This window comes from Tachyglossus aculeatus, chromosome 14 (assembly GCF_015852505.1).
Source record: "Tachyglossus aculeatus isolate mTacAcu1 chromosome 14, mTacAcu1.pri, whole genome shotgun sequence".
Classification (NCBI taxonomy): domain Eukaryota; kingdom Metazoa; phylum Chordata; class Mammalia; order Monotremata; family Tachyglossidae; genus Tachyglossus; species Tachyglossus aculeatus.
The window spans coordinates 54,469,275-54,613,453 of NC_052079.1; the positions used below are offsets into that span (position 1 = coordinate 54,469,275).

The 144,179-nt window shown below is 47.6% G+C and overlaps 3 protein-coding genes across 5 annotated transcripts; 1 reads left to right on the forward strand and 2 right to left on the reverse strand.

The window, feature by feature from the left end:
• Window positions 1-17,231: 17,231 nt before the first annotated feature.
• On the reverse strand, window positions 17,232-44,163 carry PANX2 (pannexin 2). The gene is made up of 3 exons (XM_038756576.1): window positions 43,938-44,163; window positions 21,951-23,405; window positions 17,232-17,628 (listed from the first exon to the last, which is right to left on the reverse strand). Exons 1-3 carry the CDS (start codon window positions 44,161-44,163, stop codon window positions 17,249-17,251), a joined length of 2,061 nt encoding a protein of 686 aa, XP_038612504.1. The 3' UTR covers window positions 17,232-17,248.
• Window positions 44,164-53,213: 9,050 nt separating this feature from the next.
• Window positions 53,214-112,926, reverse strand: MOV10L1 (Mov10 like RISC complex RNA helicase 1). The gene is made up of 27 exons (XM_038756090.1): window positions 112,839-112,926; window positions 107,837-108,015; window positions 104,764-104,923; window positions 102,792-102,904; window positions 101,112-101,302; window positions 99,719-99,865; window positions 95,743-95,981; window positions 93,312-93,456; window positions 90,293-90,487; window positions 86,346-86,460; window positions 84,926-85,103; window positions 82,502-82,572; window positions 80,540-80,631; window positions 79,269-79,327; window positions 78,507-78,613; window positions 76,707-76,809; window positions 75,869-76,032; window positions 74,759-74,905; window positions 73,075-73,196; window positions 69,880-69,979; window positions 67,480-67,644; window positions 60,344-60,517; window positions 57,957-58,106; window positions 56,979-57,086; window positions 55,958-56,095; window positions 54,750-54,841; window positions 53,214-53,453 (listed from the first exon to the last, which is right to left on the reverse strand). The coding sequence occupies exons 1-27, from the start codon at window positions 112,924-112,926 to the stop codon at window positions 53,447-53,449; spliced, it is 3,549 nt and encodes a 1,182-aa protein (XP_038612018.1). The 3' UTR covers window positions 53,214-53,446.
• Window positions 112,927-124,009: 11,083 nt separating this feature from the next.
• On the forward strand, window positions 124,010-143,153 carry MLC1 (modulator of VRAC current 1). Of its 3 annotated transcripts, none has more exons than XM_038756500.1 (13): window positions 124,016-124,158; window positions 124,513-124,613; window positions 124,730-124,927; window positions 128,171-128,260; window positions 131,380-131,433; window positions 131,519-131,620; window positions 133,029-133,130; window positions 134,746-134,817; window positions 135,493-135,609; window positions 139,725-139,781; window positions 140,471-140,593; window positions 142,079-142,246; window positions 142,605-143,153. In XM_038756500.1, the coding sequence occupies exons 3-13, from the start codon at window positions 124,748-124,750 to the stop codon at window positions 142,677-142,679; spliced, it is 1,140 nt and encodes a 379-aa protein (XP_038612428.1). In that variant the 5' UTR covers window positions 124,016-124,158; window positions 124,513-124,613; window positions 124,730-124,747; the 3' UTR covers window positions 142,680-143,153. The 3 variants fall into 3 exon arrangements, with proteins under 3 accessions (XP_038612429.1, XP_038612428.1, XP_038612427.1); XM_038756499.1 differs by having other exon boundaries at window positions 124,017-124,158; window positions 124,513-124,567; XM_038756501.1 differs by lacking the exon at window positions 124,513-124,613 and having other exon boundaries at window positions 124,010-124,158.
• Window positions 143,154-144,179: the final 1,026 nt, after the last annotated feature.

The window sequence follows — 144,179 nt, forward strand, 5'->3', positions numbered from 1 at the left end:
GATCAGTGCTTGGCACATAGTAAGCGCTTAGTAAATGCCATCATCATTATTATTATTATTATTATTCTCTGTGCCTCAGTTCCCTCATCTGTAAAACGGGGATGAAGACTGTGAGCCCCCCGTGGGGCAACCTGATCACCTTGTAACCTCCCCAGCGCTTAGATCAGTGCTTGGCACATAGTAAGCGCTTAATAAATGCCATCATTATTATTATTATTATTCTCTGGGCCTCAGTTCCCTCATCTATAAAACAGGGATAAAGAGTGTGAGCCCCCCGTGGGGCAACCTGATCACCTTGTAACCTCCCCAGCGCTTAGATCAGTGCTTGGCACATGGTAAGCACTTAATAAATGCCATCATTCTTCTTCTTCTTCTTCTCTGGGCCTCAGTTCCCTCATCTGTAAAACGGGGATGAAGACTGTGAGCCCCCGTGGGGCAACCTGATCACCTTGTAACCTCCCCAGCGCCTAGATCAGTGCTTGGCACATAGTAAGCGCTTAATAAATGCCATCCTTACTATTATTATTATTCTCTGGGCCTCAGGTCCCTCATCTGTAAAACGGGGATGAAGACTGTGAGCCCCCAGGGGGGCAACCTGATCACCTTGTAACCTCCCCAGCGCTTAGGTCAGTGCTTGGCACATAGAAAGCCCTTAATAAATGCCATTATTATTATTATTCTCTGGGCCTCAGTTCCCTCATCTGTAAAACGGGGATGAAGACTGTGAGCCCCCCGGGGGGCAACCTGATCACCTTGTAACCTCCCCAGCGCTTAGATCAGTGCTTGGCACATAGTAAGCGCTTAATAAATGCCATCATCATTATTATTATTATTCCCTGGGCTTCAGTTCCCTCATCTGTAAAACGGGGGTGAAGACTGTGAGCCCCCCGCGGGGCAACCTGATCACCTTGTAACCTCCCCAGCGCTTAGAACAGTGCTTGGCACATAGTAAGCGCTCAATAAATGCCATCATTACTATTATTATTATTCTCTGGGCCTCAGGTCCCTCATCTGTAAAACGGGGATGAAGACTGTGAGCCCCCCGGGGGGCAACCTGATCACCTTGTAACCTCCCCAGCGCTTAGAACAGTGCTTGGCACATAGTAAGCGCTGACTAAACGCCATCACTCTTGTTAGGCCCCGAGTGTGGCCAAGCAAGGCCGGCCCCGGGGGCTGCCGGGAGTCCGGAAGCAGCAGGGCCGGGGCCCACCGCCCGGGAGACAAACGTGGCACTCCCTCCTGGACGCCACACCGGCCTGCAATCAATCAGTCAATCAATCAATCAATCGTATTTATTGAGCGCTTACTGTGTGCAGAGCACTGTGCTAAGCGCTTGGGAAGTCCAAGTTGGCAACATGTAGAGACAGTCCCTACCCAAGAGTGGGTCAGTGCCCCCCAGGACCAGAGGGTCTCCCACCTTCTCCCCCCCCAACATCCCCCGGATGGGGCATCCGGCGTCCCTGCCCTGGGGGAGCCCCCCTGGGCCAGCCGGGTACCTGTGCCGGTGGTGGTGCCGGTGGCGGTGACGGCGGTGGCGGCCCCTGAGCCGGACAACAGGCCGGATTAGTCAGCCAGGACCGGCCGGGCCGGGCAGGGCAGGGGGGCGGGGGGGCTGGCGGCCGCGCGGCACGCTGGGACTTGTAGTCCTCGCCGCGCGCCGCCTCCCGGGAGGCAGCGGGGCAGGGGAGGCGGGGAGGACTACAGTTCCCAGGGGGCCGCGCGGCGCCCGCGGACTACAACTCCCAGGGGGGCGGAGCCGCGCGGACTACAATTCCCAGGGGGCCGCGCGCCGCCGGCTCGGCCGTGTCGGGGAGGTTGGGCCTGACGGGAGCGGGGACGGGACGGAGGGAGGTGGCAGGGTCGGGCAGCCTCATTCATTCATTCATTCATTCATTCACTCACTCACTCACTCACTCACTCGTTCATTCATTCATTCACTCACTCACTCATTCGTTCATTCACTCACTCGTTCATTCACTCACTCATTCGTTCATTCATTCACTCACTTGTTCACTCACTCGTTCATTCACTCACTCACTCGTTCACTCACTCGTTCATTCACTCATTCACTCGTTCACTCACTCGTTCACTCACTCGTTCACTCACTCACTCGTTCATTCATTCACTCACTCGTTCACTCGTTCATTCATTCACTCTCGTTCACTCACTCGTTCATTCACTCACTCACTCGTTCATTCACTCACTCACTCCTTCACTCGTTCATTCATTCACTCTCTCGTTCACTCACTCGTCCATTCATTCACTCTCTCGTTCACTCACTCGTCCATTCATTCACTCACTCGTTCATTCACTCACTCACTCGTCCATTCATTCACTCTCTCGTTCACTCACTCGTCCATTCATTCACTCACTCGTTCACTCACTCACTCGTTCATTCATTCACTGTCTCGTTCACTCACTCGTCCATTCATTCACTCACTAGTTCATTCACTCATTCACTCGTTCATGCACTCACTTGTTCACTCACTCGTTCATTCATTCACTCACTCACTCGTTCACACACTCGTTCATTCACTCACTCACTCATTCACTCACTCGTTCACTCACTCGTTCATTCATTCACTCACTCACACCTTCACTCACTTATTCATTCACTCACTCGTTCACACGTTCACTCACTCCATTCATTCATTCATTCAATTGTACTTATTGAGCGCTTACTGCGTGTTAAGCGCTTGGGAAGTCCAAGTTGGCAACATCTAGAGATGGTCCCTACCCAACAGCGGGCTCACAGTCTAGAAGGGGGAGACAGACAATGAAACAGAGCACATTAACAAAATAAAATCAATAGAATAGTAAATAGGTACAAGTAAAATAGAGTAATAAATCTGTACAAACATATATACAGGTGCTGTGGGGAGGGGAAGGAGGTAATGGGGGGACAGGGAGGGGGAGAGGAAGGAGGGGACTCAGTGTGGGAAGGCCTCTTGGAGGAGGTGAGCTCTCAGTAGGGCTTTGAAGGGAGGAAGAGAGCGAGCTTGGCGGATGTGTGGAGGGAGAACTCATTCATTCACTCACTTGGTAATAATAATAATGATGGCATTTGTTAAGCGCTTATTATGTGCCAAGCACTGTTTGGCAAGGTCATCAGGACCTTGTCAAGCATACGAGGTCCACTGTTTTAAGCAGTGGGGAGGATACAAGGGGATCAGGTTGTCCCACGGGGGGCTCACAGTCTCTGTCCCCATTTTACAGATGAGGGAACTGAGGCCCAGAGAAGTGAAGGGACTTACCCAAAGTCACACAGCTGACAAGTGGCAGAGCCGAGAATTGAACCCATGACCTCTGACTCCAAAGCCCAGGCTCTTCCCATTGAGCTATGCTGCTTCTCATTCATTCACTGACTCATTCATTCATTCACTCATTCACTGACTCATTCATTCATTCACTCACTCACTGATTCATTCATTCATTCACCTCCTCCAGGCGGCCTTCCCAGACTGAGCCCCCTATTTCTCTCCTCCTCCCCCCCGCCCTACCTACTCCCCCCCACAGCACTTGTATATATATATTTGTACAGATTTATTACTTTATTTTACTTGTACATATTTACTATTTTATTTATTTTGTTAATGATGTGCATTATTAACACATCACGGGCGACGGGATCGGGCCTTTTTCCCTTTGCCCCTGTGTGCCTCAGTGGGCCTTTTCACACCCAGTTTGTGCCCAAGGCAGAGCCCTACCCTATACCAAGTTCATTCATTCATTCAGTAGTATTTATTGAGCGCTTACTGTGTGCAGAGCACTGTACTAAGCCCCTGGGAAGTACAATTCAGCTACACAATAGAGACAATACCTGCCCACAACAGGCTCACAGTCTGGATGGGGGGGAGACAGACATCAGAACAAGTAAACAGACATCTGTAGCATCATTATAAATAAAAGGAATTATAGATGTACACACATTATTAATAAAAATAAATCAAATTATAACTATAAATATGTACATATATACACCAAGTGCCGTGGGGCGGGGAGGCGGGTAGACCAAAGGGAGCGAGTCAGGGCAATTCGTTCATTCATTCATTCATTCATTCAATCGCATTTATTGAGCGCTTACTCTGTGCAGAGCACTGTACTAAGCGCTTGGGAGAGTACAATGCAGCAATTATTGGGCTCTAAACCCGACTCCGCCACATGTCTGCTGGGTGGCCTTGGGCAAGTCACTTCACTTCTCTGTGCCTCAGTTACCTCATCTGTAAAATGGGGATTGAGACTTTGAGCCCCACATGGGGCAACCTGATTACCCAGAACAGTGCTTGGCACATAGTAAGTGCTTAACAAATATCTTAATTATTTAGCGCTTAGAATATAATATAATAATGGCATGTATTAAGCGCTTACGATGTGCAAAGCACGGTTCTAAGCAGTATTCAGTGCTTAGAACAGTGCTTGGCACACAGGAAGCGCTTAACAAATACCATCATTATTATTCTCATCGTTATTTTTATTATTAGATCTCCGAGGCTGGTGACTTCTTGATGGTGGAATTTCCTTGAGTCTACTAATTCCACTGTATTTTCCCAAGCCTTTAGTTTAATGTTCTGACCAATCAATCGGTCAGTCAGAAGTAATTATTGAGCTTTTACTCTGAATACACAGTAGGCGCTCAGTAGATATTATTGACTGAATGAGTGGTGAATATCGACAATCATCACCGCCCTTGGAGGGAGCGATTAAAAGAGGGAGGCCCCAAGCCGTAGGAGGCTTCCCCTGAGCAGCAGGAAGAACTCGGAATTCCGGAATTCCAAATGATTCTGGCACTTACTGTATATCAGGCACTGTACTAAGCGCTGGGGGAGATATGAGATCATCGGGTCCCACGCGGGGCTCACAGTCTAAGTAGGTAGGAGGAAAGGTATGGAATCCCCCTTTTGCAGGTGAGGGAACTGAAGCAACAGAGAAGTTCAGTGACTTGTCCAAGGTCACCCAGCAGAACGGGTTTAGAACTCAGGTCCTTTGACTCTCAGGCCTGTGGTCTTCCCATTTGGCTATGCTGCTTCCCAGCATTGGGAGGACCCCCCCCACCCAGCCCTTTCTCTTCTTGAGGTCATCAGGGTCAGCCCCCTGCCTCTGGGCGGACGAGGGACCAACCCCCCTTGGATAAATGGGACCCACCCTCCCTTTATTCATTCATTCATTCATTCATTCAATCGTATTTATTTATTTATTTTTTATAGCATTTATTAAGCGCTTACTATGTGCAAAGCACTGTTCTAAGCGCTGGGGAGGTTACAAGGTGATCAGGTTGTCCCACGGGGGGCTCACAGTCTTAATCCCCATTTTACAGATGAGGTAACTGAGGCACAGAGAAGTGAAGTGACTTGCCCAAAGTCACACAGCTGACAATTGGCAGAGCTGGAATTTGAACCCATGACCTGTGACTCCAAAGCCTGCGCTCTCTCCACTGAGCCACGCTGCTTCTCAAGCACTCAATAAAAGCACTCTTTTATTGAGCGCTTACTGTGTGCAGAGCACTGGACTAAGCGCTTGGGAAGTACAAGTTGGCAACACATAGAGACGGTCCCTAGGCAACAGCGGGCTCCCAGTCTAGAAGGGGGAGACAGACAACAAAACAAAACATATTATTAACAAAATAAAATAAATAGAATAAATATGTACAAGTAAAATGAATAGAGTAATAAATACATACAGACATACAGGTGCTGTGGGGAGAGGAAGGAGGTAAGGCAGGGGGGATGGGGAGGGGGAGGAGGGAGATAAGAAGGTGTCGACTATTATTTATTAATAATAATAATGATGGCATTTATTAAGCACTTACTATGTGCCAAGCACTGTTCTAAGCGCTGGGGATGTTACAAGGTGATCAGGTTGTCCCACGTGGGGCTCACAGTCTCAATCCCCATTTTACAGATGAGGTAACTGAGGCCCGGAGAAGTGAAGTGACTTGCCCAAAGTCACCCAGCTGACAATTGGCAGAGCCGGGGTGGTAGGGACCGTCTCTATATGTTGCCAACTTGTACTTCCCAAGCGCTTAGTACAGTGCTCTGCACACAGTAAGCGCTCAATAAATACGATTGATGATGATGATGACCTCTGACTCCAAAGCCCGGGCTCTTCTCCACTGAGCCACGCCGCTTCTCTGCTTATTCTCTGCTCTTCTCTGCTCTCTTCTCTGCAGCCATGCTGCTTATTGAGCGCTTACTGTGTGCAGAGCACTGTACTAAGCACTTGGGAAGTCCAAGTTGGATCCGCCTGTCTGCCTCTCATCCCGGATGTCTGTCCCAGGGGATGAGGCCGTTTATTGATTCCGGTCCTCGCGTGGGCCGGCAAACTGGACTGTCCGGTTTCTCGACAGCTCCAGGCAATGCCACCCACTTACCCCCACTGCCCCTTCCTCCCCAAGCAAATCCTTTGGGCAAATTCCCTAAAAAGAAATCCTTGGTGCATCCCAAGCTGGTCTGCTTGGTCAGGTGGGGTTTGGGTCCTTCGTTAATATGTTTTGTTTTGTTCTCTGTCTTCCCCCTTCTAGAATGTGAGCCCACCATAATAATAATAATGCCACCCGCTTGGCTAATCCCCCTCTTGTCTGCTGGGTGACCGTGGACAAGTCACTTCACTTCTTGGTGCCTCGGTTCCCCCGTCTGGAAAATGAGGATCGAGGCTGTGAGCCCCACGTGGGACAGGGACTGTGTCCACCCCGATTTGTAGGTATCCACCCCAGCGCTCAGAACAGTGCCTGGCACCTAATATGTGCTTTTAGACTGTGAGCCCACTGTTGGGTGTCTCTATATGTTGCCAATTTGTACTTCCCAAGCGCTTAGTGCAGTGCTCTGCACACAGTAAGCGCTCAATAAATACGATTGATGATGATATGCTTAACAAAAACCATCGTCGTCATTATTACTATTATTATTATTATTCTGGGTGCGTCTTTTCTGGCTAAATCTCCCAGGGAGACCATCTCCGAGCAACTGGAAGCCGATCCCAGTCAGAGCCAGTGGCCGATCACATTGCGGGTTGTGTCCCCCTTCATTCTATTTTTATATATATTTATATATTTGAGAAGCAGCGTGGCTCAGTGTAAAGAGCCTGGGCTTTGGAGTCAGAGGTCATGGGTTCAAATCCCGACTCTGCCAATTGTCAGCTGTGTGACTTTGGGCAAGTCACTTAACTTCTCTGGGCCTCAGTTCCCTCATCTGTAAAATGGGGATTAAGACTGTGAGCCCCCTGTGGGACAACCTGATCACCTTGTAACCTCCCCAGCGCTTAGAACAGTGCTTTGCACATAGTAAGAGCTTAATAAATGCCATCATTATTATTATTATTATTATTATTATTATTATATGTCTCTTCAAGGCCCTACTGAGAGCTCACCTCCTCCAGGAAGCCTTCCCAGACTGAGCCCCCTCCTTCCTCTCCCCCTCCCGACCTCCTTCCCCTCCCCACAGCACCTGTATATATGTTTGTATGGATTTATTACTCTATTTTATTTGTACATATTTATTCTATTTATTTTATTTTGTTAATATGTTTTGTTTTGTTCTCTGTCTCCCCCTTCTAGAATGTGAGCCCACCATAATAATAATAATACAGTATAACAGAGTTGGAAGTCACATTCCCCGCCCTCGACAACCTGCTTCACCATTTGCTGTGGGACCTCTTCTAGACTGTGAGCCCACTGTTGGGCAGGGACCGTCTCTATATGTTGCCAACTTGGACTTCCCAAGCACTTAGTACAGTGCTCTGCCCACAGTGAGCGCTCAATAAATACGATTGAATGAATGAATGAATGAATTATTGAGAAGCAGGGTGGCTTAGTGGAAAGATCCCGGGCTTAGGAGTCAGAGGTCGTGGGTTCTGAACCTGGCTCTGCCACTTGTCAGCTGCGTGACTTTGGTCAAGTCACTTAACTTCTCTGTGCCTCAGTTACCTCATCTGTAAAATGAGAATTAAGACTGTGAGCCCCCCCAGGACAACCTGATAACCATGTATCTCCCCCAGCACTTAGAACAGTGCTTGCCACATAGTAAGTGCTTAACAAATACTACCATTATTATTATTATTAACAGGCAGGCTGACAGTCAAGGCAGAAAAGACGGCAGCTCCTCATCATCAATGGTATTTATTATTATTAATAATAATAATAATAATGACATTTATTAAGTGCTTACTATGTGCAAAGCACTGTTCTAAGCACTGGGGAGGTTACAAGGTGATGAAGTTGTCCCCCGGAGGGCTCACAGTCTTAGTCCCCGTTTTACAGATGAGGTAACTGAGGCCCAGAGAAGTTAAGTGACTTGCCCAAAGTCACACAGCTGACAATTGGCGGAGCCGGGGTTTGTGCTTACTGTGAGCAGAGCGCCGTACTAAGAGCTTGGGAGAGCAAAATATAAGAGTTGGTAGACACGATCCTTGTTCTTTGTGAACAGGGAATGTGTTCCACTGTTATATTGTACTCTCCCAAGTGCTCAGTACAGTGCTCTGCATCATCATCATCATCATCAATCGTATTTATTGAGCGCTTACTGTGTGCAGAGCACTGGACTAAGCGCTTGGGAAGTACAAGTCGGCAACACATAGAGACAGTCCCTACCCAACAGCGGGCTCACAGTCTAGAAGGGGGAGACAGAGAACAAAACCAAACATACTAACAAGATAAAATAAATAGAATAGATATGTACAAGTAAGATAAATAAATAGAGTAATAAATATGTACAAACATATATACATATATCATCATCATCATCATCAATCGTATTTATTGAGCGCTTACTGTGTGCAGAGCACTGGACTAAGCGCTTGGGAAGTACAAGTCGGCAACACATAGAGACAGTCCCTACCCAACAGCGGGCTCACAGTCTAGAAGGGGGAGACAGAGAACAAAACCAAACATACTAACAAAATAAAATAAATAGAATAGGTATGTACAAGTAAGATAAATAAATAAATAAATAGAGTAATAAATATGTACAAACAGTAGTAAGCACTCAATAAATATGACTAGCTGGCTGCCTGGCTGCCTGGCTGCCTGCAATGAGCTTTCATTCTAGATGGGGAGACAATAATAACAATAATGATGATGATGCTGGCATTTGTTAAGCGCTTACTATGTGCAAAGCACTGTTCTAAGCACTGGGGAGGATACAAGATGATCAGGTTGTCCCACGTGGGGCTCACAGTCTTAATCCCCATTTTCCAGATGAGGGAACTGAGGCCCAGGGAAGTTAAGTGAATTGCCCAAAGTCACACAGCTGACAATTGGTGGAGCCGGGATTTGAACCCACGACCTCTGACTCTCAAGCCCAGGCTCTTTCCACTGAGCCACGCTGCTTCTCCAGACAAGCTCAGCCCTGTCACGCCTCCAGGCAGCTACTGTAAATCAGGTGGATCCCTGATCCCATCAGGAAGCTCACAAGGGAATGTGACCTCAGGAAAAAGACCCCCCCCCCCCGCCCCCGTCTGTAAGGCCTCACTCAAAGACACGGGTCCCAGCCAATCCTTCTTCATTCCTTCATTCAATCGTATTTATTGAGCGTGTACTGTGTGCAGAGCACTGTGCTAAGCGCTTGGAAAGTACAGTTCGGCAACAATTAGAGACAATCCCTAGCCAGCAATGGGCTCACAGTCTAGAAGGGGGGAGACAGAAAACAAAACAAAACTAACAGACAGGCATCAATAGCATCAGTATAAAAAAATAGAATTATAGATTCTTATAAACTATCCCCCCAACCCCACAGCAAGTCAATCAATCAATCAATCGTATTTATTGAGCGCTTACTGTGTGCTCAATAAATACTGTACTAAGCACTTGGGAAGTACAAGTTGGCAACATATAGAGACGGTCCCTACCCAACAGTGGGCTCACAGTCTAGAAGGGGGAGATATGGACTTATGTCCATATCTGTCATTTATTTATTTGTATTGATTGTATTTGTCTCCCCTCCTCTAGACTATAAGCTCATTGTGGGCAGGGATTGTGTCTGTTTATTATTCTGTTGTACCCTCCCAAGAACTTAGTATAGTGCTCTGCACATGGTAAGTGCTCAATAAATGCCATTGAATGAAGGAATGAATGCATACAACCAAAGAACCCCAGGAGAGAATCAGAAATCCACCATCCTGAGGACTGAGGAATGGGGGATTGAGGGAAAATTGGGGCTTTCAGGGTCCAATGGTCCAGGAATTGTGACTGGGTTGTCCCCCCCTCCATTTCCTCTTCTCCCACTCCCTTCTGCGTCACCCTTCCTCTTGGATTTGAACCCCTTATTCACCCCTCCCTCCGACCCAAAGCACTTTTGTCCATATCCGTAATTGATTTATTTATATTAATGTCTCTCTCCCCATCTAGACTGTAAGCTCATTGTGGGCAGGAAACGTGCCTACCAACTCTGTTATATTCATTCATTCATTCAATCGTATTTATTGAGCGCTTACTGTGTGCAGAGCACTGGACTAAGCGCTTGGGAAGTACGAGTTGGCAACATCTAGAGACGGTCCCTACCCAACAGTGGGCTCGCAGTCTAGAAGCGGGAGACAGAGAACAAAACAAAACATATTAACAAAATAAAATAAATAGAATAAATATGTACAAATAAAATAGAGTAATAAATATGTACAAACATATATACATATATACAGGTGCTGTGGGGAGGGGAAGGAGGTAAGGCGGGGGGATGGAGAAGGAGAGGAGGGGGAGACAGTCATATAAGTAAATAAATTATGGACAGGAAATATTAATAATAATGATTTTTATTATCAAGTCAAGACCAGTGCTTTGCACATAGTAAGCGCTTAATAAATGCTAACATTATTATCACCCCTATCACATCAGGGCTAAGCAGATCCCTGTAATAACAACAAAAGCTTGACTTTATACGGCGCTTTGGTTTCCAGAGGGCTCTCTCATTTTCATCTCCACAACATCCCTGTGAGGTAAGGAGAGGCAGGTATTATATTATTGCTATATTACAGATGAGGAAACTGAGGCCCGGAGAGGTCCAGTGACTTGCCCACGGTCACACAGCAAGGCAGGGGCAGGATAAGACTTTAATCCGGCAACCCCGGCTTCCCGACTGATGTTCTTTTCGGGACAACCAGATCCCTCCCCAAGAAGGACAATCCATTTCATTTTTCATCAAAGTCTACAGCCCGACGAGACGGGAAATTCATAATCTTTCAGATACAAAAGAACGAAAATCAGTCTGTAAATTCCAAGCTTATTAAGGAGCAAAATGAGTAAAATTAGATATGAGCAGACTCTTCTCAGATAGTAAATAGCAAAACAAATATAAAAATAGACTGTAACCTCTTAGAGCAGAGGTCAAATAAGAAAATAAGAAGAACGGATTTGATAGTCTTTTAACAGATTCATCAAGAATAAGAAAATAGAGTATATAGGGTGGAATCACAAACCTCTGGTCTCTTGACTGGTATACAAGAAGCAGCGTGGCTCAGTGGAAAAGAGCCCGGGCTTTGGAGTCAGAGGTCATGGATTCAAATCCCGGCTCCGCCAATTGTCAGCTGTGTGACTTTGGGCAAGTCACTTCACTTTTCTGGGCCTCAGTTACCTCATCTGTAAAATGGGGATGAAGACTGTGAGCCCCCCGTGGGACAACCTGATCACCTTGTAACCTCCCCAGTGCTTAGAACAATGCTTTGCACATAGTAAGTGCTTAATAAATGCCATTATTATACAGAGAAGATTGATGTAGGCCTGTAGTATATTATTAACACAAGTAAACCCTATAACCATTTAATAATGATGGTATTTGTTAAGTGCTTACTATGTGCCAAGCACTGTTCTAAGCGCTGGGGTAGATACAAGGTAATCAGGTTGTCCCACGTGGAGCTCGCAGTCTTAATCACCATTTTACAGATGAGGGAACTGAGGCACAGAGAAGTGAAGTGACTTGCCCAAAGTCACATGGCTGAGAAGTGGAAGAGCCGGGATTAGAACCCACGACCTCTGACCCCCAAGCCCGGGCTCTTTCCATTAAGCCACGCTGCTTCTCTGAAAGGTACAGTCTCCGTCCTCTCTTACCAGTAGCCCCAATGTTGGACTTAATATTCAGATTAATTTTAAGCTCTTATTTATTCATAGAAGACTAGCTCCTAGCTGATAGATGCTTTTGAATTGTGCTCCATGCTTCGTCTTGCTCAGTGGAAAGAGCCCGGGCTTGGGAGTCAGAGGTCATGGGTTCTAATCCTGGCTCTGCCACATGTCTGCTGTGTGACCTTGGGCAAGTCACTTAACTTCTCTGAACCTCCGTTACCTCATCTGCAAAATGGGGATAAAGACTGTGAGCCCCATGTGGGACAACCTGATCACCTTGTATCCCCCCCCCCCAGTGCTTAGAACAGTGCTTCGCACATAGTTAAGTGCTTAACAAATGCTATTATCATTATTATTATTATTATTTGGGTCCAATCAATCAATCAACCAATCTTACTGAGAGCTTACTGTGTGCAGAGCACTAGAGTAACAGCTTGGAAGAGTACAGCATAACAGAGTTGGTAGCTGCGTTCCCTGCCCAAAATGAGCTTCCGTTCCGTTCAACCGAATTGTACTTTCCAATAATAATAATAACAATGATGGCATTTATTAAGCGCTTACTATGTGCCAAGCACTGTTCTAAGCGCTGGGAAGGTTACAAGGTGATCAGGTTGTCCCACGTGGTGGGGGGCTCACAGTCTTAATCCCTATTTTACAGATGAGGGAATTGAGGCCCAGAGAAGTTAAGTGACTCGCCCAAAGTCACCCAGCTGACAAAGACTCTATTTATTTATTTATTTTATTTATTTTATTTTACTTGTACACATCTCTTCTATTTATTTTTTTTTGTTAATGTGTTTGGTTTTGTTCTCTGTCTCCCCCTTCTAGACTGTGAGCCCACTTTTGGGTAGGGACCGTCTCTATATGTTGCCGATTTGTACTTCCCAAGCGCTTAGTACAGTACTCTGCACATGGTAAGCGCTCAATAAATACGATTGATTGACTGATTGACAATTGGCGGAGCTGGGATTTGAACCCATGGCCTCTGACTCCAAAGCCTGGGCTCTTTCCACTCTGCACACTGCAAGCGCTCAATAAATACCATTGAATGGATGAATGAATGAGTGAATGGAGCAGAACAAGGTCAACCCAGCCCAGGACTCAGTTTCCCCCATTGGCACCAGGATGCTTAGAGGAGTCATATGTTAAGTGGCCTCCTGGATTACCACCTTCCCACCCACTGTGGCCAGGGATGGAGCATCCAATCCTCCTAGTTCCCCTCTCCATCCCTGACGTTCCCTCCACGGGAACCCAGCACGGACCATCCCACACCCCCGACTCTCCCCTCTCCCACCCTGACTCTCCCAACACCCAACACCCTTGACTTCCCCCTCTCCATCCCTGACCGTCCCCCAGTGACCCGGCACGGACGGCTCACCTGTGGATCCATCCCAACCTTCCATCTGTACGGATCCCAGGATCCCACCTCCAGGTGGGGGGAGAATAAAATAATAATGATGGCATTTGTTAAGCGCTTACTATGTGCAAATCACTGTCCAAAGCGCTGAGGGACTACAAGGTGATCGGGCTGTCCCACGTGGGGCTCACAATCTTAATCCCCATTTTACAGATGAGGTGACAGGCTCGGAGAAGTTAAAAAGGTCACACGGCAGACAGGTGGCGGAGCCGGGATTCGAACCCATGACCTCCGACTCCCAAGCCCGGGCTCTTTCCACTGAGCTGAGAAGCGTCTCCTTGTGTGGGGTTTGAACCTGCGGCCTTCCGGCTCCAGTGGGGGCCCCTATATGCATATATGTTTGTACATATTTATTACTCTATTTTATTTGTACATATTTATTCTCTTTATTCTATTTTGTTAAGATGTTTTGTTTTGTTGTCTGTCTCCCCCTTCTAGACTGTGAGCCCGCTGTTGGGTACGGACCGTCTCTAGATGTTGCCAACTTGGACTTCCCAAGCGCTTAGTCCAGTGCTCTGCGCACAGTAAGCGCTCCATAAATACGATTGAATGAATGAATCAATCAATCAATCGTATTAATTGAATGAATGAATGGTGGGGTGGGATTTGGGGAGGCCTCTCCAGGCTGCAGAGCCGTGACCCGATCCATGTTGTACAGAGCCAACTGCGGGGCCCAGGAATTCCCCAGGGAGGGAATTTCAGTTGTGCTCCCGGGAGAGGATGCCTGCCCACAGGGAATCGCCCTGGCCCTCATAATGATCATCCTCATCATCATCAATCGTATTTATTGAGCGCTTACTGTGTGCAGAGCACTGTACTAAGCGCTTGGGAAGTACAAGTTGGCAACATATAGAGACAGTCCCTACCCAACAGTGGGCTCACAGTCTAAAAGTCAAAATGATGAACCACCCCCTCCTCATCCCCTTCCCCTCAGGGACCCCCCCCCCCACCCACCCCACCCCCAGTCCCCAAGCCGCCCCTGGGGACCTAGTGCGACGCTCACTGAGGCTCGGGCAGCGGCCGGGATAGTCAGAATAATATTTATTTTGATTCAGTGCTATTTTTCCTTAAATACTGCTATCATTTTAGCCGGGTCTGAGGTAATAGAAATCAGAGGGAGGGAAAGCTTTGATCTCACGCTTGTGCTGTATACGCAGGGGGCAAGTGAACAGACGGAGAAAGTCCCACACCCATACACATATACACGCACGCACCCCACACGTGTTTCACATACATACACACACGCACATTTCATAATTCCCAAAGGCAGCTGGGAAGACCCATCACTCGCCCTGCTCTCAACCAGGGCTGTTATTGCATGATTCTGTGTTTTGCATTCACCCCCTCACTCTGCCCTTTCACCCGGCTCCCGGTGCCAATGAAACTGAGACGCAGAGACAGAGAGACGGACGGACGGAGAGACGGGACCGAAGACGAAACGGGCTCTGGGAAAGAAGAAAGTGCATGGAAATCACCCGCTTGGAAGGGGGAAAGAGGTGTTGGTGGGGGGTTGGGGGGGCGGGAGGAGAGAGAGAATGAGAGAATGAAAAAGAGAGAATGAGAGAGAAAGAAAGACGGAGTGAGGAGCGAGAGAATGAGAGATGAAAGAGGGTGAATGAGAGAGGAAGAAAGAGCGAATGAGAGAAAGAATGAGAAAGAGAAAGAGAATGAGAAAGAGAATGGGAGAAAGAACAAGAGAAAGAATATATATTGAAGAATTAGAGAAAGAATGAGAGAGCAAATGGGAGGGAGAACAAGAGGGAAAGAGAATAAGAGTGAGAATGAGAGGGAAGAGAGAGAATGAGAGAAAGAGAGAGAATGAGAGAGAGAAAAGAGAAAGAATGAGAGTGTGAGGAAGAGAGAATGAGTGAAGAGAGAAAGAGAGAAAATGAGAGAAAGAGAGAGCAAATGAGAGAGCGGGAGAACGAGAGAGAAAGAGAATGAGAGAGAACAAGAGATGAGAGAGAGAAAAAGATAATGAGAAAGAGAATAAGAGAAAGAGAGAACAAGAGAAAGAATATATATTGAAGAAAGAGAGAGAACAAGAGAAGAGAGAAAGAGAGAGAATGAGAGAAAGAATGAGAGAGCAAATGGGAGGGAGAACAAGAGAGAAAGAGAATGAGAGTGAGGATGAGAGGGAAGAGAGAATGAGAGAAAGAGAGAATGAGAGAGGGAGAAGAGAGAATGAATGAGAGAGGAAGAAGGAGTCAGTGAGAGAGAGAGCTAGAAAGAGAAAGAGAATGAGAGAGGGAGAATGAGAAAGAGAATGAGAAAAGATAATGAGAAAGAGAATGAGAGAAAGAGAACAAGAGAAAGAATATATATTGAAGAATGAGAGAATGAGAGAAGAAAGAGAATGAGAAAGAATGAAAGAGCAAATGAGAGGGAGAACAGGAGAGAAAGAGAATGAGAGTGAGAATGAGAGGAAAGAGAGTGTATGAGAGAGAATGAGAGAGGGAGAAAAGAGAAAGAATGAGAGAGGAAGAGAGAAAATGAGAGAATGAGAGAAGAGAGAAAGAGGGAAAATGAGAGAAAGAAAGAGAGAGCAAATGAGAGAGCGGGAGAACAAGAGAGAAAGAGAATGAGAGAGAACAAGAGAAGAGAGAGAGAATGAAAGAACAAGAGAAAACAGAATGAGAGAATGAGAGAAGAGAAAGAGAACGAGAGAGAGTGAATGAGAGAGAAGGAGAGAAGGAGAAAGAGACTGAAAGAAAGAGAGAGAGGGGGTGGGGGTGGGCATAGACAAGGCCAAGCAGAGGCCTCCCCCTGGGCACCATGTTGCAGCTGGAGCCAGACTGAAGCCAGGACAGCCCCTTGGCCTGGGCCTCCCCCCCGGGCCTCTCCCCTGGGCCCGCTGGACACAGGGGCTGGATGAGGGCAGTGCAGAAACGCAGGCCCTGTCCCCCCCACAGCCCCGCTACACAAACAGTAACGATCCAGCCCTTCAGGGCCTGACAAAATAGATTAAAAAAATAAACTCTTCTTCTCGCCGGTGGCCGTCGCACCCTGAGTCTCAGCCAGGGCTGGGGGGAGAGGGCGGGGGACGGGGCAGGCCGTCTCCGGCCCTTTCCGATCTCCACGGCCGAAGGGGTCTCCGGCCTGCTCCTCCGACCCCTGACCCCCGACCCCGGTCCAACCGTGCCGGTTTGCATATAACGTTTTCCGAGGACGGAGGCGGCCGAGCTCCGGGTTCGGCCGGGGCCGTCTTATCGGTTGCGGGAGCGGACGGGGATGGGGGAGCGGGGTAAAGTGGGGGCGGGAAAGGCGGATTTAGAAGGGCCACGGTCCACCCCGGCCTGGTCTTCCGAGGGCGGCCACTGAGGATCGAAGCACCGCGCCGGCGGCCCGACGGACGGAGCGGGCCCGGGGACCTGCGCCCCGAACTGCAAGAAGTTTGTCTCCTGTTGAATGGGTGGGATATGGGGGCCACCCCGAAAATCCTCGACAATGAATTGGGGGCGTCAGCCGGCCCGGGGCTCAACGGCCTCGACGCCTTGATGACTCTTGGGGCCCCTTTGTAGGTTGGCGTGGGTGGGGTCAGAGAGGGGGCACGGGTCAGCGTGGGCGGGAGCGGGGCCGGGCCACGTGCCACTGGGCATGCAGCGGTGGTGGAAAGGACGACGCACGTGGACAGGGGCACCGATCGTCCCAGCTGGGCTCGCCCCGGCGCTTGGGCCGGTGGTCTTCGCTGATGGCGAGCGTGCGATCCGAGTCCGTAACTATTAACGATCATGATAATAATCGGAAGGAGGGTGTCGAGCGGGAGAGGTGCCGGGGCGGAGGAGGACTCACTAGAATTCCAGCGGGCTCACGACTGTCCGGGGCTCCTCGAAGGAGGCGAGGCGGAGCTGCTGGGCGCCTGGGAGGGACAGGACGTCGGCCGGGTCCGGGGACCCGCGGGAGGGATTCTCCCGGAGTCCGGCCCCGCCACCGCCGGGGCTCCCGCCGCCCTCCTCCTCTCCACCCCGGGCCTCGTACAGGGTGTTGATGTGCAGGAGAGCGTGCGTGGGGTTGCGGGTCAGCAGGGCGAGGGGCGAGGGCTTGCCCCGGCCTCCCGGCACGGTGGCGGAGGCCTGGCCCGGGTTGCGGGGGCCGAAGGGTCCGGCCGGAGAGGGGATGGTCCGGACGGGCTCGGCGGGATAGAGGATCTCCTTGTCCAACGCTGGGGCGTCTGGGGAGACAGACAAGATGGACAACACAAAAGGCGGTCGCGTCACCCGGCGTGGCCGGCCGGGACCATTTATTTTTACTGAGCGCTAACCCTGTGCAGAGTACTGTACTAAGCAATACAACAATAAACAGACTATTTATTTTATTTTGTTAGTATGTTTGGTTTTGTTCTCAGTCTTCCCCTTTTAGACTGTGAGCCCGCTGTTGGGTAGGGACTGTCTCTATATGTTGCCAACTTGTACTTCCCAAGCGCTTAGTACGGTGCTCTGCACATAGTAAGCGCTCAATAAATACGATTGATGATGATGATGATTGAGCGGTTACTGTGTGCAGAGCACTGTCCTAAGCGCTTGGGAGAGTACAATATAACAATAAACAGACACATTCCCTGCCCATAACCAGCTTAAAGATGTCCAGCCCCTTGAGGCTCCTGACATTCCTTAATTTTCGCGGTCAGTGCCCCCAGGGAAAATACGGATCAATCAATCATGTTCATTGAGCTGTTACTGTGTGCAGAGCACTGTCCTAAGCGCTTGGGAGAGTATAATATAACAATAAACAGACATTCCCTGTCCATAACCAGCTTATAGATGTCCAGCCCCTTAAAGTTCCTGACATTCCTTGATTTTCGCCATCAGTGCCCCCGGGGGAAAATATGGATCAATCAATCATGTTCATTGAGCAGTTACTGTGTGCAGAGCACTGTACTAAGCGCTTGGGAGAGTACAATATAACAATAAACAGACATTCCCTGCCCATAACCAGCTTATAGATGTCCAGCCCCTTAAAGTTCCTGACATTCCTTGATTTTCGCGGTCAGTGCCCCCGGGGGAAAATATGGATCAATCAATCATGTTCATTGAGCAGTTACTGTGTGCAGAGCACTGTACTAAGCGCTTGGGAGAGTACAATAGAACAATAAACAGACACATTCCCTGCCCATAACCAGCTTTTAGATGTCCAGCCCCTTGAGTCTCCTGACATTTCTTGATTTTCGTGGTCAGTGCCCCCGGGGAAAATACAGATCAATCAGTCATGTTCATTGAGCAGTTACTGTGTGCAGAGCACTGTGCTAAGCGCTTGGGAGAGTAGGGAAGCAGCGTGGTTTAGTGGAAAGACCAGGGACTTGGGAGTCAGAGGACGTTGGTTCCAATCCCAGCTCTGCCACTTGTCAGCTGTGCGACTTTGGGCAAGCTGCTTAGCTTCTCTTTGCCTCAGTTACCTCATCTGTAAAATGGGATTAAAACTGTGAGCCCCGTGTGGGACAACCTGAGCACCTCGTATCTACCGCAGTACTTAGAACAGTGCTTGGCACATAGTAAGCGCTTAACACTTACCATAATAATAATAATAATAATACAGTATAACAGAGTTGGAAGTCACATTCCTCCTGTTGGGTAGGGACTGTCTGTATATGTTGCCAACTTGTACTTCCCAAGCGCTTAGTATAGTGCTCTGCACACAGTAAGCGCTCAATAAATACGATTGATAATGATTCCCCGCCTTCAACAACCTGCTTCACCATCTGTCTGCTGTGGGACCTCTTCTAGACTGTGAGCCCACTGTCGGGTAGGGACCGTCTCTATCTGTTGCCAACTTGTACTTCCCAAGCGCTTAGTACAGTGCTCTGCACACAGTAAGCGCTCAGTAAATACGATTGAATGAATGAATGAATGAATGAATGGGCAAATCACTTCACTACTCTGGGCCTCACTTTCCTCATCTATAAAATGGGGATTAAGACTGTGAGCCCCATGTGGGACGGGGACTGTGTCCAACACGATTTACTTGTATTCCCAAGCGCTTAGTACAGTGCTCTGCACACAGTAAGTGCTCAATAAATATGATTGAATGAATGAATGAATGAATAGGCAAATCACTTCAGTACCCTGGGCCTCAGTTTCCTCATCTGTAAAATGGGGATTAAGACTGTGAGCCCCATGTGGGACGGGGACTGTGTCCAACACGATTTACTTGTATTCCCAAGTGCTTAGTACAGTGCTCTGCACACAGTAAGCGCTCAATAAATACGATTGAATGAATGAATGAATGAATGAATGTGGGACAGGGACTGTGTCCAACACGATTTACTTGTATTCCCAAGTGCTTAGTACAGTGCTCTGCACACAGTAAGCGCTCAATAAATACGATTGAATGAATGAATGAATCTATGTGGGACAGGGACTGTGTCCAACACGATTTACTTGTATTCCCAAGCGCTTAGTACAGTGCTCTGCACACAGTAAGGGCTCAATAAATATGGTTGAATGAATGAATTTCCCCTAGTGCTTAGTACCACGCCTGGCACGTATTAGGTGCTTAGCAAATACCACCGTTATTTTTACTACTGGGGACGGAGCACTCTGCTTAGGCGAATACAACAGAGAGAGTAGACACAATCCCCGCCCTTGAGGAGGCTACGGTCTACTGTGTGCCAAGCACTGTGCTGAGCACTTGAGCGGGGACAATAGTAGGCACGATCCCTACCCTCAAGGAGTTTACAGTCTAAACGGGGGGAGATGGACGGTGAAATAAATTACAGGGAGGCAGAGTAGTAAAGTCTGTAAGATATAGACTGGGAGCCCGTTGTTGGGTAGGGACCGTCTCTATATGTGGCCACCTTGTACTTCCCAAGCGCTTAGCACAGTGCTCTGCACACAGTAAGCGCTCAATAAATACGATTGAACGAATGTCACTTTCCGCGTACACGAGACGTATTTCCATCATATACGTGAAGTACTTTTGAAGTACATCGGGGCTGTAGGGATGGCGGTACTGTAAATTCTCACCTGCCTCCTCCTTTCTTTATTCCCCCTGGGCTGGCTCCCTCCCATTCATTCATTCATTCAATTCAATTGTATTTATTGAGCGCTTACTGTCACCATGACGCCCTCGATAATAGCAATGATGGAATTTGTTAAGCGCTTACTATGTGTCAAGAAGTGGCGTGGCTCAATGGAAAGAGCCCGGGCTTGGGAGTCAGAGGTCGCGGGTTTTAATCCTGGCTCAGCCACTTATCAGCTGTGTGACTCTGGATAAGTCACTTCTCTGTGCCTCAGTTACCCCATCTGTAAAATGGGGATTAAAACTGGGAGCCCCACGTGGGACAACCTGATCAACCTGTATCTCCCCCAGCGCTTAGAACAGTGCTCGGCACATAGTAAGGGCTTAAAAAATACCATTATTATTATTATTAGAGAAGCAGTGTGGCTCAGTGGAAAGAGCCCGGGCTTTGGAGTCAGAGGTGAGGGGTTCAAATGCCGGTTCCGCCGACTGTCAGCTGTGTGACTTTGGGCCAGTCACTTCACTTTTCTGGGCCTCAGTTACCTCATCTGGAAAATGGGGATGAAGACTGGGAGCCCCCCCGTGGGACAACCTGATCACCTTGTAACCTCCCCAGTGCTTAGAACAGTGCTTTGCACATAGTAAGTGCTTAATAAATGCCATTATTATTATTATTATTATTATTATTATTATTATTATTCCCTGTAACCTCCCCAGTGTTTAGAACAGTGCTTGGCACATAGTAAGCACTTAATAAATGCCATTATTGTTATTATTATTATTATTCCCTGTAACCTCCCCAGTGTTTAGAACAGTGCTTGGCACATAGTAAGCACTTAATAAATGCCATTATTATTATTATTATTGTTACTACAAGACAATCAGGTTGGACATGGTCTCCGGTCCCCATGGGGCTCCCAGTCTTCATCCCCATTTTACAGATGAGGTGACTGAAGTCCAGAGAAGTGAAGTGACTCGCCCAAAGTCACGCAGCAGGCAGGTGGCGGAGCCGCGATTAGAACCCCTCCCCCCTGCCTCACCTCCTTCCCCTCCCCACAGCACCTGTATATCTGTATATACGTTTGTACGGATTTATCACTCTATTTTATTTGTACATATTTATTCTATTTTATTTTGTTAATATGTTTTGTTTTGTCGCCCGCCTCCCCCTTCTAGACTGTGAGCCCGCCGTCGGGTAGGGACCGTCTCTAGGTGTTGCCAACTTGGACTTCCCAAGCGCTCCGCACACAGTGAGCGCTCAATAAATACGACTGAATGAACGGATGAATGAACCCCGGTCCTTCTGACTTCCAGGCTGAGGCCCTAACGACTAGGCCACGCTGCCGCTCCGGGCCCTCCCTCGGAGGCCGGGGACCGTGTCGACTCGCCCGAAACGTCGACTCGCTCAAAAACGAGTCGACGGCCCGTTCGACGGCTCCCCCCGCCTCCGGCGAGCCGAGCCCGGACCGGTGGTGGTCGCCCGGGGGTCCCGGGAGAGCGTTCCCGCCTCCGCGGCCCTCCCCGCCGGGCCCCGGGTACCTTTGGCGGGAGGCGGGGTGAGGGCGTCCGGGTCCAGGAACACGGCCTCCTGGCTCCTGGAGGCGGGCAGGCTGGCCGCCACGGGCGGGAGGTCCGGCTTGGGCTTGCGGCCGCTCAGGACGTACGGGTGGACGTCGAGGGAGAAGTGGCGGGCGTGCTTCTTCTCCCCGCCGCCCGGCTCGGCCTTGGCGGGGCCGGGCGGGGGCGGGGGCGGGGGCGGGGGCGGCCCCGGCCCGGCCTTGGCGGCCCCGTCGAGCAGCGGGGCGGCCAGCCCGTCGGCCGCCTTCCTGCGGGCGGGCTTGGGCTTCTCGGCCTTGTGGTTCTCCACCTTCATGATGGCCAGCTGCTCCTTGAAGGGCTGGGGCAGCGGGTTGCCCGTGGGGATCCACTTCATCTTCTTGCGGGGCCGCTTGACGACCGGCGGGTCGTGGGCGTCGGGCCCGTCGGCCGGGTCGGCGCTGGGGTCCAGGGTCTGCACGCCGGCGTCGCGCACGGCCGGGGTGGCGTCGTGGTTGGACTGGGCCAGGGCGGCCAGCAGCTGGCGGACCACGTGGTCGTACATCAGGTCGCTCTCGTTGGTGATGAAGTCCAGGCGGTTGAGGGACTTGATGTGGTCGCGGTTCTCGTTGCAGAACATGGCCAGGATGTTGATGTCGCAGAAGGGCGAGCGGGGCCACTGGCGCTTGGCCCGGATGCCCACCTTGTGCAGCTTGTCGAAGACGAAGTTGGACTTGCGGAAGATGAACAGGTGGACCAGGTTGGCCAGGATGACGAGGTTGACGCCGCACAGCAGGACGATGTCCACCCCGGCGATGATGCGCTGCAGCTGCACGGAGGGCAGCTTGCAGTTGACGCGGACGCTGAGCCGCGGGCCGCTGCTGCGGTCCGGGGGCTCCCCCAGGGCGCAGGTGAACTCGTTCTGCTTCTGCGTGGCGTAGTAGGTGCACAGGTAGCTGATGGGCACCACGCTCAGGAAGATGATCAGCAGGTGCCGGGCCAGGTACAGCTTGGCCAGGAAGTTGCTGCGCCCCCGCCGCTCCAGGTACTTCTCGAACAGGTTCTGCTCGGGGCTCTTCTCCCGCTCCGCGTTCTCGATGATCTCGCGCTTCTCCCGCTCCGTGATGCCCGGCCCCTTCGACTGGATCTGCTTCTCGATCTTGGGCGCCCGGCCCTCGGCCGCCCGGTGATAGCAGTTGTCGATCTCCTGCAGCAGGAAGTTCAGCTCGGACGTCAGGCGGGTGGAGGCCAGGAACTCCCAGCCCAGGGCCGGGACGTACATGATGCCGGCGAAGGCCAGCAGGGCGTAGGGCAGGAACTTGTGCTCGAACAGGGAGGGCCAGTGGCTGGCGTCCACGTCGGGCAGGGCGTCCCGCAGCTCCGTCCAGCAGTAGCCTCGGGCGTACAGGGCCTGGTCCCGGGTGAAGTTGTGCGGGGTGTAGCAGTAGATGGGTTCCTCTGCGGGACAGAGACGGAGGGCATCGCTGGGGGCGGGGAGCGGGGCGCCGGCGTGCCCTCCCCGGCGCTCGCTACGGAGCTCCGCGCACGGCAAGCACCCGACAATGGTCGTCGTGGCGGCATCCGTTAAGCGCTTACCGTGTGCCAAGCACCGTTCTAAGCGCTGGGGAGGACCCAAGGAGATCAGGTTGTCCCACCGCGGGGGCTCACAGTCTTCATCCCCATTTGACAGGTGAGGTCACTGAGACCCAGAGAAGTGACCAAAGTCACACCGCTGACAATTGGCGGAGCGGGGATTTGAACCCATGACCTCCGACTCCCAAGCCCGGGCTCTTTCCACCGAGCCACGCTGCTTCTCTACGACTGGCTCGGCCCAGTGGACGGAGCCCGGGCCCGGGAGTCCGAAGGATGTGGGTTCTAATCCCGGCTCGGCCACTTAATGATAATAATAATAATCATGATGGCGTTTGTTAAGCGCTTACTACGTGCCAAGCACTGTTCTCAGCGCTGGGGGGATACAAGGCAATCAGGTGGTCCCACGTGGGGCTCACAGTCTTCACCCCCATTTTACAGATGAGGGAACTGAGGCCCAGAGAAGTGAAGTGACTTGCCCAAAGTCACACAGCTGACAAGTGGCGGAGCCGGGATTTGAACCCACGACCTCTGACTCCAAAGCCCGGGCTCTTTCCACTGAGCCACGCCGTGTCTGCTTTGTGACCTCGGGCAAGTCGCTTCACTCCTCTGGGCCTCGGTGACCTCGTCCGGAAAATGGGGATCAAGACTGTGAGCCCCACGTGGGACGGGGACCTCGTCCAACCCGATTACCTTGTATCTACCCCAGCGCTTACTACGGTGCCTGGCACGTAGTAAGCACTTAACAAATACCACAATCATTATTATCATTCTTATTACTAATACTTCTGGACCGCAGCATGGGGAGTAGGTGACCCCGGGACCCTCCCCCTAATTGTCGGGGGCGAAACCGAGCCAACCGGCTCTGGGACGCGCCCCGAGTTTGACAGGTGCCCATCTCGGGGCCGCAGAGTCTCCGATTTTCCCTGATGGCATCCTGCCAGAGGGTGGAGGTGGGTGTTGGAAGAGAAGCCATCTAACTCAATTTTGATGCTGGGAGGCTCCGGGGTTCCCCGGGGTGAACGTGTGCCTCTGAACCTGCCATCTGGGGTCCCCGGCCAGGTCATCCCGGTCAGCCCCCTGCCTCCAGGCAGCGGAGTGACTCTCCCACCGGGGAAAGGGGGCCGGTCTATTCTTTCTTTAACGAGCTCCAGGGATGGAGACCCCCCCGACTCCGTCACCCCTTGGGTCACTTGTCCTGGTCAGGCAGAAAGTCCTTCCCCGTGTCCCGCCCCACTCCTTCCTCTCAGTTTCTATCCACTCTCCCAAATAAATAAATACGATTGATGAAGCCTCGGTGAGAGGCGGAGATCTCCGCCTGCAGCCTGAGTAGTAGAGGAAGGAGAAGCTAGAAAAGCAGGGAGAGAGGGCGGATCTTCGGTGGGTTGACAGTAAAAAAGGAGAAAAAGTCCTGGGTCTAACTCCCCCACTCCGGCTGACCCCCTTGAGACCCCAGAGATCAGTCAGAGGAAAGCCTTAAAGTGGGCCGAAGACCCCAACCTACTTCCCAGCTCTTTTCCCTCTTCCCTCTTTCCTCCTGGGGAAGCAGCGTGGCTCAGTGGAAAGAGCACGGGCTTTGGAGTCAGAGGTCATCGGTTCAAATCCCGGCTCCGCCACTTGTCAGCTGTGTGACTTTGGGCAAGTCACTTCACTTCTCTGGGCCTCCGTTCCCTCATCTGGAAAATGGGGATGAAGACTGTGAGCCCCTCGTGGGACAACCTGATCACCTTGTAAACTCCCCAGCGCTTAGAACAGTGCTTTGCACATAGTAAGCGCTTAATAAATGCCATCATCATTATTATTATTATGTACTCCCAAACCCCACCTCTCCCCAGAAGCCTTCCCAGATTAGCCCGGTCAGTTCCAGGTCCTTCAACCTCTCCAGTCCCTGCCTGGCGTGGAAAGTGGGGGGCAAACGTTCGTGGCGGTGGTGATTTCCACCTTCTCCCGCCTCGATTGTGTGTGTGAGTGTGTGTTTGTGTGCCTTTGTGCTCTGTCTTCCCATCACACTGTGTGTGCCCTTTCCTCTTCCCGTCGTCCACGTCGGACTGAGACCGCATCCAACCCGATTTGCTCGCCTCCACCCCAGCGCTTAGTACGGTGCCCGGCACACAGTAAACGCCAAACAAATACCACAGTTATTATTATTCTTCAAGGTCCCAGGGTCTGGGCAGGTGGAGCCCCAACTGTAAACTTTCCCCGCACAGAGCCCTGCCCGACGCTGCCGCTGCCGCCGCGGGGGGAAGGAAGGAGTGAAAATGGTGGATGGAAGCAGGGTCAGGAGGCCAACATGCACAGACATGCGGGCACACACACGAGACGCAGTGCGGCCGGATGGAGAGAACATGGACGTAGGAGGCAGATGACCTGGGTTCGAATCCTGGCTGTCACTTCACCTCCCCGGGCCTCAGTTCCCTCAACCGCCCAACGGGGATTCAGGACCTGTTCTCCCTTCGACTTAGATTGTGAACCTCACGTGGGACTTAATTACCTCCTTTTTCCCGCAGCACTTAGTACAGTGCTTGGCATATAGAGCTTAACGAATACCATTATTATTATCGTTATTACTGGGCACCACCCTACATGAACTCGAACATTTATACAGACAGGCAACCCCCTCCACCCCCGCCCAGAAACACGTATGCACAGTCACCCATGTATGTTCAAATACGCCCACATATCCAGTCAAGCTTCTCATGGCCCCCTTTGGCCACGGCTCCACCAGGGACAATGCTGGCCGAGGGGAAGGGGTGCGGTGAGGGGCAGGGTGGGGGGAACGGAGACCCTGGAGCCCGGCGAGGTACGTCAAACACACACGGTCAGCGCAGGACAACCACTCCCCGGAGCCGGGCCGGTCTCGGCCACAGGTTGTCCCCGGAGGGGACGGCAACCGGGATGGGTGGGAGACTCCTTGCAGGACGCAACACGACCGCAGATCCTCGAGGTAAAGCCGGCCCCGAGCCCCTCCCGCCCCCAATCCGGAGGACGAGAAAGGAGACAAAAGATCTCTGTCCACATCGGTGCCTTTATTCGGTGTCCGGTGGAGCCAGCTCAGGGCCAGGCCCTCTTCTCCCTGCGAGGAGGAAGCCCACAACGCCGCGTTACCTCCCGCTCGGCCCGGGCCGAGAACCGGCCGGCCGGGGCAGGACACCCCAAAGGGACGCCCACCCCCGCAACGAGACCGTAAGCTCCCCGGGGACGGCCGACGTGTCCCTTCTCCCTGCTACATTTCCCCCAACGCTTAGCACGACTCACGGCACCCGATGGGCGCTTGGTGTGGCCTACTGGAAAGGAGAAGCAGCGTGGCTCAGTTGAAAGAGCCCGGGCTTTGGCACCTGTATATATGTATATATGTTTGTACATATTTATTACTCTATTTATTTATTTATTTTACTTGTATATATCTATTCTATTTATTTTATTTTGTTAGTATGTTTGGTTTTGTTCTCTGTCTCCCCCTTTGAGACTGTGAGCCCACTGTTGGGTAGGGACTGTCTCTATATGTTGCCAACTTGGACTTCCCAAGCGCTTAGTACGGTGCTCTGCACACAGTAAGCGCTCAATAAATACGATTGATGTGATGATGTGATGGGTTCAAATCCCAGCTCTGTCAATTGTCAGCTGTTTGACTTTGGGCAAGTCACTTCATCTCTGGGCCTCAGTTACCTCATCAGTAAAACGGGGATTAAGACTGTGAGCCCCCCGTGGGACAACCTGATCACCTTGTAACCTCCCCAGCGCTTAGAACAGTGCTTTGCACATAGTAAGTGCTTAATAAATGCCATCATTATTATTATTATTATTACTGGAGACAGAACAGGCCCGGAAACCAGAGGACGTTGTTCGAATCCCGGCTCTGCCACGTGCCTGCTGTGTGACCCTGGGCAAGTCACTTTACTTCTCCAGGCCTCGGTTACCTCATCTGTAAATGAGGATTAAGACTGTGGGTCCCGTGTGGGACAGGGACTATGAATGACCTGATTACCTTGTATCTACCTTGTAAGCACTTTGTAAGCACTTAACAAATACCACAGTGGTTATTATAATTATTTGAGCTACTGCCCTGGGGCCGTGAGCTCGGACTCCAAAAAGGGACCGTCCCTGCTGGACCCCCAGGGTGGGATGGGGAAGGCCCCCCGACTTTCCCCGCTGCTCTGGCCTGCTTCTTGCTCGGAACCAACGCATCAGCCCCCAGGTTCTGGTCCAGAAATCCCGGCGACCCTTCCCCTCTCCCCACACTCTCCTTCAGGGAAAAAACCAAAAATCTACCTTTCTCGGGGCAGCCGTCCTCCACTTTGTCCACGTCACAGCCTGGGAATCCGTGGAGAAGCTGCCTTCTCCCCCGTCCCCGGGACGAAGGAGGGGGCTTTTTCAGATCCCGTTCCTCTTCCTCGTTGGTCCCCGGCTCGCCTGGGCCATAAAATTAAGCAAAATCCCTCATCGAGTCCGTCTGCCAGAGAACATTCCTCTCGCCCTCGGCTTCCCGGCCCAGACAAACTGTCGATTATCCGTGGCCAGAGGGGGCTTGAGATCGGGCGGATAAATGAATTCCTCGGATAATCCAGAGGCCTCCACTGAACCGGTGGCCTCAAACTCCTGTCACACGGCCTCGTTGACTGATTGGATTGACTGTCATCTGTAGGAAGTCTCATAGACTGGTTTGAGTTTCACACCTTCTCTACGGCCCATGCCCCGGTCTTCTTACCGGCCCCACTAACTCAATAAGTGTCTAACCGTCTTCGTATTATTGATCTATTTAATTGCTTTGGGGTTTTTGGTTTTCTTGGCATACGGATCTACCCTCCTACTCCTGTTCTTATCCTTCTCCCTCCCCCTTTAAATTATAAACTCTCTGTGGGCGGGGACCACGGCTTCCATTGCTACTGGAGTCATAGAGTTGTCCTTGGGTTCAAAGAAGACACTTCTGTTGTGTTGTCCCAAGTCCCCAGTTAAAGTGCTGGGAAGCACAGTAATAATAATAATAATGATAATAATAATAATAATAATAATAGCATTTATTAAGCGCTTACTGTGTGCAAAGCACTGTTCTAAGCGCTGGGGAGGATACAAGGTGATCAGGTTGTCCCACGTGGGGCTCACAGTCTTGGTCCCCATTTTCCAGATGAGGGAACTGAGGCCCAGAGAAGTGAAGTGACTTGCCCAAAGTCACACAGCTGACAATTGGCAGAGCTGGGATTTGAACCCATGACCTCTGACTCCAAAGCCCGTGCTCTTTTCCACCGAGCCAAGCTGCTTCTCTAGTTTGGTGCTCCGCGTGAAACAGGTGTCCGGTACAGTTTTCTGCACTCGGGTGCTTAGTACAGTGCCCTCCCCACAGCAGGCACTCAACAAATACTATTAATGATGATGAAGACTCAGAGCCCCTTACCTACTTTGCAGCATTATCGGCATCAATAGTACATACCGAGTGCAGAGCACTGTATTAAACACTTAAAATTTAATGAACCCAATCTCTGCCCTCAAGGACTTAAAGGTATAGCAGGGGAGAAGACAGACACTTAATGACAGAGAAGGGAACCACAGAATATATATAATAATAATGATTGCATTTATTAAGTGCTTACTATGTGCAAACCACGTATATGAGGTACAAAAGTAAGGGAGCTAAGCAGTGTGGCAATTTTGGTGGCACAGAAGGTGTGTTCAGTACAGTGCTCTACACCCTGTAGGTCCTCAACAAATGCTACTAATGATGATGATGATCTTTTTTATGGTATTTGTTAAGCACTTACTAGGTGCCAGGCATCGTACTAAGCCCTGCGGTGGACACGAGCAATTCAGGTTGGACTCAGTCCCCGTCCCACGGTCTTAGTCCCCGTTTTACAGATGAGGTGACCGAGGCACAGAGAAGTGAAGGGACTTGCTCAGGGTCACACAGCAGACAAATCACAGAGGAGGAATTAGAACCCAGATCCTTCTGATTCCCCAGCCCGGGCTCTAGCTGGCCCTGGATAATCGAGAGTTGGGTGAACCTGGGACGGCGCGCTGCTAGTCCTCCCCGCCCCCGTCCAGCCATCCATGTGTCTGTTTATGGTTATATTGGGCTCTCCCAATCAGTCAATCAATCAATCGTATTTATTGAGTGCTTACTGTGTGCAGAGCACTGTACTAAGCACTTGGGAAGTACAAGTTGGCAACATATAGAGACGGTCCCTACCCAACAGTGGGCTCACAGCCTAGAAGTGGGCTCACAGTGCTTAGTATAGTGCTCTGCACACAATCAGCGTTCAGTAAATACTACTGACCGACTGACTGACTTGTCCTGCGCAATCTCTGCCGAGAGACCCCGGGGAATCGGCCAGAGAAGGCAGTCCTCTCCGATTTCATTCCAGCCCTCACACTTCACTCCTCTAATGCCAATCTTCTCTCTGTCCCTCTAGCTCATCTGTCTCCCCTCCGACTCCTCGCCCACGTCCCGCCTCTGGCCTCCCTCCTCAAATTCGACAACTACTCTCCCATCCGTGCCTTTGAAGCCTCACTGAAGGCAATCTCCTCTAAGAAGCCTTCCCTGCCTAAGCCCTTCTTTCCTCTTCTCCTGCTCCCTCCTGCATCGCCCTGGCTTTCTTCCTTTATTCATTCCCCCCTCCCAGCCCCACAGCACTCATGTCTATATCTGTCATTTCTTTCTGTCTATTAACGTCTGCCTTCCCCTCTGGACTGTAAATAAGCTCACTGTGGGCAGAGAATGTGTCCGTTTATCACTGCGCTGTACTCTCTCAAGCGCTTAGCACAGTGCTCTGCACATAGTAAGCGCTGAATAAATCATCATCATCAATCGTATTTATTGAGTGCTTACTATGTGCAGAGCACTGTACTAAGCGCTACGACTGAATAGTGAATGAATGAATGGGCCTGACGTATTCGCGAAAAAACAAAGCCCGCGCAGGGCAAGGCCACTCACCAGGGTCCCCAGCCGGGGGTTCGGGCACTCCCTTCCTCTTGGCCCGACGCTGGACGCCGTCTTGGGAGCCCGCCTGAGGTCCAGCGGGTGTGGAGGTCAGGGAGAAAGAATCCGGCCACTCACAGGCTCCAAGTGCCCCCCTCTAACCCCTTCCCACCCCCCCCAGGAGTGATACAGCAGGGTGGGGTTGACAGTCTTCCCATGGTGTGAGGCCAGACAACCCACAGAAAAGAGCGCTGGCCCGCAAGGCAGAAGATCTGAGTTCTAGTCTCAGCTCTTCCTGATACTCTGAGGGACCTCCCTAAAGTCGGTGACCATCTCTGGACCTTGCCTCTCCCAACTGCAAAAAGGGTAGAATCATGGGGGGAGTCTGGAAGGTGTTTTGAGCTCCTGGGGGACCACGGTTACCTCTTTTTTATCCGTACAATAATGATGGCATTTATTAAGTGCTTACTATGTGCAAAGCACTGTTCTAAGCGAAGGGGAGGTTACAAGGTGATCAGCTTGTCCCATGGGGGGCTCACAGTCTTCATCCCCATTTTAGAGATGAGGGAACTGAGGCCCAGAGAAGTGAAGTGACTTGCCCCAAGTCACCCAGCTGACAATTGGCAGAGCCGGCATTTGAACCCATGACCTCTGACTCCAAAGCCCAGGCTCTTTCCACTGAGCCACGCTGTTCCTCGATAATAACAGCATGTATTAAATGCTTACTGTGTGCAAAGCACTGTTCTAAGCGCTGGGGAGGTTACAAGGTGATCAGGTTGTCCCACAGGGGGCTCACAGTCTTAAACCCCACTTTACAGATGAGGGAACTGAGGCACAGAGAAGTGAAGTGACTTGCCCCGAGTCACACAGCTGACAATTGGTGGAGCCGGGATATGAACCCATGAGCTCTGACTCCAAAGCCCGGGCTCTTTCCACTGAGCCACGCTGCTTCTCTAGCCGGAAGAGAAGAGGCCAATGATGCGGGCCAGGCCGGATTGCCTTGATTAAGTCGGATTGCCTTGATTAATGTAAACTCTCCACAGTTTATATCTCCCAACTGCCACATTACCCTTTCTGAACACCTAAGCACTTCCGAAGCAGCGTGCCCTTGTGAAAAGAGCACGGGCTTGACACTCCGGAGAGAGCCACCTCCGTGCCCCACCGGGGTTGCGGCCAATGGCAGATTCAGAGGGGACTAGGGCCAGGGCCGGGGCCAACCTCCGGGAAACCGCACGTTAGGGAATCCAGTCGTGGACAACCGAGAGCCAACTTCAGGGGTTTTAATCAATCAATCAATCAATCGTATTTATTGAGTGCTTACTGTGTGCAGAGCACTGGACTAAGCGCTTGGGAAGTCCAAGTTGGCAACATCTAGAGACAGTCCCTACCCAACAGTGGGCTCACAGTCTAAAAGGGGGAGACAGAGAATAAAACCAAACATACTAACAAAATAAAATAAATAGAATAGATATGTACAATTAAAATAAATAAATAGAGTAATAAATATGTACAAACATATATACATATATACAGGTGCTGTGGGGAAGGGAAGGAGGTAAGATGGGAGGGATGGAGAGGGGGACGAGGGGGAGAGGAAGGAAGGGGCTCAGTCTGGGAAGGCCTCCTGGAGGAGGTGAGCTCTCAGATGACCGCTTCTGCTTTGGTTCAGAGCCATTGCCAGATTGGGGACCAAACTCTGCCCATTGCTGGCCCCTGCCAGTGTGGGGGTGTGGGAAGCCTAAGAGAGGCCCCCGGCAATCCAGGCAGCATTTCATCATCATCATCATCAATTGTATTTATTGAGCGCTTACTATGTGCAGAGCACTGTACTAAGCGCTTGGGAAGTACAAATTGGCAACATATAGAGACAGTCCCTACCCAACGGTGGGCTCACAGTCTAAAAGGGGGAGACAGAGAACAAAACCAAACATACTAACAAAATAAAATAAATAGAATAGATATGTACAATTAAAATAAATGGAGTAATAAATATGTACAAACATCTATACATATATACAGGTGCTGTGGGGAAGGAAAGGAGGTAAGATGGGGGGATGGAGAGGGGGGCGAGGGGGAGAGGAAGGAAGGGGCTCAGTCTGGGAAGGCCTCCTGGAGGAGGTGAGCTCTCAGATGACCGCTTCTGCTTTGGTTCGGAGCCATTGCCAGATTGGGGACCAAACTCTGCCCACTGGGGGCCCCTGCCAGTGTGGGGGTGTGGGGAGCCTAAGAGACGCCCCCGGCAATCCAGGCAGCATTTAGCCCTCAGGGCTGGGGCTGGGTGGGATTGGGCTTGGGGACTGGGCGGGGGTGGGCTGGAGGCTGAGGCAGAGCTAAAACACAGACCTTCAGCATCCTCACAAGCTTTCAAGATGAAACTTCCCAGCGTGGGACTCCCTTCCCCGCAAATTCCCCAGGCCACAGCTCTCCTCGTCTTCGAAGTCCTCCTAAAAATCCCTCCTCCTCCTCCTCCAGGAAACCTTCCCCAATTAATATACAAAACACCAGCCTTAGAACTTAGCACTTATTTTATTCCCAAGTGCGTGTTTCACAGTTGCTCATTTGTTCATCCTGACACATCTGTCCTACTTATTAGACCTTTGTTCCTCCTCCTGCTTTTACTATTTGTAAACACTCTTTCTGACTGCTTCCTTTGATGTGGAGCAAACTTTCATCAAACCTTGATTTCCCTTTGGGATTGGAAACTCCTTGAGATCAGGGAAGCTGTAGCAACATTATACTCTCCCAAACAATTAGTACAGCGCTTAGCACTCAGTAGGCGCTCAATCTAATACCACTGATCGATCGATCGATTGATTGAAGTTCACCTTCTACCTGGAAGCCCCATCTCCTGTCTCTGTCTCCTTGCTCATTCCCTCCCCTGGACTAGAATCCCTCCCCTTTCAAATCCAACAGACCAGGCGTCTCCCCATCTCCAAATCCCATCTGAAGTCTCACCTCCTCCAGGAATCCTGCCTTGATTAATCATCATCATCATCATCAATCGTATTTATTGAGCGCTTACTGTGTGCAGAGCACTGTACTAAGCACTTGGGAAGTACAAATTGGCAACATCTAGAGACAGTCCCTACCCAACAGTGGGCTCACAGTCTAAAAGGGGGAGACAAAACCAAACATACTAACAAAATAAAATAAATAGAATAGATACGTACAAGTAAAGTAAATAAATGTAAATTAACGTAAACTCTCCACAGTTTATATCCCCCACCTGCCCCGTTACCCCTTCTGAACCACCTGAGCACTCATGAAGCAGCGTGCCCTTGTGAAAAGGGCCCGGGCTTGGGAGTCGGAAGATCTGGGTTCCAATCTTGGCTCCACCACTTACCTACCCTGTGACCTTGGGCAAATCACTTCACCTCTCTGGGCCTCAGTTCCCTCATCTGCAAAATGGGCATCCAATCCCTGTTTTCCCTCTTAGACTGTGAGCCCCATGTGGGACCTAATTATCTCGTATCTGCCCCAGCACTTAGTGCTACTACTACTAATAACAATAATTATTATTAATAATCAGAATAATTACAGATCCTTGTACCCCAACTCACACGCATAACCCCCTTTTTATTTATTTCTCTCCAAAATGTAATAATAATAATAATGATGGCATTTATTAAGCGCTTACTATGTGCAAAGCGCTGTTCTAAGCGCTGGGGAGGTTATAAGGTGATCAGGTTGTCCCACTGGGGGCTCACAGTCTTCATCCCCATTTTACAGATGAGGTAAAATGTATTTTAGTATGTGTCTCCCCAGCTAGGTAACAGACTCCTTAAGGGCAGGGAACCTGTCCCTGTGCTGGACAGTCCCGGGGGGCCACAGCCTCTCTCCCCACAGGGGAGCTCAACCCCCTTCCCCATATAATAATAATAATAATGGCATTTATTAAGCGCTTACTATGTGCAAAGCACTGTTCTAAGCGCTGGGGAGGTTACAAGGTGATCAGGTTGTCCCCGAGGGGGCTCACAGTCTTAATCCCCATTTTACAGATGAGGTAAAATGTATTTTAGTATGTGTCTCCCCAGATAGATAACAGACTACTTAAGGGCAGGGAAACTGTCCCTGTGCTGGACAGTCCCGGGGGGCCACAGCCCCTCTCCCCACAGGGGAGCTCAACCCCCTTCCCCATATAATAATAATAAGAATGGCATTTATTAAGCGCTTACTATGTGCAAAGCACTGTTCTAAGCGCTGGGGAGGTTACAAGGTGATCAGGTTGTCCCCGAGGGGGCTCACAGTCTTAATCCCCATTTTACAGATGAGGTAAAATGTATTTTAGTATGTGTCTCCCCAGCTAGATAACAGACTCCTTAAGGGCAGGGAAACTGTCCCTGTGCTGGACAGTCCCGGGGGGCCACAGTCCCTCTCCCCACAGGGGAGCTCAACCCCCTTCCCCATATAATAATAATAATAGTAATGACATTTATTAAGCACTTATTATGTGCAAAGCACTGTTCTAAGCACTGGGGAGGTTACAAGGTGATCAGGTTGTTCCCCAGGAGGCTCACAGTCTTAATCCCCATTTGACAGATGAGGGAACTGAGGCCAGGAGAAGTGAAGTGACTCGCCTAAAGCCACACAGCTGACAATTGGCAGAGCCGGGGTTCGAACCCATGACCTCTGACTCCAAAGCCCGGGCTCTTTCCACTGAGCCACGCTGCCATATCTACCCACTCAGGGCCTGGTGGATCAAACTTGTACTTCCCAAGCGCTTAGTCCAGTGCTCTGCACCCAGTAAGCGCTCAATAAATACGATTGATGATGATGATGATGATGATCAAAGTGAGATGGGAGCGATGCAGCAGCAGAACATTGGGGCTGCCAGCCAGGAGACACCCCCAACCCCACCAGAAAGTAGACGACCCCCGGTTCCGCCCCCTGCTTGGGGGCAACTGCCCTCTCTCCAGACCACCATACCTCGGCAACCGGGCCACTGCCCCCCACCCCAAAAGCAACCCCCTCCCCAATACGAACAGACAGCCCACACACCCGCAGGGCTGGATGGCCGACTGAGCGCTCAATTAATATGATCGATCGATCGATTGAAACCCAGACAAACGGTTGGACGGAGAGAGAATGAAAAACCGGAGAAGAGGAAACACTGGCCAACCCCCAGCAGATATAGCCCAGGTGGCCAAAAGCAAATCTAAGTGGCCATAGGCTCCCTAGGGGACCAGGCGGGCACGGCCCACAGATGGCAAGGCATTTAGTTGGCATCCGACAGCTCTTTGGCACCTGTGACGGGGGCCGAGCTTGAACTACTGTCCCCTGGATGGGCCGTGGCCCAGGGCAGCTGGATTCAGGGTTCCACGATGGGCCCCAGAGCTCTTTTTTTCTTTTTTTCAATGGTATTTGTTAAGCGCACTATGTGCCAGGCACTGAGCTAAGCGCTGGAGTGGATACAAATCACTGAGGTAACTGAGGCACAGAAAAGTAAAGTGATCTGTCCAAGTCCTTTTAGACTGTGAGCCCACTGTTGGGTAGGGACTATCTCTATATGTTGCCAACTTGTACTTTCCAAGCGCTTAGTACAGTGCTCTCTGCACACAGTAAGCGCTCAATAAATACAATTGATGATGATGATGATGATACAAGCAAATCGGGTTGGACACAGTCCCTGTCCCACGTGGGGCTCACAGTCTCAATCCCCAGCGTGGCTCAGTGGAAAGAGCCCGGGCTTTGGAGTCAGGGGTCGTGGGTTCAAATCCCGGCTCCGCCACTTGTCAGCTGTGTGACTTTGGGCACGTCGCTTCACTTCTCCAGGCCTCAGTGACCTCATCTGGAGGATGGGGATGAAGACTGTGAGCCCCACATGGGACAACCTGATCACCTTGTATCCCGCCCAGCGCTTAGAACAGTGCTTTGCATATAGTAAGCACTTAATAAATGCCATCATTATTATTATTATTACAGATGTGAGGCACAGAAAAGTAAAGTGATTTGTCCAAGGTCACCCGGCAGACAAATGTCCCCGAATCACCCAACCTCCATATTAGGGATCGTTAATAGGGCTTAGATTGCTGAAAACTTGTTTATGTAGATACAGCACTTAGAACAGTGCTTTCCACATAGTAAGCTCTTAACAAATACCATTATTATTATTATTATTAGACTACAGAAGGGGTCATGACCTAGTGTAAAGAGCATGGGGCTGGGAGTTAAGACACCTGGGTTCTGGTCCCTGCTCTGCAGCCTCAGGCAAGTCACAGTGATTTGGCTGGGAACCCTGCTTAGGAAAAGGACTGTGATCATTCATTCGTTCATTCATTCAATCATATATATGGAGCGCTTACTGTATGCAGAGCACTGTACTAAGCGCTTGGGAAGTCCAAGTTGGCAACATATAGAGACAGTCCCTACCCAACAGCGGGCTCACAGCCTAGAAGGGGGAGACAGACAACAAAACAAAACATGTGGACAGGTGTCATAAATAGAAATAAAGCTAGATGCACTTCATTAACAAAATAAATAGAATAGTAAATATGCACAAGTAAAACAAATAGTCAATGTGATCAGTTAGTCCTTGTTCCACACAGGGCTCAGAATCTGAAAGGGAAAGAGAATAAGGGGCTTAATTCCCATTGAACACATGAGGGAATTTTAGGTCCAGAGAAATTTAGTGCCTGGGATTTGGGCCTGGGTCTTGTGACTCTTATACTCATGTTCCTTTCACTAGGCCATGCCGGATTATTGTTTTTAATGGAATCACTGTCATCTGTGCCTTTTATATTATTTTTGTATTTTTATCATTTCATCTCTCCTTACATGTCTATCACAATCCACCCGATGCATATTCTTAAAATTGTGAACTCCTTGGGAGCCAGGGACCAGATCCAATTCTCATCCATGTACTCTTCCCCAGTGTTTATAACAATGATTGCCTGAGTTATCCTGCACCTACCAGGGTTTAGCATATAGCAAGTGCTTAGCAAATAAACAGCGTCACTGTTATGCATTTGCATGAGGGAAAGGTGTTTTGGAGAGAAAAAAATTTCAGTAGAAAATTTCGTTTTTGTCCTGAGCCTGAATAATAATAAAATAATAATAATAATAATAATAATAATAATAATAATAGCATTTGTTGAGTGCTTACTATGTGCAAGGCACTGTTCTAAGCACTGGGGGGAATATAAGGTGATCGGGCTGTCCCACGTAGGGCTCACAGTCTTAATCCCCATTTTACAGATGAGGTAACTGAGGCTCAGAGAAGTTAAGTGACTTGCCCAATGTCACACAGCAGACATGTGGCGGGGTCGGGATTCGAACCCATGACCTCTGACTCCAAAGCCTGTGCTCTTTCCACTAAGGACCTTTGGCACTCTTGCCTGGTAATAATGATGTTATTTGTTAATAATAATAATAATGGCATGTGCTAAGCGCTTACTATGTGTCAAGCACTGCTCAAAGCGCTGGGGTAGATACAAGGTAATCAGGTTGTCCCACGTGGGACTCACAGTCTTAATCCCCATTTTACAGATGAGGGACCTGAGGCACAGAGAAGTGAAGTGACAAGCCCAAGGTCACAACAGCAGACAAGTGGGGGAGCGGGGATTAGAACCCATGACCTCTGACTCCCAAGCACGGGCTCTTTCCACTAAGTCACACTGCTTCTCAGTTAAGTGTTTACTCTTTACACCAAGCACTGTACTAAACTCTGGGGTGGATAATAATGATAATAATTGAGGTATTTGTTAAGCCCTTACTATGTGCCAGGCACTGTTAATAATAATAATAATGATGGCATTTATTAAGTGCTTACTCTGTGCAAAGCACTGTTCTAAGCGCTGGAGAGGTTACAAGGTGATCAGGTTGTCCCACGGAGGGCTCACAGTCTTAATCCCTATTTTACAGATGAGATAACTGGGGCCCAGAGAAGTGAAGTGACTTGCCCTAAATCACACAGCTGAGAAGTGGCAGAGCCGGGATTTGAACCCATGACCTCTGACTCTCAAGCCCGGGCTCTTTCCACTGAGCCACGCTGCTTCTCTATTGTAAGCCCTGGAGTAGATACGAGGTCATCAGGTTGGACGCAGTCCTGGTCCCACGTGGGGATCACAAGCTTAACCCTCGTTTTATAGATGAGGTAACTGAGGCCCAGAGAAGTGAAGTGACTGGCCCAAGACCACACAGCAGACACGTGATAGAGCCGGGATTGGAAACCAGGTCCTCGGACTTCCCAGGTTTGCGCTCTTTCCACCAGACCATCTTGCCTCGTCGAGATACAAGAACATCAGGTTGGACACAGTTTCTGTTCCATATGGGGCTCGCAGTCTAAGTGAGACTTCCCTTAATAATAATAATGATGGCATTTATTAAGCGCTTACTATGTGCAAAGCACTGTTCTAAGCGCTGGCAAGGTTACAAGGTGATCAGGGTGTCCCACGGGGGGCTCACAGTCTTCATCCCCATTTTTCCAGATGAGGTAACTGAGGCCCAGAGAAGAGAAGTGACTTGCCCAAAGTCACACAGCTGACAAGTGGCGGAGCCGAGATTTGAACCCATGATCTCTGACTCCAAAGCCCGGGCTCTTTCCACTGAGCCACGCTGCTTCCTTAGTGAGACTTGTACTTCCCAAGCGCTTAGTCCAGTGCTCTGCACACAGTAAGCGCTCAATAAATATGATTGAATGAATGAATGAATGAACGAGAAGGAGAACAGGTATTTGAAGCCCCATTTTTCAGATGAGGAGACCGAGGTGCGGAGAAATGAAGCGGTTTACCCAGCCAGTAAGCAGAGGAGATGGAATTCGAACCCAGGTCCTCTGATTTCCAGGTCTGTGCTCTTTCCACTAGGCCACGCCGCCTGGTCTGAATTCAACCCGGCACCCTCCAGCCCTGCAGAGCGGACTTATCAATCAAGCAATCAATCAATCAATCGTATTTATTGAGCGCTTACTGTGTGCAGAGCTGTACTAAGCACTTGGGAAGTACAAGTTGGCAACATAAGTTGGCAACAAATGACTCCAAACTCTGCTTTCCCAGATCGTTCTCCTCTTTTGGCAGTATCGGAAAGAGGTCCTGGTTCCTGGGATCTCTGTCCAGGTGACGAGATGTTCTCTGTCTCCCCCTTTTAGACTGTGAGCCCACTGTTGGGTAGGGACTGTCTCTATATGTTGCCAACTTGGACTTCCCAAGCGCTTAGTACAGTGTTCTGCACACAGTAAGCGCTCAATAAATACGATTGATGATGATGATGATGATGATGATGAGGCTCCTGGGCCAGAAATCCGGGAGGACAGGGCAGTGAAATGATCGCCGTGGGCTGATTTCTCTAGGGTCCAAAGCCCCAGTCCACCCAGTCTCAGCTGTCCCCGGCTCCTAGAGATGCAGGTCAGACCCCTGAACCTTTCCCCACCCGGGGAAGTACTAGAATCAATCAATCAATCAATTGTATTTATTGAGCGCTTACTGTGTGCAGAGCACTATACTAAGCGCTTGGGAAGTCCAAGTTGGCAACATATAGAGACGGTCCCTACCCAACAGTGGGCTCACAGTCTAGAAGGTCCCAACTCAGCGACCTCTCCCCCTTCCCATCATTCAATCATATTTATTGAGCGCTTACTGTGTGCAGAGCACTGTACTAAGCGCTTGGGAAGTCCAAGTTGGCAACATATAGAGACGGTCCCTACCCAACAGTGGGCTCACAGTCTAGAAGGTCCCATCTCAGCGACCTCTCCCCCTTCCCATCATTCAATCATATTTATTGAGCGCTTACTGGGTGCAGAGCACTGTACTAAGTGCTTGGGAAGTGCAATTCGCATCGATCCTTTCCCAATACCAGAGAACTCTGCCAGCAGAGGATCTCGGAGCAGGCCAGGTATGGAATGAAACTGACATTTCCACAGTGCAGAACTCAGGAATGGGATCCAGGAATGGGATCTCCTGCCAAAAACCTCCCCGTTCCAAAGCTCCAAAGTACAATTTACATGAAAGCATCGTGGACTGGAGTCCCCAACCCCTTTGACTCCCTAGCTGCTGTAATAATAATAATAATAATGATGATAATGATGGCATTTATTAAGCGCTTACTATGTGCAAAGCACTGTTCTAAGCGCTGTACTGTACTCTCCCTAGGGCTTAGTACACTGCTCTGCACCCAGTAAGCGCTCAATAAATACAATTGATTGATTGATTTTGGTGCTTCGTATTTCCTCGTCTCTGTATTGGTTGTGTGTGTCTGGTCTCCCCTCACCTTGCTGCTCATCCTGCAAAGGCAGAGACCAGTTCTTATCCCTCTGGCCCCGCCAGGGAACCCTTGACAGCATGCGTGTATATGTGTGTTGTTGTTGTTTTTTTTTGTGTGTGTGTGTGTATGCTTACCCATCTGCATGTCCCTGCTTCCCTCCATCATGCCTCCCTCCAAAACACATTTTGTTTTGTTGTCTGTCTCCCCCTTCTATTCATGCATTCATTCATTCAATCGTATTTATTGAGCACTTACTCTGTGCAGAGCACTGGACTAAGCGCTTGGGAAGTCCAAGTTGGCAACAGATAGAGACGGTCCCTACCCAACAGTGGGCTCACAGTCTAGAAGAGGCCCCACAGCAGACATAAATGCCATCATTATTATTATTACAAGTTGGCAACATCTAGAGACGGTCCCTACCCAACAGGGGGCTCACAGTCTAGAAGGGGGAGACAGAAAACAACAAAAAAAAATTAACAAAATAAAAAACAAAATAAAATCAATAGAATAAATATGTATAAAATAAATAAATAGAGTAATAAATATGTACAAACATAAATACGTATATACAGGTGCTGCGGGGAGGGGAAGGAGGTAGACTGTGAGCCCGTTGTTGGGTAGGGACCGTCTCTATATGTTGCCGACTTGGACTTCCCAAGCGCTTAGTACAGTGCTCTGCACACAGTAAGCGCTCAATAAATACGATTGAATGCATGAATGAATGAATGCTGCCCAATCCCCAATCGATGTTTTTTTATTGAGCACTCACTGTATGCAGACCACTTACCGAGCATTGGCGAGAGGGCAATACAACAGATTTGGCATCCTCTCTCTGTCTCTACAACAGCACCCTGGAAGGTGGACGTATGTGTGTGTGTAAGTGTGTGTTTGTGTGCGTATTTGAGGTCAGACCCATCGGACTATCAGCCCTTTAGCAGCAGAGACTGTATTTTCTCCTCCCTCTGCATCCCTCCCCACGTAGTGCCCAAGCCTGGGTTCTCTCCATGGCAGGGACTCAGGGCAGACCAGGGATGAATATGCGCACTGGTAACGCTACTTGAACCAGTCAAAGCTCACACCATCTTTTTAGTCTGTAGGAACTTTTTTATCAACAGCATTTTTTGAGCAGGGGGCTGTGCTGGACGCCTGGGAACGTACGCGAGTAATGAAGATGTAGTTTCTACCCACAAGAAGTTCACAACCTCACCAAAATGAAGGCACAGGGCAAACATCTAAATTGGCAACATTAATAATAATAATAATGATGGCATTTGTTAAGCGCTTACTATGTGCGAAGCACTGTTCTAAGCACTGGGGAGGATACAAGGTGATCAGATTGTCCCATGTAGGGCTCACGGTCTTCATCCCCATTTTACAGATGAGGTAACTGAGGCCCAGAGAATAATAATGATGGCATTTGTTGAGGGTTTACTATGTGCAAAGCACTGTTCTAAGCACTGGGGAGGATACAAGGTGATCAGATTGTCCCACGTGGGGCTCACGGTCTTCATCCCCATTTTCCAGATGAGGTAACTGAGGCCCAGAGAAGTGAAGTGACTTGCCCAAAGTCACACAGCTGACAATTGGCGGAGTCGGGATTTGAACCCATGACCTCCGACTCCTAAGCTCAGGCTCTTTCCACTGAGCCATGCTGCTTCTCTAATAATAATAATGGCATTTTTTAAGCACTTACTATGTGCCGAGCACTGTTCTAAGCACTGGGGAGGATACAAGGTGATCAGATTGTCCCACGGGGGGCTCACAGTCTTCATCCCCATTTTACAGATGAGGTAACTGAGGCCCAGAGAAGTGAAGTGACTTGCCTAAAGTCACACAGCTGACAACTGGCAGAGTAGGAATTTGAACCCATGACCTCCGACTCCTAAGCCCGGGCTCTTTCCATTGAGCCACGCTGCTTCTCTAGAGACTTCTGCCTCTCTTAGCTTTTTGGGTTTTTTTTTTTTTTGGAATAAGGTGGTTTGGAGAAGTAGTTCATTCTAGTGCACATCCCGAGAAAGATATTGTCAGCACTTAACTCTCCATGCTAGTAGAAGGGGAGAGCGGAGCAGAAGACACAAAGCAACGGACAACAGCAAACGGGGAAGTTTGGTGGTGGGATTTGGACCCCAGGTGAGCAGGAGAGGGAGGTGGAAGTGAGGAACGTGCCAATGCAGAAGCGGGAAAAACTAAACACGGGTAATCAAGCGTGGATGAACTGTGGCCTAGGGCCTTTTCCAGGGAGAGTAGTCCTGGAAAACCCAGGAGCTTTTCAGGGAAGGTCAGCAGTGATTATCAAGTCCTCTGTTGGCAGCTCTCCTCAGGGTCCCTACCTTGGTTCAAACGGGGACGATTAACCCCCGGGATGGATGGGAGCTGGGAGTGAGGGGGTTGGGAGGCCCAGACTGGTGCTTAGTTCAGCGCTTGACAGAGCGCTCCGCACATGGTAAATACCCTGGATTGATTGACTGTCTGGTTTGCAGGCTCTAGTCTCTCCTGGTGTTTGACTCGTGCCCAGCAACAGTGCCATGGTGACGGCATGGGGCATGTCACTATCGTCCCCAGATTGCCCGGAAAGACTTCTGTTTGGCCTCCGGAGCTCTCTCTCTCCCTCTCTCTTGTGTGTCTCTGTTTTTTCCAGTCCCTCTGCCCCTCCCTGTCTGCTCTCTGCAGCTACTCAGACCCCCCCTGATTCTAGAGGCGCCTTCAGTCCAAGCCGGACAGCTCGGTGTCCTTTCTCATCACCTGCCTACCCGTGTCTATCTGGAGAGGGGGTCTTTCCCACCCCCTCACCTCCCATCTGGAGGGAGTCCCCCCCCCCCTGCATCTTACTCCCCCAAACTCCCAGGCCTGGGTGCAGACCCCCCAGGGTGGGGAACGCCCTCCCAACCTCTTCTTTCCCCCCATCATCTGTGCTTCCCAATTCCGGCAGGGTCTTTCCCTGCCTGGGGAGATAAGGATGGTGGTGGTGGTGGTGGTGGTGGTGGGGAAGATGTCCGGGCGGGTGGCGGGTCAAACCAGGGTGGGGAGGCGGAAGCGTCTCTAGGGGATAAATAACGGGAACCAAAATCAACCAGAGCCGGATGGAGAAGGGGATGAAGGGGGTGAGGAGGAGGAGGATGCCAGGGGCGAGGCCCCGTTGGAAGCGTCTCTAGGCGATAAATAAGGGGAACCAGAATCAACCAGAGCCGGATGGAGAAGGGGATGAGGGGGCTGAGGAGGCAGGGAAGGGTGATGGGGAGGAGGAGGAGGAGGAGGAGGAGGAGGATGCCGGGGGCGAGGCCCCGTCTCCCGGGCCTTACCGGCGAAGTTCTTGGTGAAGACGAGGGTGACGAGGAGGATGGGGACGAGCACGGTGCCGATGGTGACCACGCGGTCGAAGGGCAGCTCCAGTTTGAGTTGCAGCAGGAGGGCGGCCAGGGAGCCCGCCTTCTCGTCCTGCGGGCCCGGAAGGATCAGCTCCCGCAGCTTCTCGCCGGCCAGCAGCGCCGTGGCCATGTCTGCGGGGTGGTCCACCAGCTGCTGCATCGGCCGCCGGCGGCGGGGGTGGGGGGCTGAGGGCGAGGGGAAAAAAGGGGAAAAGGGGAAAAAAGGGGAGAGACCCCTCCCCCCGGACCCGGGACCCCCCCCAACCGCCGGCCGGGAGATGGACCAAGCCGGGACCGGGGGCAGGAGGGCCGGGAAGGGATGCACACGGGGGCGGGGGGGCGAGGAGGAGGAGGAGGACCAGGGAAGGCACAGAGCAGGGAGGAAGAGGAGGAGGAGGAGAGGAGGCACAGAGGGAGAGGGAGGAGGGGGAGGGGGAGGAGGAGGAGGAAGAGGAGGAAGAGGAGGAGGAGAGAAGGGGAGGAGGAGGAGGATGGGGAGGAGGGAGGGGGAGGAGGAGAGAAGACAGAGGGAGAGGGAGGAGGGGGAGGATGAGGAGGATGGGGAGGGGGAGGATGAAGAGGAGGAGGGGGAGGAGGGGGACGATGAAGAGGTGGAGGAGGAGGACGGGGGAGGGGGGAGGATGAAGAGGAGGAGGAGAAGGCAGAGAGGAAGGGGGAGGAGGGCGGGGAGGAGGAGGGGGAGGATGAAGAGGAGAAGGAGGAGGAGAGAAAGCGGAGGGAGGGGGAGGAGGAGGAGGAGGGTGGGGAGGGGAGGATGAAGAGGAAGAGGTGGAGGAGGAGGGGGAGGGGAGGAGGAAGAGGAAGAGGTGGAGGAGGAGGGGGTAGGGGGAGAGGGAGGAGGCTGCGGTTCGGCTGCAGGCAGCCCGGCAGCCCCCCGGTCCGCCCCCAGCCCCTCCCCCCAGCGCTTAGAACAGTACTTTGCACATGGTAAGAGCTTAACAAATACCATTATTATTATTATTATTATTATTATTATTGTTATTATTCCCCCAGCCCCCCCTCCCCGGGCCAGGGGGCGCCGGGGCTGAGGTCGGGGGGCGCCGTGGGCCCGGGCAGACCCCCGACCCCCGACCTCCAGGACTCTGCAAATCCCCGACGGAGGATGGGGATAACGGCCGGTCCTTCCATCCCCCCGCCCCCGGGGGGGGGGGGGGGGGGGAAGGGAGAAAGAGAGACACACACACACACACTCACACACTCACACACACACACACTCACCCCCCCCCCCCCCACCGCCCCCCTTCGTTGCGAGCAGGAGGGATGGACCAGGGAGAGATGGGGAGGGGAATAATAACAATAATGATGACGGTATTCGTTAAGCGCTTCCTACGTGCCAAGCACTGTTCCAAGCACTGGGGGTAGATCCAAGGTCATCAGGTACTTGGGTACTTCCCAAGCGCTTAGTCCAGTGCTCTGCACACAGTAAGCGCTCAATAAATGCGATTGAATGAATGAGTGAATGAGGTGGTCCCACGCGGGGCTCCCAGTCTCCCTCCCCATTTGACCGATGAGGTCACTGAGGCCCAGAGAAGTGAAGCGACTTGCCCAAAGTCACACAGCTGACAAGGGGCGGAGGCGGGATTAGAACCCACGACCTCTGGCTCCCAGGACCGGGCTCTTTCCACCGAGCCATGCGGCTTTTCTTGTTGATGTCTTTTAATGTTGATGACCGTCTCCCCCTCTGGACCCGTAAGTTCAATTCCTTCATTCACTCCGTCGTATTTATTGAGCGCTTACTGTGTGCAGAGCACTGGACTAAGCGCTTGGGAAGTCCAAGTTGGCAACATCTAGAGACGGTCCCTACCCAGCAGTGGGCTCACAGTCGAGAAATGATGTGCATCGAGCTATAATTCTATTTGTTCTGACGATTTTGACACCTGTCTACATGTTTTATTTTGTTGTCTGTCTCCCCTTTTAGACTGTGAGCCCGCTGTTGGGCAGGGACTGTCTCTATATGTTGCCGAATTGTACTTCCCAAGTGCTTAGTACAGTGCTCTGCACACAGTAAGTGCTCAATAAATACGATTGATGATGATGATGATATATGTTGCCAAATTGTGCTTTCCAAGTGCTTAGTACAGTGCTCTGCACACAGTAAGCGCTCAATAAATACGACTGAATGTTTTGTTTTGTTGTCTGCCTCCCCATTCTAGACTGTGAGCCCGCTGTTGGGTAGGGACCATCACTATAGCACCTGTATATATGTATATATGTTTGTACATATTTATTACTCTATTTTACTTGTACATATCTATTCTATTTATTTTATTTTGTTAGTATGTTTGGTTCCGTTCTCTGTCTCCCCCTTTTAGACTGTGAGCCCACTGTCGGGTAGGGACCGTCTCTATATGTTGCCAACTTGGACTTCCCAAGCGCTTAGTACAGTGCTCTGCACACAGTAAGTGCTCAATAAATACGATCGATGATGATGATGATATATGTTGCCAAATTGTGCTTTCCAAGTGCTTAGTACAGTGCTCTGCACACAGTAAGCGCTCAGTAAATACGACTGGATGTTTTGTTTTGTTGTCTGTCTCCCCCTTCTAGACTGTGAGCCCGCTGTTGGGTAGGGACCGTCACTATAGCACCTGTATATATGTTTCTACATATTTATTACTCTATTTATTTTACTTGTACATATCTATTCTATTTATTTTATTTTGTTAGTATGTTTGGTTCTGTTCTCTGTCTCCCCCTTTTAGCCTGTGAGCCCACTGTTGGGTAGGGACTGTCTCTATATGTTGCCAACTTGGACTTCCCAAGCGCTTAGTACAGTGCTCTGCACACAGTAAGTGCTCAATAAATACGATTGATGATGATATATGTTGCCAAATTGTACTTTCCAAGCGCTTAGTACAGTGCTCTGCACACAGTAAGCGCTCAGTAAATACGACTGGATGTTTTGTTTTGTTGTCTATCTCCCCCTTCTAGACTGTGAGCCCGTTTTTGGGTAGGGACCGTCTCTATATGTTGCCGACTTGGACTTCCCAAGCGCTTAGTACAGTGCACTGCACACAGTAAGCGCTCAATAAATACGATTGAATGAATGAATCCTCCATATCGTTATTTCTAGGGAAGAACTTTCTGCTCGTCTGGAGGATGAACACTGGAAAGGGTGATCAGGAAAAGGATGAGGAGTTCATTAGAGAAGCAGCCTGGCTCAGTGGAAAGAGCCCGGGCTTGGGAATCAGAGGTTGTGGGTTCTAATCCCGGCTCCTCCATTTATCAGCTGTGTGACTTTGGGCAAGTCACTTAACTTCTCTGTGCCTCGGTTATCTCACCTGGAAAATGGAGATTAAGATGGGGATTAAGACTGTGAGCCCCATGTGGGACAACCTGATTACCTTGTATCTCCCCCAGTGCTTAGAACAGTGCTTGGCACCTAGTAAGCGCTTAACAAATACCAAAATTATTAATTTTTATTATCTCTGGAGGTGAACACAGGAAAAGTAGGGAAGCAGCCTGGCTTAGTGGAAAAAGCCCGGGCTTGGGAATCAGAGGATGTGGGTTCTAGTCCCGGCTCTGCCGTTTATCAGCTGTGTAACTTTGGGCAAATCGCTAAACTTCTCCGTGCCTCAGTTACCTCCTCTGTAAAATGGGGATTAAAAGTGGGAGCCCCACGTGGGACAACCTGATTACCTTGTATCTCCCCCAGTGCTTAGAACAGTGCTTGGCACATAGTAAGCCCTTAACAAATACCAAAATTATTAATTATTATTATCTCGAGGTGAATAAAGGAAAAGTAGGGAAGCAGGCTGGCTTAGTGGAAAAACTCGGGTTTGGGAATCGGAAGATGTGGGTTCTAATCCCGGCTCCGCCACTTATCCGCTGTGTAACTTTGGGCAAGTTGCTTAACTTCTCCGTGCCTCAGTTACCTCCTCTGTAAAATGGGGATTAAAAGTGTGAGCCCCACGTGGGACAACCTGATTATCTCGTACTTCCCCCGGTGCATAGAACAGTGCTTGGCACATAGTAAGCGCTTAACAAATACCAATATTATTAATTATTATCTCTGCAGGTGAATAAAGGAAAAGTAGGGAAACAGCCTGGCTCAGTGGAAAGAACCCGGGCTTGGGAGTCGGAGGTCATGGGTTCTAATCCCAGCTCCGCCACTTATCAGCTGTGTGACTTTGGGCAAGTCCCTTAACTTCTCCATGCCTCAGTTACCTCCTCTGTAAAATGGGGATTAAAAGTGGGAGCCCCACGTGGGACAACCTGATTACCTTGTAGCTCCCCCGGCGCATAGAACAGTGCTTGGCACATAGTAAGCACTTACTGAATACCAAAATTATTATTCTTTTTATTCAAAGTAGACTCCATCTGTTTCGGCGGGGAGGAGCTGAGTGTTGATTTGGGTGGAGGCAGGGGCCTGGTCCAGATGACCCCCATTACAACCCAATAGATTGTAAACTTCTCAAGGGCAGGGATCATGTCTACCAACTCTATTATACTCATTCAATCGTATTTATTGAGCGCTTACTGTGTGCAGAGCACTGTACTAAGCGCTTGGGAAGTACAAGTTGGCAATATATAGAGACGGTCCTATTATAGTCTCCGAAGCACTTACTACAGAGAAGCCGCGTGGCTCAGTGGAAAGAGCGTGGACTTTGGAGTCAGAGGTCATGGGTTCAAATCCCAGCTCCGCCAATTGTCAGCTGTGTGACTTTGGGCAAGTCACTTCCCTTCTCTGGGCCTCAGTTACCTCCTCTGTAAAATGGGGATTAAGATTGTGAGCCCCATGTGGGACAACCTTGTATCTCCCCCAGTTCATAGAACAAGGCTTGGCACATAGAAAGCACTTAACAAATACCATTATTATTATTATTATTATGAGTGCTCTTGCACACAGTAAGTGCTCAATAAATATCACAGATGGACTGATTGATCAAAGACCTCTCCTGCTCAAGTTTCCTCTGCTCAGGGACTCCGATTCTGACCCCTCAGTCCCCTCAGGGGCCTCCTCACCTCATTTCTCTGCCAAGCTTTCAGGGGCGTGTGAGATCCAGGGGGATAGTTTAACCCGACTCCTTGGCGCTAAATAAAAATATAACCACCTGGCATGGGAGTGAGATCATCATCATCATCATCATCAATCGTATTTATTGAGCGCTTACTATGTGCAGAGCACTGTACTAAGCGCTTGGGAAGTACAAATTGGCAACATATAGAGACAGTCCCTACCCAACAGTGGGCTCACAGTCTAAAAAGGGGAGACAGAGAACAAAACCAAACATACTAACAAAAGGAAATAAATAGAATAGATATGTACAAGTAAAATAGAGTAATAAATATGTACAAACATATATATCATCATCATCAATCGTATTTATTGAGCGCTTACTATGTGCAGAGCACTGTACTAAGCGCTTGGGAAGTACAAATTGGCAACATATAGAGACAGTCCCTACCCAACATTGGGCTCACAGTCTAAAAGGGGGAGACAGAGAACAAAACCAAACATACTAACAAAATGAAATAAATAGAATAGATATGTACTAGTAAAATAGAGTAATAAATATGTACAAACACATATATCATCATCATCAATCGTATTTATTGAGCGCTTACTATGTGCAGAGCACTGTACTAAGCGCTTGGGAAGTCCAAATTGGCAACATATAGAGACAGTCCCTACCCAACAGCGGGCTCACAGTCTAAAAGGGGGAGACAGAGAACAAAACCAAACATACTAACAAAATAAAATAAATAGAATAGATATGTACAAATAAAATAAATAAATAAATAAATAAATAAATAAATAGAGTAATAAATACGTACAAACATATATACATATATACAGGTCAGTCAGTCAAACTTCCCCGCCAAATATCACCTCGTTACCAGCCAGCAGGGAAGGAAACCCGGGAAGCGGAGATCCAAAGTGATAATTAGACTGCGTGGCTCAGTGGAAAGAGCCCGGGCTTTGTAGTCAGAGGTCATGGGTTCGAATTCCGCCTCCGCCACCTGTGTGATCTTGGGCAAGTCACGTCATTTCTCTGAGCCTCAGTTCCCTCATCTGTCAAATCGGGATGAAGACTGGGAGCCCCACGTGGGACAACCTCATGACCTTGTATCCCCCCCAGCGCTTAGAACAGTGCTTTGCACATAGTAAGCACTTAACAAATGCCATTATTATTATTTTTATTATTATTAGACTGTTCGGTCTGACTCCCATCTGAGCCCCCTGCCCCCCAAATCTCACCCTCGCAACAGGCGCCTCAAATATCATGAGTGCGGGACACAGCCGGTGCGGGCCCGGAAGGGGCGTGGAATCCAAGGGGATTTTGGGAAGGGAGAGGGGACTGTAGTAACCTCTCCTTGTTTGGATGCCTACTCCCAAACTGCCCCTCAACCTTGCCCTGTTCTCTCCCCATTTCCCAACCTTTCTTTTTCTGGGAAATACAGGGAGGAGAAAGGCATGAATGAATTGCTGGAAAGAGTTTGCTCCTGGCCTGCCGTGTGATCCCAGGCAAGCGACTTACTCTCTCTGGGCTTCTGTTCCTCATCAGGAAAATGGGAATAATGATAATAATAACGTTGGGATGTGTTAAGCACTTACGTTCCAAGCCCTGTTCTAGACTGTGAGCCCACTGTTGGGTAGGGACTATCTCTATATGTTGCCAACTTGTACTTCCCAAGCACTTAGTACAGCGCTCTGCACACAGTAAGCGCTCAATAAATACGATTGATTGATTGATTGATTGATTGTTCTAAGCACTGGGGTAGATGCAAGGTAATCAGGTTGGCCCATGTGGGGCTCACAGTCAACATCATCATCATCAATCGTATTTATTGAGCGCTTACTATGTGCAGAGAACTGTACTAAGCGCTTGGGAAGTACAAATTGGCAACATATACAGTGCCTACCCAACAGTGGGCTCACAGTCTAAAAGGGGGAGACACAGAACAAAACCAAACATACTAACAAAATAAAATAAATAGGATAGATATGTACAAGTAAAATAAATAAATAAATATGCACACACATATATACATATATACAGGTGCTGTGGGGAAGGGAAGGAGGTAAGATGGGGGGGATGGAGAAGGGGACGAGGGGGAGGGGGAGTCTTTATCCCCAGTCTTTATCCCCATTTTATAGATGAGGTAACTGAGGCCCGGAGAGGTTAAGTGTTCTGCACATAGTAAGCGCTTAACAAATGCCATCATTATTATTATTAAGTGACTTGTCCAAGGTCATGAAGCTGACAGGCGGCGGGGTCGGGATTAGAACCCATGACTTCTGATTCCCAAGCCTGGGCTCTTTCCACTAAGCCATGCTGCTTCTAAGGAATAATAAGGTCTGCCTCTTCGTGCCTCATAGGGGTGTTGCGGGGACACAGTGAGATTGAGGGTGCGACATTGCCTCGGGAAAGGAAACCACGCTAGAGATTCGGGTGTGATTGCTACAGGAATAAATTTAACACCTGGTCCTCTTTCCTGCCCGGGCGTTGATGGCGGACGCATCTTCCCCTCTCCACCAGGAGCCTGGAATCCGCCTCCCTGGAGGAGGATGCCCTCCAGAGAAGAAGCTGTGCGCGCCTCTCCGCCGTGGTGGGCATCGATAATAATAATAATGGCATTTATTAAGCACTTACTATGTGCAAAGCACTGTTCTAAGTGCTGGGGAGGTTACAAGGTGATCAGGTTGTCAATCAATCAATCAATTGTATTTATTGAGCGCTTACTGTGTGCAGAGCACTGTACTAAGCACTTGGGAAGTACAAATTGGCAACACATAGAGACAGTCCCTACCCAACAGCAGGCTCACAGTCTAGAAGGGGGAGACAGAGAACAAAACCAAACATACTAACAAAATAAAATAAATCATCATCATCATCAATTGTATGTATTGAGCGCTTACTGTGTGCAGAGCACTGTACTAAGCACTTGGGAAGTACAAGTTGGCAACATATAGAGACAGTCCCTACCCAATAGTGGGCTCACAGTCTAAAAGGGGGAAACAGAGAACAAAACCAAACATACTAACAAAATAAAATAAATAGAATAGATATGTACAAGTAAAATAAATAAATAGAGTAATAAATATGTATAAACATATATACATATATTCAGGTGCTGTGGGGAAGGGAAGGAGGTAAGATGGGGGGGATGGAGAGGGGGACGAGGGGGAGAGGAAGGAAGGGGCTCAGTCTGGGAAGGCCTCCTGGAGGAGGTGAGCTCTCAGTAGGGCCTTGAAGGGGGGAAGAGAGCGAGCTTGGCGGATGGGCAGAGGGACTGGGGGCATTCCAGGCCCGGGGGAGGACGTGGGCCGGGGGTCGATGGCGGGACAGGCGAGAATGAGGCCTAACGCTGAGGAGATTAGCGGCGGAGGAGCGGAGTGAGCGGGCTGGGCTGGAGAAGGACAGAAGGGAGGGGAGGTAGGAGGGGGCGAAGGGATGGACAGCCTTCAAGCCCAGGGTGAGGAGTTTCTGCCTTATGTGCAGATTGATTGGTAGCCACTGGAGAGTTTTGAGGAGGGGAGTAACATGCCCAGAGCATTTCTGGACAAAGACAATCCGGGCAGATTGCAGAGAAGAGAAGGCAGAGAAGGCAGAGAAGGCAGAGAAGCCCATGGAACCCTAAACCCCAGAGATATCTTGTCCTCGGACCGGGCAGCGAAGAATCCGGTCAGTTCTTTTCCCCCAAGCCCCTCATCTCTCGCTGAGCGCTCGGGCTGATTTCTGACCACCGACCCTTATGCTTAGTGACTTGCTCCTCTTATTCTCTGGCGGCTCCCCGGCTCCCCAGGCTTGGTAGCCTTTCCTCAGTACAAGAGACCCCCCCAAACTCAGCAGGACCCGGGAGCCATCCCTGCTCTAGTCTAGCCGTGGGCATGGGCAGCTGCTGCTGGTTCATTCATTCATTCAATCGTATTTATTGAGCGCTTACTGTGTGCAGAGCACTGGACTAAGCGCTTGGGAAGCCCAAGTTGGCAACATAGAGAGACGGTCCCTACCCAAGAACCAGGTGCAGCTGGTTCTTGCCCGGGGGCCAGGACCCCAGTGTCTTCTCCGATCCTGAGGGTGGCAGAGGCGCGGGACGGGACGGCGAGGGGTTCTTGCTCCCAGGGGGGCAAGACGTCAAGTTCCTGGGACGTCAGGTCAGGGAGACGGACGATGCGTTTGTAAAAGGCCTGGCAAGACTGGGTGGGAAAAGATTTATTTTATCATCACAATGGAAGTTCCAACCAAGAACATTATGATAAAGACTTCGAAATTGGGGTGAGGCCCTTGATGGCCAAGCACGGCCTTGGGGTCACGGCAGCGGGGGCTGATGGTCCGGTGGGCAGCACCGGGTCGGAATCAAGGCTGCCGGTGCCGGTACCGGGCAAGACGGGTGCTCCGCCACCTTCCCGCCGAGGCCGGATCCGGGTCGGGCCGAGGGGCGGGCCGCCCTCATCGAAGACCCCCGCCATCCACTTAAGAGCTGCGGGGGAAGATGACAGAGCCGGGTCAGTGAGTGGTTGCCGGTTTTGGGGTTCTGTGGTTGGGCTTCGAGGGAGACCAGGTGCATTTCGGGCTGGAAAATCTAAGCTACAAGGTGGGATCAAGCCCAGGCCGTGAAGCTTTCAGGACACTTTCCTGCTCCCCCATTCCCCCCCTTCACTGTGGGGCAGGGAGAGGAGAGGCCACGGGACTCTATTTATTACTCTATTTATTTATTATTACTCTATTTATTTATTATTACTCTATTTTTATTTATTTATTTTACTTGTACATATCTATCCTATTTATTTTATTTTGTTGGTATGTTTGGTTTTGTTCTCTGTCTCCCCCTTTTAGACTGTGAGCCCACTGTTGGGTAGGGACTGTCTCTATGTGTTGCCAATTTGTACTTCCCAAGCGCTTAGTACAGTGCTCTGCACATAGTAAGCGCTCAATAAATACGATTGATGATGATGATGATGACCCCAACATTCGCCTCCAGGGTTCTTTTTTTATGGTATTTAAGCACTTACTATGGGCCAGGTACTAAGTGCCGGGGTGCACAGATAAAGCTTATTGGGTTGGACACAGTCCCTTGTCCCACGTGGGGCTCACAGTCTTAGCCCTCAATTTACAGATGAGGGAACTGAGGCACAGAGAAGTAAAACGGCTTGCCCTAGGTCACACAGTGGACGAATGGCGGGGCTAGGATTAGAACGCAGGTCCTTCCGCTCCCAGGCCTGTGGTCTAACCACTGGGCCATGCTGTTATTGTGGTTTTTGGAGCATGCTTGAAAGTCACCCTTTCCGGGCCCACCCTAGAGCTTCGAAACGGAAATTTCACTGCAAACCTCTGGAGGTTTGGTTACTACTTTCTCCCTAAACGCATACTCCGGTCCACCTCTTTGAAGAAGGCAGAGAGACACATACTGGGGAGCTCACAGCGGACGTTGTGGAAATAGGATTGTCTGGATTTGCAGTCTTTGCACAGTGGCTCTGGTGGCGTTAACCATTTCCCCCAGGGGAAAGGAGGAGGAAGCCACGCTTCTGACCTCTGACCAGTTTAGGGATTAGTAAGCGAGGGTGCTAGCCGTTTGAGATGCAGACCCTTTGAACCCGGGCTCGAGACCCTCTCAGCTCCAGTGGACGTCTGCTGCAGCTGGACGGTCAGGAGCGGGCCGTCTGAGAAGTAATCTTCTAGACTTGGGGTCCTGACTGGCAGACCGTCGTCCATCCGCCACCCCCCAGCTCCCCAAACCACCGGGCGCCGGACTCTCTGCGGAAGGAGAAACACTCACCCACACAGCGTCTGCAGCTCGGAAGGCAGATCGCAGCCCGTGTACACGCTGTGGGCCAGGCTGTACTCCAGCAGGGCACTGAAACAAGGGTCCTAGTTGGAAAAAACAGATTTATCCGTCATCCGAGCCCAGGCGTTTCGCAAGGGCGTTTGGAGAAGCGACTGTCCCCAGAAAGCTCAACTCGGGTGTGGGTGAGAGGGGCCGGCTGGTTTGCAGGTGTGCAGGTCAGTCAGGGCTGGGTACAGAGGGTGGACGGTTTCCTGATAAGCTGCCGTTTAATCAATCAACGTCTGATGTGACGACCTTGTATCTACCCCAGCACTTAATACACTGCCCGGCACATAGTAAGCGCTTAACAAACACTATAAAAAGAAACATACCACAGCCCTTGTGCGCTGATTCATTCATTCATTCATATTTATTGAGCGCTTACCGTGTGCAGAGCACTGGACTAAGCGCTTGGAAGATACAATTCAGCAATAAAGAGAGATGATCCCTGCCCACACCGGCCAACCGACGTGACGACCTTGTATCAATCAGTCAATCAATCAATCGTATTTATTGAGCGCTTACTGTGTGCAGAGCACTGGACTAAGTGCTTGGGAAGTACAAGTTCGCAACATATAGAGACAGTCCCTACCCAACAGTGGGCTCACAGTCTAGAAGGGGGAGACAGAGAACAAAACCAAACATACTAACAAAATAAAATAAATAGAATAGATAGGTACAAGCAAAATAAATAAATAGAGTAATAAATCTGTACAAACATATATACATATATACAGGTGCTATGGGGAAGGGAAGGAGGTAAGATGCGGGGGATGGAGAGGGGGACGAAGGGAAGAGGAAGGAAGGGGCTCCTTCTCCTGAAGTTTAACTTTGGGGGCTGACAGCGGTCAACTTCCCCCTCGCCCGTCCCGGAGCAGGTCAGGGCTACCTCAGCGGGGCCCGAGGTGTCCACCCCTGGCTTTTGGGGGGCCTTCCACTGGGCTGGGCTTTGAAGGACGTCCCCCACTGCTCCAGCTGCTCTGGGGGAAGGGTCTCTTAAATCGAAGGCCATAAGCAGCAGCAGCTGATCCCTGAACCCTAGGGCTATTTAGAAAATGCCAACTGTGTCCCTCACCGCGGACCAAAAAGCCACACAAGTGAATTGGGGGAGCCGGGACTCAATGAAAAGGACGCTCTGCTTGGGGAGGGGGGGAACTTACTTTGACGAGCACGTGAGGATTTCCCACCACAATCAGCAAGGCTTTGGAGCGGGTGAGCGCTACGTTAAATCGTTTGGAGTTGGACAAGAAACCCAAAAAGTACTTCTCGTCTTCAAATCTTTCTTCATTTGACCGAACCTGAAAGTACAGGCCCAAGTTCAACGGCGGCAACGAGAAACTGAGGGAGGGAGGGGTCGAGCCTAGAGCTCGGCTTTGGAAGGGTCTCTTTCTTGCAAATATTAATTGTAGTGTTCGCTGAGCACTTTCTACGTGAAGGGCACTTTATGAGGTGCCGGATTATGTAGAGTGTATGCAGATCGGACCCAGGCCCTGACAATAATAATAATAATAATGATGGCATTTATTAAGCGCTTACTATGTGCAAAGCACTGTTCTAAGTGCATAATAATAATAATAATGATGGCATTTATTAAGCACTTACTATGTGCAAAGCACTGTTCTAAGCACTGGGAAGGTTACAAGGTGATCAGGTTGTCCCACGGGGGGCTCACAGTCTTTATCCCCGTTTTACAGATGATATAATTGAGGCCCAGAGAAGTGAAGTGACTTGCCCAAAGTCACACAGCTGACAAGTGGCGGAGCCGTGATTTGAACCCATGACCTCTGACTCCAAAGCCCGGGCTCTTTCCATTGAGGCACGCTGCTTCTTGATGATGATGATGACCCGCTGCCAACTTGTACTTCCCAAGCGCTTAGTACAGTACTCGGCACACAGTAAGCGCTCAATAAATACGATTGAATGAATGAATGATGATGACGATTATGGTATTAAGTGCTTATTCTGTGTCAAGCACTCTTCTAGACTGTGAGCCCACTGTTGGGTAGGGACCGTCTCTATATGTTGCCAACTTGTACTTCCCAAGCGCTTAGTACAGTGCTCTGCACACAGTAAGCGCTCAATAAATACGATTGATTGATTGATTGATTGAACAGAGGGCCTGAAAGGTCTCGCTCTTTTCCAGGACGGCTGAGGCTCTCCCCGCTGAACGCAGGCACGTACCGTGGAGATGATGATCACCAAATACTCCTGCCCTTGAAACTCTTCCACTGACCCAACTTTTATATCCATCAGATCGACATTTCGTAGGAGGATTCTGATTTTCTCCACCTTAAAGCCAGGGAAGACAGGGAGACACAGAGAAAGGCTGAACCACGGTTAGAAGACGGAGAGGGAGCTGTGGACCTGGTGCGGTCCCTGAAATCAGAGGCTGGGCCACGGTCGACGCTGGCCAGGCCACCGGGGCTGTGTGGAAAGGGGAGGCCCGGCCTCCCTACGGACTAGACTGTAAGCTTTTAGTGGGCAGGGTACGTGTTTATTGTTATATCGTACTCTTCCAAGTGCTTAGTACAGTGCTGGGCACAGAGTAAGTCCTCAATAAATATGACTGGCAAGCCCTGCTCTCTTGCAGACCGGACCTGGAGCTGTGGCGGTCCCGAGGGCCCCGGCACCATCCCGCGGAAGGGACGCCCACCTCCCGAAAACAAGGGTTGAGGCCGGCTTGTTATTCGTGACTGGTCTACGTCAGAAGCGCTAGCAATCTCCTCCCGAGACACCTCTCTGGACACCCCCTCCCTGAAGAGTGGGTTTTGAGCCCAGCCTGGATGCCTTTCCGAGATGGTTTTCAGGAAGACGGGGAATTGGTGTCGGCTGGCACCTGCCCATAACTCTTACATCCAAAATCCCGGTTCTGAATTGCCCCCACCCACGAGAGCTTGCCCCCACCAAGCCCGGGTTAGTACTTCGCATGACGGGGCGGCGGTCTACTTCGCTCTCCGCCGGGTTGTCCCCACCGTTCCCCTCTGGCTCGAGAGGAGGAGAGCCAGGCTGCCGGGTAGGGAGGCCGGGAAGAGGAGTGGGTCAGGGGTAATTGTGTGGCCGTCCGGCCCGCGAGCGAGGCCTCCGATCCCCTGCCGGCCCCCAAGGCCGGGCCGGGTTTGGGGCCGCCTCGCACGGCCCCCGGCCACGCTTCCACCTTACCTGCTTCCGGTAGGGCGTGATTATGCCGATGTCGGTCATGGACACCGCGCTGGAGGCGTGCTTGGCGAGGAGGCAGCAGTAGCGCATGACTTGGACGGCTTCGGCCGGGTTGAACCAGGAGGGGCTGTTTCCTTCCCGGGCTTCGTTACCCTGTGTGGGAGGGGATGATCCAGAACGACTTCAAGGGCTTCTCCTCAGCCGGGCACGGGAGGGACAGGCACCGTTAGCTTCATGGGGTGGGGGAGTAGCGGTAATAGTGATAGTATTTACTGAGCGTTTACTGTGTGCAGAGTACACTGTACTAAGTGTTGGAAGAGATTACGCAGGTGGGAACTAGACATGGCCCCTGTCCCTCGGGGGGGCTCACGATCTAGGAGTAGAAGTTGGGGGGACTGGAGACAGACACGTCAGCAATGATGAGACATTAAAATAGGACACAGACAGATATATAAAATAAAAAGAAAATCGGTAGGGAGCTGTGGCTACAGGAGCAGTTTTGGGCTCCTGAGGGCTCAGAGTTCAGGGATCCCTGCAGCCTTCAGTCTTCCTGGGGTTTAGTGGACACCTGCTGCTGTAGACACACACCAAGGAGCCGTTTGTAGCCCCGGCCTGGCAGACCCAGGGACCTTCGGTGGGGTAGGGGAGGCGGCAGTTACCAGGGATGCTTTTCTCGGGGGCGACGGACGGGTCTGATGATGCCCGATGCAATGATGCCCAGCCTGGTGGAGCCTTGAGTCCACCCTGCCAGACTAAGCCAAAGAAAGCTGGTGGATTACCTTCCGGGTGGGGGGCCTTGAGGCTCTCTACTTCACCCATGTGAGAAAAGGGAGCTGCCTCCGTTTTTCGTTTTTTATGGTGCTTGATAAGCCTCCAATGTTTGCCCATTTCTCTCTGCCTGATGCAGAGAATCCCCTAATCAATGGCTTTAGTACATTTATTCTGCTCTCTCCCCTAATTACCCCCATTCCTCTCCCACTTCACCCCAGTTGGCACTCTTCATTCCTCTCAAGACAACCTACTCGGAGGGCCTCGTTCCCATCTCTCTTGCGGCTGCGCCTCTCCCCCGCGTGGATTCCTTCCCCTTATGAATCCACCCAAATGAATAACTCTTCTTCAAAACCCTTCTGAAGTCACATCGTCTCAAAAATGCCTTCCCCCATTAATTTCTGTTCTCTCAAGGCTATATTTCCCTCAACTAACTGCCACTCCTGGGCCAAGTACAAATAGCCCATAGCAGTTCTGCACCTATCTCTAGACTAAGCTCATGGTGGGAACGCACATGTCCACCAACTCTGCTATACCGTACTCTCCCAAGGGCTTAATATAATAATAATAATAATAATAATAATGATGATGGTATTTGTTAAGCGCTTACTATGTGCCAAGCACTGTTCTAATACTACTAATAATAATGACGGCATTTGTTAAGTGCCTACTATGTGCAAAGCACTGTTCTAAGCGCTGGGGAGGATGCAAGGTGATCAGGTTGTCCCACGGGGGGCTCACCGTCTTCATCCTCTTTTTACAGATGAGGGAACTGAGGCCCAGAGAAGTGAACTGACTTGCCCGAAGTCGCACAGCTGACAACTGGCGGAGCTGGGATTTGAACAAGCACTGGGGTAGATACAAGGTACGCAGGCTGTCCCACGTGGGGCTCACAGCTGTAGTCCCCGCTTGACAGAAGAGGTAACTGAGGCACAGAGAAGTTAAGTGGCTTGCCCAAGGTCACACAGCAGATAAGTGGTGGAGGCGGGATTAGAACCCACGTCCTCTGACTCCCAAGCCCGGGCTCTTTCCACTATGCCACGCTGCTTCTCATATAATAATAATAATTATGGTATTTATTAAGCACTTACTATAGTCCAGGCACATAGTGCACTGCACACAGCAAGTGCTCAGTAAATACAACTGACTCAACCACCTTATTTTAGTACGAACGCACAAACTCACCTACGGCTCCCCTTTCCCTCCTTCGTCTTATCTGTTATTTATTTTAATGTCTGCCTCTCCCGGCAATATGGTCAGCTCTCTGAAGGCAGAGATGGTGTGTACTCAAGTCTACTCTCCCAAGGGCCTAGTACAGGGCTCAGTAAAGTGTTCTGCACACAGGAGATGTTTGATAAAATTACCAGCTGATTGGCGTCAGGAGGAACTCTGTACCGGTTGGCCTCCAGGACCAAACATCCCTAAATTGTCCCTCTTTACTCCCCGCGCTTGTCCGTGATTCTCTCCCAACCCGTCTTGAACCGGGGGACGTTTTCGGTCGGCATAAGCGCCCGTGGGGACGGGTTCTGCCCGCTTTCCTCCCACACTGGGCCAAGAAGTGTTTCCGCAGGAGAAGTCTCCCTCCGGAGACCCCTAAGATCCGAATCCTTTCGGCCACGTACCCTCATTCCGTGGAAAATGAGAGGGAATCTCTTGTTGGGGAGTTTCTCCCAGCCCAACAGCGAGGACACCACCTTCGCGTCTGCGCAGACTTCGAGTTCGTTGTGGTAGAAGAGCTTGGACGGCAAGGTGAGCAGAGCGGAGTGTGACCGGTAATTCTTCATCAGCTTCGTCACCTGTGGGGCAACAATGGGGATGTGTCCCACAAAATGCATGGAGGAAACGGCGTCTGGAAAGGGAGTAGCTGGATGTCCCAACATCCTACTGCTAAAGATCTTCTGGAAAATATCCCTCTCTCTCCTCTCCTTCCCTCCCTTCCCTTTTTTTCCTTCCTTCCTTTCCTCCCTTTTCTCTTTCTCCCTCCCTCCCTCTTCCAGGGTGGAATATGGACAAAGCTACAATGTATTAGAAATTCCATATGCGCAAGCACACGCTATTTTAGAAAGGATACGCCTCATTTAATGAGGAATGGTGCATGGAGAAAAGGAGTTGGAAATGAGGGATCCTTTTAAATGGGAGTGAGGAGCCTTGTGCTCAGGAGGAAGGGGGAAGGGAAGGGTAAAGGAGAGGTGCTGGCTCACTGAAGAGGAACAACATAAATTTGGATCTACAGGTAGAAAGGAGAGGGGAAGAGGAGTTAAAGATTCCACCCCCGCAACGAAACAAATGAAATTATGGGGGAAACTTGGCTTCAAGTGAAGGGGAAGACAAGGAGTTCAGTCTTGGGCATGCTGAGTTTTAGATGGTGGGCAGACATCCAGATGGAGATGTCCTGAAGGCAGGAGGAGATGCGAGCCTGGACGGAGGGAGAGAGAGCAGGGGCAGAGATGGAGATTTGGGGGTCATCAGCGTAGAGATGATAGTGCAGCGTGGCTCAGTGGGAAGAGCCCGGGCTTTGGAGTCAGAGGCCATGGGTTCAAATCCCGGCTCCGCCAATTGTCAGCTGTGTGACTTTGGGCAAGTCACTTAACTTCTCTGGGCCTCAGTTACCTCATCTGTAAAATGGGAATTAAGACTGTGAGCCCCCTGTGGGACAACCTGATCACCTTATCTCCCCAGCGCTTAGAACAGTGCTTTGCACATAATAAGCGCTTAACAAATGTCATTATTATTATTATTATTATTAAAATCTTGCTTCTCTCTCCTCTCCCCCGTCAGCTGACACTCTTCTCTGTATCCCCCTGGTGTTTCTCTGCTCATATTTATTTATTTATTTTACTTGTACATATTTATTCTATTAATTTTATTCTGTTAATATGTTTTGTTCTCTGTCTCCCCCTTCTAGACTGTGAACCCGCTGCTGGGTAGGGATCGTCTCTATATGTTGCCAACTTGTACTTCCCAAGCGCTCAGTCCAGTGCTCTGCACACAGTAAGCGCTCAATAAATACGATTGAATGAATGAATGAATACCCAACATCCCACTTTCTCACTCCCTTAGCTATTCTGGGCCTCCCCTGCCTGACGGCCACCAGCCAGGACAATTCCAGGTCAAATGGAGGAAACCCCATCCAGTTCAATCAATCAATCAATCGTATTTATTGAGCACTTACTGTGTGCAGAGCACTGTACTAAGCGTTTGGGAAGTACAAGTTGGCAACATATAGAGACGGTCCCTACCCAACAACAGGCTCCCAGTCTAGAAGGGGGAGACCGACAACAAAACAAAACATGTGAACAGGAGTCAAGTCATCAGAATAGCCTGGGAGGGTTTGTGTGGGTGAAAAGTTGGGGGAGAATGGGGGCCTTGTTCATTCATTCAATCGTATTTATTGGGCGCTTACTGTGTGCAGAGCACTGGACTAAGCGCTTGGGAAGTCCAAGTTGGCAACATATAGAGACAGTCCCTACCCAACAACGGGCTCACAATCAGGTTCCACAGCCCATGTGGAACAGGGACTCTGTCACTCACTCAATTGTATTTATTGAGCTCTTACTGTGTGCAAAGCACCGGACTAAGCGCTTGGGGAGTCCAAGTTGGCAACATATAGAGACGGTCCCTACCCAACAACGGGCTCACAGTCTAGTTCCACAGTCCATGTGGAACAGGGACTCTGTCACTCACTCAATCGTATTTATTGAGCGCTTACTGTGTGCAGAGCACTGGACTAAGCGCTTGGAAGATACAATTCAGCAATAAAGAGAGCTGATCCCTGCCCACACCGGCCATCCGATGTGACGATCTTGTATCTAGCCCAGCACTTAATACACTGCCCGGCACACAGTAAGTGCTTAACAATTACTATAAAAAAAATACATACTGCAGCCTCCGTGCGCTGATTCATTCATTCATTCAATTGTATTTATTGAGCGCTTACTATGTGCCGGGCAGTGTACTAAGCGCTTGGGAGATACAATTCAGCAATAAAGAGAGATGATCCCTGCCCACACCGGCCGTCCAACGTGATGACCTTGTATCTACCCCAGCACTTAATATGCTGCCTGGCACATAGTAAGCGCTTAACAAATACTATAAAAAAATACATACCACAGCCCTGGTGCGCTGATTCATTCATTCAGTCATTCAATCGTATTTACTGAGTGCTTACTGTGTGCAGAGCACTCGACTAAGCGCTTGGAAGATACAATTCAGCAATAAAGAGAGATGATCCCTGCCTTCACCGGCCGTCCGACGTGACGACCTTGTATCTACCCCAGCACTTAATACACTGCCCGGCACATAGTAAGCGCTTAACAAATACTATAAAAAAAATACATACTGCAGCCCTGGTGCGCCGATTCATTCATTCATTCATTCAATCGTATTTGTTGAGCGCTTACTGTGTGCAGAGCACTGGACTAAGCGCTTGGAAGATACAATTCAGCAATAAAGAGAGATGATCCCTGCCCACACCGGCTGTCCGATGTGACGACCTTGTATCTACCCCAGCACTTGATACACTGCCCGGCACATAGTAAGCGCTTAACAAATACTATAAAAAAAATACATACCGCAGCCCCGGTGCGTTGATTCATTCATTCATTCATTCATTCAATCATATTTATTGAGCGCTTACTGTGTGCAGAGCACTGGACTAAGCACTTGGAAGATACAATTCAGCAATAAAGAGAGATGATCCCTGCCCACACCGGCTGTCCGATGTGACGACCTTGTATCTACCCCAGCACTTAATACACTGCCCGGCACATAGTAAGCGCTTAACAAACACTATAAAAAGAAACATACCACAGCCCTGGTGCGCTGATTCATTCATTCATTCATATTTATTGAGCGCTTACTGTGTGCAGAGCACTGGACTAAGCGCTTGGAAGATACAATTCAGCAATAAAGAGAGATGATCCCTGCCCACACCGGCCGTCCGACATGACGACCTTGTATCTACCCCAGCACTTAATAAACTGCCCGGCACATACTAAGCGCTTAACAAATACTATAAAAAAATACATACCGCAGCCCCGGTGCGCTGATTCATTCGTTCATTCATTCATTCAATCGTATTTATTGAGCGCTTACTGTGTGCAGAGCACTGGACTAAGCACTTGGAAGATACAATTCAGCAATAAAGAGAGATGATCCCTGCCCACACCGGCTGTCCGATGTGACGACCTTGTATCTACCCCAGCACTTAATACACTGCCCGGCACATAGTAAGCGCTTAACAAACACTATAAAAAGATACATACCACAGCCCTGGTGAGCTGATTCATTCATTCATTCATATTTATTGAGCGCTTACTGTGTGCAGAGCACTGGACTAAGCGCTTGGAAGATACAATTCAGCAATAAAGAGAGATGATCCCTGCCCACACCGGCCGTCCGACATGACGACCTTGTATCTACGCCAGCACTTAATAAACTGCCCGGCACATACTAAGCGCTTAACAAATACTATAAAAAAATACATACCGCAGCCCCGGTGCGCTGATTCATTCGTTCATTCATTCATTCAATCGTATTTATTGAGCGCTTACTGTGTGCAGAGGACTGGACTAAGCACTTGGAAGATACAATTCAGCAATAAAGAGAGATGATCCCTGCCCACACCGGCTGTCCGATGTGACGACCTTGTATCTACCCCAGCACTTAATACACTGCCCGGCACATAGTAAGCGCTTAACAAACACTATAAAAAGAAACATACCACAGCCCTGGTGCGCTGATTCATTCATTCATTCATATTTATTGAGCGCTTACTGTGTGCAGAGCACTGGACTAAGCGCTTGGAAGATACAATTCAGCAATAAAGAGAGATGATCCCTGCCCACACCGGCCGTCCGACATGACGACCTTGTATCTACCCCAGCACTTAATAAACTGCCCGGCACATACTAAGCGCTTAACAAATACTATAAAAAAATACATACCGCAGCCCCGGTGCGCTGATTCATTCGTTCATTCATTCATTCAATCGTATTTATTGAGCGCTTACTGTGTGCAGAGGACTGGACTAAGCACTTGGAAGATACAATTCAGCAATAAAGAGAGATGATCCCTGCCCACGCCGGCTGTCCGATGTGACGACCTTGTATCTACCCCAGCACTTAATACACTGCCCGGCACATAGTAAGCGCTTAACAAACACTATAAAAAGAAACATACCACAGCCCTGGTGCGCTGATTCATTCATTCATTCATATTTATTGAGCGCTTACTGTGTGCAGAGCACTGGACTAAGCGCTTGGAAGATACAATTCAGCAATAAAGAGAGATGATCCCTGCCCACACCGGCCGTCCGACATGACAACCTTGTATCTACCCCAGCACTTAATAAACTGCCCGGCACATACTAAGCGCTTAACAAATACTATAAAAAAATACATACCGCAGCCCCGGTGCGCTGATTCATTCATTCATTCATTCATTCAATCGTATTTATTGAGCGCTTACTGTGTGCAGAGCACTGGACTAAGCACTTGGAAGATACAATTCAGCAATAAAGAGAGATGATCCCTGCCCACACCGGCTGTCCGACGTGACGACCTTGTATCTACCCCAGCACTTAATACACTGCCCGGCACATAGTAAGCGCTTAACAAACACTATAAAAAGATACATACCACAGCCCTGGTGCGCTGATTCATTCATTCATTCATATTTATTGAGCGCTTACTGTGTGCAGAGCACTGGACTAAGCGCTTGGAAGATACAATTCAGCAATAAAGAGAGATGATCCCTGCCCACACCGGCCTTCCGACATGACGACCTTGTATCTACCCCAGCACTTAATAAACTGCCTGGCACATACTAAGCGCTTAACAAATACTATAAAAAAATACATACCACAGCCCCGGTGCGCTGATTCATTCATTCATTCATTCATTCAATCGTATTTATTGAGCGCTTACTGTGTGCAGAGGACTGGACTAAGCACTTGGAAGATACAATTCAGCAATAAAGAGAGATGATCCCTGCCCACACCGGCTGTCCGATGTGACGACCTTGTATCTACCCCAGCACTTAATACACTGCCCGGCACATAGTAAGCGCTTAACAAACACTATAAAAAGATACATACCACAGCCCTGGTGCGCTGATTCATTCATTCATTCATATTTATTGAGCGCTTACTGTGTGCAGAGCACTGGACTAAGCACTTGGAAGATACAATTCAGCAATAAGGAGAGATGATCCCTGCCCACACCGGCCGTCCGACATGACGACCTTGTATTTACCCCAGCACTTAATATACTGCCCGGCACATAGTAAGCGCTTACCAAATACTATAAAAAGATACATACCGCAGCCCCAGTGCGCTGATAAAGCCTCCTTAGAGGACATAAAGTGGTATGAGGAGATTTCATCAGCAGAGGTCACTGGCATCATTTCCAGGGTGTGGGAAACCCGTACCTACTCCAGGGCTTAAAACGGTGCCGACTCACAGGAAGCGCTCCGGAGATGCCACAGTAAACATGACCGCATCAGTGCCGAAGCAAACGTCTGAGGCATCACTTGATCGGCATTAATCTTTGAGTGTCTTCATCGGGTCCGATCTGACATTATTCCACAGCCCCGACTCCTTCGAGTGGAAGTTCGGCAGGACTTCCACGCTGTTAACTTGCCCGGCCCATTGGCCGTTTCGGATCCAGCATAAACGGCTCCCGAGCTGAAACGGGGGCACCCTGGTCCTCGTGTGCAATTTGGCGCTGAGGCGAGGGTACAGATTCTTTGCTCGGAAATCCACATTTTTTCAATAAAGATTTGGGCTGCCTAAACCGTTTCTTGAGCCTCATTTGGGCCCTAAAGGATTGGGTCCCAGCTGCCAGGGAAGCAGTGTGGCCTACTGGACAGAGCATGGAGTCGGAGGGACCTGGATTTTAATCCCGGCTCTGCCACTTTCATTCATTCAATTGTATTTATTGAGCGCTTACTGTGCGCAGAGCACTGTACTAAGCGCTTGGAAAGTACAAGCTGGCAACATATAGAGACGGTCCCTACCCAACCGTGGGCTCACAGTCTAGAAGACTTGTCTGCTGGGTGACCCTTGGACAAGTCACTTCACTTCTCTGGGCCTCAGCTGCCTCATCTGTAAAATGGGGATTAAGACTTTGAGCTCTTTGTGGATCAGGGACTGTGTCCAACCTGATTTGCTTGTAATAATAATAATAATAATGATAGCAATAATAATGGCATTTATTAAGTGCTTACTGTCTGCAAAGCACTGTTCTAAGTGCTGGGGAGGTTACAAGGTGATCAGGTTGTCCCACATACGGCTCACAGTCTTAATCCCCATTTTACAGATGAGGTAACTGAGACACAGAAAAGTTAACTGACTTGCCCAAAGTCACAGAGCTGATAAGTGGCGGAGCCAGGATTTGAACCCATGACCTCTGACTCCAAAGCCTGTGCTCTTTCCACTGAGCCACACTGCTTCTCTACCTGTCCACCACAGCACATATTACAGTGCCTGGCACATAGTAAGCACTTAGCAGATACCATTAAAAAAAAAAAGCAATATTCAGTTTCCCAGCAGCTGTAGTTAGTGCCCAGCTTGTGAGTATGACTGTGTAGAATGGAGAATGGGGAGGCGGGGAGGTTTTCTCTTCCAGTGATATCTGTTAATATCCTTGAAATAATGTCTGACCCTTCTGCCGTGACCAAACTCCCACCTGGTTCGAAGAAATCGTTTTCGATTCGAAACGCACGGGTGGGAAAAGGAGGAAGTCTTCATTTCACTTACTAGCAAAGGGTTGTACGATCCGGAGGCGCCGAAGGCGTTCTCGTCTCTCTGATAGGGGGGCCGGGACATCAGTCTCTCCAGCATGGACACGCTCAATCCATAGACTCTCGCAAACTTGGATTTAATGACCGGGCCGAGCTGCATGGGGTCTCCGGCGAGCACTATCTGCGGCACACAAGCACACGAACCCGGGTTCGGCTAACTGTCACCAGGAGAATTATCAGCGCTAAGGTTCGCCACGGAGGGCCAAGTGTCGGCTCCCGGCCACCGGGCTACTCCCGGGGCAGCCTGAGTTAGCTGGAAAAGGTTTCACCTGTCCAACTCAACTGAATAGTAATAATAATAATGATGGCATTTATTAAGCGCTTACTATGTGCAAAACACTGTTCTAAGCACTGGGGAGGTTACACAGTGATCAGGTTGTCCCATGGGGGGCTCACAGTCTTCATCCCCACTTTACAGATGAGGTAGCTGAGGCCCAGAGAAGTGAAGTGACTTGCCCAAAGTCACACAGCTGACAATTGGCGGAGCTGGGATTTGAACCCATGACCTCTGACTCCAAAGCCCGGGCTCTTTCCACTGAGCCACGCTGCTTCTGAATCCCCTTCTAGACTGTGAGCCCATTGTTGGGTAGGGACGTCTCTATATGCTGCCAACTTGTACTTCCCAAGTGCTTCGTACAGTGCTCTGCACACAGTAAGCGCTCAATAATACGATTGATTGAATGAATGAATGAATGTCTCCCAACTCTGTTGCACTGTCCTCTCCTAAACGCTTAGTGCAGTGGTCTGTCCACGGTCAGCACTCAATAAATACCACCAACTTGTACTTCCCAAGCGCTTAGTACAGTGCTCTGCACACAGTAAGCGCTCAATAAATACGATTGAATGAATGAATGAATGAATGTCTCCCAACTCTGTTGCACTGTCCTCTCCTAAATGCTTAGTGCAGTGGTCTGTCCACGGTCAGCACTCAATAAATACCACTGATGGATTCAATTTTGGTTACCGGTTCTCCTCTTGTGGAGAGGTAGAAAGCATCACATTTTACAGACTTTTAGAACTATCTCCTTGAACCCAAGGGATGGTGCTTTTATTTTTTTTAAAACACAAAATGGTATTTGTTAAGTGCTCATCATGTGCAAGACACTGTACTAAGATAGATACAAGCTATAGTTACAGATTTTTAGAACTATCTCCTTGAACCCAAAGGACAGTGCTTTTATTTATTTTTAAAAAACAAAATGGTATTTGTTAAGTGCTCATCATGTGCAAGACACTGTACTAAGATACAAGCAAATCATTCATTCAATCGTATTTATTGCGTGCTTACTGTGTGCAGAGCACAGTACTAAGTGTTTGGGAGAGTACAATATAACAATAAACAGACACATTCCCCACAGCAAGCTTATAGTCTAGAAGGGGAAGACACATTGGACACAATCCTTTGTCCAACATGGTGCTCCCAGTTTTAATCCCCATTTTACAGATGAGGTAACTGAGGCTCAGAGAAGTGAAGGGACTTGCCCGAGGTCAGCCAGCAGGCAAGTGGCAGAGCCGGGTTTAGAACCCAGGTCCTTCTGACTCCCAGGCTGGGGCTCTAGTCACTAGGCCATGTGGCTTCTCATAATAATAATAATAATAATAATAATAATAATAATAATAATAATAATAATAATAATGATAATGAAAAAACCTGGGCTCTAGTCTGGCAGCGTGGCTCAGTGGGAAAGAGCCCGGGCTTTGGAGCCAGAGGTCATGGGTCCGAAAACCGGCTCCGCCACATGTCTGCTGTGTGACCTTGGGCAAGTCACTTCACTTCTCTGAGCCTCAGTGACCTCATCTGTAAAATGGGGATTACGACTGTGAGCCCCACGTGGGACAACTTGATCACCTTGTATCTCCCCCCAGCACTTAGAACAGTGCTCTGCACATAGTAAGCGCTTAACAAATGCCATCATCATCATCATTATTATTATTATTGCCTGCTGTGTGCCCTTGGTTAAGTCACTTCACTTCTCCGGGCCTCCGTTTCCTCAGCTGTAAAATGGGGATTCAATTCCTGTTCTGATTTCCCCCTTAGACCGCGAGTCCCATGTGAGACTGTGACTGTCCCTGGCTTGGTTATCTTCTATATACTCCAGCACCCAAAACAGCGCCGGACACATGGTGTTTAAAAACCACAATTACTGTTATTATTATTACTAATCTGTTGCTCTGCACAGAATAAGCACTCAACAAATACCGCTGATGATGATATTACTTCAGAATTTAGAGCACCTCTAGCAAGAAGAGACAGGATCGCCTTCTCTCTTTCTTAAAAAGGAGCCCATCCAGCCCCTCTACAAGGAAAATACGACGGGGAGTGGGGCGAGCTATGAATTCTGAAGTGAGAGCTTACCTGGCCGTCCACTTCGGAGACCAGCCCTAACGGGATGAGGCATTCTGGTTCGTTCGCCTGGCCGGCCTCGTCCACAAATACGTGGGTGAAATGTCCAATTCTGGAGTCAAATGCAGAGGAGTCACCGAAGACCGCCCACAGCCCGCTGCCAGCCAGAGTCCCGGGGCGGGGTTGGACCCAACCTGAGCCCGAGGAGTAGGAGACCCCACCTGAACGTCCTCCAAAACACCATTAAGACCCCGCCTCCCCGCCGGTTGGGCCCGCGGACGCTAGTCACCTCTCCCGCGGCTAGGGAGGGCCCGCAACTGATGGCCACTTGAGGCTAGGAGGGCTCCTCTGACGGCCCCAGGCCCCAACCCGGTGACAACAAGGGAGCGCTGAGGGGACTAACATCTAAAACCTTTCGGGAAACAAGTCCTGAGGTGGCAAGAAGGGAAATCGAGCAAACCGTCACTGTGGCCAACCCGTCAGGGGCTCAGAAATACCACCACCGCCCTTCATCATCATCAATCGTATTTATTGAGCGCTTACTGTGTGCAGAGCACTGTACTAAGCGCTTGGGAAGTACAAATTGGCAACATATAGAGACAGTCCCTACCCAACAGTGGGCTCACAGTCTAAAAGGGGGAGACAGAGAACAAAACCAAACATACTAACAAAATAAAATAAACAGAATAGATATGTACAAGTAAAATAAATAAATAGAGTAATAAATATGTACAAACATATATACATATATACAGTGGGCTCATGAGGACTGTACACGGTTAAACAGATTCACTGAGCACCTTCTTTGTTAATGGTGTCTGTCAAGAGCCAGGGCCAGCACTGTACTAAGCGTGGGGGTAGATACGAGCTGAGCAGGTTGGACGCGGTCCCCGTCCCATATGGGACTCACGGACTCAATCCCCGTTTTACAGGTGAGGTCACTGAGGCCCAAGGAAGTGACTCGCCCTAGGTCACACAGAAGTTTTGCTGTCTCCCCCTTTTAGACTGTGAGCCCACTACTGGGTAGGGACCGTCTCTATATGTTGCCAACTTGTACTTCCCAAGCGCTTAGTACAGTGCTCTGCACACAGTAAGCGCTCAATAAATACGATTGATGATGATGAAGATGAGAGCGGAGCTGGGATTAGAACCCAGGTCTTCGTGACACCCAAGCCCGTGTTTCACCCATTTTGCGCAGAACATTGTGCTCGGCACTTGGGGAGTGCAATCGAAGCTCCCGACGTGGTCCCTGCCCTCAGGGAGCATCCAGTCAAACAACATGCAGCAGAACCAAGACTTCTTTCCCCAAGCCCCCTGCCATCCCCGAGGGACAGGACTTGGGTTCCTGCCACGGGGTGCCTCCGGTGCGTTATCGAGGAAGCTGAGGGAGAGCCCAGGCCCCGATCCTTTGGAGGAAGGGGCCACACCCAGGGTCCAAGCACGGAATAGTGGATAAAGCACGGGCTCGGGAGTTGGAAGGTCATGGGTTCTAATCCCGCCTCCGCCGCTTGTCACTTCACTTCTCTGTGCCTCAATTCTGGAGATTGTGACCCCATATGCTCGACCCCATTTGCTTGTATCCACCCCAGCGATTAGTACTATGCCTGGCACAACGCAGTCACCTAATAAATACCATTATTATTAGAATTTTTAATTGTTAGGCTCTCCGCGGCTGCCTTGGGGATGATTGCTTTCCGTGTGTTCTCTCGCTGGTTTGATCGGCTCCGATCTGGGTCAGAGAGGGCCAGGTTGCAGGCCGGGAGCCCTGGGCAGCAGTCCTCCCCTCGCTGGGGTGCTTGCGGTTAAGCAGCTGTTATCCCTCGTTCTCGCCTTTCCCGCCATCGACCCCCGGCCCACGTCATCCCCCGGGCCTGGAATGCCCTCCCTCTGCCCATCCGCCAAGCTAGCTCTCTTCCTCCCTTCAAGGCCCTGCTGAGAGCTCACCTCCTCCAGGAGGCCTTCCCACACTCAGCCCCTTCCTTCCTCTCCCCCCCCTTCTCTATCCCCCCATCTTACCTCCTTCCCTTCCCCACAGCACCTGTATATATCAATCAATCAATCGTATTTATTGAGCGCTTACTATGTGCAGAGCACTGTACTAAGCGCTTGGGAAGTACAAATTGGCAACACATAGAGACAGTCCCTACCCAACAGTGGGCTCACAGTCTAAAAGGGGGAGACAGAGAACAGAACCAAACATACCAACAAAATAAAATAAATAGGATAGAAATGTACAAGTAAAATAAATAAATAAATAAATAGAGTAATAAATATGTACAACCATATATACATATATACAGGTGCTGTGGGGAAGGGAAGGAGGTAAGATGGGGGGATGGAGAGGGGGGCGAGGGGGAGAGGAAGGAAGGGGCTCAGTCTGGGAAGGCCTCCTGGAGGAGGTGAGCTCTCAGCAGGGCCTTGAAGGGAGGAAGAGAGCTAGCTTGGCGGAGGGGCAGAGGGAGGGCATTCCAGGCCCGGGGGTATGTTGTTTGTACATATTTGTACATATGTATGTTTGTACATATTTATTACTCTATTTATTTATTTATTTATTTTTCTTGTACATATCTATTCTATTTATTTTATTTTGTTAGTATGTTTGGTTTTGTTCTCTGTCTCCCCCTTTTAGGCTGTGAGCCCACTGTTGGGTAGGGACTGTCTCTAGATGTTGCCAATTTGTACTTCCCAAGCGCTTAGTACGGTGCTCTGCACATAGTAAGCGCTCAATAAATACGATTGATGATGATGATGATGATCCTGTCACGGCCGCGGCCGGCGGCGGCCCGCTGGCCGTTCCGGAGGGAGGAGCATCCGCTCCCGGTCACGTCGGGCTTTCAGTCTGTGGCTCTTCGGTTCCCGAGGCTAGGCCTCCGTCAACCTAAGGTAAGGGGCGACTCGGCCCCTCGCCCGGTTCGCTTCCCCGGGCTGGCGATCGCGCCTCGTCTGCTCCCCAGTGGCCTTGTTCCTGGACAAGTCGGTTCACCGTTAAAGGCCGTTGCCTCTATTTCTCCCCCTCTAGATTCAAAGCTCGGTGAGGGCAGGGAACCTGTCTACCCACTCTGTCGTACTGGGCTCTTAGTACACAGTCGGTGCTCGATAAACACCACCGACGGCGATGGCGCTTGCCACCGATGCCGCCTCTCAATTCTAGGCGCTTTATCCCCTTGGCAAAGCCCGCGAGGGCCTCGATCCGCGCATTCGGAGTACCTCACTCCTATTTGATAAAACAGGCCTGCGCTGCTGCACGTGGTTATAATAATCCTGAACCGAGAAGCTTTCCAAATATCTTCTCCCTCTTTGCTGTAGAGTTTCAGCGTTTCACTGAGGGCCTGAAAAAACACCAGGCGAGTCTTTACAAAACGGTGCTCTTAAAAAGGGGACGGACGCACACACACGCGCGGTTACAAATTTTTAGGTGGCCCAGGGCACCGCTCGGATTCAAATAAATTCAAATAGAGAAGCAGCGTGGCTCAGTGGAAAAAGCCCGGGCTTTGGAGTCAGAGGTCAGGGGTTCAAATCCCAGCTCCGCCACTTGTCAGCTGTGTGACTTTGGGCAAGTCACTTAACTTCTCTGGGCCTCACTTCCCTCACCTGTAAAATGGGGATGAAGACTGTGAGCCCCACGTGGGACAACCTGATCACCTTGTAAATTCCCCAGCACTTAGAACAGTGCTCTGCACATAGTAAGCGCTTAATAAATGCCATTATTATTATTAAATAAAGCTAAAGTTTACATCATCTGGCTCCTAGAATTCCACTTCACTCAGATTTTTCTTCAGAAATAAATTGGAACGCTACAGCCCCCGGCTTCATGGGGGGCAGAATAATAATAATAATAATAATGATGGCATTTGTTAAGCGCTTACTGTGTGCAAAGCACTGTTCTAAGCGCTGAAGCAGCATGGCCTAGTGGTTACAGCTCGGGCCTTGGAGTCAGAAGGTGCTGGGTTCTAATCCTGGCTCTGCCACCTGTCTGCTTGTGTGGCCTCGGGCAGGTTAGTTCCCTGTGCCTCAGTTACCTCATCTGTAAAATGGGGAATAAGATTGTGATCTCTGTGTGGGACGAGGACTGTGTCCAACCTCATCACCTTTTAACTAAATCAGTGCTTAAAACAGTGCCTGGCATATAGTAAGCGCTAAAGAAATACCATTAAAAGAAAAGTCAAGAAGGCCAGAGAAGCAGCATTGCCTAGTGGAAAGGGCACAGTCCTGGGAGTCAAAGGACCTGCATTCTAATTCTGGCTTCTGCATTTGCCTGCTGTGTGATTTTGGGCAATTCACTTGACGTCTCTGCCTCAGTTCCCTCAACTACAAAAATGGGAATTCGATACCCGTTCTCCTTCCTACTCAGACTGTGAGCCCCTTGTGGAAATGAGATTGGGGCCAAGATAACTGCAGGAAATCTACCTCAGAGTTTGGCACATAGTAAGCACTTGAAAAATACCATAATTATCACCATTAGAATGAGCAGATAATAATAACTGCATTTGTTAAGTGCTTACTATGTGCAAAGCACTGTTCTAAGTGCTGGTGGGGGGATACACGGTGATCAAGTTGTCCCACGTGGGGCTCACAGTCTTTAATCCCCATTTTACAGATGAGGCAACTGAGGCTTAGAGAAGTTAAGTAACTTGCTCAAAGTCACATGGCAGACATGTGGCGGAGCCGGGATTCAAACCCATGACCCCTGACTCCAAAGCTCGGGCTCTTTCCACTGAGCCACGCTGCTTCTCTGATGTTACAGCAGATGTTATAGCTAGTAGCACATATATATCTCAGGGCAGTGATAGGAGCTTCCAAGCAAGTCAGCAGAAGAATTTAGACTACTGATGCTATACTCTTCATCCGCTTCTCGCGTTCTTTGAAAACTTGGCATTTGGGTGAAAATTACCTCTTCCGACCTGCACGTGGCATTCACTCTCACCATGGTACCAGGTTTCAGCTTATTGCTTTCATGGAGCCTCAGGCACACCAGGTCTGTGGCACTGTTGGACGGGGCACAGACCAAAATCCGACTGTCCGGTAGAGTGTAATGGATCTAAGGGAAGAAGGCAAGCTCGGCCGATTAAAGCGGAAAGGGATGCCGCCCCCCATCCGCTCCCAACCTCCATCCCTCCGGACAGATACACCCGGAAACAAACAGCCAATCCAGAACACATCTAAACCCAGTACAGGTGGGGCCCACTGGGCCGACTGCGGGCTCGGAAGGAGGAGGCGGGGGCCGGGGTCTTTTCCCAGAATGATCCCGACGTCACGGGATCCGCTCTGTGTGAATGCCTGTGTGCTCCTGCTGGCTTGTGGGATTGTTGGGACGAAGCCTGAGACGAGCTGGGTGAGCGTGCTCTGAGTTCTTCAGGAGAAAAGTCTCACGCAACCCACGTTCTCACTCTCACAGAGGGTTGGGTTTTGAAAAAGCAGGCCCCGGAAGTCCCGCCGCCTGGGTTCTGATTTTCACGCCAACTGGGTTTTCCAGTACGGCCGATGGGGCCGGTTGGAAAAATCCAGGCCGGCCAATCTCTAGGAAATACGCTTACCCCACCTGGCTGGCTTCACAACGGAATGAGAGAATTGGGAAGTGGCTTACCACGAGTTACCCAGGGCAACCCCCCAGCTCCCGATGAGATGTTTGTACATATTTATTACTCTATTTATTTATTTATTTATTTTACTTGTACATATCTATTCTATTTATTTTATTTTGTTAGTATGTCTGGTTTTGTTCTCTGTCTCCCCCTCTTAGACTGTGAGCCCACTGTTGGGTAGGGACTGTCTCTATATGTTGCCAATTTGTACTTCCCAAGCGCTTAGTACAGTGCTCTGCACACAGTAAGCGCTCAATAAATACGACTGATGATGATGATGATGAGATGTGTGGGCATCTCGGGAAAAGAGCCGAGGCCACGGGAAGCCGAGTTGACGCGGGCGCCAGGCGGTCGGATCGACCGATGTTTGCCCGATCCCTAATGAACATCACAATCAATATACTTATCCTCACTATGACCTGTAATATGGCTTCTATGATCGTCATCGTCTTTCCAGTCCCGGGCGGCCCGAAGAGGACGTAGGGAATCGGGCGGCAGTCGCCACTCAGGATCCTTTTCACTGCTAATTTCTGATGTTCGTTCAGCACGGGATTGAAAAAGCCGTTCTCCTGAACTGCCAAAGCTGCACTCCAAAGAGATGGGGGAGAATGAATCACCGGAATCTTACGGGCTGCGACCTTGGTCCAGGGGACGTCACGAAGGAGGCAGCGAGGAGGCCCCTGCAAAGCAGCTGGAGGCAAACTCTCAGGTCCTCTCTGTCCCGGAACTTGACGGGACACCCCACTAGAACTCGGAGACACAGAGGTCCGGGAATAATCCGAGATTCTTTAAGCTGTTAGGAACTGCCCGGGGTCAGAAGTCCTTCCTCCTGCCTTCCGGAAGTGCTGGGAGATTGATCCCATTTGTAGAGGTATCCGGGGAAGACCTCCTCCCACCACTGTCAAAAAAACCCAAAACCAACACAAAAACTGCCCTTGGAGTCTGATCTAGAATTTGGCACCCGTCACCCCCTAGAAATTCACGAGATCTCCGGTCAGTCCCTTGAGACATCCTCCTTGGCTCTGGCGTTGGGGAACAGTGAACAGTTTGTGGCCTCTAGCCCTGGGGGTGGGGACCAACAGAACAGTTCCTGAACTTGAAGTCCACCGCTGAGCCGGACCTCAGCCATTTTTGTCGTCAGGGCTTCTTGACCCTATTGGCAGAGGCCCCATTTTACAATTTTAGCCCTCTTCCCGTGCCCGGGGGCCCTTCCCACTGTCTGTCCTGCACCCCCTCAAAGCCAGGACGGTGATGTACCCGGTTCGCTTGCTTGTGAGGACACGGTCTCCGTTCTAACCCTGGCGGAGGCGTCGCTCTCCTCAGGGGGACGTGCGGTTTGCTCCTTTACGAGTTTCATCGTCTGAAGGAAAAAAAAAGGAATTTAAAAATAATCAAATACAGAGAAAATGTTGTAAAAGGAAAAAAAGGTATAGGGGAACGTTTGTGTCTGGGAAACACAGAATTGTGTGTTCGATTCTATGAGTCACCGTGGGATGCTGTCAGGATGCAAGGTACCCAGGGTGAGGACGGTGCTTTCTGGACCCTGAATTTCTCCCAGGGTCTCCCTGGTGCCTAGGTGGGCCTGGAGGTTTTGGGGTTTTTTTAGTGGTATTTCTTAACTAATTGTAAAGCAAAGTGGCCTAGTGGAAAAAAGCACAGGCTTGGGAGTCATAGGACCTGGGTTCTAATCCCAGCTCTGAACAACTGTCTGCTGCCTGACCTTGGGCAAGTCACTTAATTAGGAGAAGCAGCCTGGCTCAGTGGAAAGGGCCCAGGCTTTGCAGTCAGAGGTCATGGGTTCAAATCCCGGCTCCGCCAAGTGTCAGCTCAGTGACTTTGGGCAAGTCACTTCACTTCTCTATGCCTCAGTTACCTCATCTGTAAAATGGGGATTAGGACTGTGAGCCCCCGTGGGACAATCTGATCACCTTGTAACCTCCCCAGTGCTTAGAACAGTGCTTTGTACATAGTAAGTGCTTAATAAATGCCATTATTATTATTATTACTATTAATTTCTCTGGGACTCAGTTTCCTCATATGGAAAATGGGGATACAATACCTATTCTCCCTCCTACTTAGATTTTGAGCCCCATGTGGGACCTAATTATCCTTTAACTACCTCAGTGCTTGGCACATACCAAATACCACAAATTACTATTACTACGTACCAGGTACTTTACCAAATGTAGAGAATATTGGACACAATCCCAGTCCCAATCTAAGAGGGAGGGAAAAGAAGAATTTTATCCTCATTTTACAAGATGAGGTAACAGAGTCCCAGAAGTGAAGTGACTTAACGATGCCATTTATTAAGTGCTTACTATGTGCAAAGCACTGTACTAAGCGCTGGGGGAGGTTACAAGGTGAGCAGGTTGTCCCATGGGGGGGCTCGCAGTCTTAATCCCCATTTTACAGATGCGGTAACTGAGGCCCAGAGAAGTAAAGTGACTTGCCCAAAGTCACACAGCTGACAATTGGTGGAGCTGGGATTTGAACCCATGACCTCTGACTCCAAAGCCCGAGCTCTTTCCACTGCACCATGCTGCTTCTCTTATCTTCTCTTTTAGACTGTGAGCCCACTGTTGGGTAGGGACCGTCTCTATATGTTGCCAACTTGTACTTCCCAAGTGCTTAGTACAGTGCTCTGCACATAGTAAGCGCTCAATAAATACGATTGATGATGATGATCCAAGGTCCCTGCTATGTAAACTTTGAAAGGACTTTTTATTGGAGGGGTTGGGTTTATACCATTATATTTCTACAACTCCATTATGGAAGCAGTAGCATACATACGTACATATGTATAATATGTGTGCATACACACACACACACAAAATACATGTTGGACAAATTTAGCCTATTCATTATAAAACAACCTCAATCAAAACCAGTCTCAAGGCAGACAAACCCCAACACTGATACTTGAACCTAGGGCCTGGGAAAGTCAAATCGTGGCCATCTATTTCACAGAACGACTCAGGCCACGCTCTTCCCTTCAGTCATGCCTCTGAGGTTAATTCCAGCCCCATTTCTGAGGAACGCCCGTCCTGATTTTACCTTGTCTTGCCCAGGAGCAGACTGCGGATCACCAGGACTGTCTTGTAAGCTGTTCCAAGTCCCAGAGACTTGAGGTGCTTGTAAACTGATGCTTTCTGGAAACAGCACTTTTGGAAGGGGGAAAGGAGACAGGAAATGAAAATGGGCCGTGACGGCTTTCCAGGCACGTTTACGACAATCTAGCCAGGCCCCGGCTGGCGGCATTTTCCCCGACACTGGCACACTCCAGCCTTCTTTAGCTAGCCTTACTTCACGTCTGGCTCTCCGAGACACTACGCTAGAGGAACCCATGCCTGCCTAACTCCCTCCAGAGTTCAGCCGTGAACACAAGTCCCACTGAGGCGCTGGAAGCCGTTAGGCCTCGCTCTTGCTTCCCCTTACTTACAATTTATTTTAGGACCCGTCTCCCCCGCTAGACTGTCAGTTCCTTGAGGGCAAGTACAGCTCCCAACAGTGGTGTTGGGAGGAAGAGAGGGCGGCAGAGGCGGGGGACTGAAACACTGAGAAGCGGTGTTCCCTAATGGATGGAGCACGAGACTGGCAGTCAGAAGGAGCTGGGTTCTTGACTATGTGACCTTGGACAAGTCACTTCACTTCTCTGGGCTTCAGTTCCCTCATCTGTAAATGGGGATTAAGACCCTGTGCTCTACGTGGGGCAGGGACTGCGCCCAACCCCATTATCCTGTGTCCACCCTTGTGCTTAGTACAGTGCTTGGCACAAGGTAAGCACTTAACAAGTATTATTATTATTATTATTACTACCTTTATCGCCCAAATGGAGAGCTTGCTCAACTGCAAACTGACATCTCCTGCTGGTTGTCCTGCCAAACACAAGGCCAAAGTCAAGGTAGGGTAAGCAGTTGCATGCACAGACCGTAACCGTTCTCTATCTTTTTTTTTACGGTGTTTGTTAATCACTTACTATGTGCTTCCGTTCAGTTTCTACTCCAGATGGCTGTAGCGGAGGGCACTGCCCTAGTCCGAAAATTATTCTGATCCTCCTTCAGTCAGTCCCTCGTATTTACTGAGTGCTTACTGTGTGCTGAGCACCGTACTAAGCACTTGGGAGAGTACCGTATAACAATACACAGATACGTCCCCTGCCCACAATGAGATTACAGTCTAGACGGGGATTTTGACATTAACAGTATCTTAATAATAGTAACTGGGAGCCAGAGCGGGGTCAGAACAATCATTCATCAGTCCTTACTGTCAACCAGAACACAGACAGGATGATTCCGCCCACACCCTCTTTCTACCTTACAAGGGAACCAGGATGGTTAAATGTCGACGCTTCAAAAGAAATTAAGTACTTGGACTTTTGGGGTAGTGGGCCGTAGAACATTCAACAGAAAGGATTCCCCTCAATGTCTACCGCTAACGCTGAAGAGGAGTTTTCAGACACCTATGGGGATGTCTTTTATTACATTTTAAAGGTAAGTTTTGCAGGGGAGTCTAATTTGCTAGGTTTTCATGGGTACCGATGTCTAGAGAACCCCACTGTATTAGCCAGGTCACATAAACTAAGCCCTCTCGACAAAGTCCGGAGGTTTTGGGGTTTTTTTCTTTCAGAAATTTTAACAGAGGGAGGAGGTCAGCACAAAGAACCCTCTCTCTCGGCGTCACGGATCTGACAGCTTGAACTTTTCTTGAAATTCAACAACCAGCTCATCTGGTTGTGAGAGGAGCAGCGTGGCTCAGTGGAAAGGGCCCGGGCTTGGGAGTCAGAGGTCGTGGGTTCTAATCCCGGCTCTGCCACTTGTCAGCTGCGTGACTCTGGGCAAGTCACTTCACGTCTCTGGGCCTCAGTTACCTCATCGATAAAATGGGGATGAAGCCTGTGAGCCCCACATGGGACAACATGATTACTTTGTATCTACCCCAGTGCTTAGAACAGTGCTTGGCATGTAGTAAGCGCTTAACAAACACCATCGTTATCATTATTATTATTATTATCTGGACAACAGGGGCACACAGTAGAAAAATCCATGAGAGTGGTACGATCCTCTAGAGATCTTTTCGAAGCACTTTACCTATTGAAGGTGAATTGTACGTCCATGGGCTCTGAATTGTAAGCCTGTTCGAATTCTGGATTGAGTTTCAGAGTTGCATCTTCTTCATGTATCTTAAAGAACAAGGGATGGAGAAATGATTTTTTTCCCCACTGAATGCTTTCATGCTGAACAAACGACTCTTGGCCTAGTCTTAGATTACGTAAGCTCAGCCTATGGCCCCTGTCGTCGCAAAATGAAGGGATGACAGTCAATGAAGGCAGGCTAAGTGAGAAGATGATTTTCAGAACGAATGAGAAGCAGCGTGGCTCAGTGGCAAGAGCCTGGGCTTGGGAGTAAGAGGTCGTGGGTTCTAATCCCGGCTCTGCCACCTGTCAGCTGGGTGACTTTGGGTAAATCACTTCACTTCTCTGGGCCTAGGTTACCTCATCTGTAAAATGGGGATAAAGACTGTGAGCCCCACGTGGGACAGCCTGATTACCTTGTAACTACCCCAGCGCTTAGAACAGTGGTTGGCACATAGTAAGCGCTTAACAAATGCCATTATTATTATTATTATAAATCGTGCACAACCTTGGCTTGCTGGAATAACAGGTCGAAGCTGCTTTTTCTGGTCGCTAACTCCTCTCAGAAGCTCCTCGGGAGAGAGGTCTTGGCTGATGAAGCCATCTCGGGACATCTATTGTACTTTCCCAAGGACTTAGTTCAGTGCTCTACACACAATAAGTGCGCAGTAAATACCAGTCAGTCAGGTGTATCGGTTGAGCGTTTACTGTGTGTAAATCACCGTACTAAATGCTCAGGACAGTACAATCCAATAAACAGATGCATTCCCTGCCCACAACGAGCTTACAGTCTAGACTGACTATTTGATGACCACATCAACCCCCCCGTTCTACCCCCCACCTGCTTCGGCCTGCCCTCAATGAGTCAATTTTCGCGTCATTTCTTTTTTCCAGTGTTTCCTTCACGATCGTTTTGTCCTAGTATTCAACTCCTAGGCTGCCGGCTGGCAGCCGCTCCACTCAGTCGTGCTCTGCAGAGCGCGCTCAATGCAAGTTTCATAGCCTCTGTTCAGCCAACGGGAAATAAATTCCCAGAGTTTGGTTTTTTGGCAAGGCCCTGAAATATTGGAAGGCCAAGTGGTCCCTGATTCATTCATTCGATTCAATTGTATTTATTAAGCGCTTACCGTGTGCAGAGCACTGTACTAAGTGCTTGGGAAGTACAAGTTGGCAACATATAGAGACGGCCCCTACCCAACAACGGGCTCACAGTCTAGAAATGATGACTGATGACCGGCTGCCCAGGGGTTCAGAGGTCTCAGGTCTTGCCCCCACCATTTTCCCTCCGGTTGAGTCCCACCCACAGAAGGGCCCAAAGAGGGACAGGGGTTGGTGGCGTAGGTCTGTGCCCTACATAAAAGGGCACTCTTTGGCCTGCCAGGTAGCAGAACTAAGGGAATGGAAGGCTCCGCCATTTGGATTTACGGAGCCCGGAAGTCACCAACCAATCAATAGGATGGGCAGGAGAACTTCCTCCTTTGATTTGCTTAAACACAAGAAAATTAATGGCCTAATGTCGCTCTATTAATTCTTCCTTTATCTGTCTTCCTCTCTAGATGTGAACTCATTGGGTAGGGAATTGGCTTCGGTTTTTCTCGACACATTGCCCGAGTGCCTCGTACAAAGTTCCCTGCAAATAAAGGCGCTCAAAAAATGGTTTAGGAGACAGTGACGTACGTGGGCTACCGAGCTTCCCAAAAGGCCACGACGCAATGGCATAGGCCACCAAACTGGGTGGTTTCTAAGCCTTGGAAGACTGGACTATAATGCAATAGGATCTCAGTTAGTTGGAGAAATGTTAGGGTGCTCTGTCCGTCACTTCGGCACAGAAGACAACCTTCCCGGATACCTGTTTTCTGAATTTCCTTAGCCACTCTCCCTGATCTGGAAAAATCTTAAGAGTGGAATGTGCACTCACCTCGGAGACGTAGCCCACGTAGTCAATCACATGTTCAGCATTGTCCTGGCTTCTTAAAATCACTTTGTCACCTAGTTGCAAAACAAACACACCCGGGGTGACTCCTGGACTAGGCAAAGAAGAGCTTTGGACATACGGGTAAGGAAAGGCACTGACTAGTGAAAACAGGCCCTGGAACCAGTTCTACAATCTGGAAACTGGGTAACACAAATAACACAAACAAGCAGCATGGCTCAGTGGACAGAGCACGGGCTTAGGAGTCAGGGGCCATGGGTTCAAATCCCGCCTCCGCCAACTGTCAGCTGTGTGACTTTGGGCAAGTCACTTAACTTCTCTGTGCCTCAGTAACCTCATCTGTAAAATGGGGATTAAGACTGTGAGCCCCCCGTGGGGCAACCTGATCTCCTTGTAACCTCCCCAGTGCTTCGAACAGTGCTTTGCACATAGTAAGTACTTAATAAATGACATTATTATTATTATTAACTTCCATGTAGCTGAGCTGAGGGGTTCCTCATCTTCAGAAGTGAAATATATCCAAGTTGTTGGAAGTTGGAAGATCATTTCTTTGCCCCATTTCATTCCCACTGTTCTATTTAGACTAATTTACAACATTATCCTTGGGGCCTTTCTCTTTCCACTCTTCCAGAAAAATCACTCCTTTTCTATTTTTAGCTGAGAGGCTCTTCTTCCCTTCCCCGTCTCTCATTTCCTTTCCCCCCTACTCTCTCTCCCCGCCACCCCTCGTGCTTTCTCCCCTTTCCTCTTTCCCTTCTCAGGCATTCCAAGGTATTTAATTGAGCACCTACTGAGTGAAAAGCACTGGGCCAGATGCCTGGGAAAGCACGATAGAAGCAAAATAATAATAATAACTGTGTTATTTGTTAAGCACTGACTATGTGCAAGGTGCTGTTCTAAGTTCTGGGGTGGGTCCCTCTCCCACACTGTGGGCTCGCAGCAAAACAAAGCAAAGGGAAGCAGCGTGGGCTAGTGGATAGAGTATGGGCCCGGGAGTTGGAGGGACCTGGGTTCTAATCCTGACTCTGCCCCTTGCTTGCCATGTTACCTTAGGCAAGTCACTTAACTTCTCTGTGCCTCAGTTATCTGTACAACGGGGATTAAGACTATGAGCCCCATGTGGGACATGGAATGGGTCCAACCTATCTTGTATCTACCCCAGTGCTTAGTTCAGTGCCCGGCACATAGTAAGTGCTTCAGAAATACCACAAATACCACAAAACAAATACCCCAAAATACCAAATACCACACAAAAAACCCCACAAATACCATGCCTACAAGGAACTTACAGTCTCAATGGGGAGGTACAAAAATCATTTACCAAAATTATTTACCAAGGGTGGGAGAAGCCCATGATGAATGTGAAAATCTGGGATGGGGTGAATGGGTCCAGAGTCCAGAGGGCCCGGGGTGGGGGTGGGGGGGCGGTGAGAACAGGATTTGGAGCGGAGAAGGTGAGGTGGGATGTCAGAGTTGATGAATTTAGGTGTGGAACACTGTCTCCAGACGATGCCATGTAAAGTGCATCTGGGCTGTACACAGTAAGCACACAGTAAGCGCTTAACAGATGCCATTATTATTATTAAGAGGGGAGAAGTGAGAAGCTGCCAGAGTTAACAGCATGAGGAAGTGAGATGCTGGATGATGGGAATCGGTCAAACCTATTTATTGAGCGCTTACTGTATGTAGAGCACTGTAATAATAATGATGATGATGATGATGATGGCATTTGTTAAGAGCTTATTATGGGCAAAGCACTGTTCTAAGCGCTGGGGAGGATACAAGGTGATCAGATTGTCCTACGTGGGGCTCACAGTCAATCAATCAATCAATCGCATTTATTGAGCGCTTACTGTGTGCAGAGCACTGTACTAAGCGCTTGGGAAGTACAAGTTGGCAACGTATAGAGACAGTCCCTACCCAACAGTGGGCTCACAGTCTAAAAGGGGGAGACGGAGAACAAAACCAAACATACTAACAAAATAAAATAAATAGAATAGATATGTACAAGTAAAATAAATAGAGTAATAAATATGTACAAACATATATACATATATACAGGTGCTGAAGGGAAGGAGGTAAGATGGGGGGTGGAGAGGGGGACGAGGGGGAGAGGAAGGAAGGGGCTCAGTCTGGGAGGGAACTGAGGCACAGAGAAGTGAAGTGACTCGCCCAAACTCACAAAGCTGACAATTGGCAGCTTCTCCCTGACCTACCTGATGGAAGGGAACAGGGGTTTGATTGGTGCTCTATTTCCCTGATGTCCCCACAAATGGCATCAGAGAGCTCTCCTCATCCTTACTGCAAGGGTTCTTGGTCTGGCCGGGGACAACTGGGGTGCCCACCTGAATACAGGCAGCTGAAGACCCCCCAGGATTTTTTTATTTTAATAATACATGTCAAACCAACCAGGGTAGAGAGACGGTCTGCCCTCCGACAATCCAGGCACTTCCAAGACTAACAGGTTTCCACTCCGTTTTAAAATGATCCCACTCATGCTGTAATCTCTGATGTCCATTTCGGCGTGGATTTCCTCGAGCCAAAGCAGGGTGGAAAAGTTTCCTTTATAGTTGGTGATGCTCAGCCGCTGGAGACAAAAAAAAGTGATACGTTTGTGAGTGGAATCGAGGGGGAGTTGGTGGGCTTGAGCATTTCTCATAGAGCGCTCTTTGCCACCTGCCTGCTGGGTGACCTCAGCCAAGTCACTCACTCCTCGGTGCCTCAGTTTCCTCACTATAAAATGGGGATTCAAGACCTGTTCTTCCTCCTCAGACTATTAGCCCCACGTGGGACCGGGACTATGTCCGACCTGATTATCTTGTATCTATCACCTTGTATCTTGTACTTATTTAGTACAGTGCTTGGCACAGAATAAATGTTTCGACACACACCACTATTATTATTATCATGATTATTATCTGCATGATATTCTCAGCATGGCAAGGCACAGAGACTTCCTAACCAGTGATCTTAATTTACCGGGGGAGAAAAACTGGAGAAGGGACCTACCTGTAGAACCTGAAAACACAGGAATGGCCCCTGTGGGAGGTTAAAAACCCAAGACTTTTACTTCAAATTCCCTAATCAATCACATTTACTGAGTGCTTACTGTGTGCAGAGCACTGAACTAAGTGCTTGGGAGAGTACGATACAACCCAATAACAGACACAATCGCTGCCCACAACGAGTTTACAGTCACAAGACTATTACAACCCCACTTGCTTTGCTTCTCTAATGACAACCTACTCACTGTACCTCAACTTCTTCTATCTCGCCACGGACCCTTGCCCGCATCCTACCTCTGGCCTGGACCTTCCTCTCCCCCTTCATATCCGACAGATCATCCCTCTCCCCATCTTCAGAGCCTTATTAAAATCCCATCTCCGCTAAGAAGGCTTCCCCAGATCCTCATTCTCCCTACTCTCTCTCCCTTCAGCATATTCCTTACACTTGGATCGTACCCCTTCCCAGCACTCACATCCATATCCGTAATTCATTTTAATGAATGTTTCCCCCTCTAGACTGTAAGGTTCTTGTGGACAGGGAACTGTGTTTTCTGTGCTCTCTCTCAAACAATGCACACAGTAAGTACTCAATCAAGATGACTGACTGAAAACCTCGCTCATACCTATCGAGGCTAACTTTTCACTGCTCCTCATCCGATTCCGCCGACACATCGCAGCGTCAAATCATTCACAGCAATCTTTTGGTTCCCCAACAGCCGTTCGGAAACTAGCAGTTTGTGTGCGTGCGTTTTCAGAGCGAGCCTTGCCAACCGCTCAAAGGCTTTGGAGAGACAGACAAACACTCCCATACATGGTTCTCTCACCTCGGCAAGCAACGGCTGAAAAATCAGGACGTCCATTTCTTGTTCCACGCATTTTCTCAGTCTATCAGGGACTGGATAGTGAGGAAGGAAACTTGGAAGTTGTCTTCTCAGGTTCCTTAAAAACAAGTTGTTGTTTTTTTAATCTTAAATGATGTATTTCTATTCGCGGATTGCAAGTAAGAATGCTTGTACACTAGGCCCTAAACACTATAATAATAATAATAATGATGGCATTTATTAAGCGCTTTCTATGTACAAAGCGCTGGGGAGGTTACAAGGTGATCAGGTTGTCCCACGGGGGGCTCACAGTCCCCATTTTACAGATGAGGTAACTGAGGCCCAGAGAAGAGAAGTGACTTGCCCAAAGTCACACAGCTGACAAGTGGCGGAGCCGGGATTTGAACCCATGACCTCTGACTCCAAAGCCTGGGCTCTTTCCACTGAGTCATGCTGCTTCTTCACTACCATTTCCTTCAAGAACAAACTTATTAATACTTCCCAATTATTTCGGATAAAAAGTTGTTTTGGCTTGCGTACCATAGTCCACATTTCACCATCATTAATTTGTCTTTCAATTCTTAAAATAATGTTAATAGTAGAGTGAAACTTAGCACCTTCCTTTCAATGCTTCAAAATGAGCCATTCCGCTCCATTTAGGCCTCGGAGGGGTAGTTGCCTCTCTTCTGCTATTCAAAATGTGCTTCTTCTCCATCCCAAGCCCGCCTCCCTGCAGGCAGCCCATTCGGCTTTCCTACCCACCCTCTAATCCCCCGGCGTGGGGGCACGTTCCTCGTGTGTGACCTTGAGCAAGTCACTTCACTTCTCTGCAAATCCCTCATCCGTAAAACAGGGATTAAGACTGTGAGCCCCATGTGGGACAGAAACTGGATCCAACCGGGTTACCTTGTATCTACCCCAGGGCTTAGAATGGTGCTTGGTACACCGTGAGCGTTTAATAAATACCATTATAATTATTGTTAGACTGCTTATTGTGTCTATCACCTCTGTTACAATGTACTTTCCCCAGTGCTTGGTACGGTGCTCTGAACACGGTAAGTACTCGATAAATGCCACTGACTGATAGAGAAAAATGACAGATGCCTAACTCGATACCCAGGCCCTTTTCATTTTTGTTCTTTTCTTTCCCCTCCCCTGGTCGATTTATGTTGCTTCCCCTCTTTCTTCTTTAAATCAAATCACCTTAGACTGTGAGCCCGTTGTTGGGTAGGGACCATCTCTATATGTTGCCAACCTGTACTTCCCAAGAGCTTAGTACACACAGTAAGCGCTCAATAAATGCGATTGAATGAATGAATGGTTCATTGTGTATTTATTATCAGGAACTATATCGAAAGAATGCGTGGCATTAATGTTTCTTTAACACAAAAGAAAAAATTCATTGCAGATAACAGAGAGGTGTGGGTGACAACGAGAACCCCTTAGGTATGGAATTTTCTTCCATTTGCCATTTACCCATACGGTTTAACTGGGGTTACCCACTTGTCTAATCCATCTGAAGGTCCTTGTGGTCCTGTTTCTTATTCTCCATATGTAAATGGACTACCCACTCCTCAATTCTGCTTTTCTTTTACTGCATTCTGTGGGAGGGAAGGGAAGAAAAAGGAAAGAGAGAGAAAGCAAGAGACAGAAGAAGAAATGCAGGAGAGGAAAAGGAAAAACATACTTTCCCTATATGTGTAGTTCTCTCAGCATCCCAAACCCTAGGGAAGCAGCATGCCCTAATGGAAGAGCTCGGGCCCGGGAGTCAGAGGACCTGGGTTCTAATCCCAGTTCCGCCACTTTCCTGGTCTACGACCTCGGGCAAGTCGCTTAACTTTTCTGTGCCTCAGCTTCATCATCTGCAAAATGGGGTATCAGTACCTGCCCTCTCTCCTACTTTACTCTGTGAACCTCATGTGGGACCTTGTCATCCTATATCTACCCTAGCACTCAGTACGGTCCTTGGAATATAATATGTGCCTTACAAATACCACTATTGTTATTACTAACCCCCTTTATAATAATAAAAATAATAATGGCGTTTATTAAGTGCTTACTTTGTGCGAAGCACTGTTCTAAGCGCTGGGGAGGTTACAAGGTGATCAGGTTGTCTCACCGAGGGCTCACAGTCTTCATCCCCATTTTACAGATGAGGTAACTGAGGCCCAGAGAAGTGAAGTGACTTGCCCAAAGTCACACAGCTAAGTGGGAGAGTCGGAATTTGAACCCATGACCTCCGATTCCAAAGCCCATGCTCTTTTCCACGGAGCCACGCTGCCAACTCAGGAGGCCCTGAGGTTTGTGTGAGTAACTAATCATAATAATGATAATGACAATAATGATGGTATTTGTTAAGCACTTACTATGTACCAGGCACTGTTCTAAGCGCTGGGGTAGATTCAAGATAAACCGGTTGGACATGGCTCCCGTCCCACGTACGGCTCATAGCCTTAATCCCCATTTTACAGATGAGGGAACTGAGGCAGAGAGAAGTGAAGTGACCTGCCCAAAGTTACCCCGCAGACAAGTGGTGGAGCTGGGATGAGAACCCAGGTCCTTCTGACCCCAGGCCTGGGCTCTATCCACTAGGCCACGTCGCTTCTGTGTTGGAAGAGCTGCTACTGTTACTTGGGAACATAGGCCGGATATGGTGAGCCAAGGGCAGCCCGCTTTTCTTTCCAGAGATGGTAGAGCCAGCTAACCGGCTTCCCCAGAGACGGTAGAGCCGCCTCCTCTTCTTCCTCAGAGATGGCAGAGCCAGCTGGCCAGTTTTCCCGGAGATGGTGATGTGAATTTAGCTGTAATTCTATTTGTTTTGACGACTTGACACCTGTCCACATGTTTTGTTTTGTTGTCTGTCTCCCCCTTCTAATAATAATAATGATGGCATTTATTAAGCGCTTACTATGTGCAAAGCACTGTTCTAAGAGCTGGGGAGGTTACAAAGTGATCAGGTTGTCCCACGGTGGGGGCGCACAGTCTTAATCCCCATTTTACAGATGAGGTAACTGAGGCCCAGAGAAGTTAAGTGACTTGCCCAAAGTCACACAGCTGACAACTGGCAGAGCTGGGATTCGAACCCATGACCTCCGACTCCAAAGCCCGGGCTCTTTCCACTGAGCCACGCCGCTTCTAGACTGTGAGCCCGTTGTTGGGTAGGGACCGTCTCTTTATGTTGCTTAGTACAGTGCTCTGCACACGGTAAGCGCTCAATAAATACGACTGAATGAATGAATGAATGAATGGTTGAGCCACCTCCTCTTCTGTCAGAGATGGTAGAGCCAGCTGGCCAGCTTCCCCAGAGAAAAGCAGAACTGAGGAGTGGGTAGTCCATTTAAATATGGAGAAAAAGAAAGAGGATCACAAAGGCCTTTGGATGGATTAGAGGAGAGGGTGATTCCTGTTTAGCCGTATGGGTAAATGGCAAATTGACTGAAGAAAATTCCATGTTCTAAGTGATTCTCACTTTCACCCACACCTCTCCGTTATCTGCAATGACTTTTCTTTCTGTGTTCAAGACATGTTAATGCCACACATTCTTCTTATGTAGTTCCCGATAATAAACGCACATCCTGGGTATCCAGTCAGACGTCTGTCAACTCCATTTATTTATTTATTTATTTTACTTGTACATATCTATTCTATTTATTTTATTTTGTTAGTATTTTTGGTTTTGTTCTCTGTCTCCCCCTTTTAGACTGTGAGCCCACTGTTGGGTAGGGACTGTCTCTATATGTTGCCAATTTGTACTTCCCATTTGCTTAGTACAGTGCTCTGCACATAGTAAGCGCTCAATAAATACGATTGATGATGATGATTGTTCTCTATCAATCAATCAATGGCATTTACCGAGCACTTACTGTGATCAGAGCAACTTTCTTTTCTAGGGGCCCGCTGGAAATCTCATTCGTCGACATCAATGAGCGCCTCTGGGGAAGTGACGGTACCTTTTCTGCGTAGTCACAACCATGGTGGTCTTCGTGGGGATGAGTTCCGGCAGGGGTTTAGCCTTTCTCCAAGAAAAGGTTTCTTTGACGGCTATTAGGGATTCCTCCTCACTTACTACGTTCATTTCAATGAAGCGCCCGATATTGAAGTCGGAAAAACAGAACAAGAGGAGTTCCTTGCAGCGACCCGGATTCCTTGAAGAAGCAAAAAAAAGGGTTAAAAGTTTCTTCTCAAGCACAGAACCACAAATAACTGAGTATGGGTCGCATATATGCCTATCTTTGTAAAGTTTCAGTTAATAGCTAAAGGTCATCCTCAATTTGAAGCCTTACCAATCAATCAATCAATCAATGATATCTACTGAGTGCTTACTATTTGCAGCACGCTGTACTAAGCACTTGGGAGAGTGCAACACAACAAAGTTAGCAGACAAATTCCCTGCCCACAATGAGCTTTCAGTCCGGGGTGGTGGTGGGAGAAAGACATTAATATAAATAATTTATAATATATATTTACAGACACGTGCATATCATATGCTTTATATCACCCGGGATTTCCCACTTAATTGCTTTCAAGACCAAAAAAAGGGGGAAGTTTTTTCCATATGAATCACAAATGTATCAATACCAGAGTAATGAACAACACCTTAGGATCAGCATTTCCAGTACAGGGCATTGTTTGACATGATTGGAGACTTTTCAAAGGCTGAAGGTAAAAATGTTTGGGTAATTAAATTATTTTCCATTGCAAAATTTTTCCTTTAAGTCTTCCGAACAAGACACTACGGTATTTAATTAACTGCAATTTTGATACCAATCCAACCGAAACAGAATTGTAGGAAAGCATATCTGGGGGTTATAAAGAATTTTTGGGGGGGCGAGGGCACAGGAGAGGGAGGGGAGCAGTGTTCCAACTGAAATGACTGTGCAAATGCTAATTTCACTATTTAACCAGCCCTTTTAAGAAAGTCTCTGAAGAGGACTACTGTACTTCTAGACTGTGAGCCCACTGTTGGGTAGGGACCGCCTCTATATGTTGCCAACTTGTACTTCCCAAGCGCTTAGCACAGTGCTCTGCACACAGTAAGTGTTCAATAAATACGATTGAATGAATGAATGAATGATGGGCTTCATCTGACTGAAGTCAATCAATAAATCAATCGTATTTATTGAGCGCTTACTGTGTGCGGAGCACTTCAGTCAGATGAAGCCCATCATTCATTCATTCAATCGTATTTATTGAACACTTACTGTGTGCACAGCACTGTGCTAAGCGCTTGGGAAGTACAAGTTGGCAACATATAGAGGCGGTCCCTACCCAACAGTGGGCTCACAGTCTCAGAAACAATCCCCCCAAATCCCAACTCTAGGCTTTAATAATAATAATAATGACGGCATTTGTTAAGCGCTTACTATGTGCCAAGCACTGTTCTAAACACTGGGTGGGGGGCATTCTAGACTGTGAGCCCACTGTTGCGTAAGGACTGTCTCTATATGTTGCCAACTTGTACTTCCCAAGCGCTTCGAACAGTGCTCTGAACACAGTAAGCGCTCAATAAATACGACTGATTGATTGACTGATTGATACAAGGTAATCAGGTTGTCCCATGTGGGGCTCACGGTCTTAATCCCCATTTTACAGATGAGGTAACTGAGGCCCAGAGACTTGCCCAAAGTCCCACAGCTGACAAGCGGTGGAGCCGGGATTAGAACCCACGACCTCTGACTCCCAAGCACGGGCTCTTTCCACTAAGCCACGTGGCTTTGCTGACTAAGTGCTTAGTACAATGCTCTGCACCCTGTAAGCGCTCGATAAACACCATCGCCTGATGGATGACTTGAGTGAGCTCTTCCTAACGCTGGCTACCAAAGGCTGGCCAGTTCAGACTTTGAATTTTTCAGACTGAGTGGGCTAATTACCAAGTTGGACAAAGAAAGAACACATGAAAACATCCCACCTAGGGTGATAACAGAGGACTCATTCTTTTTCAAATTTGGCAGGAAAGCTATCTTTCATCAGCAGGCTATGGATAACACAGAGTCCGGCTGGCAGGCATCTGAAAAATCTCTGAATGAATAGTCGATTTGGCGAGAACTCATACGGGTTGACTATCAATCAATCAATCGCATTTATTGAGCGCTTACTGTGTGCACAGCACTGTACTAAGTGCTTGGGAAGTACCAGTTGGCAACATATAGAGACGGTCCCTACCCAACAGTGGGTTCACAGTCTAGAAGGGAGAGACAGACAACAAAACAAAACATATTAACAAAATAAAATAAATAGAATAGATATGTACAAGTAAAATATCTCCAGGACTGCTCCGATTCTTGCATAGGGTAGAAATGATACATTTCCAGAGTGTTCGGACTAACTGGGTTAATTTAGTTGAAAAGCAGGGTGGCTTAGTGAAAAGAGCCCAGGCTTTGGAGTCAGTGGTCATGGGTTCAAATCCCAGCTCCGCCAATTGTCAGCTGTGTGACTTTGGGCAAGTCACTTCACTTCTCTGTGCCTCGGTTACCTCATCTGTAAAATGGGGATTGACTGTGAACCCCCTGTGGGACAACCCTGTATCCCCCCGCAGCGCTTAGAACAGTGCTTTGCACATAGTAAGTGCTTAATAAATGCCATCATTATTACCATTATTATTATAGGCAGTCAGAGGTCGTGGGTTCTAATCCCGGCTCTGCCACTTGGCAGCTGTGTGACTCTGCAAGTCACTTAACTTCTCTGTGCCTCAGTTACCTCATCTGTAAAATGGGGATTTAGAAGGTGAGCCCCGCGTGGGACAACCTGATTACCTTGTATCTACCCTAGTGCTTAGAACAGCACTTGGCACAAAGTAAACGCTTAACAAATACTACCGTTATTATTAATTCGTGGCCAATGTGGCCTCTTAGACAATATTTTCAGGACGAAGGCACACTTTCTCTTGCTCGTGCTCTGCGATCGACTGATTCGCGTCGGACTTCAAGCAGGCGCAGAAGAGGTTCAGACGGAAGCCCAAACCGGCCTTACCTGGCGTTGCATCCGAGGAGAACGAAGGTCTTCTTCCCCGGAGGAATGGGGACCGGTCCACTTGGGGCAGCCTCAACAACCTGGTCCTTCGCTCCGTGGTCTTCCGTTGCGTCGATCGCTCCCAATTTCGGTCCACGATGGGGGACTGGTGAAGGGTGATTACTTCTAGGAGCTGAGGCAGATCCTGCACTAAGTTGGGTCAAGGACCACCGAAATCCCGCTGGGGCAAAAGACTACCTCGGCGGCTACTGACTGTCCGACTCGCCAAAAGCTCGATGTTTTGGGGGTGGCGACACAGCCTGGGGTCAGGAGGGCTCCCCGCTTTTTCCAGGGTACGGCTGTGCTTGGTGTCGGGGAGAGGTCTGACCTACTCACTGTGCCGCAACCACAAATCCTCTCACGGTCAGATCATCGCTTTTCCTTCATTCATTCATTCAATCGTATTTATTGAGCGCTTACTGTGTACTAAGAGCACTGTACTAAGCGCTTGGCCATCTTCAACATTCTATTAAAATCCCATCTCCTTCAGAAAGCCTTCCCTAACCTCTCACCTCCCCTCTCTAGTCTCCCTCCCTTCCCATGCATGCATCTGGATCCTTACCTCCTAAGCATCTGAATCCTCAACCCCACAGCACTTATCTCCCTTCATTCAACTGCATTTACTGAGCGCTTTCTGTGTGCAGAGCACTGTAATAAGTGCTCGCAAAAGTACAGCCTGATAGAGAAGCAGCATGGCTTCCCTCCGCACATCTGCCAACCTAGCTCTCTTCCTCCCTTCAAAGCCCTACTGAGAGCTCACCTCCTCCAGGAGGCCTTCCCAGACTGAGCCCCCTCCTTCCTCTCCCCTGCCTCCCCCCCTGCCTTACCTCCTTCCCCTCCCCACAGCACCTGTATATATGTATATATGTTTGTACGGATTTATTACTCTATTTATTTATTTGATTTGTACGTATTTATTCTATTTATTTTATTTTGTTAATATGTTTTGTTTTGTCGTCTGCCTCCCCCTTCTAGACTGTGAGCCCGCTGTTGGGTAGGGACTGTCTCTATATGTTGCCAACTTGTACTTCCCAAGCGCTTAGTACAGTGCTCTGCACACAGTAAGCACTCAATAAATACGATTGATTGATTGATTGACTGGGTAGGGACCGTCTCTATATGTTGCCAACTTGTACTTCCCAAGCGCTTAGTACAGTGCTCTGCACACAGTAAGCGCTCAATAAATACGATTGAATGAATGAATGAATGAACGGCTCAGGGGAAAGAGCACGGGCTTGGGAATCAGAGGTCATGGGTTCTAATCCCAGCTCTGCCACTTATCAGCTGTGTGACCTTGGGCAAGTCACTTAACTTCTCTGGGCCTCAGTTGGAAAATGAGGATTAAGACTGTGAGCCCCATGTGGGACAACCTGATTACCTTGTACCTCCCCCAGCGCTTAGAACAGTGCTTGGCACATAGTAAGCGCTTAATAAATACCAAAATTATTATTATTATTACTCTGCAGCTTCCCCTACCTGTAAATTCTTGAGGTGTCAGTCTCCTCCACTAGACTGCGAGCTCCTTGAGGGCCAGTTTGGGCCTACCAACTGTACTGTACTCTCCCAAGCACCAGTACAGTGCTCTGACCAGAGTAAGTTGTAGCTTTTTTCTTCCTCCTACTCCTGCTGTTTGAGCATAATCTGGGTTGGCCTGTATCCTCTCTTAGTTTAGCAGTTCCAGGACAGGGGCCGGGTCTTCCTTCTACTGTACAGGACTCTCCTTAGTACTGAGTCCCGTGTTCATCAACATGCGTGGAGATGCATTTGTAAGCATGATCTCTCTGGGGACTAGTGGGACTTTCAGTCCCACAGGGCCAACCACACATATGCAAGTTTACTCTCCAAGAATGGTGGGGGAAGAAGCATGCCATTTCACTTTTTCCCATCTCATCCCCAACGCTGAACTTAGCAAGGTGTTTTGGATTCTGTTGAAGCCAGCAGGCTGTAGGTTATACATAATAATAATAATGATGGCATTTGTTAAGCGCTTACTATGTGCAAAGCACTGTTCTAAGCGCTACAGGGGATACAAGGTGATCAGGTTGTCCCACGTGGGGCTCACAGTCGTCACCCCCATTTTACAGATGGGGTAACTGAGGCTCAGAGAATTTAAGTGACTGGCCCAAGGTCACACAGCAGACGTGGTGGAGCTGGGATTCGAACCCATGACCTCTGACTCCAAAGCCCGGGCTCTTTCCACTGAGCCACGCTGCTTCTCTATCAAAGACATCAATCTTTGAGGTCACTCTGACACACAAACACATCCCCCCCACCCCCTGAGCACACACTCCCCTGCAATCTGGGACAGGCGCAAACTTTTTTGGGGTCTTCCAGGAGTGACACTCCTTTTTCAGTCGATTCCACCCCTAATCCGTGACCAACTGGAATGTACCTGTGAGCAATCCTCCGTTTGAGTTTACAGTATTGCAGCCCAGTGATGGGTAGGTGGCATCTCCCGTGAAGACGGTGGCCGAATTCACGCTCCCCTTGGAAAATCTCCCTTTGGGAGGACCCGCAAGTGCTCCTGAAGGAATCTGATTTTTATCGGGCACTTTAAGGTGAAATTGTTTTGTTTTTTCCCAGCCAGCCAGTCTACAGCAGAATAAGTACTGCAGTGCCTGACCCTTATTCCTTTAAAAAAAAGAAAAAAATGAGGTGACTGAAGACCCAGGCCTTCACATTAAAAATCAGATTTAAACACATTGTGACTTTTGGTACACTTATAGTCATACGGAATCAATCAATCAATCAATCGTATTTACTGAGCGCTTACTGTGTGCAGAGCACTGTACTAAGCGCTTGGGAAGTACAAGTTGGCAACATACAGAGACAGCCCCTACCCAACAGTGGGCTCACAGTCTAAAAGGGGGAGACAGAGAACAAAACCAAACATACTAACAAAATAAAATAGATATGTACAAGTAAAATAAATAGAGTAATAAATACGTACAAACATACATACAGGTGCTGTGGGGAAGGGAAGGAGGTAAAATGGCGGGGATGGAGAGGGGGACGAGGAGGAGAGGAAGGAAGGGGCCCCCAGGCAGAGGATACAGGACTTTCATTCATTCATTTATTCATTCAATGGTATTTACTAAGCGTTTATTGTGTGTGGAGCACTGTACTAAGTGCTTGACATTCATGGGAGAGGAAGGGAGGGGAGAGGTGAACTCCACACACCTTCTCTCACCCCCTTGGGACCCAAAGTCTATTCCAGGAGCAAATGGAGCATCGCCTAGGCTGGATTAAGGCTTTGGGAGGCCTGGGGTGTGTAAGATTAGAGGGATCCCCGGTGGGACAGAGGAGAGCAAAAGAGAAGATGGGGGGAGATAGAAGAAGAGGGGGGACAGAAGAGAAGAAAAAGGGGTAAGAGAGAGAGTGGGAAAAGCAGAGGAAGGGGCCTACTGCGTTAGCTGCGTTGATGGGGGCTAGGGCGTCTAACCCAGAAAGGTTCAGCCGAGCTGGGGCTGCCGCAGCTCGGACTGCGACCGGAGGGGTGGGAGGAGAGGACGGGGGAGCAGTAGCTGAGTGAACCAGCCCTGTGGAGCAGCGTGACTCAGTGGAAGGAGCCCGGGCTTGGGAGTCAGAGGTCCTGGGTTCTAATCCCTGCTCCACCGCTTGTCAGCTGTGTGACTTTGGGCAAGTCACTTCTCTGGGCCTCAGTTCCCTCATCTGTAAAACGGGGGTTAAGACTGTGAGCCTCCCGTGGGACAACCTGATCACCTTGTATCCTCCGCAGTGCTTAGAATAGTGCTTTGCACATAGTAAGCGCTTAACAAATGCCATTACTATTATTCGACGGCTCCTGCCTTGACCTGCTACTGAAAGAGACAGAGACAGAGACAGACAGAGAGACAGAGACAGAGAGAGAGAGAGGAAGCGGGGAGCAGCCATTTCAGCTTACATTCAGCTCTAGGGGACCGAGAGGGCTAACTATGGCTGCCAGTCCTAGCCCCCCTAAAACTGGGGGCTCCTGAGGCACCTACCCCCACTTTACCTCCTCTGTAATCTGGAGCCTGAAGCTGCAGGTACTTGGTGATATGCTGCTCGTCAGCCCTAATAATGGCATTTATTAAGCGCTCATTATGTGCAAAGCACTGTTCTAAGCACTGGGGAGGATACAAGTTGATCAGGTTGTCCCACGGGGGGGCTCACAGTTTTAATCCCCATTTTAGAGATGAGGTAACTGAGGCACAGGGAAGTTAAGTGACTTGCCCAGAATCACACAGCTGACAAGCGGCGGAGCAGGGATTTGAACCCATGACCTCGGACTCCAAAGCCTGGGCTCTTTCCACTGAGCCAGGCTGCTTCTCTACTCACTCTTCTGTTGCAATCCAGGCCCTGGGGGCATATCGCTGGTGGAGGGGGTGGTGGGGCCCTGCCCAAGCTCGACTCGATTTCAAATAATGGTCCCCACTGCCCTCCGGCAAAGTCCATCTGACAGTCTGACACTGGGGAAAACCGGGGCCGCTTTTCCTGCCAGGGACGATTCACGTGGGGCCTGAACGGTAAAATATCACCTTTTTGATTACTCCTTTTCATCCAGGTCCTTTCCTGCTAGGACTCATTTTATTTGCTGCCCTTCCCCGCGAGACTGGGCATCCCTAATCTACATCCTCAAGACTGTCAGCTTGTTGGGGGCAGGGAACATAGCTACCAGCTCTGCTCTATCGTACAGCGTGGCTTAGTGGTTAGAACTGGGGCCCGGGAGTCAGAAGGCGCTGGGGTCTAACCCCAGCTCCACCACTTCTCTCCTGTGTGACCGCAGGCAGGTCACTTAACTTCTCTGTGCCGCGGTTACCTCATCTGTAAAATGAGGATTGAGACGGTGAGCCCCACGGTGGACAACCTGATTACCTTGCATTTACCCCAGCGCTGAGAACAGTGCTCGGCACACAGTAAGTGCTTAGCAAATACCATAATTATTGTCCCTCCCGGGAGCACTTCTGGTCCCCCCGGGGCCCACCCCCTTCTCGCCCCCCAAAACCTGGCTGAGGGACAATAATCATAATAATGGCATTTATTAAGCGCTTGCTATGCGCAAAGCACCGTTCTAAGCGCTGGGGAGGTTACAAGGTCTTAGGAGGCCTTCCCAGACTGAGCCGCCTCCTTCCTCTCCCCATAGCACCTGTATATATGTATATATGGCTGTTTTTATTACTCTATTTTATTTGTACATATTTATTCTATTTATTTTATTTTGTTAATATGTTTTGTTTTGTTGTCTGTCTCCCCCTTCTAGACTGTGAGCCCGCTGTTGGGTAGGAATCGTCTCTGTATGTTGTCAACTTGTACTTCCCAAGCGCTTAGTACAGTGCTCTGCACACAGTAAGCGCTCAATAAATACGACTGAATGAATGAATGAATGATTATTATTATTACCTCATCTGTAAAATGGGGACTGAGACTGGGAGCCCAATGTGGGACAGGGACTGTGTCCAACCCCACTGTTTTGTATCTACCCCAGTGCTTAGTGCAGTGCCTGGCACATAGTAAGCGCTTAATAGAGAAGCAGCATGGCTAGAGAAGCAGCATGGCTCAGAGGAAAGAGCACGGGCTTAGGTGTCAGAAGGTCACGAGTTCTAATCCCAGCTCTGCCATTTGTCTGCTGTGTGGCCTTCGGCAAGTCCTGTATCTATGTATATATGTTTGTACGTATTTATTACTCTATTTATTTATTTATTTTACTTGTACATATTTATTCTGTTTATTTTATTTTGTTAGTATGTTTTGTTCTCTGTCTCCCCCTTCTAGTCTGTGAGCCCACTGTTGGGTAGGGACCGTCTCTATATGTTGCCAACTTGTACTTCCCAAGAGCTTAGTACAGTGCTCTGCACACAGTAAGCGCTCAATAAATACGATTGAATGAATGAATGAATGAAGTCACTTAATTTAGCTGGGCCTCAATTTCCTCATCTGTAAAATGGGGAATTGAGAATGTGAGCCCCACACGGGAGAGGAACTGTGTCCAGCCCGATTTGCCTGTATCCACCCCAGTGCTTAAAACACTGCCTGGCACAGAGTAAGCGCTTCACAAAAACCATTATTATTATTATTACTATTATTATTATTAATATAAGTGCCTAAAAAAATGGGCTACTGCTATAAGGGCAATGGAATAAGGGAAGGAGCTGACAGCAAGGAAACAGAGAAGGAAAAGCAGAAGGGGGATGAGAGGAAGATAATCCGAGATTAGGCAGTGAGGGAACCCCAAAATTAAACAATCCAAGAGTTGGACCCTCACCCGTTTGACCAACTGAGGGTTTCTTATTGTACTGTCCTCGTCCAAGCGCTTAGTCCAGTGCGCTGCACACAGTAAGCACTCAAGAAATACCACTGATCAACCGAGCTAGAAAGAGAAAACTTACTCTATCCAGATGACAATATTTTTACTCTCCCCTTGTTTGAGCGTTCCGAAATTTGTCATCTTTGACACTTCGAGTCCTCCTTTGTTGCTCAAAAGAAGGGCTTCAAATGATTCATCTACACCCATGTCACGGCCGGCCATGGGCTGTCTGGGGAGAAGAGTGACAACACGGGTAACTCATTCATCCGAATGAATCCATCACACACTTTACCATCTCTGCCAGGCATTATCTGGAGGGTTTTCCGCCCACTTCCTTCAACTCCCAGCACCCCGGGCATATAAAGACCAAACACAATAGTGTAAGGCTCACGTTCTGGGTGACGTGGTTTGAAAAAAAGGCAAAACCAGATGAAGCCCTTTAAACTAGACCAAACTAATGGACAGAGCACGGGCCCGGGAATCGGAAGGACCTGGTTCTAATCCCAGCTCTGCCACTGGCCTGCTGTGTGACCCTGGGCAAGTCGCTTCACTTCTCTGTGGCTTCGTTACCTTATCTGTAAAATGAGGATTAAGACTGGGAGCCCCATGTGGGAGACAGATTGGGTCCAACCTGATTAGCTTGTATCTACTCCAGCGCTTAGAACAGTGCTTGACTCAGACCGTGAGCCCGTTGTTGGGTAGGAACAGTCTCTATATGCTCCCGATTTGTAATAATAATAATAATGATGGCACTTATTAAGTGCTTAGTATGTGCAAAGCACTGTTCTTGTATTTTTACTTCCCAATTGCTTAGTACAGTGCTCTGCACACAGTATGCGCTGAATAAATATGACTGACTGAATGAATAAATAGTAGCGCTTAACAAATACCATCATCATCATCATCCAACTAGCCTAAGAGGCTTGGTAGCCGAAGGAGGTGACAGTCCCCCCAAACAAGCTCCCTGTAAAATGGGGATTATTATTATTACTACTACTACAACTAGTAATAATAACTGTGGTATTTGTTAAGCGCTATGTGCCAAGCGCTTAGTACAGTGTTCTGCACACAGTAAGTGCTCAATAAATACTACTGAATGAATGAATGCCAAGCACTGTTCTAAACACTGGGATAGATACAGGATCACCATGGCTCTCATTATAAGAAGGAGGAAGAAAGGGAACTGAATCCCCATTTTACAGATAAGGGAACTGAGGCAAGGAGAAATTAAGTGAATGTGAGCTCTGTGTGGGACACGGACTGTGTCCAAACTTTTAAGCTTATATCTACCCCAGCGCTTAGCATGGTGCCTGGAATATAGTAAGCACTTAACTACTATTAAAATAAAAACAAGAACTCGTCTGACAACTAGCCACACTCCAGTGTTTGAGAAGGATTATTTAAGGCTAAAACAATTCTTTGAACTTTGTCTTAGAGATGCTGCTGCTGGAAGGTGAATGTTAATTGCTCATTACCCTTTGTTTTCTGCTGGGGTCATACACAGTGCTCTCCAAATGTAGCATGACTGATTACTCTCAACTACCACCACGTTGACCAGATCAGATCGGCGAGGTCTGTATCCATCTGGCAGCTTCAATGAGTCCAATGTGAAAAATATGCTATCGTCAACCACCCCATTTCGTCCACACACACTGGTTACGCACACCTGTGGTTGTTACAGGAAAAAAACAGATCCGATCAGAACCGTTATACCAAAACCGAGCACAACAGGGGTACATTACCTTGGCCTCGGCATCTTAATTCTCTGCAGAGTATGCTTGGGTTTTTTTTCAACTCCACCCAAGAAACCGAGCCTGATTTCCATTCCCCGGTTTCAGCATCCGAAAATGCTGAAATCTTCCCCCGACTCTGAACATTTAAGAACTGACTTTTACATGCAATTATCAATCGTGCCATGTTGAAAGAGTTCCTGAACTAAAGCCTTCGATCTTCTCTAGATGGCCAAGAGAAAGAATAAGCGGGATGTACCTCAAAGAGATTGAGTTCCCTTTCTTAAATTTCCAATTTGCTTTCTCAGGTGTGAACAGAACACTCGGGGCGGTGACACCTTATCCACGTGGAAAAGCCAGCTGGGGTGATATTCCATTCCCCACAGCTGATGATTTGTTTTGGGGGGGGACTGGACCTGTAGCTGAATTTACCCTTTGTTATCCCGATCCTCTCTGAGCCTCACCTGGAAAAGAGCCGCCCCAGACAGTAGCTGTTGGGGCCCCCTCCTCTCCTCCATTCTCCCCACAGGTCCCTCCCAGCAAATTGCTCGGCAGAAGGGGTGGGAGATAATGACTCTTCCCCACTTCAAAGCCTTATTGAAGGCCCATCTCCTCCAAGATGCCTTCCCTGACTAAGCCCCCCTTTCCTCTTCTCCCACTCCCTTCTGCATTGCCCTGACTTGCTCCTTTTTTTCACTGCCCCCTTCTCCACAGCACTTAATGTACATATCTGTCTTCCTCTCTAGACCATAAGATTATTGTGGACAGGGAATGGGTCTGCTTGTTATACTGTACTCTCCCAAGCACACAGGACAGTAAGGACTCAATAAATACACTGACTGCCTCCCAAATGAGCAGAATGTTGACAGAGTGGCTTCTCAAAAGTCAGTCTAAAGAGTCAAAGAACTGAGAAGTGCTTGACGAGCCAAAGGCCAGATAATCATGCCGGCAGGTTTTGAATCCCTATTTTACAGTTAATGAAACTGAGGGACAGAGAACTGAAGTGACTTCCCCACGGTCACACAGCAAGCCACTGAGAAGCAGGATGACCTGGGGGATAGAACAATGGGCCAAGGAGTTGGAAAGACCTGGGTTCTAATCCCAGCTCTGCCATTTGTCTGCTGTGTGACCTTGGGTAAGTCACTTCACTTCTCTGGGCCTGTCACCTCATCTATTAAGTGGGGACGAAGACTATGCATCCCCTATAGGACATGGAGACTGGGTTTGGCATGATTACCTTGTATCTTGTATGTGCCAGCGCTTAGAACAGTGCTTGGCACAGAGTAAGTGCTTAACAAATACCATCATTATTATTATTATTATCTACCTCAGCGCTCAGTACAGTGCCTAGCACATTGTAAACACTTAACAAACACTATTAAAAAAACCAAAACACATATTTAGTGTGACATGTGAAAGAACTACCATGTCTATCCTTTTATATCTCAGTGGCTTCACAGAGACCGCCTCACTGCTCCATGTAGCTGGATTAATGAAATAGTCCGCCTCCACCCAGTCACCTTTATAAGGCTGGAAACCTGAAAAGAAAACAAACCGAAGACAATTTATATTTACGACCCACAGAATTTGTGACTTGCAGGATAATTCCACTATACCTGACATCCTTTGGGAAATTTTGACAAGACGATCTACAGAGAGATGTAAATATGCCTGGTCATTAGGACAACAGAAAAAAGAGAGAGTCAACGTTCCCTGACTCTGGTTATTGGACAGAAATGTCTACATGCATGCCCAATTCTTTAATGAGCATTAAAGAATAACATAAAAGGTGTTATTTTTATCCAAATCCCAGCAGATGATGTGCGGGTAACATTCAGTGTACATGAAATTTCAGTCTCTGATGATACCGTCATGGGTTCGAGATGGAACTTATTATTCATCCATTCATATTTACTGAGCGCTTACATTGTGCAGAGCACTGTACTAAGTGCTTGGAAAGTACAATTCAGCAATCAAGAGAGACAATCCCTGCCCACAATAGGCTTACAGTCTGGGGCAGGGGGAGACAGATATCAAAATGAGTAAACAGGCATCGATATAAACAGAATTATGGATATATACATAAGTGCTGTGGGGCGGGGAGAGGGAGCTGTGAGCCCACTTTTAGACTGTAAGCCCACTTTTAGACTGTGAGCCCACTCTTTTTAGACTGTGAGCCCACTGTTGGGTAGGGACTGTCTCTTTATGTTGCCAAATTGTACTTCCCAAGTGCTTAGTACAGTGCTCTGCACACAGTAAGCGCTCAATAAATACAATTGATGATGATGAGGGAAGAGCAAAGGGAGCGAGTTGAGGTGATGCGGAAGGGAGGGGAAGCTGAGGGAAAGGGTTTTGAGCTTACAATGTCAGTCAGTCAGTCAATCCTATTTATTGAGCGCTTACTGTGTGCAGAGCACTGTATTAAGCACTGGGGATAGTACAATACAACAATAAACAGACACATTCCCTGCCCTCAACAAGCTTACAGACTAGAGGGGGAGATAGACATTAATAAAAATAAATAAATGACAGAAATGGACATTAGTGTGGTGGCGATGAATAAAGGCAGCAAGTCAGGGCAATGCAGAATGGAGTGGGAGAAGAGGAAAGGAGGGCTTAGTCAGGGAAGGCCTCTTGGAGGAGATGGGCTGTTGAGAAGCAGCACAGCTCAGTGGAAAGAGCACGGGCTTTGGAGTCAGAGGTCATGGGTTCGAATCCCAACTCCACCACGTCTGCTGTGTGACCTTGGGCAAGTCACTTAGCTTCTCTGAGCCTCAGTTACCTCATCTGTAAAATGGGGATGAAGACTGTGAGCCCCACGTGGGACAACTTGATCACCTTGTAACCTCCCCCCAGCGCTTAGAACAGTGCTCTGCACATAGTAAGCGCTTAATAAATGCCATTATAATAACAATAATAATAATAAGGTTGTGAAGGCGGGGGAGAGTCATTGTTCCTTGGCTCTCTTCGAAAGAGCAGAAGTGCCCATTGTTCAGAAAGTTCGCAACGCTAGGTTCAGGTTTCAATTACACTGTCAGGATTTCCGTGGCCCACAGAGTTCACCCGTTACCCCGACAAGGGCGCAAAGGTAATTAGCCACGATTAACCAGAAGCACCTAATAAATGAATAAACCAGATTATGACAGAGTGACTTAAAACTCTCTCCTCTAGCGGTTCCAGTCCCAAACACGATGTACTAAACACTGCGGGAACGGCTCCAACTCTCACCCCCAGCCAATGAGGGGCTCCGTGCCTTGGTTTGGTCTGCAACTTGTGAGCCGTGCCTTACTTTAATTTTTCTCGCTGACGCTTCTAACTTCATTAAAATATAAATGAGGCACCCAGCTATTTTAAAACAGGCAAGACACAGTTTGCTTTCCAAGAAAGTTAACCTTACCTTCACAAACATCCTCCAGGGAGAACAAGGTCGCCTGATTAATATACCCTCCGGTCTCCGAAACAGATGTAACAGTGCCAAGCAAACTCTTAGTAACAGAATTTGGACGTTCGAAATAACTTTTCTTGTTATCTGCCCATTTATCAGAGGCTGACTCTACCTACAAGGCAAAAATACGGAGGGCCTATAATTTGAGACGCATCATTTCATTTCTTTCATCTGAAAAACCATGTGCTCGGCTTCTCAGTGGAAAATAGGTCTGCCAAGCAAACTTTAACAGAGCAGCAACTATGCAGATGACCCCAAATTCTTTACTCTCACGTGAGAGCTGGCCCTGGTGATAGAAAAAGGAGTGCTTTCAACAGAAAAGAAACCCAAAACCACCCAGAGAAAACAGAGGGCTCCACACACGGCCGGAGCGAAAAAAGAAAAAGTGATTTAAAACCACATTTTTCCAGGCACGGTTTTCATTTAATGATGCCATCCTTGTGCAGTTTCTCTAACACTCGAGTCAAATAAAACCAACCCTGGAATAACTAGTTCTAGACTGTGAGCTCGTTGTGGGCAGGGAATGTGTTTGTTTTATTCTTATATTGTACACTCCCAAGCACTTAGTACACTGCTTTGCACACAATAAGCGCTCAATAAATACAACTGAATGAATGAACTGGTTTGAGGGCGATCCAGCCTCCCTGCTTCTTGTCCTCCTTGTCCCTCATAATAATAATACACTGTGAGTCCACTGTTGGGTAGGGACCGTCTCTATATGTTGCCAACTCGTACTTCCCAAGCGCTTAGTACAGTGCTCTGCACACAGTAAGTGCTCAATAAATACGAATGAATGAATGAATAATAATAATTATGGTATTTGCTAAGCGCATACTATGTGCCAAGCACTGTTCTAAGCACGGGGGTAGAAACAAGATAATCAGGTTGGACATAGTCCCTGTCCCACATAGGGTTCCAGCGTGGCTCAGGGGAAAGAGCACGGGCTTGGGAGTCAGAGGTCATGGGTTCGAATCTGCCACTTGTCAGCTGTGTGACTTTGGGCAAGTCACTTCACTTCTCTGTCTCTCAGTTACCTCACCTGGAAAATGGGGATTAAGACTGTGAGCCCCACGTAGGGCAACCTGATTACCTTGTATCCCCCCAGCGCTTAGAACAGTGTAAGCACTTAACAAATACCATCATTATTATTATTTTCCAGGTGAGGGAGCTGAGGCCCAGAGAAGTAAAGTGACTTGCCCAAGGTCACATTGCAGAAAAGTGACAAGAGATGGGATCAGGACCTATGACCTTCTGACTCCCAAGCCTGGGCTCTAGTCACTGGGTCACACTGCTTCCCTATAACCAGTCTTTGGTCCCGTTACCTCGGTGTAAGGACTGACACCTGAGCATGGGCAGAACGAGGACAGAAAATTCGTCACCAATCTGATTTTAGGACTCATCAGCCCAAAACATTAGTGGGCAGAATCCTGCTGCCTGGTGGACTTTTCCTAGTTCCAACTGCCAGTATGGGGGTGGTACTGTGATGGTGGGGGCAGTGGGGAAGAGAGCACCCAGCAGGATGTCACAGTGGCTGGGAGTCAGGAGGTCATGGGTTCTAATCCCGGCTCCACCACTCGTCTGCTGTGGGACCTTGGGCAAGCTACTTTGCTTCTCTGGGCCCCAGTTACCTCATCTGTAAATTGGGGATTGAGACTGTAAGACCCACATGGGACACAGACTGTGTCCAACATAATAATAATAATAACAAAGGCATTTATTATGTGCAGAAACTGTTCTAAGCGCTGGGGAGGTTACAAGGTGATCAGGTTGTCCCACAGGGGCTCACAGTCTTAATCCCCATTTTACAGATGAGGTAACTGAGGCACAGAGAAGTTAAGTAACTTGCTCAAAGTCACACAGCTGACAATTGGCAGAGTCGGGATTCGAACCCATGACTCCCGACTCCAAAGCCCGGGCTCTTTCCACTGAGCCATGCTGCTTCTCTGACATGATTTGCTTGTGTCCACCCCAGTGCTAAGTACAGTACCTGGCACAAAGAAAGCACTTAAATACCATCATTTTCCAGAATTCTTCCCCTCACCATGAGCCCCTGTTCAACAGGCCACCACCCTAACTTTTGATTTTTAATTCTGTCAGCTGCTGCTTCAGGGAATAGGCTGGAGGAATGATCCCCGCCCTGACTGTCTGATTTTCTGCCCCTTCCACTTGAGTGGAGAAGGGATGGCTCTTTTATGAGAAGCAGCATGGCGTAGTGGATAGTTCAAGGGCCTGGGAGTTAGAAGGTCATGGGTTCTAATCCTGCCACTTCCACTTGTCTGCAAGTCGCTTCACTTCCCTGAGGCTCAGTTACCTTATCTGTAAAATGGGGATTGGGACCGTAAGCTCCACGTGGGACAGGGACTGTGTCCAATGCGATTTGCTCGTACCCAACCCCAGTGCTTAGAACAGTGGTAAACGCTTAACAAATACCATAATTATTATTATTTTTTGCCATCAAGGGACGATTTTGGATACCTCCTCTCCCTGCTTTTTAGACTGGGGGGCCCCTGGTGGGCCAGGAACTGTGTCCCACCTGATTATCCATATCAACCCCAGTGCTTAGCACAATGTTTTGTCACTGGGGAAGCACTTATGATGATGAGCCCTTGTGGGTCCACCTCGATCTCTTCCTGGCTCCCCAAGGAGAAGATAATAATAATAATGGCATTTATTAAGCGCTTACTACGTGCAAAGCACCGTTCTAAGCGCTGTGGAGGTTACAAGGTGATCAGGTTGTCCCACATGGGACTCACAGTCTTCATCTCCATTTTACAGATGAGGTGACTGAGGCACAGAGAAGTTAAGTGACTTGCCCAAAGTCACACAGCTGACAAGTGGCGGAGCTGGGATGAGATGAGAGGAGCACTAGGATGAGGAAGCCAGGTCATGGGAGGCTGGGAAAACATTCATTATTCTCCCTGGGAAAGGGGGAGAGAGGACGGGAAAAGAGGGAGGGATGCCTGAAATGGGTTGGGGCTGGGGGGAAAACAGGAAGAATTAGTTTTTAAGCTAAATCAAATCTTACCCTCACAGCCTTTAATCCATTAGAAGTTCGATCCTCTTCGACAATGGCAGTAACTTCCTGGCCAACATTCAGTGGTCCATTACTAGTCACTACATCCCAAGTGAAGTAGATCATATCATCAATCATGCCATAGTCACTGCAATATCTGGTCACTACGCCATGAATGGTTTTTAAATTATCTATACGGTGGAAGGGGAAAAAAAATTTGGTAAAGTAAGGGCTAAAACATGACTTGGGTAAAAGTGGAAAAATTCCTTACCCAGATCTTGGGCCACATCTATATTCATTCATTCATTCATTCAATCATCATCATCAATCGTATTTATTGAGCGCTTACTGTGTGCAGAGCACTGTACTAAGCACTTGGGAAGTACAAGTTGGCAACATATAGAGACGGTCCCTACCCAACAGTGGGCTCACAGTTTAGAAGGGGGAGACAGACAACAAAACAAAACATATTAACAAAATAAAATTAATAGAATAAGTATGTACAAATAAAATAGAGTAATAAATATGTACAAACATATATACATATATACAGGTGCTGTGGGAAGGAGGTAGAGCGGGGCGGGGGGGGATGCGGAGGGGGAGGAGACCCATAATTCAAGCTAAGCATTCAGGGAAGTGCAAGAACTCTCATCTTAGGACTGCTGAAGATTTAATAATAATTGTTAAGTGCTTACTATGTGCCAGGAACTGTACTGAGGTGGATCCAAGCAAATCAAGGTGGACCCAATCCCTATCCCACGTGGGACTCAGTCTCAATTCCCATTTTACAGGTGAGGTAACTGAGGCCCAGAGAAGTAAAGCGACTTGCCCAAGGTTGCCTAGCAGACAAGTGGTAGAGACAGGATTAAAACCCATGACCTCTGACTCTCAGGACTGCACACTCTCCACTACACCATGCTGCTTCCCTAAACCTCCTTGGTAGCCCAAATTCCCTTTGGACTGCCAAGCTCAGCATGATTTCTGCAGTTATCTGTCTGTGGCCCCCAAACTCTACTTAAACTCTTCCCCTAGTTTTGATATTCCCGGGTCGATTTTCGTTGCAAGTTTAAGTGGTGGGAGCTTTTGATCTAAGTCTACTTAGGTCTGAAAGATTTTGGTCCCAAAGAGAATCTGAACTGGAAAAATCAGGGCTCCTTGCCTGTTTCCTTCGGCCCAGGAATTTACTAACCCAGCAAAGAAGGCAGGCTTCCAAGCACAAAGTAACCACTCAATAAATACAATTGAATGAATGAATGAATTTATTAGGCACTTACTGTGTGCAGAGCAATGTACTGAGGGTTGGTTAGAGTGCAATGGAATTAGTAGACGCAACCCCTATCCTCAAGGAAATTACAATTTAGTACAAGAGGTGGACACTAATAATTTACCCATAGGAGGACGAAGGAAAAGGGGTTACATACTTGAGTTAGTGCTTAAGTAATGAGGAATTTACGGTTTATGCAAGAGTGCTATGGGAAGTTGTGAATATAAAACGTGTAGTTACTACAAAAGAGCTGAAAACGCATAGAGGGGTGGAAGTGAGGGCATACATTGTGGGGAGAATAGAAATGAGTTACTAGACTGTAAAATCTTTAAAGGCAAGGCTTATGTCTCCTAACTCTGTTGGATTCTCCCAGGAGAATAGTACAGTGATCTGCACAGAGTAAGCACACAATACAACTGATTGAGTAAGCCCTTCTCAAAATGTGATTTCAGAAGTGGCTCGACAATGGAGAGATCTGTAGTTCGTTGAATTTGAAGGGGGAGTTTGAGGAAGCAAGAGTTCGGTGGTGGAAGACACCAAGAGTACAAGCTGGTGTGTAATGGGAAAAGTGAGCAGGTGAGTAAGAAAGAGAGAGGTGACTATGTGCTTTAAAGTCAACAGCCAGGAGCTTCTCCTTGATACTGAGAAGAATGGTCAACCTGACCTCCTTTTTGGATTGTGAGCCCCGTATGGAACAGGGACTTAGTCTGATCCGAATATAGTACTTGACACATAGTAACTACTTAACAAATACCACAATTATTATTAGTATTTTATTATGTTGACAGGTAGGGAGACACGTACAAAATGTTTTTCATAAATGATCTGGAAGCAGAGGGAAGTGTGATCTGGAGAGGAGTGAGGCTTATCTTACGCTTTGCCATTTCCTCTACCTCTATTTTAATGTCTGTCTCCTCTTCTTCAATAATAATGATGGCATTTATTAAGCGCTTACTATGTGCAAAGCACTGTTCTAAGCGCTGGGGAGGTTACAAGGTGATTAGGTTGTCCCGGGGGGACTCACAGTTTTAATCCCCATTTTACAGATGAGGTAACTGAGGCCCAGAGAAGTTAAGTGACTTGCCCAAAGTCACACAGCTGACAACTGGCGGAGCCGGGATTTGAACCCATGACCTCGGACTCCAATGCCCGTGCTTTTTCCACTGAGCCATGCTGCTTCTCCATAAATGTAAGCTTCTTGTGGACGGGGTTAATATGCCTATTAACTCTACTGTTTTGTACTTCCCTAAGGCCCTAGTTCAGTGCTCTGCACACAGTAAATACTCCATAAGTATCATTAACTGATTCTCCTCAAAGAGAACTTCAGCAACTAAGCTCTCAATTCCTCTTCTCCCATTTCTTTCTGTGCACCCTTTATTCACCCTTCCCTCTGCCCCACAGCACTTATATCCATACCTTATTTATCAATATTATCATCTGTATCCCCCTTTAGACCATAAACTCCTTGTGGGCAGGGAATAGAGAAGCAGCGTGGCTCAGTGGAATGAGCCCGGGCTTTGGAGTCAGAGGTTATGGGCTCAAACCCCGGCTCCGCCATTTGTCAGCTGTGTGACTTTGGGCAAGTCACTTCACTTCTCTGGGCCTCAGTTACCTCATCTGTAAAATGGGGATTAAGACTGTGAGCCCCCCATGGGACAACCTGATCACCCTGTAACCTCTCCAGCGCTTAGAACAGTGCTTTGCAAATAGTAAGCGCTTAATAAATGCCACTATTATTATCATTATTATTATTATTATTCACTGAATCATAATCCTTGGGTGATCACTGTGTACAAAGCACTGTACTAAACACTTGGGAGAGTACAATATAACACACACACACATTCCCTGCTCACAACCAGCTTACTTGTATTGTACTCTCCCGTGCACTTGAGACAGGGCTCTGCAAACAGTAAACAATAAATATGATTAATTGACTGAAGTTGGAGGTAGGGAGATGGGCAGGGAGGCCAAGACAGGGATGAAGGTGAGATGTGTGAGGCCCACTGTTGGGTAGGGATTGTCTCCATTTGTTGCCGAATTGTAGTTTCCAAGCGCTCAGCACAGTGTTCTGCATACAGTTAGCACTCAATAAATATGACTGAATGAGTGTTCCAGCTTAGTGGCTAGAGCACAGGCCTGGGAGTCGGAAGGTCATGAGTTCTAATCCTGTCGCTGCCACTTGTTGTGTGGCCTTGGGCAATCCTTTCCCTTCTCTGGGCCTCAGTTTCCCTCATCTGTAAAATGGGGATGGAGACTGTGAGCCCCACCTGGTAATAATAATAATGTTGGTATTTGTTCAGTGCTTACTATGTGCTTTACTTCTATTTATTCTGATGACATGACACCTGTCCATACGTTTTGGTTTGTTGTCTGTCTCCCCCTTCTAGACTGGGAGCCCGTTGTTGGGTAGGGACCGTCTCTATACGTTGCCAACTTGTACTTCCCAAGCGCTTAGTACGGTGCTTTGCACACAGTAAGCGCTCAATAAATACGATTGAATGCCAAGCACTGTTCTAAGCGCCGGCATAGATACAAGGTCATCAGGTTGTCCCACGTGGGACTCACTACCTCCTTCCCCTCCCCACAGCACCTATATGTGTTTGTACAGATTTATTACTCTATTTTTTACTTGTACATATTTACTATTCTATTTATTTTATTTTGTTAATATGTTTTGTTTTGTTGTCCGTCTCCCCCTTCTAGACTGTGAGCCCGCTGTTGGGTACGGACCGTCCCTATATGTTGCCAACTTGTACTTACCAAGCGCTTAATACAGTGCTCTGCACACAGTAAGCGCTCAATAAATACGATTGAATGAATGAGGTAGTAAGCAGCGTGGCCTAGTTGAAAGAGCCCGGGCTTGGGAGTCAGAGGTCCTGGGTTCAAATCCAGACTCCACTAAGTGTCAGCTGTGTGACTTTGGGCAAGTCACTTCACTTCTCTGTGCCTCAGTTATCTCATCTGTCAAATGGGGATTAAGACTGTGAGCCCCACGTGGGACAACCTGATCACCTTGTATCCTCCCCAGCGCTTAGAACAGTGCTTGGCACATAGTAAACACTAAACAAATGCCACGGCTCAGTGGAAAGAGCCCGGGCTTTGGAGTCAGAGGTCACGGGTTCAAATCCTGGCTCGGCCAATTGTCAGCTGTGTGACTTTGGGCAAGTCACTTCACTGGGCCTCAGTTACCTCATCTGTAAAATGGGGCTTGGGACTGTGAGCCCCAGGTGGGGCAACCTGATCACCTTGTACCTCCCCAGCACTTAGAACAGTGCTCTGCACATAGTAAGTGCTTAATAAATGCCATCATCATTATTATTATTAAACAAATGCCATGGCTCAGTGGAAAGAGCCTGGGCTTTGGAGTCAGAGGTCACGGGTTCAAATCCCGGCTCGGCCAATTGTCAGCCGTGTGACTTTGGGCAAGTCACTTCTCTGGGCCTCAGTTACCTCCTCTGTAAAATGGGGATTGAGACTGTGAGCCCCACGTGGGACAACCTGATGACCCTGTATCCTCCCCAGCACTTACAGCAGTGCTTGGCACATAGTAAGCGCCAAACAAATGCCATCCTGATTATGATTACGTTCCAGGAGGTTGGCCAAGGCGCGGGGAAAGATGGAGACGCTTCCGCCCCCGTCTGCCCACAGGCCCCAAACGGTCGGGCGAGGCCTACACTACACAGGGCGACTGGAGGCCATTTCTGAGGCGGACTTGGCATGGAGGGGCGGCGAGGGCGGCCCTCGTACCTTTGGAGGGCGGCTCCTCCGGCGTTTCGCCCGGGGCATCCGCCTTCCTCCAGAAAAAGCCAAGCGTCTTCCTCAGGAGCCTCAACATGGCCGCCAGGCGTGAAGGAGGGAGAGCGGGCGGGCGCGCGCGCGAGCACCTCCTTCCCCCTCACGGGCCACGCTCGTTCGCGTGCGCGCGCGCCTTTGTGATTGGAGGAGCGCCCGCCGTTCTCCCGCCTCCCCCGCCGCTCGACCAATAGGAGAAGCCCGGGCTGCTTCCCCCCCCCACCTCGAGCCCGTGCGGAGGCGACTGGGCGACCCCGCGCATGCGCGGCGGGCTTCTCCTCAAGGAGGGCGCGGGAAGGTTCTTCTCAGGGCAACACTTCTGCCTGAAAAAATGGCTGACGCCCTACGGGGCCTTCGCGCCCTTGCACTGGCATTTACATCCTTGCCCCCACAACACACTAATAATAATAATTGTGGCATTTGTTAAGCAACTACAATGTACCAGGTGCTGTATAACACCTGGTATTTGTTAAGCACTTACAATGAGTGCTTCTCCTCAGGGCAACACTTCTGCCTGAAAAAATGGCTGACGCTCTGTGGGGCCTTCGCGCCCTTGCACTGGCATTTACACCCTTGCCCCCACAACACACTAATAATAATAATTGTGGCATTTGTTAAGCAACTACACTGTACTAGGCACTGTATAACAATAATAATAATTATGGTATTTGTTAAGCACTTACAATGAGTGCTTCTCCCCATGGCAACACTTCTGCCTGAAAAAATGGCTGACGCCCTGCGGGGCCTTCGCACCCTTACACTGGCATTTACACCCTTGCCCCCTCAACACACTAATAATAATAATTGTGGCATTTGTTAAGCAACTACAATGTACCAGGCACTGTATAACATTAATAATAATTATGGTATTTGTTAAGCACTTACAATAAGTGCTTCTCCTCAGGGTAACACTTCTGCCTGAAAAAATGGCTGACGCCCTGCAGGGCCTTCGTGCCCTTGCACTGGCATTTACACCCTTGCGCCCACAACACACTAATAATAATAATTGTGGCATTTGTTAAGCAACTACAATGTACCAGGCACTGTATAACAATAATAATAATTATGGTATTTGTTAAGCACTTACAATGAGTGCTTCTCCTCAGGGCAACACTTCTGCCTGAAAAAATGGCTGACGCCCTGCGGGGCCTTCGCGCCCTTGCACTGGCATTTACACCCTTGCCCCCACAACACACTAATAATAATAATTGTGGCATTTGTTAAACAACTACAATGTGTCAGGCACTGTATAACAATAATAATAATTATGGTATTTGTTAAGCACTTACAATGAGCCAAGCACTGTTCTAAGTGCTTATTATTTGTTGCTGATCTATACTTCCCAAGCGCTTGATTCACTCATTCATTCAATCGTATTTATTTATTCATTCATTCAATTGTATTTATTGAGCGCTTACTGTGTGCAGAGCACTGCACTAAGCGCTTAAGAAGTACAAGTTGGCAACATCTAGAGACGGTCCCTACCCAACAGCGGGCTCACAGTCTAGAAGGGGGAGACAGACAACAAAACAAAACGTATTAACAAGATAAAATAAATAGAATCACTTAGAAGTCACAACTTCTCTGTGCCTCAGTTCCCTCATCTGTACAATGGGGATTAAGACTGTGAATCCCCTGTGGGACAACCTCATCACATTGTAACCTCACCAGCGCTTTGAACAGTGCTTTGCACATAGTAAGCGCTTAATAAATGACATTATTATTACTATTATTACAGTGCTGTGCACACAGTAAGCACTCAATAAATACGATTGAATGAATGAAATACAATTGAATGAAAGAAGCGTTTCCTTTTCTTCCTCTGGGGAGGAGTTCCTGTCACCCCGGCTCTGGAGTGACATCCCCTGTACACCAGTCCCTGAGTGACCCCCCCGTAATAATAATAATAATAATAGTATTTATTAAGCACTTACTATGAGCCAAGCACTGTTCTAAGCACTGGGGTAGATTCAAGTTGATCAGGTTGTCCCATGTGGGGCTCACAGTCTTAATCCCCATTTTACAAATGAGGGAACTGAGGCACACAGAATTGAAAGTGACTTGCCCAAGGTCACACAGCACACAAATGGCGGAGGTAGGATTAGAAGCCACAACCTCTGACTTCCAAGCCTGGGCTCTTGCCACTAGGCCAGGCTGCTTAATTAATAATAATAATTATGGTATTTGTTAAGTAATTACAATGTGCCAGGCGCTGTATAATAATAATAATAATAATCATGGTATATGTAAGCTCTTACTATGAGCCAAGCACTGTTCTAAGCGCTGGGGTAGATACAGGTAATCAGATTGGCCCACGTTGGGCTCACAGTCTTCATCCCCATTTTACAGATGAGGTAACTGAGGCACAGAGAAGTTAAGCGACTTGCCCAAGGTCACACAGCAGAGCCAGGATTAGAACCTACATCCTCTGACTCCCAAGCCCGGGCGCTTTCCACTGAGCTACATTGCTTCTCTGTATTAAACGCTGGGTAGATACAAGTAAATCGAGTTGGACACAGTCCCTGTCCCACATGGGGATCAGTCTTAATCCCCCTTTTACAGATGAGGGAACTGAGGCCAGCGCTTAGAACAGTGCTTTGCACATAGTAAGCGCTTAACAAATGCCATCATCATCATCATTAAGTGCTTACTATGTCCCAGGCACTGTACCGGGCACTGGATGGATACAAGCAAATCGGGTTGGACACAGTCTCTGTCCCACATGGGGATTACAGTCTCACTACCGACTTTCCAGATTAGGTACCTGAGGCCCAGAGAAGTGAAGTGATTTGCTCAAGGTCACACAGCAGAAAAGTGGTAGAGACAGGATTAGAACTCATTCGTATACCTATCAGTAATTTATTTGTATCAATTCATTCATTCATTCATTCAATCGCATTTATTGAGCGCTTACTGTGTGCAGAGCACTTTACTAAGCGCTTGGGAAGTACAAGTCGGCAACAGATAGAGACGGTCCCTACCCAACAATGGGCTCACAGTCTAGAAGGGGAAACGATGCAAAACTTTGCTCCGCCAATCCAGACCAATCTTCCACCTGCCTTGGCTTTTTCCACTCCTCTCCCTAATACGATAATAATAATAATAATAATTATTATTATTATAGCATATATTAAGCACTTACTATGTGCAAAGCATTGTCAATGTCACCCCCTCCCCGACTGTAATCTCACTGTAGTCAGGGAATGTGTCAATATATATAATTTATATAAATATATATATATATATATAATCACACATGCGATTCTCAAAGTGAAATAGTCCATAAATTGGGGGGACAGACACACACACACATGAGAAGGGGGGGAAAGAGAGAGCTCATTTTATATATGTAAATACGATTGAATGAAACGACTCTGCGGCGTTATGTGTGTACATTATATTTATGTTTTATATATATATATATATATATATATATATATATATATACATATAAAATGCCACAGAGTCATTTCCGATTCATAGCAACTGTCTGGACACAGTTTCTCCAGAACGTCCTATCTTCCACCATAATCCGTAACCTCATGAACAACTCTTCCATTAGCATTGGTATGGTTTCTATCCATCTAGCCGCTGGTCTGTATCTTCCTCTTATATCGTATTCTCTCAAACATTTAGTACAGTAGTCTGCACGTAGTAGGCTCTCAATAAATACAATGGATTAATCCATTTTGGGGTCCCCCGAGGGCAACCCCAGTATGCATTCCCCCCATTTTCTCAGCCCTCCCTACTCGCAGCTTGCCTGTTTGAGCCAGGAGACCCAGGGAGCTTCTATCCAGGACTCTTTTAGATTGTAAGCTCCATGCTTAATTCCTATCTGTGTGTTTTCTCTCAGCACTTAGTACAGTGCTCTGTATACAGTAAGCACTTAATAAATACTATTACCACTACTACTACCCCGTTTCCCCTCCTTACACTTTCCCTCCTTACACTTTCCCCCCAAACCAGCCTCCAACTACGCTAGTCATGAGCCATGAGCTTCCTCTCTCTTGCAAAGTACAATTCGGCAACCGATAGAGACAATCCCTACCCAGCAATGGGCTCACAGTGTAGAAGGGGGAGACAGACAACAAACCAAAACAATTAGGCATTAGTAGCATCAAAATAGATCAATAGAATTATAGATAACTACTACTATTACTAGTACTATTTTTGCCAGGAAAGTAAACGGCTCTTAGATGGTAAAATAGGAGCTAATCCCCTTATGGCTACTAGAGTGGCATTTATTAGGTTACTCTCCCAATGGGCTTAAAACCACTTCAGTGTTCTACCTTTTCTTTTAATTATTCTACATCTGTTTAGCGTTTAAAAATCACCTCTATATTTTTTAGATCATGTTTTCCTTTTTCAGCCTACAAAAATGCCTCCCATTAAATAAGCCAGTGAACCCAATATTGTTTTGATACCATGGTGAATAGCACCATAGGAACCGAGAGAAAGAACTGCCCTCCACAGTCAGAATCCAGAAGTTTGGCAGAACGACCGCATATATTTTAGAACCCTGCTGGTTAATGTTTCTTGCCCAAAAACCTTGTGTGCAGCCCAAATGGGACACTTCCCAAACCGCAGAGTAGCTTTTCCTTGGGATTTTTATTATTAAAATTGAAAGAGATCATAATTTCACTTTGGTTGTGTAACAAGAAAGAGGGAAATGACACTTAGGTTAGTACATTAGGACTGTCTGTACACTGGGATTATCATCGTCATCATCATCATCAGTGGTGTATCTATTGATAACTTATTGTGTGCAAAGCACTATACTAAGTGCTCGGGAGAGTACGACAGAGTTACAAGACTCTGTCCCTGACCACAATGATTTTACTGTCTAGAAGTTACATGTTATGTTCAACATTGTTACATTTACTCCCAAGAGCTTAGTACACAGCACTTTATTCTCCCAAGTGCTCTGCGCACAGTAAACACATAATTATAATTGGTTGATTGATTGATTCAACCAGTTCATCGGAATATCATGATCATTAACCCATCAAGTCTGCTCCAAGATCATCCCTACCAACCCTATTGTATTGTATTCTCCCGAGCACTTAGTACAGCGTTTTGTGTGGAGTACCTGCTCAATAAGTACCATTTATTGGTTGAAGATTTGCAGAGTTGTGTGAGAAAAGTCTTCCTTTAGAGACCCACTGTTCTCACCACTCTTCAGATCTATTTACCTTGGCTATTGATCTTTTTTTATGGTATTTATTAAGTGCTTACTATGTGTCAAGCACTGTACTAGGTGCCGGAGTAGATACAAGTTAATCAGGCTGGATACAGTCCCCTCACAGTTTAAGTAGGAGCGAGAACAGCTATTGAATCCCCATTTTGGAGTTGAGGGTAGTGAGGCACAGAGATATTAAGTGATTCGCCCAACGTCACACAGTATGCAAGTGGTGGAACCAGGATTAGAACTCAGGTCCTCCAGCTCCCAGACCCGTGCGTCCCAATGTTTCCTTGTTACATTTTATGAGAAAAGCAACAGACTGTCCAGTGAGCTATTGGGAGCCACACTCCTGGACCATCATCATGTTGGGTTCCTGCACATAGCACTGCAAATGAGAAGCAGCGTGGCTCAGTGGAAAAGAGCACGGACTTTGGAGTCAGAGGTAATGGGTTCAAATCCCGGCTCAGCCGATTGTCAGCTGTGTGACTGGGCAAGTCACTTAACTTCTCTGTGCCTCAGTTACCTCATCTGTAAAGTGGGGATTAAGACTGTGAGCCCCCCCGGTGGGACAACCTACAACCTTGTAACTTCCCCAGTGCTTAGAACAGTGCTTTGCACATGGTAAGTGCTTAATAAATGCCATTATTATTATTATTATTATTAAATACTGAGGTTGTTGTAAACGTAGCGGTTGCCCATCCACTTCCGCATCAAACAAAAATTCCTCCCCATTGGCTTTAAAGCGCTTAGTCCCCTTGCCCCCTCCTACTTCTCCTCAGTGCTCTCCTTCCCCAACCCTGCCTGCACAACCCACTCAAATTCCAATCTACTCATTCTACCTCAGTATCATCTATCTCGCCACCGATCTCTCACCCATGTCCTGTATCTGCCTTGGAATGCCCTCCCTCCTCAACCACAACTGACAGTGACTCTCCCCTCTTTCAAAGTCACCTCCTCCAAGAGGCCTTCCCTGATTAAGCCTCCCTTTCCTCTTCTCCCACTCCCTTCTTCATCACCCTGCCTCGCCTCCTTTATTCATCCTCCCTCCCAGCCTCACAGCATTTATGCACACACCTGTCATTTATTTATTTATTTATTTCTATTAATGTCTGTCTCCCTCATAGACTGAAAGCTCACTGTGAGCAGGGAACGTTTCTGCTTATTGTTGTAGTGTACTCGCCAAAGCACTTAGTACAGTGTTTTGCGGAAAGCAAGTGCTCAATAAATTTGACTGAATCAGTGAATGAATGAAAAGCAAGAGAACACTGAAGGGGCTCACAGTTTGAGAGGAAGGAGGAGGGAAAGGGCGATAGGAGGAAAGAGACAGGCATCCAGAAAAAAAAAAACAAATTAAAAATCCCAAATCTTCAGTTTTACAGGGGACAAATTCAGTAGTTCATCGTTGCATTTCCAGTGCTTAGAACAGTGCCTTGCACATAGTAAGTGCTTAACAAATGTCATTATTATTGTTTAGGGTGGTGGACTGAATATAGGAAATCCCAGCTCTCACAACCTAAGGGAGACAGACACCAAGTAATTTATCTGTAGGAGGAAGAAGAGACGGCTGGATCTGTACCTGGAATCTGACTATCTTTTATTCACCCCAGCACTTAGTACAGTGCTTAGCACATAGTAAGCACTTAACAAGTCCCACAAATATAGGTAAGGACTTCAAATAGTAGAGGTTGTAGATTCATTTAACCAAAAGTGTTTTCATCATCAGTATCACTGTCAGTGATACTTAGTGCAGAGCACTGCACTAAGCGCTTGGGAGAGGACAGTGCAACAGAGCTGGTAGATCAGAGTTCATCGCCCATCCCAGCCCCACAACACTTATGTACATATCTGTAATTTATTTATTTGTATTTATATTATTTATTTATATTAATGTCTGGAAGCTTGTTGTAGGCAGGGAATGTGGCTGTTTATTGTTATTTTGAACTTCCCCAAGGGCTTAGTACAGTGCCTTGCACACGGTAAGCATTCAATAAATACAATTGGCTGACTGACAATGAGCTTACAGTCTTGCAGGGGGCGGAGGGGAGACAAATGAAATCTTAAGCAGTGAGTTACTCTATTTTCTAGCCTCTAGACTGTAAGCTCACTGTGGGCAGAGAACTTATCTGCAATATCGTACTCTCCCACCTACTTTGTATAGTGTTCATCACACAGTAAGCACTCAATAAATATGATGGATTGATTGCTTGGGTGGAAAGATCAAATGTGGAAGACAAGCCCTGCATTTTTATCAGGAATATAAAAACACTACCTTTCAGTGCTATCTGTGGTTATTTGGTTAAGTACAATACTTAGCTAGCTCAGTGACTGTTAAGTTTGCTTTGATAATAATGATAATAATGATGGCATTTATTAAGTGCTTACTATGTGCAAAGCACTGTTCTAAGTGCTGAGGAGGTTACAAGGTTGCTCAGGTTGTACCACGGGGGGCTCACGGTCAATCCCCATTTTACAGATGAGGTAACTGAGGCCCAGAGAAGTTAATCAATCAATCAATCAATCATATTTATTGAGCACTTACTGTGTGCAGAGCACTGTACTAAGCGCTTGGGAAGTACAAGTTGGCAACATATAGAAACAGTCCCTACCCAACAGTGGGCTCACAGTCTAGAAGGGGGAGACAGAGAACAAAACCAAACATATTAACAAAATAAAATAAATAGAATAGATAAGTACAAGTAAAATAAATAGAGTAATAAATATGTACAAACATATATACATATATACAGGTGCTGTGGGGAAGGGAAGGAGGTAAGATGGGGGGATGGAGAGGAGGACGAGGGGGAGAGGAAGAAAGGGGCTCAGTCTGGGAAGGCCTCCTGGAGGAGGTGAGCTCTCAGTAGGGCCTCAGTAGTTAAGTGACTTGCCCAAAGTCACACAGCTGACAATTGGCAGAGCCAGGATTTGAACCCCTGACGATAGTCAAACCCCTGACTTTAATCCATGTGAAGATGTTGAATTTGTTCACGATGCTCAACACAAACCTAGAACTTGGTTTCCACTTATTCCCATCACAGAAACTGCATAGTACGGACGAGATTGGGAGTTTTCAGTATGGGAAGTGGGGGAAGGATGAGGAAGAGAAAAGGCCCGTGGGTGGGAGAGGGCTTGGAGTAGGAGAAATGACATTTGACAGCAAGGCCACTTTTCTTTTACCCTATGCCAACTTACATGCTGTACCTTGCTCTCATCCTGCCTCTGGCCTGGAACACCCTTCCTCTTCATATCTGACCGACTCACCTCCTCCAAGAGGCCTTCCCAGAATGAGCCCCCTTTTTCCTCTCCTCCTTCCCCTCCTCCCTCCCTACCTCCTTCCCCTTCCCAAAGCGCCTGTATATATGTTTGTACAGATTTATTACTCTATTTTACTTGTACAGATTTACTATTCTATTTATTTTGTTAATGATGTGCATTTAGCTTTAATTCTATTTATTCAGATGACTTGACACCTGTCCACATGTTTTGTTTTGTTGTCTGTCTCCCCCTTCTAGACTGTGAGACCATTGATGGGTAGGGACCATCTCTATATGTCACCAACTTGTACTTCCCAAGCGCTTAGTAAAGTGCTCTGCACACAGTAAGTGCTCAATAAATACGATTGAATGAATGAATGAATGAGACAATGACTCTCCCCACCTTCAAAACCTTATTAAAAACACATCTCTTCCAAGAGGCCTTCCCCTACGAAATCCTCATTTCCTCTTCTCCCACTCTCTTTTGTGTTGTCCTTGCACTTGGATTTTCACCCTTCGTTCACCCCTATCTCAGCCCCGTAGCACTTTTCTACACATCCGTAATTTATTTATTTATGTTAAGGTCTGTCTCCCCTCTACACTGTAACCTCAATATAGGCAGGGAACGTGTCTACCAACTCTGTTGAATTGTACTCTTCCAGGCTCTTAATACAGTACTCTGCACATAGTACACGCTCAATAAATACTACTGATCAATCGATTGCCTACAATACGAGTTGATAGACACAAACCCTATCTACAAGGAGCTTAGAGTCTAACTGTAACATCGAGAAGCAGCGGGGCTCAGTGAGAAGCAGCGTGGCTCAGTGGAAAGAGCCCGGGCTTTGGAGTCACAGGTCATGGGTTCAAACCACGGCTCTGCCAGTTGTCAGCTGTGTGACTTTAGGCGAGTCACTTAACTTCTCTGGGCCTCAGTGACCTCATCTATAAAATGGGGATGAAGCCTGTGAGCCCCCCGTGGGACAACCCGATCACCTTGTAACCTCCCCAGCACTTAGAATGGTGCTTTGCACATAGTTAGCGCTTAATAAATGCCATTATTATTATGATCTAATTGATTGGAATTTAGTCAGAGGACCTGGGTTTGAAACCCCGCTCTTCCACTTGCCTGCCACAAGACCTCGGACAAGTCACTTAATTTCTCTGGGCCTCAGTTTCTTCATCTGTAAAATGGGAATTCAATACCTGTCTTCCTCCTACTTAGCCTGTAAGTCCAATGTGGGAGGAAGGCTATGTCCAACCTTCTTATCTCACATCTACCCTGGCCTGCTTAGTACAATGATTGGCACAGAGTAAAAGCTTTACAAATCCCACAATTATTAATTTCTGATTCATTTCTTTATTTAGCAACAAGTCTTGGAAAAATCTCCTCAGATTTGCATAGTATTTTTATTCAAATCAAAGGGGACACTTCATTAGCAGAGAAGCAGCATGGCTCAGTGGAAAGAGCACGGGCTTTGGAGTCAGAGGTCATGGGTTCAAATCCTGGCTCCGCCAACTGTCAGCTGTGTGACTTTGGGCAAGTCACTTCACTTCTTTGGGCTTCAGTTCCCTCATCTGTAAAATGGGGGTTAAGACTGTGAGCCCCATGTGGGACAACCTGATCACCTTGTATCCCCCCAGTGCTTAGAACAGTGCTTTGCACATAGTAAGCGCTTAATAAATGCCATCATTACTATTATTATTAGCTAGAGTCAACGTGCACTGTTAAAGCGTATATTTCACGAAGAGCTACGAAACAGAAATTATCCCACATGTCGAAACGCAGCCTGAGACAACTACCAAATCGAGTGGGACTCGTTTATATTTTGAAGCGTGGACTAATCTTAGGAGATGGAAAAAAAGGAAGCCTTTGTCTATGTTTTTATCTGAAAACTGGTGGTTTAACCAAAGTTTTATGTAAGTAAGATGTGAGGTGCTGTTTTCTTAGTATGCTGGGGGTTGAAAGCTTTGCGGTGACAATGATGCTTAAAGTGTGAACAAAAGACTCTGTCAATGGCGCTGTCCCATTGCCAATATCTCCAGAGTAAATGCATTCCTGTCCTTGTTCCTTGCCTAATAAGCAGAAATTAAAAAGTCCAATAGACCAGACCTTCAGTGGACTGGTTCAGCCTACTAGAATTTTAATTAAATGATTTGATTGCAACTGTGTTCTGTTGAGTGTTGGACTAGTGTATGTCAAGTGAGTAAATGTTTATTTGGCCTCTTTAGGAATATCACTAGTTAGGAGGAGAAGGATTACATCGGATAAAAGGTAAAGCCAGACCTTAATGGTAAAATACAACTCAATCTGCCTAGGAAAATAACCCAGGCTAACTATAAAAACAGGTTAAGAAATTGGCCCGTGTATTTTTTTTTTTACTAAGAAGTATGTTCCTTAAAAAATAATAAAAAAAAATGATTTTCCCTCAGGAAATGTAGCACACAAGAATGGGGAGAGGTGTCACCAATTCTGAACACTTTTATTATTTTCAGAAGCTTCATGGTGAAGAGAGGTTTGCACTACACTTTAAAACAGTTGCACTCTGAAGAGCCGATGTGGTAGTTCGCATGAAACTTTTATATGTCAGAAACCCTACAAAGTTATCTTGTAGCCGTGTCTCTTCGTTAGAATGCAGGAGGCGTTCCTCTGTCCACTGGATTAACTGCGTTTTTTGCCGGGCTTTTGTTCCATTTGTGAATAGATGTGGTTGAAAGCCAAAGCGAAGGAGCAAACTTGATGGAGACAGGATGAATTGCTAACCAGTGAGAATTATAAAGTGACCAGACAACTCTGCTCCTCCAAGTGTTTTAAACTGGCAGCTAACTTTTCAACTGCAAGGTAAGAAGGGGGATTTTAAACTGTTAAAACTTTTTTAAAAATATTTGAAATTTCGAGGAAAAGACTGAGGCCAATAAAATTGAAGCCAAGCTGATCAATGAAATGGTCACTTAAAATACCAAAATATATTGTACCTGGAACATGAATGTGAATGAATTAAACTGTGGTTTGATATCTTTTTTTTGCCTTACTAATTAAGGGGCAAACAGAAAGTTCTCGTGATTCAATATACACTACTTTGCTGGCAACACATTCTAGTTCAGAACTAGATTGATTTTGCATGTTTCTGTTGTTGGATAAGAAATATTGTTGTTTCCTTTAAAACTGGTGATACTTCATCTACGCGGGTTTCAGGCACTACGAACTTATACGCAGAGTCCTTCATATTTAAGGAAGACGTCACTCAACGGTGAGCGTAAGTAGAACACGCTGCATTCTGAAATGATTCGGGTTTGGTAAGATGCTGTAAGGGTACTAGAGCTGCGGATGTCAACTGATCCATATTTTTATCATTTCATTTTATGCTATTATAATTATTTGTTATCTAGATTGCTCTCCCTGATTTTTACAGCCCGACTTTTTCGGAATCATGACCCGAGAAGAGCCTTACCGAGAAGAGTTCAGTTATGACCGAATGTCCACTCTGGAGTGCGGACGACAGGATCAGGGAAATTATGTTCCTGATATAAAATCCAGCGACCTTCAGCTAGCAAAAAGGTTTCACCCTTGTTTCAGTTACCGAGCTTGGATCTTTTCCCTATTGATGGGAGTAAGTACTATAACTGGGCTTCACAATCTATGGGAAGTTCCAGAAATATAATAATAATATTCAGTCCCCGTTCTCCCTCCTACTTAGACTGTGAGCTTCAAGTGGCACCTGATTATCTTGTATCCAATCCAGGCCCTGGCACAGTCACTTCACTTCTCTGTGCCTCAGTTCCCTCATCTCTAAAATGGAGGTTAAGACTGTGAGGTCCAACTGGGACAGGGACTGTGTCCAGTGCTTAGTACAGTGCCTGCCACATAGTAAGTGCTTAACAAATACCTCAGTTGTTATTATTACAGTGTTTGGCTTATAGTCAGCACTTAAAAATACCACACATTATAATAATATAATAATATTTGTTAAACACTATGTGCCAAGTACTGTATTCATTCATTCAATCGTATTTATTGAGCGCTTACTGTGTGCGGAGCACTGTACTAAGCGCTTGGGAAGTACAAGTCGGCAACATAGAGAGACTGTCCCTACCCAACAACGGGCTCACAGTCTAGAAGGGGGAGACAGGCGACAAAACAAAACATGTAGATAGGTGTCAAAATTGTCAGAACAAATAGAATAAAAGCTACATGTACATCATTAACAAAATAAATAGAATAGTAAATATGCACAAGTAAAATAAATAGAGTAATAAATCTGTATAAATATATACAAGTGCTGTGGGGAGGGGAAGGATGTAGGGCGGGGTGGATGGGGAGGAGGAGAGGAAAAAGGAGCTCAGTCTGGGAAGGCCTCCTGGAGGAGGTGAGCTCTCAGTAGGGCTTTGAAGGGAGGAAGAGAACTAGCTTGGCGGATGTGCGGAGGGAGGGTGTTCCGGCCCAGGGGGAGGACATGGGCCGGGGGTCAATGGCGGGATGGGCGAGAACGAGGCCCAGAGAGGAGGTTAGCGATGGCAGAGGAGCGGAGGGTGCGGGCTGGGCTGGAGAAGGAGAGAAGGAAGGTGAGGTAGGAGGGAGCAAGGTGATGGACAGCCTTGAGGCTGGGAGTGTACTGTATTAAGCGCCAGAGTAGATATAAGGTCAGCAGAACCCACATGAGGCTCAGAGTCTGGAGGGAGAACAACTACTGAATCCCCACTTTGCAGACGAGGGAACTGAGGCCTAGGGAGGTCTAGGTCACACAGCTGACAAATGGTGGAGTCGGGATTAGAACCCAGCTCCTCTGATTCCCAGACCTTTGCTCGTTCCACCAGGCCACACTGCTTCCCTGTGTAGATTAATTACAATAAGTTAGGAAAAATGTCTCTGGGGAAGTGAGTTTGAGTTTGGGCCTGAGGCCGATATTTTCAAAGTCTTCACGACATGATCCGAGGGATTAAGAAACTTCCATGCTTGTGGTGTGTTGTAATACTCTCGCGTGTACACGAATAGCCAGCACACAGGAAATAAATGTCATCCAAGGTGAATGGGGATTTCTGGATCACACCCAACTGGGTGGGGTAGTTTGATTCTAGGGAAGACCAGAAGAAAATTCAGTTTCCTGGTACAAATTAGGAAGGCAGTCCTGCACAAACAGGCTGAAACTGGTTGGGGACAAGAGTTCTGAAATGCAAAAATAAACAGCTTAAATTCAGCGTGGTGAAAGATTACCTGTTCCAGGGTTTGGCAGGCTCACAAACCGGCTGGGTGGTTAATAATAATTATTGTGGTATTTGTTAAGTTCTTACTAGGTGGCAGGCACTGTACTAAGTTCTGGAGATACAAGCAAATTGGGTTGGACACAGTCCCTGTCCCGTGTGGGGCTAACAGTTTCAATTCCCATTTTATAGATGAGGGAACTGAGGCACAGAGAAGTGAAGTCCCCCCCCCCCATCTTACCTCCTTCCCTTCCCCACAGCACCTGTATATATGTATATATGTTTGTGCATATTTATTACTCTATTTATTTATCTTACTTGTACATATCTATTCTATTAATTTTATTTTGTTAGTGTGTTTGGTTTTGTTCTCTGTCTCCCCCTTCTAGACTGTGAGCTCGCTGTTGGGTAGGGACTGTCTCTATGTGTTGCCGACTTGTACTTCCCAAGCACTTAGTACAGTGCTCTGCACACAGTAAGCGCTCAATAAATACGATTGATTGATTGATTGATTGAAGTGACTTGCCCAGCCCAGGGTCATACAGCAGTCTAGTGGTGGAGCTGGGATTAGAACCCATTACCTTCTGGCTCTAGGCCCGTGCTGTACCCACTATGCCTCTGGAATTGACAGCTGAGCATTCTGCTTCCTCTGAGAACCTAATAATAATAATAATAATAATAATGATAATAATAATAATAATAATAATGGCATTTTTTAAGCACTTAGCATGACAGCTGAGTGTTGGTGTTTTCACCCAGGGGCTGGGGCCCCAGTGCCTATTTCAAAATAGTCTTCCTCCCCTTCCAAGCCTTACTGAGGGCCCATCTCTTCCAAGAGGCCTTCCCTGACTAAGCTCTTCTTCCACTCCCTTCTACGTCGCCCTGACTTGCTCCCGGTTGTTCATCTCCCCTCTCAGTGCTCTGCACACAGTAAGTGCTCAATAAATACGATTGAATGAATCTCCCCTCCCAGCCCCACAGCACTTATGTACATATATAAACCATATAGATATAGTTCTGTAGATATATATATATATATAAACTATCTTCCCATGTAAGCTCATTGCGGGCAGGGAAAGTGTCTGCTAAATCAGTTGTATTGGACTCTCCCAAGCACTCAGAAAGGTGTTCTGACATAGTGAGTGCTCAATAAATACGATTGATTGATTTATTGATTGATTTAGATGTTAGTGCCCTGTTCTTAGTTTAGAGCTGGACAGTTGAATCCCAGCTTAACCGCTTCAGCTGGGCAGGAACTGTAGCTCGCCCTCGAGATAGTGCAACGGAAGGAAGACATCCGTCCTGACCTCAAGGAGTTTATCATCTAATGAGGGATATGGACAAAAATTATCAAACAAACTGTAGGAACTGGAGGAAGATTAGGGGTAGGTATTTGTTGATTTGACTTATGCCACCTTTTTGGATATTTTACCAGACTTCAATTTTAAGTCAATCAATCAATCATATTTATTGAGTGATTACTGTGTGCAGAGCACTGGCCTAAGAACTTAGGAAAATACAAAATAACCTAAGAATAATTGCATGTGGAAGGCCCAGATCTTTTATTCTAAAAGAAACAGCTCATTTTCCAAAGTTCTCGATAAACACCAGGCCGAACTTTAACCGTGACCCGCATTTGTATTTCTGCTTTACAGAGTTGCCTTCTTGTGACTTCGGGATTTTCGCTTTACTTAGGAAATGTTTTCCCTTCAGAAATGGATTACTTACGCTGTGCGGCAGGTGCAGTAAGTGTGACCTTCTTTAATTGTGTCCGTCTGAAAATAAATAATAATAATAATAATGGTATTTGTTAAGCGCTTACTATGTGCCAAGCACTGTACTAAGCGCTGAGGGGGATACAAGGTAATCAGGTTGTTCCACATGGGGCTCACAGTCTTAATTCCCATTTTACAGATGAGGTAACTGAGGGTAGGAAAAGTTAAGTGACTTGCCGAAAGTCACACAGCGGACAAGTGGCGGAGCCGGAATTAGAACCCATGACTTCTGACTCCCAAGCCCGAGCTCTTTCCACTGAGCCATACTGCTTCTAAAAAAGGCAGTGAATTTTTCCCGCCCTTCCGAGTATTCTCGATTGACTCTCTGAGTTGTAGATGGATTTTATCCATTTTTTCCTCCTAAAATACTTCCTTTCTCCTATTAATCTCTCAGATTAGAATGTGGTGGATTTTGGCTTAGTCTCCCCACCTTCCTCCTCTCTCCCATCCTTCTCCCCCAGCCCCACCCCCAGCCCCAAGATGGGAGCTTTTATTATCAAATTCGTCTTATTGGGCAGAGTGGCCTAGTGAATAGAGCCCAGGCCTGGGAATAATAATAATAATAATAATAATAATAATAATAATAAGAATAATAATAATAATAGCAGTTATTAAGTGCTTACTATGTGCAGTCCACTGTTCTAAGCACTGGGGAGGTTAGTAGGAGATCAGGTTGTCCCATGCGGGGCTCACAGTCTTAATCCTCATTTTACAGATGAGGGAACTGAAGCCCAGAGAAGTTAAGTGACTTGCCCAAAGTCACACAGCAGACAATTGGCAGAGTCAGGATTTGAACCCATGACCTCTGACTCCCAAGCCCAGGCTCTTTCCACTGAGCCAGAAGGAACTGGTTCTAACCCTGGCTGCCCCATGTGTCTATTATTTGACCTTGGGCAAGTCACTTAACTTCTCTGGGCCTCAGTTACCTCATCTGTAAAATGGGGATTAAGAGTGTGAGCCCCACGTGGGACAACCTGATCACCTTGTAACCCCCAGTGCTTAGAACAGTGCTTTGCACATAGTAAGTGCTTAACAAATACCATCATCATCATCATCGTCATCATGTTGGCTTGGTGGAAAGAGCATGGGCTTGGGAGTTGGAGGTCATGGGTTCTAATCCCGGATCCACCATTTGCCAGCTGTGTGACTTTGGGCAAGTCACTTAACTTCTCTGTGCCCCAGGTACGTCATAAAAAATGGGGATTAAGACTGTGAGCCCCACCTGCAACAACTTGAAAACTTTGTATCTCCCCCAGTGCTTAGAACAGTGCTTGGAACATAGTAAGCGCTTAACAAGTACCATAATTATTGATCAATAGTATTTACTGAGCACCTACTGTGTATAAAGCACTGTACTAAATGCTTGTACAATAACCCCTCAAAGGAGTTCACCATCAGGCATGGCCATCATATCCCTTTCTCTACTTGTGAAGTGAAATTCTGGGAGGGCGAGCAGTGTAGAAAAATACCCATGAAATCCTTATCTAATAAAAAAGACTGCAATGTTTCATAGTCTGCTAATCCTTGTCTTCAGGAAAGGAAAAAAACGGACTTTATAATAACTGCAGCTATCCTGGAATGGAATAAAGTCTTAATTATGTTTACATCTCTTTCATTACATCTAAAAGGTTAACAGACGAGGAAGCGGCATGACGTTAATGAAAGGCTAAGTCTAGAAATTGATTTCTAAGGATATTCCAAAAGGATGACTTATGGATAACAAGCCACATCTTTCTGTGTTTCCCCAAATCGATCGTTCTTGTGCATCAAGAAATGTAAAAAGTCCAATAGAACCGGAAAAATCGTTTCGGGAAAATTCATTTTGGGAAAGTCTTTGTGTTGGAATTTCCTTTTTTTTTTGCGGGGAGTTTAGGAATCTCACTGACAAGACTTTAACATTGGGATGCCTTAATTTAAGGGAAGGATTTTGACCCTATTTTGATAAGGATATTTTGATAAGGATTTTGAGAGACGCAGCGTGGCTCAGTGGAAAGAGCCCAGGCTTTGGAGTCAGAGGTCGTGGGTTCAAATTCCGGCTCCACCACTTGTCAGCTGTGTGACTTTGGGCAAGTCACTTCACTTCTCTGTGCCTGTTAGCTCATCTGTAAAATGGGGATTAAGATTGTGAGCCCCACATGGGACAACCTGATCACCGTGTATCCTCCCCAGCGCTTAGAACAGTGCTTTGCACATAGTAAGCACTTTAATGAATACCAAAATTATTATTATTATTACACTGAAATGTAATGAGGGAGGAATTACTATCCTTGATCTCAGAAATCCATCAATCAATCATATTTATTGAACCCTTACTGTACAACAGAGTTGGTAGATGTGTTCCCTGCCCATGAGGGATTTACAGTCTTTAGTGGGAGGACACTGCTGAATTTAATCTGATTTAATCTGTTTTACTGTGCCTAAGGAATTCCAGGAGTGGATTAAATGATAAAGAGATTGAAGCCTTGTGCCCTAAACCCCTTTAATTTACAATTGCTTGATCATTAAGAGAAGCAGCATAGCCTAGTGGATAGAGCTTGGGAGTCAGAAGGACTTGAGTTTGAATCCTGCTCTGCCATTTGTCTGCTGTGTGACTTCACCACTTCACTTCTCTGTGCCTCAGTTCTCTCATTTGTAAAATGGGGATTAAGATTATGAGCCCAAAGTGGGACAGGGGCTGTGTCCAACCCGATTACCTTGTATCTACCCCAGAGCTTAGTACAGTGCCCAGCACATAGTAATCGCTTAACAAATACCACAATTATTATGATTATTATCCAGTCGTGTCTACTAACTCTATGGTATTGTCCTCTCCCAAATGTTTAGTTCAGTGCTCTGGCCACAGTAAGCACTCAATAAATACCACCGATAGATCAATAGTCTGGCCAGAGAATTAAAAATGTGTGTTAGTATTTGCTCCAAACTTGCTCTAATAAGGAAGTTTTAATTAGAATGTCTAATTTTCCCAATTTGTACAAAGCACAGGCACTCAGTGCAGAAAGGCAGGAGAAAAATCAGGAGAAAGAAATAATTGTACATTTCATTTGGGTTTCCGTTAAGAGATATCTAGTTCATTTTTTTCTTTATTTTAGTGCATCCCTTCAGCAATTGTGAGTTTTGCTGTAGCAAGAAGCAAGGTTAACATGGTGAGTGCTTAGAATTTGATTTCAGAATCGTTTTTGATTCTTGAGCTGTGTAATTAAAAACTCTTTTGTTCTGATCGCTTTTCAGATTCCGAACTTTCAGATTTTGTTTGTTTCCACGTTTGCGGTTACAACGACATGTTTAATTTGGTTTGGCTGTAAACTGGTCCTGAATCCATCAGCAGTTAATGTAAGTTAGTAAAACTGATCATCAATGGTTACCGTACCCCAAAATATCTCTAGATGCTCCCTCAACCAATCAAGCAGTGCTCTCCAGAATTTTTAAAATGATATTAAGCGCATACTGTGTGCCAGGCACTGTACTAAGCACTAGGATAGATACAAGCTAATCTGGGTGGAAATAGTTCCATATGGGGCTCGCAGTCTTAATCCCCATTTTACAGATGAGGTAAATGAGACCCAGAGAAGCGAAGTGACTCGTCCAAGGTCACACAGCAGACAGATGGCAGAGACAGGATTAGAACCCAGGTCCTTCTGATTTGCAGGCCCATGCTCTACTACTTTTCAAGGATTCTCAGTGAGCAGCTCTTTCCATTAAGCCATGCCCCTTGATTGATTCTTAGTGCTCGGCTCTTAGTAAGCACTTAATAAATACCATTATTATTATTATTATTATTATTATTATTATTATTATTATTAGCGATGAGGAGCTTTGATCTTTTACTGTATTTTCAATGTTGGTCATTTGAATATTTCTGGAGTCAGTCAATCAAAGATATTTATTGAGTGCTTACTGTGTGCAGAGCACTGTACTAAGTGGTTGGGAGAGTGCAATGCAACTGAGCCGGTAGACATGTTCCCTGACTCCCAGGAGCTTACAATCTCGAGAGGGAGATAGACAATAATATAAATAAATTATGGCTACAAACTAAAGTGCTGTGGGGCTGACATATGTAGTGAATTCCAAAGTAGTAGCGAGGTCAAATGGCTAGAACCCGAGACTGGGAGTCAGAAGGATCTGGCTTCTAATCCTGGCTCCACCACTCATCTGCTACGTGACCTTAGACAATCATTTCACCCCTCTGTGCCTCAGTTCCCTCATCTATAAAATGGGGATTCAGACTGTGAGCCCCATGTGGGACAGGGACTGTGTCCAACTTGATTAGCTTGTGTCTGCCTCAATGCTCCGTACGGGGTCTGGCACATAGAAAGCGCTTAACAAATTCCATAAAAAAAGAAGCATCCCAAGTGTTCTAGATCTAAGGGCATCCAAGGATTCCAGCTGGGATTTTGAAAAGATGCCTTTCAAATTCAACCTGTTAAAATTTCCTTTAAGAAATACATTTTCCTTTAAGGAACTGGTTCCTAAGAAAACCGAGATTTGCCTTCCTAAATTCAGGATTACGTCTCACACGAAGAGTTTGATCATTTTACCACCACAGTTTACGATAATAAGTCAGAGGACATGAGGTATTGGTTTACTCGTTATAGGCAGGGAATGTATCTGCTAACTCTGTTGTATTGTCCTCTCCCAAGGGCTTAGTACAATGTTCTGCACATAATAAGCACTCGATGAATACCGGTGATTGATTGCTTTACAACAAATAATTCTGTTTTGTTTTATGCATCCTCTGTAGATAAATTTCAACTTGATTCTGTTAATTCTGCTGGAGATCTTTATGGCATCAACAGTGATCATTTCAGCACGATCGAATGAAGAATGTTTTAAGAGGAAAAAAGTAGGTGTGCTTGTAAGAAATGTTGGGTTTTGTGCCTACTGGCTTATTTTTAAAAGTTTTCTATAATGATAATAACTAGGGTATTTGTTAAGCACTTAGTATGTGCCCAGCACTGTTCTAAGCGCTGGGGTAAATACAAGGTAATCAGGTTGACCCACATGGGGCTCACAGTCTTCATCCCCATTTTACAGATGAGGTAACTGAGGCACAGAGAAGTTAAGTGGTTTGCCCAAGGTCACAAAGCAGACAAGTGGCAGAGCCAGGATTAGAACCCACATCCTCTGACTCCCAAGCCTGTGCTCTTTCCACTAAGCCACGCTGCTTCTTTAGTGATGATCAATAGCAGAGCACTGTACTGGAGAAGCAGCGTGGCTCAATGGAAAGAGCCGGGCTTGGGAGTCAGAGGTCATGGGTTCAAATCCCAGCTCTGCCAATTGTCGGCTGTGTGACTTTGGGCAAGTCACTTTACTTCTCTGGGCCTCACTCACCTCATCTGTAAAATGGGGATTAAGACTGTGAGCCCCACGTGGGACAACCTGAGAATCTTGTATCTACCCCGGTGCTTAGAACACTACTTGGCACGTAGTAAGTGCTTAACAAATACCAATATTATTATTATTATTTATTTTATATCCATTTCATTTTGGGTTGGGCAGGCACAACTGTATTGCATTACCCATAGTGGTTAAAAATTGTGACAACTAAGAAGTCAGCTGGCATACAATTTTCCCGGGGAAAATTTAAAACAGTTTAAACCAAATGATTTAATTCAGTGGAAGCCATGAAAATAACAAGGTACTCTAGACTATAAGCTTGTTGTGGGCAGGGAATGTGTCTGTTTATTGTTCGATTGCAAGAACAATAGAATTGCTCCCAAGCATTAAAACAATGCTTTGCAAACAGCAAGCACTCATTAAATACAATTGAATGAACTAAAAATACTGTCCTCGATATTTTGACTATTAAGGAAAATGAACGGTCCAACAGTGCTATTTATTGATAATAATTGTGGTATTTGTCAAGCTCTTACTGTGTGTCAAGCACTGTACTAAGGGCTGGGTTGAATTTTAGATATTTAGGTAAGCGCTTAGCACAGTGCTCTGCACACAGTAAGCGCTCAATAAATACGATTGAATGAATGACACAGTCCCTGCCCTACGTGGGACTCACAGTCTAAAGAGGAGGGAGAACAGGTAGTGGAACCCTATTTTGTAGATGAGGGAACTGAGGCACAGCAAAGTGAGGTGACTTAACCAAGGCCACGCAGAAGACAAGTGGCAGAGCCGGGATTAGAATCCCAGTCTTTTAATTCCCAGGCCCGGGCTCTTTCTACTAGACCATGCTGGTTCCCTAATTGAGTTCTTGCTGTATGTTCACTGTACTGAACGCTTGGGAGAATGCAGTACAATAGAGTTGGTAGATATGCTCCCTACCCTCTAAAGAGCTTTCAAACTGTGGCCGTACCTTGCCGTTTCTGAGCAATGTACACATTATAATAATAGCAATAATCACACTGTAATAATAGCAATAACACATTATTACCCCAGTTTGTTCTGAAAGTATCTGTGCAGCGTGGTGTTTCTTGCCCATTTCATTTTGTTTGTTTTTCTTTTAGAGCACTGTATATGATAGCACCAACGTTTTGAACGATGAAAACTTTCCAGCTCGAGTCCTGAAATCCTATTCAGTAAGGAAAGTTTTGTTTTCTTGAAGTCAGGGGAGACTAGACAAATGATCACATTCAAGTGTTAATTCGAATAAAGTCTGGAAATGTGAGTGGGTCAAGCACAAACCACATAAACTCTCTCCTGCCTCTCAGAAACGCAATCCAATCCATTGATTTGAGTCTTCCCAATGCCAATTAGTCCATTTCCAAGGTGATCTGTAATAGTAATAATTGTGGTATGTGTTAACATTTACTGTGTGCCAAGCATCATCATCATCAATTGTATTTATTGAGCGCTTACTATGTGCAGAGCACTGTACTAAGCGCTTGGGAAGTACAAATTGGCAACACATAGAGACAGTCCCTACCCAACAGTGGGCTCACAGTCTAAAAGGGGGAGACAGAGAACAAAACCAAACATACTAACAAAATAAAATAAATAGAATAAAATAAAATCCCTGAGGGTAGACACGAGATAATCAGGTCAGACACTGTCCCTGTCCCACAGAGTGCTCACATTCCAAGGGAGAGGGAGAATCGGTATCTTTTCACATTTTACAGATGAGGAAACTGAGGCACAGACAAGTGGAGTGACTTGCCCAGGGTCACAAGGCAGGCAGGTCTACTTTAAGCAGGAGTCAGAATGTCAAGGTGAACTAAAGCGTGTCTGGTTTTGGAATGCTCCCCCCCTTCCAGGTTGTCGAGGTGATTGTGGGAATTTCGGCCGTCTTTGGCGGAATCATTGCTCTGAACATGGATGTGTTGGTCTCAGGCCCTTACCTCTCAGTAACATTCTTTTGGATCTTAGTGGCGGTAAGTACCGTGGAATTTCCCGGAGCTGGCAGGGACTCAAAGAGGAATTGTGGGCTCCCTCCTTTGACTCAAATCGAGTCATCCCCCGGGCCTGGAATGCCCTCCCTCTGCCCATCCGCCAAGCTAGCTCTCTTCCTCCTTTCAAGGCCCTGCTGAGAGCTCACCTCCTCCAGGAGGCCTTCCCACACTGAGCCCCTTCCTTCCTCTCCCCCTCGTCCCCCTCTCCATCCCCCCCATCTTACCTCCTTCCCTTCCCCACAGCACCTGTATATATGTATATATGTTTGTACATATTTATTACTCTATTTATTTTATTTGTACATATCTATTCTATTTATTTTATTTTGTTAATATGTTTGGTTTTGTTCTCTGTCTCCCCCTTTTAGACTGTGAGCCCACTGTTGGGTAGGGACTGTCTCTATATGTTGCCAATTTGTACTTCCCAAGCGCTTAGTCCAGTGCTCTGCACATAGTAAGCGCTCAATAAATACGATTGATGATGATGATGATGAGTCAGTCTGGGTGTGTCATCCATCCTATCTCACTCCAGGGCCGCTTAGCCGGACCCAGAGGGCCCAGGGTCCCCTCAAGCCTTAGGGGTGTCTGCTGCTCTGAGCAGGTCCCTCCACCCAGGATTGCTCTGAGGCTCAGGATGATGGGAGAGAGGGAGGAGGACAAGGGTGCAGGGCACTTTCTCCATGTGCTGCCCTCATGCTCTGCGATTCGGCCTGTGAGACCCAATTGGGTCGGCTTTGGCGGGACTGGCAGTCTAAAGTGGCTCAGAGGATGAATGCTTATTCCCTCTGGGTCCTCACCTGCAGAAAAGGGTCCAAATGGTTATTTCCAGAAGTTACTGATAATTTCATTTTTGTTAAGTGCTTACTATGTGCCAAGCATTGTAATAACAATAATAATAATCATAATAATGACATTTGTTAAGTGCTTACTATGTGCAAAACACTGTTCTAAGTGCTGGGGAGGTTACAAGGTGATCAGGTTGTCCCACGGGGGGCTCACAGTTTTAATCCCCATTTTACAGATGAGGTAACTGAGGCACAGAGAAGTTAAGTGACTTGCCCAAAGTCACACAGCTGACTAGTGGCAGAGCCGGGATTTGAACCCATGACCTCTGATTCCGAAGCCCTTGCTTCCAATGCTCTTTCCACTGAGCCACGCTGCTTCAATAATAACAGCAATACTACTACTACTATTACTACTACTACTACTAGTATTTGAGAAGAGTGTATCACGTGCCAAACACTGTATTAAGTGCTGAGGTACGTATTAGATAATCAGATTAGACATAAACTTTTAGAAAAAATGGTACTTGTTAAGTGCTTACTATAATAATAATATTGGTGGCGTTTGTTAAGCTCTTACTATGTGCACAGCACTGTTCTAAGTGCTGGGGGGATACAAGGTGATCAGGTTGTCCCACGTGGGGCTCACAGTCTTAATCCCCATTTTACAGATGAGGGAACTGAGGCTCAGAGAAGTGAAGTGACTTGCCCAATGTCACACAGCAGACATGTGGCAGAGCCGGGATTTGAACCCATGACTTCTAACTTCAAAGTCTGTTCTCTTTCCACTGAGCCTCGCTGCTTCTCTGTGCCAAGCACTGTAATAATAATAATAACACTAATACTATTACTACTACTACTTCATTCATTCAGTCGCATTTATTGAGCACTTTCTGTGTGGAGAGCACTGTACTAAGTGCTTAGATAGTACAATTCGGCAACAAATACAGAAAATCCCTACCCAACGGGCTCACAGTCTTTGATGATGGTGTATCATGCGCCAAACATTGCAATGAGTGCTAAGGTAGGTATAAGATCATTAGGTTAGACCTGGACCCTTTTTTAAAAAATGGTTCTTGTTAAGTGCTTACTATGTGCCAAGCACTGTACTAATTGCTGGAGTAGATACAAGGTAATCGGGTTGTCCCTCATGAGGCTCTTTGTCTAAATTGGAGGGAGAAGGAGTTAATCTCCATTTTACAGATGAGGTAACTGAGGTATAGAGAAGTGAAGTGACTTACCCCAGGTCACACAGGAGACAAGTGGCGGTGCCAGAATTAGAACCCAGTTCCTCTCACTCCCAGGCCGTGCTCTTTTCCACTAGGTCATGCCGCTTCTCCGTTACATGTGGGGTTCACAGTCTAAATAGGAGGGGGAATAGGTATTGAGAAGAGTGTATCACGTGCCAAACACGGTATTAAGTGCTGACGTATAAGATCATCAGATTAGACATAAACCTTTTTACATACCCATTTTACAGAAGAGGAAATTGAGGCAAAGAAAAGTGAAGTGACTTGCCACCCAAAAGGCAAGTAGCAGAATCGGGGTTAGAATCCAGGTCCTCAGACTCCTAGGTCTGTGCTCATTTCAATAGAATGCACTGCTTCTCAGAGAAATTATTATTATCTCCTCAGAAAAGTCCAGTTGTTGCCTACCCCAACTCTGCATCAAACAAAAACTCCTCACCATTGGCTTTAAAACAGTCCACCTCATGGGTTCAAATCCCGGCTCCGCCAATTGTCAGCTGTGTGACTTTGGGCAAGTCACTTAACTTCTCTGGGTCTGTTACCTCGTCTGTAAAATGGAGATTAAGACTGTGAGCCCCCCGTGGGACAACCTGATCACTTTGTAGCTTCCCCAGCACTTAGAACAGTGCTTTATGCATAGTAAGTGCTTAATAAATGCAATCATTATTATTATTACCTCACCTTATTACTCTCCTCCAACCTAGCCCGCACACTTCACTCCTCTAGTGCCGCTCACCTTCTCCCTGGGCCTCCAGCTCACCTGTCCCACCGCCGGCTCCTGGCCCACGTCCTGCCTCTAGCCTGGAATGCCCTCCCTCCTCATTTCTGTACAGATTTATTACTCTATTTTACTTGTACATATTTACTGTTTTATTTATTTTGTTAATGACGTGCATCTAGCTTTAATTGTATTTGTTCTGACGACCTGACACCTGTCCATGTTTTGCTTTGTTGTCTGTCACCTCCTTCTAGACTGTGAGCCCCTTTTTGGGTAGGGACCATCTCTATATGTTGCCAACTTGTATTTCCTAAGCACTTAGTACAGTGCTCTGCACACAGTAAGTGCTCAATAAATATGATTGAATGAATATCTGACTGACAGTGACTCTCTCCCCCCACTTCAAAACCTTATCGAAGGCCCATCTCCTCCAAGAGGCCTTCCCTGATTAAGCCTCACCTTTCCTCATCTCCCACTCTGTTCTGTGTCACTCTGATTTACTTCCTGTCCCAGCCCCACAGCACTTATGTACATACCTTACCTTATGTACATACCTTTTTAGACTGTGAGCCCACTGTTGGGTAGGGACTGTCTCTATATGTTGCCAATTTGTACTTCCCAAGCGCTTAGTACAGTGCTCTGCACATAGTAAGTGCTCAATAAATACGATCGATGATGATACCTGAAATTTATTTATTTGTATTGATGTCTGTCTCCCCCGCTCTAGACTGTAAGCTCGTTGTGGGCAGGGAACGTGACTGTTTATTGTTGTATTGTACCCCCCCAAGCACTTAGTTCAGTGCTCTGCACACAGTAAGCACCCAATAAGTACAAATGAATGAATGAATGAATATTATAATAGTGATCACGATCACCTCAATGAGAAATTGAGATTATAATCAGTTTTTTGAAGAAGCAGATGCCACCAGAGTTAAATTAAATTCCTCGAGTCCCTTTGAAATCAAAGTTGCTTTTAGGTTCGTCAAAGGAATTTGAAAATAACAAGGCTCTATGGCATTCTGATGATTCCAGAATCTCAGACAGGAAGGCTGAGATAGAGGGAAGTGACTTGCCTAATGTTACAGACTCCTTTCCACTAGGAGTCATTTAACTTATTATCCTTCCCAATTTTAAGATCAGGAGATTTATTCCATTACCCAGCAACTGTTCAATACTTCTTGCGATTTTGAATGTGGAGAAATAATACCCGTTAATGATCACTGAATTGCCAGGATTATTTCTCTTTACATGGAAAAATGAGGAATGTCACATCAGCGCAGGCGATCTTTTCTCTTCATTGGTGCAAATTAATTTTTGCTCTCCTTCATAAGATCTTTCCTTTTTCCTTAGTGTTTTCCTAGTGCCATTACCAGTCACGTAGCAGCCGAATATCCCAGTAAATGCTTGGTAAGTACTGACCAACCTCTACTGCATCTCATGAAGTTCACTCTGTCATCAGTGAAAGCGTTGCTTTATACCATTCATTTATTCGATCGTATTTATTGAGCGCTTACTGTGTGCGGAGCACTGTATTAAGTCCTTGGGAGAGTACAATATAACAATAAACAAACACATTCCCTGCCCAAAATGAGTTTAGAGGTCTCTGGTTTGCAAACTTCCTGAGGGCAAGGATCTTGTTTATTAACTCTACTGAGCTCTCAATCAGTCAAACGTATTTATTGAGTGCTTACTTTTTGCAGAGCGCTGTACAAAGCGATCAGGAGGGTACAATGTTATAGAATTGGTAGACGTGTTCCCTGCCCACTAGGAGCTTACAGTCTACCAGGGAAGACAGGCATTAAAAGGAATTATAGATAGGGATTAGAGATAGCAATTGGGGCAGAACCTGTTCAGCTCCATTCCCAGAAGAGAAATTAATTGGAAAATGTATTTTTCATGTGTTGTTTGTTCATTTTTCATTTGTTCATTTCATTTCATTTGTTCATTTTTCAAAATGTTGGGTAGGGACTGTCTCTATATGTTGCCAACTTGTACTTCCCAAGCGCTTAGTACAGTGCTCTGCACACAGTAAGCGCTCAGTAAATACGATTGATTGATTGATTTATTTCATTTCGGCATTTTCATTTTTTAAATAGATCGAGGTCCTGATTGCCATCAGCAGTGTCACGTCTCCATTACTGTTCACTGCATCTGGATACTTATCTTTCAGCATAATGCGAATCGTTGACATTTTTAAAGATTATCCACCCGCCATCAAAGTATGTATATTTTTTATTTCTTGCTAAAAATCTCAGGCTCTCAGAGGAAGTCACTAAAGGCCGAATTATGTTGGCATAACTGGATTTATCCGAAACCAACATCAATCTCATGAGGAAGGACTCAAATGTTTTGTGGAAGAGCAATAAGGGGCTTGACTAGCATCAGCTTTTTATGAAACCATCAAATACAAGCTTTCCCGGGGAAATACGCTCTGCCGCAAATATGCTCTGTCACTTTTGATGAGTTTCTATACACATGCACCCAGCTCTCCTATGATTTCAAGAGTAGAAAGAGTACGGGCTTGGGAGTCAAAGGTCATGGGTTCTAATCCCAAAACTGCCACTTGTCTGCTGTGTGACTTTGGGCAAGTCACTCCACTTCTCTGTGCCTCAGTTACCTCATCTGTAAAATGGGGATTAAGACTGTGAGCACCACGTGGGACAACCTAATCACCTCGTATCCCCCCAGCGCTTAGAACAGTGCTCCACACATAGTAAGCACTTAACAAATACCATTGTTATTATTGATCATGCTTGGGTCAAACTACATACTGAGAAGCAGCAAGGCCTGGTGGAAAGAGCCCGGGCCTGGGATTCTGGGGACCTGGGTTCTAATCCTGGCTCTGATATTTGCCTGCTGTGTGACCCTGGGTAAGTCGCTTCACTTCCCTGGGCCTCAGCTTTCTAATCTGCAAAATGGGGATTCAGTACCTGCTCTTCCTCCCTCTCGAGACCATGAGCCCCTTATGGGACAGACACTTGGAGCAAACTGATTATCTGGTATCTATCCCGGTGCTTAGTATAATGATGATGATGGTATTTGTTAAGCGCTTACTATGTGCCAAGCACTGTTCTAAACGCTGGGGTAGATAAGGTAATCACGCTGTCCCACGTGGGGCTCACAGTCATAATCCCCATTTTACAGATGAGGTAACTGAGGCGCAGAGAATTTAGGTGACTTGTCCAAAGTCACACAGCTGGTAAGTGGAGAAGTTGGGATTAGAACCCATGACTTGTTACTCCCAAGCCCGTGCTCTTTCCACTAAACCGTGCTGCTCCCACATATAATGCTTGGCACATAGTAAACGCTGAATAAATGCCACAATTGTATAGCATTATAGTCAAGCTTGGTGTCATCATAGAGTTGTCTTTCATTCTCAAAGTGGACACCATGATGGTGAAGGAGAATTAATCAAGTTGGACACAGTCCCTATTTCACATGGGGCTCATGGTCTAAGTAGGAGCGAGTAAGATGCAATCACCATTTTGCGGATGAGGTAACTGAGGCCCAGAGAAGTGAAATGACTTGCTCAAGGTCATACAGCAGATAAGTGGCGGAGCCAAGATTAGAACCCTGGTCCTCTATCTCCCAGGCCTGGGCTTTTTACTCTAGGCCACGCTGCTTCTCTATCTAGCACTTTGTACCTGTGAAATTCCTTGCAATCATTTGAAACATAATCAATATTCTGTGGCCGGGCATTTTAGCAATCCTACGATGTCCTTCTGTTACTGCTAATGCTGATGCTACTCATTCAAGCCTGCCTTACTACGGGTACAGTCATCCAATGCGTCAGCTACAAAATCAATAGGAAGCTGCAAGATTCGACTTGGAGTGTTCCCCAGCTGAATAAACAGGAGTACAAAACCATGGAGGTGAGTATTTCCCGGGAGACCACAGTGTTCAGTAGTCCCAACGACAGAAACTAGGATCGGAGGAATTTTAGAGGACTCCAATTCCGTGACCTCACACCTTTAGCGGGAAGCAAATCAGCTAATACAGATGATCCCTGGGAAAATCACCCCCCACCTTCTCTCTCCTCCGCTCCTCCCCAATCCCCTACTCCCTTAGTTTTAAAAGGAAGCAGGAAATTACCGTGCATTTATTTAAAAGCTTTGTATTATAAAGCCTCTGATGGGTTCCACGGCACCAAAGCTACCCAGCTCAGTGTCTTCCCAAAACATGCATTGTAAATAAGCAGGGAAATGATTTTGGATTCATTTTGCCCTCTAGGTTTCTAACAACACACTGAAGGAATTTGACAAAGACAAAGCGTGGAAAGCAGTGGTGGTCCAAATGGCCCAGTAACCTGGTCCGAATGAGGACAGCTAACACAATCCACTGAACACCGCATTTGGCATTTCAACCCATGTTAACTTCGGCTTTTTTAGCGGCACCTCAGTTACACCACCGCAGCTCTTAAAAAGAAATAATGCAGGTTATAGATCCCATTTCCGACGGCAGACGGGTCCCTTGTGGAATTTGACAGGTTGGATTCCTCCCCGCTTTTAACCACCTAGGACATTCCGCTGCTCTTGAGTTTCTTGGAACATAGACGATACACTCCACATGCGTTATTCCCCCATCCCCAACAGTGACCCGAATGCAGAAAATGACAATCTAGATCCCAGTAGTAAATGGGATGAATCAAGCTGCTAACTTCAACAGAAAATTCAGTATCGTGCCCGACAGGAAGTAAAAATTTTCTTAAGTTTGTAAGCGTTGCTCATAATCGATTTGATATTATTCTTTCGTATGTGTCATAAAAGGCTTTTTCTGAAATCGTGTATTGTGTATTTTCTGGTTAGAAACAGGCTAAGCTTCTTGGGGGCAGGGATTATGTCTACTAACTTTATTGTCCTCAACCGAGTGCTTAGTACGGAGCCTAATGCAGTGTATAATGTAGGTGTTCATTAAAAACTGCGATTGATCTGGATGAGAAAAAGTTTCTTCTGGTTTAATGGAATAGGGTCAGATTAAATTTAAAGGGTAGATCCCAATCTAACCAACAAACCCCGGGATAAATCCTTTCTTTAAAAATTTATAGAATCAATCCATGGTACTTATTGAATGTCTACTGTGTTTAGAGTACGTTCTAAGTGCTTGGGTTATTTTATTTTGTTAATATGTTTGGTTTTGTTCTCTGTCTCCCCCTTCTAGACTGTGAGCCCACTGTTGGGTAGGGACTGTCTCTATATGTTGCCAACTTGTACTTCCCAAGCGCTTAGTACAGTGCTCTGCACACAGAAAGCGCTCAATAAATACGATTGATTGATTGATTGATATAGTAAGTAAACACAATCCCTGCCCTCATGGAGTTGACCATCTAGCAGGGCTCTTTAGTGGTTATTTTTAACCATTTAACAAAATAGTCGTCGATTTTTGACTAATCAACTTGGAGGGCTGAAAAGGAGGAAGAGACTAGCAAATAGTAACTGCGGTAGCCTCTCTGAAATTTTCTACGTAGCTGTCGAGATAGTTTCATTTGTGTGGATGTGTGTGTGTGTGTGTGTGTGTGTGTGTGTGTATGTGTCTGTGTGTTTGTGTGTATGTGGCCTTGAAGACCCCAAAAACATATTTGGCCCCTTGGAAGGTGAAATAACCCAGTTGGCCCTCCTGGGGTAGGGGTTGGAATAATCCACCTGGCCCCCGGGGTGGCATAATAATTCCATTCATTCAATCACAGCGTGGCTCAGAGGAAAGAGCCCAGGCTTTGGAGTCAGAGATCATAGGTTCGAATCCCGACTCCGCCACATGTCTGCTGTGTGACCTTGGGTTAGTCACTTAACTTCTCTGAGCCTCAGTTAC

What these genes read in the sequence shown, in the direction of transcription:
- PANX2 (XM_038756576.1), bottom strand. Translation starts at nt 44,163, where the DNA reads ATGCAGCAGCTGGTGGACCACCCCGCAGACATGGCCACGGCGCTGCTG. An exon ending in CTTCACCAAGAACTTCGCCG is followed by an intron (nt 23,406 to 43,937) that starts GTAAGGCCCGGG and finishes TCTGTCCCGCAG; the next exon opens with AGGAACCCATCTACTGCTAC. An exon ending in CACCCCGCCTCCCGCCAAAG is followed by an intron (nt 17,629 to 21,950) that starts GTACCCGGGGCC and finishes CTGTCTCCCCAG; the next exon opens with ACGCCCCAGCGTTGGACAAG.
- MOV10L1 (XM_038756090.1), bottom strand. Translation starts at nt 112,926, where the DNA reads ATGTTGAGGCTCCTGAGGAAGACGCTTGGCTTTTTCTGGAGGAAGGCG. An exon ending in CAGACCGTCTCTCTACCCTG is followed by an intron (nt 82,573 to 84,925) that starts GTTGGTTTGACA and finishes TTTTGCAACTAG; the next exon opens with GTGACAAAGTGATTTTAAGA. An exon ending in TCATAGAAGCCATATTACAG is followed by an intron (nt 74,906 to 75,868) that starts GTCATAGTGAGG and finishes TTCTTCCCTTAG; the next exon opens with ATCCATTACACTCTACCGGA.
- MLC1 (XM_038756501.1), top strand. Translation starts at nt 124,748, where the DNA reads ATGACCCGAGAAGAGCCTTACCGAGAAGAGTTCAGTTATGACCGAATG. An exon ending in AATATCCCAGTAAATGCTTG is followed by an intron (nt 139,782 to 140,470) that starts GTAAGTACTGAC and finishes TTTTTTAAATAG; the next exon opens with ATCGAGGTCCTGATTGCCAT. An exon ending in AGGAGTACAAAACCATGGAG is followed by an intron (nt 142,247 to 142,604) that starts GTGAGTATTTCC and finishes TTTGCCCTCTAG; the next exon opens with GTTTCTAACAACACACTGAA.